The following is a 144,179-nucleotide window of genomic DNA, read 5'->3' as shown; positions in this document are numbered from 1 at the left end:
ATTTATGTTAATTTTTTTCGACGGATTGTTACCGACCAGTTGTCTTTCAGCAAACAGTCTGCATATCTATCGTTACAAAGTAATACCTTTTCCTTTGTTTCTTTTAATTATTCACCTCAAGGAAGACCAAATTATCTGAACAAATACTTTATCTTATATTACGTTTTATGGAAGAATAGATAACTATGACTCAGGAATCTCTTATTGATATTTGTAAGTTTGACATGACGAAGTTAATGCATTGGTTAGACGTTTTCTCGTTTTTCGCCTCAAAATTTCTAGAGCTATCTTAGTATAAAGTCTGGCAAAGAGTCGTACGATCCTCACGTTAAAATATATCATCTTCGTTTTCGTTGGCAAACAGCCAGTCTTCTTCTTCCAACAATATCCGTCGCACCGCTTCACCTTTACAGTACCTGGCGTGACCTGTGGAAAAAGAAATAATGTTCTTTAGATGGCAAAAGTTAATAGAAATGCATCAGTAGCAGCTAGACACAGTTGAAATTGGGACACCGTCCAGGTTGGGGACACAGGATTGAAAAATACATTGAATCCCTTTAGGGACCAAAATCACGAAGTCCTTCTTGGGGATATGTTTTATCTATATTTTTATCTGTCATATTTAATGTATATTTTATTCTATTTAGTTATTTTGTATCAATAATAATATTTTTCTTTCCAATGTTAATCGGCCTAGCTCTGTTAGACTCAAATTTGAACATTGAGTTGGTTAATCTCCTTTTAAAATAAATAGATAATTCATATAGAGATGCTTACCCCTAACGGACATCCTCAAATTGAGATGTTTGTCTTACATTTACGTCTCCAAATATAGATGTTTTCACCACATGAACATCTGCAAATATGGATGTTTGACCCACATTCGCACCACAAAGATTTCTCCAGTAAGAGATGTTGGACTTACATGGGCGTCAGAAAATGGAAATGTTTCTTTCTAATGGACATCTTCAAATAGAGAATTCTTCTATCTTTCAAAATGAATCCCTAACTATTAATTAAGAAAACATTCCAGATCTAATATAAACGTTGTATAGCAAACACATTATGAAATGACTATTCGGCTTCTGCTATAGCCAAACTAAAGTTTAAACTACCTTCAAGTTGTACTTTATATGAAATTCGGGAAACTGGATTTTCAACATGCTTACCTATTTATTTGACCTTCCTGTGACATTTTTTTTTTGTAACAAATGTTATTCATGGAACAATAATGAATAATTTTACAAGCCTATCCATTTAAATAAACTCAACTGCTCAAAACTTACGGAGTCAAACCCATCGGGCACTTCTAGCTGAACAAAACGGTCAGTTGGTGCCATACACGGGTTTTCCATTCGCATCTTGGCCATTTGTTTAAGTTCCTTCCTTGCAAAACAACTCTTGAACCCTGCGAAGAGGAAAAAATTAAAATGGCCATTAAGCAAGCATTTTTGGGAACCCTAAAATCATCATCCAGTAGATAATCATCCACTCTGATTGAACTGTCAGGCAAATATCTTTTGTATCTCCTCGGGTCAGAAGACGGTTCAAAAAACCAAGAGCTAATCAAGAATAAGGGACCAAAGGTAGTAAATGGTAATCAATAGTTTTTCGAAAAAAAAAAAAAGTTTGTGTAGGAGTTTTAAATCTCTTCGACTCCATTATATTTTCCGAATTTTATCTGGCCATTAACATATTTAAATCTATAAGAAATCCGATTTCAGGTCATGTGTTCAACAAAGTGTAAGTTGCCATTTTTCATCTATTCACATTTTAATCTATGAATAGCTAAAATGCCTATCAATGCCTATGGCTGTTGTTCTTAGTCTATCTATCATGAATTCGGAAAGTCACAAAGAACACTTCACTTTTCAGGATTACCTGTACAGTAAGAGACCAACAAGAGTGACGCTAGAAAACCCAAGGCCAGGGTCTTCATGTTGAATTCTTAAAGGACGCAAATTAAAAGACCAAGATTTTGAAGCAAATGGCGCACGTGTCTTCGATCGGAAGGCGAGGGAATAACTAAACGCTTCTACGGGTCAGGGTGTATTTTTATGTAAAGCTATCGCGTGTCCTTGCCAGTAAACACTAGACCTTATAAGGCGAGGATTTCCTTAGAATACTGATACAGGATATGAACCTTTAATTGATAATAAAACACTAGTTTAAATTGAGGCTTTTCAAGACCAGATTATAATGACTGACTCTGTATTGGTAACATCTGTCAAGTAAACAATGGATTATTCTGACATAAACATGTAGGACTATGAACAGAGGGTAACGGTCATCCATTTCAATTTCATATCCATTAACCTGTGCTTTACAACTCATTATTAATATAACCTTTTATTACTCCCACGCTTACATCATCCGACAGTAGTTGAACCATCTGTACGGGTTTGTGATTCACATGTCTAGGTTATAGTTAATTAGATGAGTCACAGCCTTTTCTGTATTGAAATTTAAATGGTTAAGCCTCGAATCCTGACCAGGGTAGATTCACTAGTCATTCATAAGTGTTTCCCTACGTGTAAGTTATTATTTAGTTAAAGTGAAATCAAGAATCAAGGAGTTGCTTGATATTTGAAAGCACAAATTTAAAGAATAAATTATGGGAAAACTACCATTTATATATATATATATATATATATATATATATACATATATATACATACATATATATATATATATATATATATATATATATATATATATATATATATATTATGTATATATAATCTTACAAAGCTGGTTTAATGAAGAGTAAATACAGTAGTTTATTAATGATTTTATTTATATTTTATTTATGTACTGTGACCCCTGCTATGCACGATCCTGTGTTTGATGGGGCAAAGGCACAGAGGTTGATCCCGAAATTCACAGAAGAAGCTCCAGACGAGTTCTTCAATAATTTTGAAACAGTAACGTCGACGATGGAATGGCCAGAAGATGAATGGTCTGGCTTATTGGTGAGTGTTTTAATTGGAGATGGTCGCAGTGCATATCTTTCCTTGTCTCAGGATCAGAGGAAGGAGTATCAAGACGTTGAGGGAAGTGTGCTGCAAGTGCATCAGATGACCCCTGAATTTTATAATGAAAGTTTCCGAAGTTTGTGGAACGACGAGAAAATGACTTTCCTGGATTACGCTTATCAGACACGACGATGTTTTAAGAGATGGATACAGGCTGCCAAAGTGAGAGAGATGGCTGATTTAGAAGATCTGATAGTGCTGGAACAATATTTATGAGGAATTCCTGAACATATTCGAGCGTACTTGTGAGAGAGAGAGGTGAAGAAACTTGGTAAAGCCGTCGTGCCGACCAAGTGTCAAGTATTCACTGAACCATGGAAACCAGTTCAGTAATAACTATGGGAACAAGTTCAATAGTTATAGCAAAAATACCACTGATACTATTCCAAAGCAGAATGTGCGGAATATGATGGTACCACAACAAGAGTTGTCGAATCGTCCTCCTTAAGGTGTTGTGAAAGACGTGCAGAAGATTAATACAGTATTGTCTGTTATGAGTGTGGCAAATAAGGCCATATCAGCAACGAAAGTTGGTCAAACCAACCGAAAGTAGTCTCCCAAGTGGTTAAGGATAATTCAACTCCACAGAATACAAAGACAAAGAATCAAACGGGAAAGGGCGATGAGGAAAATAAACCAGCTAACGTTTACATGAGAAAAAGGACAACCCCAAGCAGCGTGGATGCCTTTAAGCTGTATATTTATGAAAGTAGGTTTGCAGCTGTGGATGGAAGCGAGCAGATCCTGGTCAAGATATTGTGCGACAGGGGTTGTAACCATAACGTGCAAGGTCTATAGAATTGCTATTCTATAGACCTTGATAGCATGGTGACACGAGGTGTATACCCGCTGGTGGAACAGTCTCCCACAGGAGATTGTGTCATTTTGAAGGGAATAGGAGGAGAGGAAGTTACTTCTATTTGCTGTTTGAAATTCATGTGAGTTGGTGACAGGTCATTTTGATTTTGCAGTAAAGGATTCATTGGCTGTTGAAGGAGTAGAAGTCCTACCGGGATATGAGGTTGGTGGAGCATCATTTGTGCCTTGTCCCATTTTAACGGAGAAACCCCTGAAGTATAGTCTATGACAGAACTCGAGAAGAACTATTCATATCTGTTTCCTAGTTGTGAAGTGTTGTTTGTTGTATGAGGACAGAGGAGAATATGTAACGAATAGGCCAGACTATTCGGTGTGTGTGTGTAGGTAAAGAGAAAATAAACTGTAACCAGAGAGAAGGGTCCAATGTTGTACTGTCTGGCCAGTCAAAAGACCCCATAACTCTTTAACGGTAGTATCGCAACACAGTAGGAGATTTGGCATTGCTAGTGACAATAAAGATATAAGATGCAGTAATTGTAAACTACCATGCTTGCAAATACTGAGATATTAGGTGTTATAAAGATAAAGGAAGTATAAAAGTGCTATATGGTATAGGCCTACATCAAAAGATTATGAAATGGATGTTTGAATAAGTAGCAACCATAGGGGTTAATATAGCATAAACCGAGGTATGACCAGTTGAGAATAGAATAGAGTATAAAAAAGTTGATGCTGTTTCATAACAACATTACATCATATGATTAAAACTTTATGGAAATAGTGGAAAACCAAATAAGGGAACCTTATGGGAAATGCTGCGGAACAAACTCATAGGAATATGCCAATAATATGATATTGAAATTGAAGTAAAAAAGTTTAGAAAGCAAGAGCTCAAGAAAGAAATAAGACGTAAATTGGTAAATGAAATTACAGTAAAAGCAAATAGAATAAAAGAAAGCAGTAATGACCAAGTTGGGAACTTGGGTTGTTAATGGCAGATTACACATACTGTAGGTGAAATACCGTCTCCTAACACTAAGCTGAAACAGTAATAAAGACATTCAATGTGATAACCTTAAAAAAGAATTGGAAACTAGTGAAAATTATAGGCTTTACAACTTATGCAGTCTGCAGAAGGTGATGATACAACAAAGCATATGTATTGCTGTAAATAATTAAGAAAACTTAGAAGCATTAACATAGAATTAGGGAAATTTGAATATTGAATCTTCATTCGCCAACCAAAGAAGCTGCCCTATATATTGGACATGTTATGACATCATGAGATAGAAATAAAAGTATGCAACCTGTGCTGTCTGTGTGGAAGGTAACTAAGGGCAATGAATTTTCAGCAGACTGCAGTCCAGTAGTGCCCTCAATTATATTATTATTATTATTATTATTATTATTATTATTATTAATTCTTGCTAAGCTACAACCCAAGTTGGAAAAGCAAGATGCTGTAAGCCCAAGCTTTCCAACAGGGTAAATAGCCCAGTGAGGAAAGGAAACAAGGAAATAAATAAACGATATGAGAAAAATCATTTATGAGAGACTAAATTGACGTGCAGATGGGAATGCATCAAAGACACTAAATGTGAAATTATAGGAATCCGAGAAGCTTTTTATGAATTCTGAAAAGCTTGAATCTTACCTCTCTTTGCGACATGACGCCGAGACTTGTAAGACAAAAAAGAAAAAAGAAGATTACAGCTTTTTAATGATGATAAAAGTCTTTTATGATGTTTTAATAAACAGTTTTATTCTGGTATGAATTCTTGGACAGAATTCATAATTCTGATCAACTTTTACATTTAGATCTTCCCGGACAGTTTCATCATGATCCTGTTCGTAATACTAGGCATTGTGGAGTGAGGAATGTAGCATCGAGTCTAAAAGTTCGAATCATCGCTTTGTTTACCGTCCTTTCCCAAATCCAAGTCCAATCTGCCCACCATCCGCTATTACGTAAGGTTTTCAAGAATTCTCTTGTATTTTACGTTATTTTGACCAGGATAAAAGTATATTAATTATCTTGTGTTTTAATGTGTGGTATGAATACTCGTAGCATAGTATTATTTGAAGTGAGTTTAATCAAGGCAAAAATATGCATTAAACAACATCAAATCCGAACCCGGTTGTCATAATGTTGAGGTCGTAGGATTAGGGTATATCATTAACTTTATTTGTGAAGGAAATTAATGCAATTTTCGAAGAAAACCTTAGTCTTTCCATATTAGAAATACTCTTTAATAGAAAGTTTTTTTTCCCTAGGTTACATTACCCTGTTATACAGTACAATAATACAAATAGCTGATCATTGCAATATTAGTTAGGGCATTATAACTTGTAATTGAAGGGGTGTATTTATGATGATAGCCATGCCCCATAACTCCCTTATTTTCAGCCCTATTGCTAAGAATACGGTATTCTGTGGGGGTCACATCTGACGTTAGGTAAGGATTCTGGTTGTAGGTCAAGTTAGGCAATGAAATCTAAGATGTTCTATGCAGTAATGAGGTCCTGTCCACCGTTATACAAAGGCCCCTAAATACTCTAAATCCTATATACTTAAAGTTACCAATTTTGGTAAATATATGATACTTTAATTACTAGCAAAACTGGAATTTGCTATAAGAAATGTTAGAGGGCTGGTTAGTTTGGTATTTTTCTCTATATGTTTAATAGGGGCTGCGGCATAATAACTTGTATATCAACAACTCGCCATCAGTCTCCCAATACCGATACATAAGTTATTATGCCCCATCCCCCCACTTCAACATACAGTATATATACTGTAGAGTAAAATGCCAAACTAGCCAGCGCTCATCTCTTTCTTATAGTGAATTTCAGTTTTGCTAGTAATTTAAGTATATATTTAAAAATAATAAAAAAACCATATTTTGCTTCTTTAGGTCGATTAAAATGTGAAGTATGTTTTCCACTTTAAATCCATTGTTTACATCTAAGAGACTGAAGGGGAATTATTGCACATGCTTTTTTTCTGTGCATTTACAATGACTTAAACCAATTAATAGCTTACATGTACTTCTTCATAAGTTCCGGGATGTTGTTCTACCGTAGCAATTTTTTTTCCACCTTCCCCTTCAGTTTCAACTTAATCACCATCACGTAAAGACGTCTCCAAGAGGGAACCCAAGATAAGCACATTAATCTATTTCAAAATTTAGTGTAATTTCATTTATGTTGGCAATTGATTATGGTCGAAATCCTCTCTGTTCCGTGTAAAGCTATTGTTTCTTGTGAAATTAAAAAATAACAGTGAAATAATACTTCACAGGTCTGATTCTGACTTAATTTTCAGGGAAGGCCAGCTCATTTTCTACTGCAAAGTTTCCGTAAAGATTGCCAAGAAAAAAAAAAAGAAGGAAAAAGAGTGTGTCAATCAAAAGGTAAGGATTTATTTGATTTACTTTATCATAATGTAAGGATTTGTTTGTGATTTGTTTTATCATAATGTAGGGTTTTATTTGTGATTTACTTTATCATAATGTAGGGATTTATTTGTGATTTACTTTTAGAGTGTGACCTTGTAAGGGGTGGGGGGGGGGGAGGGGGGTTTCCAGCTAGTGGTTTTGACCTCGGAGGGGGAGTCTGAGGGAGGGGGCTTGTCCCCACCCCCCTGGTTAGGGGTTGTGACCTGGGAAGGAGGTCAAGCCCCCCAGGCTAGGGGTTGTGACCTGGAAACTACTAGGTTACGTTAGTTGGGTTTTTTTAGGTTCTGAACTCTTTTATAAATCTCAAAAGTGTTAAATAATCATGTCTTGGGCTTATTTTCAGCTACCTACATGAACCATATTTTTTTCCAACTGGTTTTCTTGGGCTTATTTTGCATTTCTGACCATTATTATTGCTGCAAATCACTCATTTATGTCATTTCCTCTCCCAAGAAATCCTGGTTTCCCACTGGGGTTCCCATGATTGTCTGTATATAAGGGGGTCCAGAAACTCATGAACGGGTGGCTTGCCCCCAATAATCATGGTCAGAAATGCATAAAACACAAGATAGCGAGTAGGAAAAATATATTGTTCATGCATTTGGCTAGGAATTATAGTATCATATATTTACCCTGATTTTAATAAAATAAGGTAGATATATCACACTTTTATGTCTAGCCCAATATACGAACCATATATTTTTCCTACTCTCTATCTTGTGTTTTTTGTATTTCTAACTATGATTATTGGGTGAAACCACCCAATTATGAGTTGTTCCGGCATAGATACAAACCCTCTGCTATTTATAGGGTATACTTTCGGCGTAGCTGAAAGACGAGCCATGATAATTTTAGTGAGGAATAACTACCCCATCCACTAGTTAGCGGATGGGGGTTGGGGTAGACTGGCTATCCCGCTCACTCACACCTCTCGGCTGAGTAACCACTTTACTTTATGGCTCGGTAGAGGACGGACATGCTGCCTTTCTCTCCCCCAAAGACTTGCCTTGATTGTTTTTGTCATTTTTTCTTTTTCTCTTGTGTGTGTTTTCATTTATCTTATACATATATATGTGTGCATATATGTATAAATGGAAATATAGGTTTTTTGTTAGATACTTGTATCTTTAATTACTGTTGACAACGTATCCGACGGCTTCCGCCGTTATGTAGTTGTCATTGTGTTTATACTACTCCCCTACCTTGCCGTCCTACACTGTGCCGATGGTCGGCAGGTTCTCAACACTCCGTGTGTTTGTTTCATTACTGAGTTAAAGTGTATAACAGTTCAGCTCCCTTTCGAGGAATTATCTTATAAGGAAGGTGATTCATTCCCCAATTAGTTCATGTTGTGTAGCGGAGCATGAATTGTAATTAATCACAACTTTTCTTTTCAACAGATAGCAGCAACATAGAACACAAGGCCAATCGATGGCCACCCTGTTCATTATCCTGCGCTTCTTGTGGTAGCTCGTGAGCTGCCCACATTAAGAGGTAGCAACCATTGTCAACCTTCAACGTGAACAAGGCTTGTTGATGGGAAGCAGACGAGTTTGCTTCGGCTACCTCGTCACCGAAGACTGTGCTTTTTTCCCTTGAACTGGGAAAAAGCAAGTCTAATGCTTGTTCCTCCTTCGAGGGGAACTTCTCTCTCTCGTTCGCGAGAGAGATTGTTACGCCTACGCTTTTTTCCCATAGAGCTGGGAGGAAGCTTGTCTTAGGCGATGTCCTCCTTCGGGAGGACCTCTCTCTCGTTCGGGAGAAAGATATTACGCCTACGCTTTTTTCCCATAGAGCTGGGAGAAAGCTTGCCTTAGGTGATGTCCTCCTTCAAGAGGAATTCTCTTTCGTTCGCGAGAGAGAGATGATTATGCCTACGCTTTTTTCCCATAGAGCTGGGAGAAAGCTTGTCTTAGGCGATGTCCTCCTTCGGGAGGACTAGAGAGAGATTATTACGCCTACGTTTTTTTCCCATAGAGCTGGGAGAAAGTTAGGTGATGTCCTCCTTCGGGAGGACTTGTCTTAGGTGATGTCCTCCCTCAGGAGGACTTCTCTCTCGTTCGCGAGAGAGATATTATTATGTCTATGCGTTTTTCCCATAGAGCTGGGAGAAAGCTTGTCTTAGGCGATGTCCTCCTTCGGGAGGATTTCTCCCTTGTTCGCGAGATATATTATTAAGCCTACACTTTTTCCCATAGAGCTGGGAGAAAGCTTGTCTAAGGCGATTTCCTTCGGGAGAACTATCTCGTTCGCGAGAGATAAATTGTAGGAGTTTGCTGATTCACCAGGGGCGGAGGCAGAGCTTTCTCCGAAGCAGGTCACTCCTTTGGGGGAACGAGTCTCTCGTTCTCGAGAGAAGACCGGCTCTGGTCATCGGCGGTCCTCTGTTACACTTATAGTTCTCCTTCAGGGGCGGAGCGAAAGCCTTATCTAAAGTGACATTGTTCCGTAACCGAAATACAAACCACGCTATTTACATAGGGTATTACTTTCGGCGTAGCTGAAATGGCGAGCCATTAGATTTTTAATGAGGGTTAACTACCCCCGCGCTAGTTAGGAGGGGGTAGGGGAGGGGTAGCTAGCTACCCCTCCCCCCTCACACACTGGTGAACTGACTCACTTCGCTTTTGGCTCGGACGACGAACGGATGTCTCTGTTCCCGTCCTCGCATGGCAGCCATTTATTGTTTTGTCTTTACTTAATTACTTTCTTTTCTTTTACTCATATATATATATGTAAACATATTTTTATGTTTATGTATATATTTGATTATAGAAATCAGTAAGTTTCCTTTTCAGTGTTCGTGCTGTGTGTGTGTATGTACGATATCACCGTGTAGCCGCCGGCAGTCAGGCCACTACGATGTAATTTCATGGACCGGGATCTCTCCCTTGGTCCTTCGGTCGGCTCCTTCCACGGGTGCCGTGGGGAGTCGTTATCGCTGGACTTATTATTTTGTTTCTCCGCTCTAATCTTTTCCTATGGGGAAGGTGGGGTTCAGCGTAGGAACGCGAGAGTGTAGTTTGACTACGGTCTCTCTCTCTCTCTGGAGGTCGTTAACCCTTTTACTACGTTTTCTACACACTACGATAGCTCCTCCTTTTGGGTGGAGTTGCTACGCAGTACTTTTTATCTCAATTATATTTTTATTGTGAAAATCTAATTGTATTTGTTAACTTTTCAGCTTTTTAGAACGTCTCCCTTCGGGGTTTTTCGTTCTTACTTTTAGTGAACATTCTTTAATGAATTGCATAATTTTAACTGTTATAATTCTGTTTTTGTTTCAGTTCTCGCCCTTCCCCCTTCCCGTGAGTGTAGGTGGGGTTGAGGGCTCTTGCCTGTTGTGTAATTCTTGTGTTCTTTTCCCTCGGGTTTCCTCTTCGGAGTCTTCCTGGGGGAATGAATGTTAACTAATTGTGTTTTATTTTCACAGTTAACGATCTGTTTTCCGTTTGCCTAATGTGACAACGAAGCAGCGCTGTCTTGTTGGGACTCGGGGAGTCGGCTGTTGCTGCCTCCTCTATAGGACTTCGTCAGGGGCGTGTCTCCTTCTCCTGGAAGTTCTCCCGAGACAACCGACAGCTCTTCAGTTCATCTTAGAACTCTCAGGAGGTTCGCCTCCTTGGGTGGGTAACTTCCCTTCCGAGGGGGAAACTTCTCTTACCATTAATAATTATGATATGTTCCTGGTCCTCCGGCGGTTTTGCTCTTGGTGCTGAGTGACCGCTTTTGTAACCTTGCTCAAGGGGCTGAGCGGTTACATTCTCGGACCATAGTTTTTGTGCGACTATGCTCTTGGTGCTGAGCGGTCTCACCTGCAGCTACGCTCAAGGGGCTGAGCAGCTGCAGGAGTGCTTCTTTGGAGGTTGGCTCCTAGGTCACTGGCTGACCCTTTGGCCCTATGGGCTCCATCTTCAGTCTCTTCTACGAAGTATTCCTCTCTCGTTCGCGAGAGAGGACACTCATAGAGACTCCTCTTCGGAGGACTCCTTCTGCTGTTGTTGCTGAAGGCTCAGTCCCCTTCGGGGGGCAGCTGAGCCCTACGGTCTCTCCTGCGAGTGTTTCTTCCCCGGGGGGGAAGTTCACCACAGAGACTCCTCTTCAGAAGTCTCCTGCTGTTGTTGCTGTTGCTGCTGAGGGCTCAGTCCCCTTCGGGGGCAGCTGATGCCACGGTCTCTCCTGCAAGTGCTTCTCCCCCTTGGGGGAGTTCACTCCAGAGACTCCTCTTCGGAAGTCTGATGATGGTGCCCTGCCTGTGGTCATCTTCATCTTCACCTTCCCCGCAGAGGATCCTCCTGCCAGACCTTCTCCTGGACACAGATGCGCAGTGGGCGCCAACGTACCACGTTTCCAACGAGCACCGGTTCCTTCGGGGCAAAAGGGCTTACTCCACAATGTGGGTAAGTCCCTTAAGTGCGCTCTCCTGCTGTGTTCAAGACTTCTCTCCTGCGATCTCCTATAGCTGAGTCTCGCCGTAGATCTCCTGATCGCCAGCGCTCACCTGCACGCCAGCGCTCACCTGCGCCTCTGAGACCTTCTGTGCGCCAGCTCTCTTCAGCTCGCCAGCGCACTTCTGGACGCCCTTTTCCTGCTACGCGCCTTGTGCGCCAACGGTCTCCTGTACGCCCACGATCGCCTGCGCGCCAGCACACATCTGCGCGCCCTTTTCTAATGTGCGCAATGCGCGCCAACGATCTTTGGATCTAGGCACAGGCAAGGAGATTGTTCCTTCTTTTTACTCCCACGATCGCCTGCTCGCCAGCGCACATCTGCGCGCCCTTTCCTGATGTGCGCAATGCGCACCAGCGTTCTCCACGAGCTTCCAGATGTGGGTGGAGGCGAAAGAGATGATTCCTTCACCTCCTTGCCGACAATCTCTTGTGCTCTAGATTTGAACGAGTCTCTGAGCGCCCGCGCGCCCACGAGAAGTCTTCTGTACTCGCCCACGAGCGTTCGCTATTATGCGCAACCTCACCATCTGGTTCTGCCCCTCGCTGATATCTTCTGGCCGCGCAACCGCGCTCCATCGATCTCGTAGCGATCGCGCGCGATTCTTCGCCTGCCCGCTAGCGTTTTCAATGCGCCCACGCTTCAGATCGCCGTACGCGGCCATGCATTGGTTCTCCTGTACGCGGTCGGTCGCTACGCGCCATCGCTCGCCAACGCGCCATCTCCCGCAAAGAACCGTCGCTCGCCGACGCGCCATCGCTCGGTTACACGTTTTCGGTCTTCCGACCGCGCCTCGTTCGCGAGAGAGATTGTTACGCCTACGCTTTTTTCCCATAGAGCTGGGGGGAAGCTTGTCTTAGGCGATGTCCTCCTTCGGGAGGACCTCTCTCTCGTTCGGGAGAAAGATATTACGCCTACGCTTTTTTCCCATAGAGCTGGGAGAAAGCTTGCCTTAGGTGATGTCCTCCTTCAAGAGGAATTCTCTTTCGTTCGCGAGAGAGAGATGATTATGCCTACGCTTTTTTCCCATAGAGCTGGGAGAAAGCTTGTCTTAGGCGATGTCCTCCTTCGGGAGGACTAGAGAGAGATTATTACGCCTACGTTTTTTTCCCATAGAGCTGGGAGAAAGTTAGGTGATGTCCTCCTTCGAGAGGACTTGTCTTAGGTGATGTCCTCCCTCAGGAGGACTTCTCTCTCGTTCGCGAGAGAGATATTATTACGTCTATGCGTTTTTCCCATAGAGCTGGGAGAAAGCTTGTCTTAGGCGATGTCCTCCTTCGGGAGGATTTCTCCCTTGTTCGCGAGATATATTATTAAGCCTACGCTTTTTCCCATAGAGCTGGGAGAAAGCTTGTCTAAGGCGATTTCCTTCAGGAGAACTATCTCGTTCGCGAGAGATAAATTGTAGGAGTTTGCTGATTCACCAGGGGCGGAGGCAGAGCTTTCTCCGAAGCAGGTCACTCCTTTGGGGGAACGAGTCTCTCGTTCTCGAGAGAAGACCGGCTCTGGTCATCGGCGGTCCTCCGTTACACTTATAGTTCTCCTTCAGGGGCGGAGCGAAAGCCTTATCTAAAGTGACATTGTTCCGTAACCGAAATACAAACCACGCTATTTACATAGGGTATTACTTTCGGCGTAGCTGAAATGGCGAGCCATTAGATTTTTAATGAGGGTTAACTACCCCCGCGCTAGTTAGGAGGGGGTAGGGGAGGGGTAGCTAGCTACCCCTCCCCCCTCACACACTGGTGAACTGACTCACTTCGCTTTTGGCTCGGACGACGAACGGATGTCTCTGTTCCCGTCCTCGCATGGCAGCCATTTATTGTTTTGTCTTTACTTAATTACTTTCTTTTCTTTTACTCATATATATATATGTAAACATATTTTTATGTTTATGTATATATTTGATTATAGAAATCAGTAAGTTTCCTTTTCAGTGTTCGTGCTGTGTGTGTGTATGTACGATATCACCGTGTAGCCGCCGGCAGTCAGGCCACTACGATGTAATTTCATGGACCGGGATCTCTCCCTTGGTCCTTCGGTCGGCTCCTTCCACGGGTGCCGTGGGGAGTCGTCATCGCTGGACTTATTATTTTGTTTCTCCGCTCTAATCTTTTCCTATGGGGAAGGTGGGGTTCAGCGTAGGAACGCGAGAGTGTAGTTTGACTACGGTCTCTCTCTCTCTCTGGAGGTCGTTAACCCTTATACTACGTTTTCTACACACTACGATAGCTCCTCCTTTCGGGTGGAGTTGCTACGCAGTACTTTTTATCTCAATTATATTTTTATTATGAAAATCTAATTGTATTTGTTAACTTTTCAGCTTTTTAGAACGTCTCCCTTCGGGGTTTTTCGTTCTTACTTTTAGTGAACATTCTTTAATGAATTGCATAATTTTAACTGTTATAATTCTGTTTTTGTTTCAGTTCTCGCCCTTCCCCCTTCCCGTGAGTGTAGGTGGGGTTGAGGGCTCTTGCCTGTTGTGTAATTCTTGTGTTCTTTTCCCTCGGGTTTCCTCTTCGGAGTCTTCCTGGGGGAATGAATGTTAACTAATTGTGTTTTATTTTCACAGTTAACGATCTGTTTTCCGTTTGCCTAATGTGACAACGAAGCAGCGCTGTCTTGTTGGGACTCGGGGAGTCGGCTGTTGCTGCCTCCTCTATAGGACTTCGTCAGGGGCGTGTCTCCTTCTCCTGGAAGTTCTCCCGAGACAACCGACAGCTCTTCAGTTCATCTTAGAACTCTCAGGAGGTTCGCCTCCTTGGGTGGGTAACTTCCCTTCCGAGGGGGAAACTTCTCTTACCATTAATAATTATGATATGTTCCTGGTCCTCCGGTGGTTTTGCTCTTGGTGCTGAGCGACCGCTTTTGTAACCTTGCTCAAGGGGCTGAGCGGTTACATTCTCGGACCATAGTTTTTGTGCGACTATGCTCTTGGTGCTGAGCGGTCTCACCTGCAGCTACGCTCAAGGGGCTGAGCAGCTGCAAGAGTGCTTCTTTGGAGGTTGGCTCCTAGGTCACTGGCTGACCCTTTGGCCCTATGGGCTCCATCTTCAGTCTCTTCTACGAAGTATTCCTCTCTCGTTCGCGAGAGAGGACACTCATAGAGACTCCTCTTCGGAGGACTCCTTCTGCTGTTGTTGCTGAAGGCTCAGTCCCCTTCGGGGGGCAGCTGAGCCCTACGGTCTCTCCTGCGAGTGTTTCTTCCCCGGGGGGGAAGTTCACCACAGAGACTCCTCTTCAGAAGTCTCCTGCTGTTGTTGCTGTTGCTGCTGAGGGCTCAGTCCCCTTCGGGGGCAGCTGATGCCACGGTCTCTCCTGCAAGTGCTTCTCCCCCTTGGGGGAGTTCACTCCAGAGACTCCTCTTCGGAAGTCTGATGATGGTGCCCTGCCTGTGGTCATCTTCATCTTCACCTTCCCCGCAGAGGATCCTCCTGCCAGACCTTCTCCTGGACACAGATGCGCAGTGGGCGCCAACGTACCACGTTTCCAACGAGCACCGGTTCCTTCGGGGCAAAAGGGCTTACTCCACAATGTGGGTAAGTCCCTTAAGTGTCAGGTTTTACCTGTGCGCCCACGTTTTCCTGCGCGCGAGCGCTCTTGCGCTCTCCTGCTGTGTTCCAGACTTCTCTCCTGCGATCTCCTATAGCTGAGTCTCGCCGTAGATCTCCTGATCGCCAGCGCTCACCTGCACGCCAGCGCTCACCTGCGCCTCTGAGACCTTCTGTGCGCCAGCTCTCTTCAGCTCGCCAGCGCACTTCTGGACGCCCTTTTCCTGCTACGCGCCTTGTGCGCCAACGGTCTCCTGTACGCCCACGATCGCCTGCGCGCCAGCACACATCTGCGCGCCAGCACACATCTGCGCGCCAGCACACATCTGCGCGCCCTTTTCTAATGTGCGCAATGCGCGCCAACGATCTTTGGATCTAGGCACAGGCAAGGAGATTGTTCCTTCTTTTTACTCCCACGATCGCCTGCTCGCCAGCGCACATCTTCTCGCCCTTTCCTGATGTGCGCAATGCGCACCAGCGTTCTCCACGAGCTTCCAGATGTGGGTGGAGGCGAAAGAGATGATTCCTTCACCTCCTCGCCGACAATCTCTTGTGCTCTAGATTTGAACGAGTCTCTGAGCGCCCGCGCGCCCACGAGAAGTCTTCTGTACTCGCCTACGAGCGTTCGCTATTATGCGCAACCTCACCATCTGGTTCTGCCCCTCGCTGATATCTTCTGGCCGCGCAACCGCGCTCCATCGATCTCGTAGCGATCGCGCGCGATTCTTCGCCTGCCCGTTAGCGTTTTCAACGCGCCCACGCTTCAGATCGCCGTACGCGGCCATGCATTGGTTCTCCTGTACGCGGTCGGTCGCTACGCGCCATCGCTCGCCAACGCGCCATCTCCCGCAAAGAACCATCGCTCGCCGACGCGCCATCGCTCGGTTACACGTTTTCGGTCTTCCGACCGCGCCTACGTGCCCGCGCGCATGCGCACACATGTTCGCCCGCGCGCGAACCAACGATTGTACCATCGCGCGAGCGCCAAGGGCGGTTTCGACCGCGATTCCCGTCGGGTTTCGCAACACGGGCAACCTGGCGAGTTTCTTTCTGGAGCGCATACTTTCAGATCGTCATATTCACGATCTTCACCTCGTAAGCGCAGAGCATGACACGTATAAGAGCAAGAAGAATCTTCAGAAGAGTCTGGGTAACATTCTTCTCCCTTTTCAGGAAGGCCCCATCATCCCTCTCCTCAGGATCGCCCGATCCCCTTCCCTCCAACGGTGGCTGCTGACACTGCCTCTGTCAGTCGTCAACAGAGGGAATACTTCGAGATCATGGGGTAGCCTGATTTAGCTCTTCCTCTCCACCATTCCGTGCAACGGGCCTTCCGGGGGTTTTTCCCGCGAGAAACTCTCCGTCCGGCAGGTGACATTCTCGACTTTGGGAATCTTGGGTACCAGGCAGGCCACCTCGTGGCTGATCGTCGAGCTTGAGTCTCTGGCCATCCGATTGCGACCCGAGGTTTTATACAAGGAAGCTCCGGGAAGGTTATGGAACTTTCCTCCTCTCGGACACGTGCACCTTCGTTTCCCGACACCAAGTGTCGAACTTGGGGACAAACTCGATGTTGAAGCATTGAGATGCAGTGACCGAGAGGTTTTCTCTAGAAGGTCCCTATCGTGGATATCGGCAAACCCAGACACACTTCCATCCTTGGAAGGGGCTTGTTTCAGCCCAAGGACAAGGAACGAGCGACAGAGAGGTGGAGAAAATCGTATCACGGTTCGTTCCTCCAAGGCTCTTACATCCAGTCCCTACAAGCCTCCAGCGCCTCAACTTCAACAGCCTTGTTCAGCCTAGGACATCAGAACCGGCACGGGCAGCTAGACAAGGTGTCTATGCAGCTTCCCCCTCCTGTCGGGGACGAAGGGCGAGGAGCCCTCCTGGGAAGGCAATAATCCTAGAGGGGGCTGCCTAGGCCGCAAACGCTAGGATTAGCAACCCCTACCTGCATCCCCCAGGGGGGGAGGGGGGATGCCTGGATTTGCACCTTCAAGGGGCAGCAACTCGGGGCCGATTCCTGAACGATCTCCATGATCAGCCAGGGATTTCGTGTCCTGTTTCGTAGCATCTCTACCTCCCCTGTCAGCGAATCCAGTGTCGCTGAGCCCCTATGCCATGGGATCAGCAAAGGGGCTAGCCCCTCGGGCAGAGGGCGAGACCATGCTCTAGAAGGATGCTCTCCAAGGTTGTCGGCGGCTCCTCCCAAGGTTCTTCAAACGACTCTTTCTTGTAAGAAGCGCCTGAAGGCTGGAGACCCGCCATCGTCTTCTTAGCCCTGAACAAGTTTGTCGTACAAACTTCGGTCAGTATGGTAGAACAGATTCGATCAGACTTGTAGGGAAACCACAAGACTTCACTCGCATACTGGATCCGAAAGACAGGTACTTCCAGATCCCAATTCATCCGTCTTTACAGGAAGTACTTGGAATTCAGCCTAGGCAACAGATATACCAGTTCAAGGTGCTGTGCTTTGATCTTTCCACAGCACCGCAGGCATTCAACAGGAAGTTCATCCCGAATCCGGCATCCGCCTCCTTCGCTTTCTGGATGACTGGTTACCCCGGAAGTTTCGGTATCGGCCCTTCTTCAACTCCGAGACAAGCCTCTGGGACTTTGCCAAGATCTAAGGATCATGGTAAATCTCGAAGTTTTCTCTGTTTCCATCGCAACAACTGGGATATCTAGGCTTGTTTTTAGACTCCAATCTCCATTAAGCCTTCCCACCAGATGACAGGATAGCAAGGCGGAGGAGAGTAGTAGAACCTTTCCTTAGGCGAGGAGAGTCTCTAGCCTTTTTCTGGTTACGCCTCCTAGGTCACCTTCCTCCTTGACCCCTCTAGTCCCAAACGCTCGCCTCAGGATGAGTCTCCTGCTTTGGCGACTCAAGTCACGGCGGAATCAAGACTACGATTCCCCAGACATTCTGATCCTATGGTACCTGCTGAACGAGGGATCCTGCAGTGGTGGTTGACCTACGAAGTTTTTTGCTAGAGAGTGGATCTTCTCGTCCCTCCTCCGCATTTAATGCTGTCCTCGGACGCGTCAAAGAAGGGGGGGGGGGGTGCCACGTTCTGAACCAAAGGATCTCAAGCCTATGGCCAGAACTAGAAGGGTACCCCCACATCAATTGGCTAGGGATGAAGGCCATATTCTGGCCCGTCAAGAGTTCCAACAGGCCCCGGCAAGTCACTCCGTGGTCGACAACACCATGATAGTTGCTTATTTCATCAAGCGGGGAGGTACCTTTTCATAACAGTCTTCCCATCTCACAGTAGAGATACTGAGATGAGCCGAAGTCCACTCAATACCACTATCAGCTCGCTTCCTTCCGGACAAAGGAATGTGCTCTCCGACAGTCGGAACAGAGCATCGCAGATAGAGAGTACCGAGTGGTCTTTGGAACCCCCATGTAGAACACTACACCACCAGTGCAGCTACGTTCTGAATACCGGCGTTTTACTAAGGGTGAAATCAAACACTCTTCCTCTGGTTCGTTCATATATTCCATCAAAGAGGCGAGGTTTGACGCTGCAAACAAAAGCAGCAATAAATATACAAAAAAATAATGTAAATATTCATGTAAAACAATATACTGTATATACTGTAAATATCATGTAAATACAAAATAATGTAAATGATGTAAAATACAATACAGTAATTCCACAGGTAAGATTCACTTAACATAAAAAATAAACTTACATTTTCCGGACGCCGATTCTAATACTAAATTCACAGATAACCACTGGTAAAAGTTGCTGTACAACCAGAAGCATTCAGCCTCCTAGCTAACAGCAACACCGGTCACTTAATACTATGATGAGTACACTGGGCAGCTCAGCACATCACAAAGACTGCAGAACCACAGCATGCACAAATTCCATGTGGTTTCCAGAGCCTGCCCACGCTTATCTAACAAAGGAACCAAGGCGGGCATAAATCGCGGCCTTTTGGGCAGATGCCAACAATAACAATACAATATTTTTCAGTACCAACTCAATACTTCTTTTTCATACAAAAAAGTAAAAAAAAAATGTATACAGTCTTCCATTCAATAGAAATATTTAATTCAAAATAGTGCACATATGTGTATAATTAAATTACAAAACAAACATCAGGCAATCCCGACGCTCACTTATCCCCTCATCCTTATCATCAACAAAGAAAACGTGTAGTGCCAACTTAACTAAAAGCGTAAAACGCTGTGGCATATCCTACACCCCAGTAGCCAACAAGCTCTGACCTTGTGGTCCTGTTCGCAACAACCTTGAATTTCAAGCTGTCGCTGTACTTCTCCCCAGCCCCGGACCCCAAGGCACCCTGCCGAGATGTCTTCCCACATCGGTGGGACAACATCGACGTCTACGCCTTGCCACCGTTGGGTCTGAGGGGAAGGGGGTCTCAACAAGACCAGACTATCGGTCAACCTGTCGATGACTCTGATAGCTCCGCTACGGCATCATGCAGAGTGGTTTCCGGATCATCTGCATCCCTTGATGGAACTCCCGAGAGGGCTTCCCCCACGACAAGAGCTAAAGCAACCACACCATTACATCTACCACAAGCCGTAGCTCTGCTTCGGCTCCACGCCTGGAGTCCATCCAGCATCTCCTCACGGAGAGAGGCGTTCCGCAACAGGTCGCGGAGCGGATGTCTTGACACCTGCGAAGTCATCCGCAGGGGTCCACCAGGCGAGGTGGAGAGTCTTCTGTGGTTGGTGTCGTGGGAGAGGTATCTCTCCCCTCGATGCCACTATTCCAGCGTTAGCGGAGTTATTGTCCATCTGCGGGAGGAAATACGCCTTTTGCTCTCGGCGGTAAAGCCTATCGCTCAGCCTCAAGCCTGGCCTTCAGGCTCTAAGGTTAGACAATTCCTCCTTGCGGGAGCTTTCTTCGCTCATACGAAGCTACAAACTTACCTGCACCCAGTTGGAAGTGAGACCTCCTCCATGGAATATGGCTCGGGTTCTTAGGGATCTTAAGACTTCTCCCTGTGAACCATTACGCTAGTCATCTGATAGACACATGACTTAGAAGACGGTGCTCCGGCTCGCTCTGGCTTCGGCCAAGCGTATCAGCGTACTTCATGGTCTCTCGTACGACTTCGCCCATTCAAGAAGATAGGGAGAGGTAGAGTTTGGGTTCGTCTCTGAGTCGGTTATTAGTCTCAAGATCTTGGAGTCCCAAACCTTGGGTTCGACTCCTTCAGGATTTCGAGTCTCCGTTCTGTAACAGATGACCCAGGCCTTTTCCTACTATGCCCAGTAAGGAGTTGGAGGTGTTATCTTAAAGAACAGCTGCAGTTCGTCCTCACGTGCAAGCCCTGTTTGGGAGCACAGGAAGGACGAAGAGGAGGGTCACCAAGAATACCTTTGCAGCCTGGATTCAAGGACCATCCATCTCGCCCTGAATCCAGACCCTCCTCCGTCATGTAGCCTTAGAGCACACGATGTCAGAAGCATCGCAACGTCACTGGTCTTCAAGAAAACTACTCTGTGACGCAGGTGCTACAAACTGAAGTCTGGAAGCGTCGGACGACCTTCACAGCCCACTACCTGCAGGATGTGACCCACAGGAGCCTCGATACGTTTTTCTATCGGCCTGTGGTGGCTACACAACAGCTGGTCTAACCTCAGGCTCCTTAATGGACAAGTAGCAGAAGGTTGAGGGCATTGTTACCCGGTGTCAGACTGCATGAATGAAAGAGGTATGTCTGGCCCTTACTTCTTCCTTCATCCTCCCCTCTCTTGGGGAAAGCAGCATCCTAGGTTCTCTGCATAGCTGACCTCAAACCTCTGCAGGTAAACCGTGCTTCCTTGTGTTCCTAGTATTAGGATAATACTGTCGCATCCCCCATATCCTGACGAGGTGGTATTGGGATAGTCCTAGTCCAGAATTCCTTCTAAAGGTCTTCAGGTCGACTGCCTAGGACAAGTCACGCTTCATCCCTCCACACACAAGCTTATGTAGGCCGCACGCTCTTTGCGGAGCAAGGAACTTGTGAGGTGCAGGGACTCTCTTTCTCGAAGTGCTGCTCACTCGGATTCTGAGTCCCCGGGTAAAGCCAAAGCCAGTATGGCTGGGGACTTTCCACCCTTCCTAAGGGGTAAGTCACCCTATGTAAATAGCGTGGTTTGTATTTCGGTTACGGAACAAATGACAAATTCGGAGATAATTTGTATTTTTCCTAACCATACGAACCTTAGCTATTTACACATATTTTCCCGCCAGCTTCTCCCCCAAGTCAAGTCCTACCTCTAAACGAAGTGAGTCAGTTCACCAGAGTGTGAAGGGGGAGGGGTAGCTAGCTACCCCTCCCCTACCCCCTGCTAACTAGCGCGGGGGTAGTTAACCCTCGTCAAAAATCTAATGGCTCGCCATTTCAGCTACGCCGAAAGTAATACCCTATGTAAAAAGCTAAGGTTTTTATGGTTAGGAAAAATACAAATTATCTCCGAATTTGTCATTTCTCCTTCGGGAGAACAAACCTCCCCTGCGGAGGTGTTATCTTTAGATCTTTAAACCTGCTGGTTCTCCTTGACACTTTGCGGTCTCGTTACGATTACCCTTTTGGGCTGGCGTGATCGTGAGCCTTTTGGCTCTCGTCATGTTGATCCTGCGGGTTCCCATGACAGTAGGAATCCTTCGGGACTCCGCTCGAAACCTTCGGGTTTCAGTTACGCTGAACCTTCGGGTTCTCGTAACGATGGTAACGTTGAGCCTTCGGGAACTTGTACCATCAAATACGCTGACCTTTCGGAGTCTCGTGGCAGAGGAGCCTCGGTTCCTTGTTACGCTGACCCTTCGGGGTTTCGTAACATTAGTTATGCAGATCCCTTGGGCTCACTTAACTTTAGTCACTCTGACACTTCGGTGTTTTGTGACAGGGAAACTTCGGTTTCTCATTACGCTGACCCTTCGGGGTCTCGTAACATTAGTTACGCTGAACCCTTGGGTTCTCGTAACTTTATTTACGCTGAACCCTTTGGCTCTCGTAACTTTATTTACGCTGAACCCTTGGGCTCTCGTAACTTTAGTGACTCTGACACTTCGGTGTTTTGTGACAGGGAAACTTTGGTTTCTCGTTGCGCTGACCCTTCGGTGTCTCGCGACACAGGCTACGTTAGGCCTTTCTTCTCTCGTGCCCTGAGTCACGCTGACCCATCGGAGTCTCGTGACAGAGAAACTTCCGTTTCTCGTTTGTGCTGACCCTTTGGGGTCTCGCAACACTGTTCACACTGAACCTTCTGGTTCTCGTAACCATAGTCATACTTACATGATAGAGAGTTTGCGGACTCTCGTTGTGTTGAATGTTCGCTCTCACACAACACAGGCTATCGTGAACCTACGGGTGAACATAGCAGCGAGTACACCGCCACACTGTGAGTTCTCGCACGCACGACCAAATTGGACCGAGTGGCCGATGTGGCGCGCACGTCCAATTTGGCGCGCACTACCAACCTTATGCCCGCACAACTGGATTGGCACGCACGGCCGATCTGGCGTTCACAACCGGATTAGGGCGCACAATCGGATTAGCGCGCATGACCAAATTGGTATGCATGTCCAACTTGGCGTGCACGACTAACCATATGCGCGCAACCAACACTGTGCACGCGAACAACTAGGCGCGCGCAATCAGCTGAAGTGCGCAAACAACTCTTATAACAGAGAGTTTTTCAAACTCGTTGCGCGAATTGTTTGTGCATGCGCAAGAGTTTTACTCTCATGACAGAGAGTTTTTGAACTCTCGTCCTGCGAAGTGTTCCCGCGCGCCCACCGTCATCAAGAGTTTTACTCCTATGACAGAGGGATGCCTACTGCCCAGGGGTTTCCGACTCTCTACTGGTAACTATGGCACAGTTCCTTTGGGTCCTGGTCTTGTGAACCCCGGAGGGTTCACGTAACACGATTCCTGGATAACTCCATCAGGAATTAGCGACAGAGTTCCTGCGGGTTTTCGTCACAACATCCTTTAAGGTCGTGAGAAAGGAATTCACAAATAGATTCTGAGCCCCTAGGTTCTCATCCGAATCTCTATGGTCGACCTTTCCCCCCCTACGGGATGGGTCTTCCAAATGCGCGACTTAATACGTCACTCTACACTCCCAGCTGATTACTATGTTAGCTAGGCTGGTTTTGCCAGCACCGATCCTTTCGTTTTCGAACAAACCACCATCATCTTCCCTCCACCCTCCCACTTCGAGTGGTTGGGTTAGCAGACGGAAATCAGCGGGAAATGAAAAAATTCTTTACATTCCAGTTCATTTCCCCTGGCAGGCCTTGCCTGAATTATACGGTAGTCTACTAACTGGTGAGAAAGCGTTAGATGGCAACTCGTTCGGGTAAGCGGTCGATGGCAGTTATGTCTTGTCTTCTTGAAGCAAACCCCCACATACGAGACTTCACCCTTTTCAGGTGACTCGTTCTTGAGAAGTTTTACAGAACTTCAACGGGTGTTGTTAAACTTCATGAAGGCTGTAAGCCTTCTCGTAGCATGAGCTCTAGCCAAGACAAAACCGGGAGGTTATTGTCTTAAACTCGGGTTCTACCGTTTGTTTGAGTCAGCCTCTCCCGTCATTGTACCCTGGGTACAACGACTTGCCATTTCACATGATAGGCTTCTGAGACTTTTTATTCTTATCCTTACAGGGTTATTGTCTTGAACAATTAGTCCCGAAGGAACAGTGTTAGCCGACTTTAAAGAACGATAGCAACAGCGTGGGCAACTTTTCATTACGTTTACGAACGTTTCAAACCCCGCCCACAGGTAACCAGACATCCATTTCTGTGTAATGAACACTGGCTAGCCCCTCATATAAAGAGGAGGGATAAACCAAAGGAGAAGGGATCGCTTCTATAACTGTATATTTTGTTTGAGAACATGTGCTCTCTCATTCAAAAAAATATTACAGTTAGTCAACGATCAAAAATTCCTTGGGCAATAATGTTGCGATTCTTCGCACACACATTATTCCCGCAACCGGATTCGTTGCAAATGTTTCCTGGAGGCAGAGAATACGCATGCGCTAGTGCAGATGGACAAGTACAAATGCGTGGAAGCGATCTGTCTGCCAATAATAGCTACAGTATACTGTATACATCTTGCAATTAGAACTCCATTCTATTAAGTTGTATAGTTATATCCCTTATTGAAACCAGGTTATTTAGTACATTTCTTGGCTACTTTCCTGTAACCTGACATACGGCATTTACGTTCTGCCTTGTAGGCATTTTTTCCCTTCCCCTGATCGGAAGTCTTAGTCTTCTACAAAGGCTTTGGCTGGAAACTTTTTATAAGCATATCTGTTCCCTAGTAGGGAACATATAATATAAATGCTAGTTTACCAATCGGAGATGGAGAAGTACGACCTTTTTTGTCCTAAGAAGGAGAAACCTCCGTTACGAACGTTTTCAACGTTCTCCAACTGAGTTCCGGACACGACTTTTAAGTCAAACTATGCATGTATGCTTGTCATGCTCACAGCTTGGTGTTACTACTCCGTAGTAGACTTATGCTTTTTACCCATCCAACAATAGAGTGAAGATACGTCTCAATCCCCTCTTGGGTTTGGTTAGATGCGTTCGGTGATTACCGTACAGTCTCCTGTCCGGAAAGCGATCTCTATGGAGATTTGCTCTTATAACATAAGCTGTACTGATTAACTGGTTTACCGTTTGGTATCGGTCTTATTCGGCCAACCACACTGGATTGATGCATACAGGCTGTTCCCCTTCATTGCAAGAATGTGCAAATAGTTTCACATCTCGAGATGTGTTTTTTTCTATGCACTCCCCTGGATGATCTTCGGATGATGGGTGACAGACGAGAGCTTCTGCAAAGAGGCCTTTCTTCTCATCTTCCCTCTGGTTCTGATGCTCTCTTTAATTCATCAAAAGAGAGGGGGGCGGCATATGCCACACCATTCCATCCTCGTCCGTTGGCCTGATTCAGAAAGGTACCAGCATTCACTTCTCTTAGAGAGCCATCTAGCAGTACAAAGCCTCGGATGAATAGAGGACAACTAGTTGCCCCCATCCACTCGTGTCATTCCTGGTACAGGAATGTGTTTGCAAAACTACCCATATAGTGGGCTCCTAGTGTCTTGGAATTATCTTGTATCCAACAAAGTCTTAACTTTGTGAGATCCCCGACTGTGGTTATGCTTGCAGCGGCCCTGAACTTCAGGCTCCCGCTAGACCGTTCCTCAGTCCCGGAACACCAGGCCCTCAAACAAGATGTATTCCAAGATTGGTGGGGCAGCCTAGAGGTGTGCTTTTTTTATTCCCCCATTCGGTCTGGTGAAAAAGTCCTCAGCCAAGTCAGGATAAGCAAGATCTTATCAATGACTCCAATAGCTTCGCTATGGCAACCCGCAGAATGGTTCCCGGATCTTCTGCAGCTCTTGACGGAGTTCCGAGGGATCTTCCTCCACGACACGATCTTCCAAGCAGCCACATGCTAACACTTTCCTAAGCCGTAGCTTTGCTTCGACTTTACGCCTGGGACGATCCTACACCACCTCTCTCAGAGAGGCCTTTCGCAACGAGTTGCAGAAAAGATGTCTAGGCACCTCAGACACTTTTCAGCGTCGGTCTTCCAGGAAAAGTGTTCGATCCTTTGTGATTGATGTCGTAGAAGGGGATTCTCTCCCATCGATGCCTTTACTTATACAAGTTTGAGATAATTTGTCCCCCGTCAGATCTCAACCTCCTCCTGGGAACACGGTTCGTGTCCTTCAGTCTCTGAAGGCCACTCTCTACGAACCTTTATGCCAGGCTGCAGATCGCTTCCTTACATGGAAGACGGCCTTTCTATTCACTTGGGCTTTGACCAAGAGAGTTAGTGTTTTGTATGATCCATCTTCTGATGTCTCCTACTCTAGGAGACGGGGAGAAGTAATCCTCAGCAGCATCCCTGAGTGGATTACCAAGACTCAAAATCCGAGTGTGCTGTTCCCCAGGTGCAGCCCATTTCGGATAATGAGTCTTCGTTCGGTAACTGAAAACCCATCAACTGGGGTTTTACCCTGTGAGTAATCTGTGGGGTTACCTTAAAAGAACGATACGGAAGGTCAAGAGGAGGATCTCAAGGATTTCCTTCCCCTTGGTGATTGGAAGGCAATTGAGGTTGCTCTCAATCTAGACCCTCCTCCATCCTAAGACCCAGAGCTCTTAACGTCAGTGGCGTTGCTACGTCCCTGGCGTTCAAGAAACTACTCTGGCGCAGATATTTTAAGTGGGCATGTGGAAGCATCAATCGACTTTCACGGCCTACTACCTGCAAAGACGTAACCCGCAAGAACATGGAGACCTTTTCCATCGGTCCTGTGGTGGTCGCACAACAAATGGTTTAAACACCTCAGGCTCCTTGATGAACAAGTAGCAGAGGGTTAAGGGCTGAGGTTACTCAGATTAATCTAGGGTGAATGAGTAAGAATGACTGGCTCCTTTCTTCCTTTCACCTTCTCCCCTCTTCCTTTCACCTTCTCCCCTCTTCCTTTCACCTTCTCCCCTCTTCCTTTCACCTTCTCCCCTCTGGGGAAAACAGCTCCGCAAGCCTCAGCATAGCTGACCTCACCTCGCTAGAGGTAAGACTCATTTCACTTGTGCCTCCTAAGTATAGAAGAATACTTTGTTACGTCCCCAATACCTTTTTGAGTGAGGGTATTGGGTAAGTCTTAAAAATAATAGGTTTTGTACTCGAGTTCCTATGTTAAAGACAAGCCACACTGCTAGTTCCACTCACACACAAGCTTCTGCAGGCCGCTATCAGTGCATTACCTCATATCGTCACTTGATTTTAGCGAGGGTAGGGTTCCTTCTACTATCGATCACAGATCGAAATAGAGAGGACCCTGGGTCATGACCAAAGCCAGTTGGTGAGGACTTCCTCCTTCCTAAAAGTAAGTCACCCTATAAATAGCGGAGGGTTTGTATCTACGGCGGAACAAATAACAAATTCGTAAGTAATTTGTATTTTCCCTAGTATACAAACCTGGAGCTATTTATACAAATTGGCCTGCCACCCTGTTCCCCGAGAAATCCTGCCATAAAGCAAAGTAGTTACTCAGCCTAGAGGTGTGAGTGAGCAGGTAGCCACTAAAATTATCATGGCTCGTTTTCAGCTACACCGAAAGTATACCCTATAAATAGCTCTAGGTTTGTATACTAGGAAAAATACAAATTACTTACAAATTTGTTATTTTTCAATATTAATCTTACCTGATGATCATGTAGCTGTCAACTCTGTTGCCCGACAGAAATCTACGGTCGGGATACGCCAGCGATCGCTATACAGGTGGGGGTGTACACAACAGCACCATCTGTGAGCAGGTACTCAAGTACTTCTTGTCAACAAGAACTCAATTTTTCCTCTGTCGTGCCACCGGCTAGACCTACTTGGATACGCTGTTGATTCTGGAGTTATTGTTCACGATTTGGTGATGTATTTGCTCTAGAGTTTAGCCTTCGCTATTCAGGAAGCTTTATCATTAGCTTAGCAAGCTTTTGGAATTAATTTGATTTAATTATGGTGACGAAGAGAGTATGGACTCTCTTTCACTTTTAAATGGCCGACCCTTCCCTTAGACGGAAGTGTTGGTGTCGAAGAGAGTATAGACTCTCTTTCACTTTTTGCTTAACAAAGTTATAGATTTATTTTATAACATTGAGCCAGTCATATCGTTTTTCCTGTTAAGAATTTATGCTATTTTAATTTTAATGTTTTTGAAAGAATTTCTTTGATAGTCTCGTACTGTTTTCAAAGTTGAACTAACGTTTTGTTTAGTCTCCGCAGTTGTTGACGTTCAGAACGTTCAACTTGCGCTCTATCGTTACGATAGAGAGAGAGTATTTCACGGTTTCACGTTGCAGTAAGAGTAAACCGATTCTAGCGTTTCGTTCATTCTTTCTTAGCTTAAATGGTTTTAATTCTAATAAAGGAACTTTTTATTTGGGAAACCTTTCAGTTTTTTTCCTTTAACAAATAATATGTTTTAACGATATATATAATTGGGCTCATCTCTCAGGTTCTAAGTCAGGAGAGAGAGAGATAGAGACGGAGGGAGAGAGAGGAGGATAAACGTTTCGTTCAAGCGGGTAACGTTGTTCTCGTTTTTTGCTCTTCTCCCTAGTCGCTATAGGGGAAGAAGGTAAAACGTTTCTAGAGTTTTATTCTTGTTCCCAGGCTTTATGCGGTGAGAGATTTTAAACGTAGTTTATTTGATCTAGTGTTTAGTCTCTTTTCCAACCACTGAATTCTTTATCTTTCATTATGTTTTTCTGTTACATTGTAATACTGTTTTCGCAATTACTACCTTTTAATGAAGGATAGGATTGCGTGTTTCAGGTACAAACCACTTAAAGTTTCGAGTTCAGTGAAATAAGTGCAAACAGAAAATCAAAAGTGATAAAGTGATATGCGCAAAGTGTTACAGTGTTGCGTTCGAGGGTTCGTCTGTTCGTGCCAGTTGTTCACCTAGTCCGATACCTCTTACAAGCTCCCAAGCCCAGGGGAGAAGTAATGTCGAAGGACTTATGGGTTCCACAGGCCTTGATCGACGAACAGACGTTTCCCTCCGTGGTTTCGGGTGTATCTACACACGTTGCCGACGTGATCACCCCACCCACACAAAGACGAGAGAGCCCATTTATTCCTCGTCTGCGGAAGAGGTTTCTCGCAGAAACCATGGACCAAATCTTGCAGCTTTTAAGTGCAAGTCGGTCCCTTCCGCGCAAGTCCAACGGCCTAGGTGTAGCCACTGGGTCAGTTCGGACTCGCTGCAGTACGACAACTGCACACCTCCCAAGAGAGGCAAGGTGGTACCGCAACAGGCAGTAACTCCGTCTGTTTCCGCACCAGCTGTTTTAGACCCTCAGTCACAACGGACAGTAGCTCCATTTGTTGTTGTCTTTCATAGACCCTAGTGGTCCATGCTGCAGACTATACAGTCTCAGCTTGCTCCTTCATGCAGGAGTATCATGCTGGAAGGTTGACAATGCACCTGTTAACCTACAACCCGCCGAGGTTGTGCGCTCAGCAGATACTGCGGCTGCCTGCTCCGATGCGCAGTCCACCCTGCCAGACGCATGTTCTTGCTGCACCATCTGCTAACATGCGTGAGCTACCGCATCAGCAGTGGGAAGGTTCTGTAGAGCTGCCGGGTTCCAGCACTATGCGGCATTCTCCGCAGCCCATGCAGCATGCTCTGCATACCTTACAGCATGCTCCGCATACCATGCAGCATGCTCTGCATCCCTTACAGCATGCTCTGCATACCTTACAGCATGCTCCGCATACCATGCAGCATGAGCCGCATACCTTACAGCATGCTCCGCTTACCATACCGCATGCTCCTCAACCCACCGCAGCCCCTCCCTCGCACCAGCACTCTGCTTTTGTTGTTGCCAGCTCCCACACTCCGACTGCGGAGAAGGTTGACGATGCACCCGTGGGCCTACACCTCCCACGGTTGTGCGCCCGGCATGGCTTCCTGCTCTCACACTCTTGTTGTGAGAGCTCCTCCACCCATGCACAGTCAACCCTGCCAGATGTATGATGACTCCCACACACAGAGCACTCCGTTGCCGTGCGTGAGCTACCACAAGCTGCCGTGTTTTGACACGGTGTGTCAGCCTCCGCAACACACTGTGGTTACCGCCACTCGCCAGCAGCAAACTAGTCAGTCAGGAGTTGAGGCTTCCCCACCCAACTTTGGTTGTTGCCAACTCACAAACTGTCATACAGTTACATGACGTTGCCTTCTGGTCTGCTACTTATACACCAGTGCTGTATGTCCTCACGCTCCTGTTGTGGTTGACAGTTCAGTTTTTGACAGTTCACAGACTGTCAAGCAGTTTCATAACGTTGCCTTCTGGTCTGCTGCTTTTGCACCAGTGAAACCCTCACTGAGAGAACCTAGCTTTTCTCGGATATGGTTCCTGTAGATGAGAAAGTGCTGTTCTCCCTCCTTCTGATATTCCCTTGAGGACTCTGTCATTTGGAGAGGAGCCTTAAGCTGCTTAGCCTCCTATGGACTTTTATTTAAGCATAACATGCTTCCAGGGAGGGTAAATGGTTCCGCTTCAGTCGCTAACCCCGTCTGTTGCCACACCTGCTCCCATAGACCTTGGGCTTTGTTGCAAGACATGCAGTCCAAGCTTAGTCCTTGATAGAGGATTTTTTACGGAGAAGACCCTTCTTGCCAACGACCTTCCTACCGGTTGGTTGTACGCCCTGTTGACGCTGAGGTATCCTACTCTCGTCCGCCAGTTGAGATGGTTCCTCCACCGGTGCGACCCAGTGTGGGTTGCCAGTCGCACGTTGATGTTATGCTACTCTCGGAGGTGGTTGTGGACGTTCAGTGTGTCACTGGGAAGACGTTCAACAACCAGCAGAGGTGACTTGTTGTGACGCAGTGCGGCAACCTCAGCAACCCGATAAGGGGTTGTCTGTACTACCCAGACAGTCTAGACAGTTTCGGGTTGTCGCTGTACTTCCTCGCTTCCCCATGGTTGACAGTTCACAGACTGTGCAGCAGTACCATGATCTTGTGTCCGGCTCCGTCACGCATCCACCAGTGCGACTGGATTCAGCGAGTCAGACGTTGCCCACTCCGTTGCCGTTTCCTCATCAGTTTCGGATGAGGAACCCTCTGATGAGGACATGGCTGAACAAGAAGATCAATCCCCAGCCCTGCTATCCATCCAGAAGATGCTGAAGAAGGAATACGGCCCTGTCAGGCTGTGGATGAGTCTGGTTATGACACTGTCATCCGTGGTGCATTTGGTGTCACTTGGAAGACTACACCTCCGTCCTCTTCGGTTTCATCTAGCTCTTCACTGGAAAAGGACAAGACGCTAGAAGCGGTCTCGATCCCGGTTTCCGGAAGATAAGTCTGGTCTAACCTGAGGAAAGGACTTTATCAACCTTTTATAGGGTCTTCCCCTGACTGTTCAGACTCCCAATCACGTTCTCTTCTCAGACGCATCGGACGTAGGCTGGGGTGCGACCTTAGGCGGTAGGGAATGCTCGGGATTATGGAACTCGCGTCAAAGGACAATGCATTTTAACTGCAAGAAGCTTCTGGCAGTAAGTCTGGCCTGGAAAAGCTTCAGGTCTCTCCTTCAAGACAAAGTAATGGAGGTCTACACGGACAACTCCCTGCTTTGATGTTCATCTCCTAGCAAGGAGGGACCTACTCTCTGACATGGTGCGAGTTCGCTAGTGACCTCCTCTCCTGTTCAACAGGTCTAGACTTTTCACTAGTAACAAATTTCTTCCAAGGCAACTTGAATGTCTTAGCAGTTTGTCTCAGTAGGAAGGGACAATAATTCCAACATATTGGACCCTCCACAGAGATGTATGCAAGAGACTTTGGGTCACCTAGGGCCATCCAACCATAGATCTCTTCGCAACCTCGATGTCCAAGAGGCTCTCAACAGACCCAGCAGTGGTTCTTTTAGATGCCTTTCTACTAGATTAGTCTCATCTAGATCTATATGCATTCCCTCCGTTCTAGTTTGTCAACAAGGTACTGCAGAAGTTCGCCTCTCACGTTGGGACAAAGTTGACACTAGTTGCTTCCCTCTGGCCCGCGAGAGAATAACTTACCGAGGTACTTCGATGGCTAGTAGACATTCCCAGAACTCTTCCCCTAAGGGTGGACCTGCTACGTCTCCCACGCGTAAGAAGGTACTCTAAGGCCTCCACGCTCTTCGTCTCACTGCCTTCAGAGTATCGAAAGACTCTAGAGAACTAGAGGTTTTTCGAAGGAGGCAACCAGAGCGATTGTTAGAGCAAGGAGAACATCCACCCTTAGAGTCTACCAATCGAAGTGGGGAATCTTCCTAAACTGGTGCAAGTCAGTATCCGTATCCTCGACCTGTACCTCTGTAACTCAAATAGCTGACTTCCTCTTATATCTGAGAAAAGAGCGATCTCTTTCAGCTCCCACTTTCAAGGGTTACAGAAGCATGTTGGCATCAGTCTTCTGTCACAGAGGCTTAGATCTTTTTAACAATAAAGATCTACAGGACCTCCTTATGTCTTTTGAGACCACGAAGGAGCGTCGTTTGGTTACACCTGGTTGGAATTTAGACGTGGTTCTAAGATTCCTTATGTTAGACAGGTTCGAACCACTTCAATCAGCCTCCCTGAAAGATCTCACCTTTAAGACTCTTTTCCTGATATGCTTTACCAGCTAAAAGAGTCAGTGAGATTCATGCCTTCAGCAAGAACATCGGATTTTCATCCGAAACGGCTACATGTTCTACATCTTGGTTTTCTAGCCAAACACGAGCTGCCTTCTCGGCCTTGACCAATATCGTTCGTTATTCCAAACTTATCGATATGGTTGGAAAGGAACTAGAAAGAGTATTATGTCCTGTAGAGCTCTTAAGTTCTATTTTATAAACCTTTATGAGGCCCGTCTGAAGCTTTATGGTGTTCAGTTAAGAATTCATCTTTGCCTATGTCAGAGAATTCTTTATCCCATTATTTTCAGACTGTTAATACGAGAAGCTCATTCCCTTCTGAATGAGGAAGACCAAGCTTGGCTGAAGGTAAGGACACACGAAGTTAGAGCTATCACAACTTCCGTGACCTTTTAATAAAATAGATCTCTGCAAAATATTTTCGACGCAACCTTTTGGAAAAGCTAATCAGTGTTCGCGTCTTTTATCTTAAGAATGTCCAGTCTCTTTACGAGAACTGCTACACTCTGGGACCATTCGTAGCAACAAGTGCAGTAGTGGTGGGGGCTCCACCACTACAATTCCCTAATTCCAGAACCTTTTTAATCTTTCTCTTGAAATATTTCTGGGTTGTCCGGAAGGCTAAGAAGCCTTCCGCATCCTGGTTGATTTGGCGGGTGGTCAAATTCTTTCTTGAGAAGCGCCTAGATTAGAGGTTGTGATGAGGTCCTTTAGTATGGGTTGCAGCCCTTAATACTTAAGCACCTAGGAGTCGCTCAGCATCCTAAGAGGATCGCTAGGCTCAGTAAGGAAGACGTACTTAAAAAGGCAGAGTAATGGTTCAAGTCGACTTCCTTACCAGGTACTTATTTATTTTATGTTTGTTATTTTGAATAACGGCTAAAATAAGATACGGGATACTTAGCTTCTTTGTTAACATGTATGCTGGTCTCCACCCACCACCCTGGGTGTGAATCAGCTACATGATCATCGGGTAAGATTAATATTGAAAAATGTTATTTTCATTAGTAAAATAAATTTTTGAATATACTTACCCGATGATCATGAATTTAAGGACCCGCCCTTCCTCCCCATAGAGAACCAGTGGACCGAGGAGAAAATTGAGTTCTTGTTGACAAGAAGTACTTGAGTACCTGCTCACAGATGGCGCTGTTGTGTACACCCCCACCTGTATAGCGATCGCTGGCGTATCCCGACCGTAGATTTCTGTCGGGCAACAGAGTTGACAGCTACATGATCATCGGGTAAGTATATTCAAAAATTTATTTTACTAATGAAAATAACATTTTTGAATATACTTACCCGATGATCATGAATTTAAGGACCCGCCCTTCCTCCCCATAGAGAACCAGTGGACCGAGGAGAAAATTGAGTTCTTGTTGACAAGAAGTACTTGAGTACCTGCTCACAGATGGCGCTGTTGTGTACACCCCCACCTGTATAGCGATCGCTGGCGTATCCCGACCGTAGATTTCTGTCGGGCAACAGAGTTGACAGCTACATGATCATCGGGTAAGTATATTCAAAAATTTATTTTACTAATGAAAATAACATTTTTTGGACCCTCTTATATTAAGACAATTTATTAAGACAATTATGGGGGACTCCAGTGGGAAGCTGGGATTTTAAGGCGGGGAAATAGCCAAAACGAATGATTTGCAGCAAAAATAACTGTCAGAAATGCAAAATAAATAAAAGATAATCAATTGGAAAATATGGTTCATGTAAGTGGTTGAAAATTAAAGTAAAATTATCTATGATTCATTTCATGTTTTTCTAATTGTTTTTGCTCTGGTGTGGCTTATTATGCCCCAGCTCCCCTCTTAAACATACAGTATATATACTGTAGGGTAAAATGCCAAACTAGCCAGCGCTCAGCCCTTTCTTATAGTGAATTTAATTTTCGCTAGTAATTAAAGTATCGTATATTAACAAAAAAAAAATGCCTTTTTCGCTTCATTTCTCATCTTAGCACAGGCCACAAGAGCCTCCTTCCAACCGGTAGTTCAATAAAACACTGATTGGTGCTGTTTCTGTAGTAAGTTACTTGTTTGAACAGAATAAGGGGCCCAAAATTTTACAGTACAGTATATTCTAAACCTCTTTTTGTTCCCATACTAACAAACCTTTCTTTATTTATTGTGGATTATCTTTTGGTGAAGCTGGAAGGTAGCCATTAGACCAGAAGTGCGAGGTGGCAACCCTGCCTAACCACCTGAGAGTTGGTAGGCTGAGTGTTTACCCAGCTTCTTATATATACTCTCACAGCTGTGGGCTATTTCACTTTTTTCTTTTGGCATGTAGAGAGCGAATGTCTCCTCTCTCTCCTCCAAAGGCTGTCATTGGACTTTGTAATTTAGCTTTTTCTTTTCAGCTGTGATTGTACTCCGTCTCGACACCCTCATGTGTATGTTTCCTGGCCGCGAGGGTGCCGCATGTGGTAACTTCATGTCTTCAGGGGATACCGACCCATATTCTTTGTGTCCAACCTGTAGAGGGCATCGCTGCGAGCAGGGAGTGGTCTGCCTCCCAGTGGGAGAAATTTGGACGGCGTAGGAAGAAGGCGAAGAGCGATCTTTCTCCCTCATAGGCGAAGAAAGCACGTTCTTCTTGCACTCCCAAACCTCTTTCTAGAGCTCCTTCTCGCTTGCTTTCCTCCAGAGGGCGATCGAGCAGGATCGCAGACTGAATAACACCTTGCCAACCACGGGGCACTGATGTTTTAGTTGCTTCCCCTAGAGGAGCAACTTCCCCTCCAACCGCTGGGGAGCCATTTTCTCTTGCAGACGTGTTGCAGGCGTGGCCGTCCATACAGGTTTCCACACTCCCTACGAAGGAAGCGTTACTTTAACTCCTTCAGCGTGGTGTCAGCAAGGATCCTTTTCCAGAGCCGCCATCATCCTATGCTCTGGAGGTCTGCGTTCGCCCCTCCAATAGCCTCCTGCTGACGATGGTCCTGTTCGCCATCCTGGGACCTCGTCGTCTCTTAACCTTCAGCTTTATGCTTTTCCCCATAGGAATCCTCCGGCTGTTGGTGATGATCTTTATGAGACCAGCACTCCTTCTATCAGCGGTGGGTGAGGTTGAGACTCTCCTCCTCCTTTGGGACACTTGTCTTCTGATTGTCGTTCGCAACAATCTGGAGAATATCATAGAAATCGCAGGTCATCATGATCTCTATGCTCTTCTTCTAGAAGGCATTCTTGCTCTAGATCTTCACACTCACAAGACAAATGGTCTCAACACTCTCTTAGGAGGCATTTTTCTTACGAGGAAGTCTTGCGACCGCAGTCATCACGATCACGAGCAAGACAGTCTAGATCTAGGTCTAGACGCCCGCGTTCTAGATTGTGCCTGCCAATCTTGATCGCGAGGACGATGCTCTCGTTTACGAGGGTGACGTTTATGCTCACAAGGTCGCGGTTCATGATCGATGGATAGCCGCTCATGATCACGAGTCTGACGCTTGGATTTGCGAGCTAGGCATTCGGGACGTTCACACCGTTCACGATCAAGGGCTAGACGCTCATGATCATGACCAGAACATTCAGGATTGCAAATCACGCGTTCACGATCACGATCTAGATGTTCCTCATCAAGAGGAAGAGGTAAGCGTATGCGCAGTCCATCTGCGCGTCGCTCCTCAGCTTGTCACTCTCCTAATTGACCTTTGACCGAACCTGATCTTTCTATGGAACACTCCATAGACAGGTGTCCTGCCAAGCTACCCACTGTGCCTTTTGCTGCCTGGGGCTCTTTAGCGAGGCGTTCGTTTAAGCAACACTCCAATGCATTCCTCTGTGACACACACTAATGCTTCGGGTTGTCGCTGTTCAGAAGTCCTTTCTGTCCACTACATCTGTTGTAGGTCTGGTCCTCTGGAGCAACAGGAATCCTCAGGGCTTCCACCTTCCAGTTCGGCTCCTGGTGGTCGTGATAAGAGCAATTTTACTCATGAATCGCGCCAATTTTCGTGCGAAACTTGTGATTTTGTGTTTGAATCTCGCGATTCCACACAGATCAGCGATTTCCATGAACGATTCACAAGTAGAGGTACCGGAATTGCGAACAAGTGTGGTCCCAACACCTCCGCCTCCTGCTACTTCTACCTCTAGCTGCAGGCCGATATTCTTCCCAGAAGGTTTCAAGGAGCCTCCTAATAGGTACGCTAACATAGCTATTAGCCCTGATCGCCCTCTTCGTCTGACGAAAGAGCATATCATGTTGCCCAAGAGGCTATCTCCTATGTCGTCTCAGGCCCTTCTAGGATTCATTTTAGATGATGTTCTCCTTCTGGATTCTCTAGGGAAACCCAGGACTTCTCAAAGAAGGGACAGACTCCCTTCTTGGGTTACAACATTTCTGTCAACCCTTCAGAAATCCTTGGGTGCGGCCCTTCCACCACTACAGCCCTCGACTATCCCAGTCAGGGCTACTCCGAGGATTCCCTTAGAATCCGATCTGGGTTCGTCTCATAAGAGTTCAAATCCTAGGAGGAGACCCAGTTAGACAAGGCATGATGATGCTCCCCTTCGCCATCTAGTGCCGAGGTGCCTCCATCTATAGATCGTTCTCTCGAACGTTTTCCCTTAACTTCAGTTAAGGTGGAAGACTTCTTGACGAAACAACAGGAGAGCAAGTTGAGAGGTGTCACTCCACCTCGCCCCGATCTCATCCACCCTCGTACAAGCAGGGATATCAGATCACCCAGGGAGATTACTGTCTGTCCCTTCAACCCTCTACAGATTGAGGTGGTTCCGCCGAACCAACGTCCAGTTTCCTTACCACCTGCAGAGGAAGAGCCTTCGGCGTCCGTAGCTAAGGCTTCTACCACTGGCGTTTCAAAACCTTTGTATGTTCCTCCAGACATCTTGGAGGAACACTTCCCCTCTTGAAGGGAGTCTAAGGACTCTAAGACGAGACCCAAGAACCCCCAGGCAAGGGAATCCCGTATGTCAGAGGCAGACAGGAGGTCCCCCACGGCAGGTCCCTCTTGTAACCCAGTTGACGACTTAGACGTACCCCAGACTCTGGATGTGAGCCTGGGGGCAGAGGATACCATCGACACTGATGTCGAATATCTCCCGAGGGCAGCTAGTCGGAACTGTCACTCGGAACGAGAGAAAGGAGTCAGAGCATACCTTTTGGCAGTTCCTCTCTTGCATGAGGGCCATCAACAAGGAGTCTAATCCTAGTACCACCACCTAGGAAGGGAAAGAGATGGTTCATGATAAGATCTTCAGAACTCAAAAACCCCCTAAGACCAGTGCAGCTTTGCCCTGATCTAAGGGTCTGACAGCTGCCAGAAGGAAAGCTATCTCCCAGATTGCTGGAACTTCTAGTTCCTTGAGGGCAGGTTCCTCCTCACGATCTTTACCGCTTCCATTTGTGTTACAAAGGAAGTATTATGAGATTGAGAAGGAACCACGTACCACCATGTCCCTTGACCCTTCGTTGGAATCTGTGATGAAGGGTCTTCCAACTCTAACACTTGGCGCTTTGATAGCCTGTCTTTCGGCAGTTGAGCTCCTCAACATAGAATGAAGTGCGTAGTACTGTATGCCTTGCTGTCTACTTCATGGGACGACCTATGGTTTGGGCCCCTGAGCTACATTGTGAGCTCCCACGATCTTTCTAAAGAGTCTGCAAGGAAGTTCTTGGAATCCTTGAGTTTTTACGCACCCCGTTGTCAACTTGTGGGCGAATGCTGTACTAAAGAGGAGGGATACCATCATAGGAAAATTTCACAGGCAAGTGCCGAAAGTAGAAGTGTTACGCGGAATTCCACTCTCGAGGGTTCCTCTCTCTTTGTTCCAGAGGAGATAGAGAGGGCTGCTGAAAGGTGGAGAAAATCATCCAGTGATTCCTCCATAGAGCCATGACATCCAGGTTCTACAGCAGACCGTATCAGCCTTCCTGGAATCAGCAGGCTACATCCAACCCCTTGACTTCTAGGTCCTCCGGACTGCTGAGATGTCTAAATGTCCCTTTCAGTCCAAAGACCAGAAAGGGAGCAAGTCCTTCAGGGGAAAAAAAGGAACTAGAGCGAGTGGCCGAGGTGGTCGCTCCCACTAGGAACGTCAATCCTCATCATCGACCACCTGTGGGGGGATGCCTATAGCACCTCTGGCAGAGGTGGCCACATCACTGGTCAGATCTGTGGACAATGGAAGTGATCAGCGTAGGTTATCGCGTCCTGTTCATTCTATCTCCCTCTCTGACTCTGGATCCAGCTCCGTTGAGCTTCTATGCGAGGATCTCTGCAAAGGAGCTGGCCCTCTGGCCCATTCCAAACCATGCTGTAGAAGGGCGCTCTCCAAGAGGTTGTGGATGGGTCTCTAGGCTTTTACAGTCGACTCTTGTGAAAAAGGCGTCTGGAGGCTGGAGACCAGTCATCGATCTCTCCCCCCAGAAAAAGTTTGTCCAACAGACTACGCTCAGGATGGAGACGGCAAACACAATCATCCATGCAGTTCGATCAAGGGACTTCATATGCACAATGGATTTCAAGGACCCATACTTTCAGATCCCAATCCATCTGTCAACTATCTCAGATTCATACACAAGGACAGAATATACCAGTTCAAGGTTCTCTGTTTCGGTCATGCGACAGCACCTCAGGTCTTTACCAGGAAGGTTCGCCCTAGTGTTATCTTGGGCTCACAAGAACGGCATTCATCTCCTCATATATCCTGATGATTGGCAGATTCTAGCAGACTTGGGGATAATCGTTCTTCGTCACCCAGACATGCCTCCAGAGTTTTGTCAGGATCTGGGTATCTTGATAAATCTCGAAGTCATCCCTGTTTCCTTCTCAGAGACTGGTATACCTCGGTATGATCATAGACACCGTCCAACAAAAAGTCTTCCCATCAGATGAAAGATTACACAGGCTGAAGAAATGGCAACACCCTGTCTCAGACGGGAAGATCTACCGGCTCAACAATGGATACGTCTACTAGGTCACCTAACCTCTCTACTCCGTCTAGTTCCAAACGGCCACCTCAGGATCAGATCCCGGCAATGGCAGCTGAAGTCCGTGCGGAACCAACACTCAGACCCACCTGACACTCTAGTTCCAATCACTCAGAAACAGATAACGGATCTCCTTTGGAGAGTGGCAACCGAAAACCTTTGCAGAGGTAAAGATCTTCTCATCCCTCCTCCGGACTTGATGCTCTATACAGACGCATCAAAAGGAGGAGGGGACCCAGGAGGAGGGGACCCCCTCCTCCTTTTGATGCTGCATCACACGATCTCTGGCCTTTGGTCAGAGTCTGAAAGGTACCAGCACATAAACCTCTAAGAGAGGGGAGCAGCATATCTAGCTCTCCATCAGTTGCTGGCAGGTCACTCTGTGGTGTTGATGAGTAACAACACTACGGTAGTGTCGAGGTGCACCATCCCCCTCGACAAATAAATAAGAAGGATGCTAAGAAAAACCTTAAACCAAGCTTAGCAAGACCTACTTTTCCAAAGAGAGTATGAGACTCCTATCAATTAAAAAAACTCTGATAGGAAGACTTCTAAGGAATCTTCCTTAAAGTAAACTTATTTTCTCCTCCACTTTACAGTGGAACTGTCAAGATCCTCATTCATGAGCACTACCCCCATAATTATATGTCTACAGGAGAGCAAACTTGATGATAATACTCCTTGTCTTCGTGAATATATCAGCTACAGGACACCATATGATCAACGAGTAGGGAGCCATGGCAAAAGTCTTATATACGATCGTCGAGATGCTCCTCAAATATCTTTGTCTATTCGTACACCTCTGCAGGCAAAGGTTATAGAAATTGATATAGGAAGAAAATACACAATTTGTTTTCTTTACTTGGCCCCAAATGACAACATCTCATATGATAATTTATTAGAGGTGATTCAACAACTCCCTCAACCTTTTCTCTTACTATGATATTTTCTCTTACTGGGAGATATGAACGGTAGACATCCTTCATGGGGCGATGTTCTAGCAAACACAAGGAGCAATATTATTTCATCAATTGTTGAAAATGATGTGGGACTCCTTAATACAGGAGAGCCCACACACTTTCATGTTCAGACAGGTACCCTATCATGCATTGATCTTTCAGTTGCAAGTGCTAACTGCCTTCTTTGATTTTGAATGGAGAACATTAGATGATTGGCATACTAGTAATCATGCTTCACTTATTATATAAATACAAACAATGGTCCACCCTTGCAGAGACCGCCACGATGGAACCTTGACAAGGCGGACTGGAATAAATTTTGGGAACTAAGTGAAATTGAAGGGAGTGCAGAACAATTTGAAAGTGAAGATGATGCCATAGACTTACTGAATGGAAGTTTACATACAGCAGGATTTAATTCAATTCCAAAAACCACAGGGTTATTCAAACGACGACCAGTCTCCTGGTGGTCCTCAGAACTAACTACCTTGCACAGAGCCACAAGAAAATCTTTGACTGGATTGCGTAGTCATCGTACAGAGGAGAACTTAATGATTTATAAGAAATGTCTATTATAAGAAATGTAGACCACAGTTCTGTTGTGCAATGAAAGAAGCTAGGCGCCAGTCTTGGGTGTCTTGTTTCCTCCATTAACAGTAGAACACCACCAACTGCTGTATGGAGTAAAATAAAAAAGATTGCGGGCAAATTTACCCCAAACCCACCACCAGTTTTGAAGGTGAACAGTCAGTATGTGACTGAAGCAAATGATATTAGTAATGCCCTGGCTGATCATTTTTAAATATTTAACTTAGCCGGTGAATATATAATAGCTGCTACTCAGCGGCTCGACAGAAAACACACTCAAAAAACTCGCGAGCGATCGCTATGAAGGTTGTGGGTTTGCCCACCAGCGCCAACTATCGGCCAAATACCACTCTTGCATGTAAACAAACCCTTCAATTCTTCTCTGTCGACCTTGACGACAAGACGTATCATTACTCGCTGTAGAACCTGGAGTTTTCTCAACATATTTGGTGAAGTACTTCATTTTGGTTTGAGCTTTCGCAGTGCAGGTGTTTTATCTTCAACTTAAATCTTGAACTCGTTTTTGGATAGATTTAATTTTTGATGACTTTGGATTGTTTTTTGGACTTTCTTTGACTTTTAAATGGCCGACCCTTCCCTTAGTACGGAAGTGTGTTTTAGGCTTTTAGCAATTATCTTATCACGTTATAAATTAATTATAGATTTTCCTCTATATATTTTATATCTCAACCGCCTTTATTAGGCCTCTTCGATTAGCTTTCCATTTATAATAAACATCAAGATAAATTTTAATGATTTGTTTATATGCGACCTTTCCTGAGAGTAGGCGGTCCTAACTTGGAAACCGAAGTTAAACAACGTTGAGCCCTTTCAATCGTAAATAACTTTTACAGAACTAATGATTTAAAACTTATTAAATGAATTTTTTTTTTAGTAGATATTTTATGAAAGATTTTCTTTGAATAGTCTTCGTACTGTTTCAAAGATGAACTAATGTTTAGTTTATTTATGCTACGCAGTTTGAGCTCTATCGTTACGATAGAGAGAGAGAGTATCACGGTTTCACTTTGCAGAAAGAGTAAATCGATTCTGACGTTTTGTTCATTCTTCTTTCAAAGCTTAAATTTTTTAAATTCTATTTTAAAGGAACTTTTTAATTGAAAAACCTTTCAGTTTTTTCCTTTGGTCAAATAACCTGTTTATTGACGAAACGTAAGTGGGCTCTTCTCTTCGGTGCGAAATCGAGAGAGAGAGAGAGAGAGAGATAGAGACGGAGAGAGAGAGAGGAGAGAGAACGTTCCGATCTTTATTCTCGTCCCAAGCGAGTAACGTTGTTCTCGAGTTACTCTCGTCCCTAGTCTCTGTACGGGGAGAAAGGATAAAACGTTTTTAGTTTTTATTCTCGTCCCAAGGCACTGTACGGTGAGAGATTGAAAACGTAGTTTTGAATGAACTAGTGTTTAGTCTCTTTCCCAGCCACTGATCTTTTTATCTTAAAATATGTTTACTGTTTTTTGCTTGTATTAATGTGCTTACATTATACGACTGAATTCGCAATTATAACCTTTTGATGAGGGTAGAATTGCGTGCTTCAGGTAGAAATCAGTTTTATTCATACCTAATGTGAATTGTTACAAAATTCGATTTCAGTGAAATAAGTGCAAAACAGAAAATCGTAGTGATAAAGTGATATTGCGCAAAGTGTTATCAGTGTTGCGACCGAGGGTTCGTCTGTTCGTGCCTGTCGTTCGCCTAGTCCGAGACCTCTTGCAAGCTCCCAAGCCCAGGGGAGAAGTAATGTCGTACGACTTATGGGTTCGAGAGGCCTTGATCAGCGAACAGACGTTCCCTCTATGGTATCAGGCGTATCTCACCAAGATCACCCCTACCATAAGGCGAGAGAGACGATTTTCTCCTCGTCATCCGAAGGCTTTTCGCATAAGAAACCGTGGAACAAGGTTTCGAGGCCCTTTAAGCGAAAGTCAGTCCTTTCAGGACAGGTCCAGCGTCCTGGTTTTAACTATTAGGACAGCTCTGACCCTATGCAGTCATCGGAAGACTGCTCGCCGCCTAAACAAAAGCGTAACACAGGCTCCGAGAGTCTTTTTGTAGGCAAGGTTTTGCAGTCACAGACGTTACCCTCGTCTCTTACCGCAACCATTCCCGTTGATCCTAAATGGGTTGTACGGCAAGACATGCAGAATAAGCTTGCCTCTCTTATGGAAGACTATTCTGCCGATAAGGTTCACGTTGATCCTAGCCGTTTATCTCATCGAGATCCTGGCCTTCAGCCGCCCAAACGAACCTTTGTGCGTCCTGTTGACGTTGGCGTAGCTAAGTCACGTCAGTCACGATATGTAGAGCCTCACTCGATTCGGTCACGTGTTGATTTTCAGCCGCATTTGGACGTTAGGCCGCTTCCTAATGCTCCTGTTGACGTTCAGGACGTTCGCCAACCAGCGGAGTTGACTTGTTTTGACGCTGAGCGTCAACTACCGCAGTCTAGAGTTGTTTTGACTGCTCAGACTAGGCAGTCAAAACAGTCGCGAGTGGACGCCGAGCGTTCTCCCGCACCTGCTGTTGTTGACAGTTCACAGACTGTTAAGCAGTTACATGACGTTGCGTCCTGGTCCGCTACTAATGCACCAGTGTGTTTGGACTCTGCTTGTAAAGCATTGCCACCACGGTAGGTCTCTCCCTTGCTTGAGACTCGGCTATTGTCGGACAAGGTTCCTTCAGATGAGGAAGTTGCTGTTCCCCCTCCTAATGATATTCCCTTGAGGACTCTGTCAGACGGAGAGGAGCCTAAAGCTGCTTAGCCCTCTATGGACTTTAAATAAATCATGCTGATTTTTAAGGATCTTTGTCCGGATCTTTTTGTAACTGCTGCTCCTCGTTCGCCTAAACGTCAGAGTTTACACTAGGCCTAGCTACTTCGAAGCCGTTGTTTTATAAGCTAGTGCTCTCTCGCTCTTCTAAGAGAGCTTTACGTTTGCTAGGCGACTGGTTTATCACCAGGAGGAGTTTGGGGGAGACAGCCTTTGCTTTCCCTACTTTTAAGCTGGCTTATAAAGCGAGAGTCTGATATGACACGAGAGAAGTTCTCGGCTTGGGAGTTCCTGCCTCTGCCCAGATAGACTTCTCAAACCTCATAGACTCTCCCTGGCGCCTGGCCATGAGACGCTCCAAGATTTTATGGTCGACTTCAGAGCTATTTTCGAGCGTTTGAAGTTTTGCTGTACAATTATGTCATGCATAAACAACGCTTTCAGGGATGGCTCCAATGATCTGACAGCCACGTTCTCTGCAGGAACAAGTCCCTCAGGGATGGCTCCAATGATCTGGCAGCCATGTTCACTGCAGGAGTACGTAAGAGGCAAGTGCGCTCATGTGTTCATTGTCAAGACAAACTTCACGATGAAGTCTACCAGGCTGTCTTGACAGCATTTATGGAAGGCGACTGGATGGTCTCTCTTGACCTTCAGGAGGCATACTTCCACATTCCTATACACCCGGATTCCCAACCGTTTCTGAGGTTTGTTTACAGGAATGTGGGGTACCAGTTTCGAGCCCTGTGCTTTGGCCTCAGTCCTGCTCCTCTCGTGTTTACGAGGCTCATGAGGAATGTGGCAAAATCCCTCCATCTATCGGGGATCCGAGCCTCCCTGTACTTGGACGACTGGCTTCTCAGAGCATCGTCCAGTCTTCGCTGTCTGCAGGATCTACATTGGACGTTGAGTCTGGCCAGGGAGTTGGGACTTTTGGTCATCCTAAAAGTCCCAACTGATCCCATCCCAGATTATTCTATATTTGGGGATGGAGATTCGCAGTCCAGTTTTTTTTTCGGGCTTTTCCGTCTGCCACCGAATAGAACAAGCCCTGCTCGAAGTCCAACTAATGCTGAAAAGAAAACGTTTGTTCAGTCAGGAGTTGGAACAGTCTCGTAGGGACTCTCTCATCCCTGGAGCAGTTTGTCTCACTAGGGAGACTACACCTTCTGCCTCTCCGGTTCCATCTAGCCTCTCACTGGAACTAGGACAAGACGTTAGAGACGGTATCATTCCCAGTCTCCGAACCAGTAAAGGCATGCCTGAAATGGTGGGACAGCAATTTCAGTCTGAGAGAGGGACTATCCCTAGCAGTCAAGAACCCAAACCACGTTGTTCTCAGACGCGTCGGATTTGGGTTGGGGTGCGACCCTGGACGGTCGGGAATGCTCGGGTCTGTGGACCTCAAGTCAGAAGAGCATGCACATCAACGGCAAGGAGCTATTAGCAGTCCACTTGGCCTTGATGATATTCGAAAGCTTCTTCGAAACTAAGTGGTAGAGGTCAACTCAGACAACACCACAACTTTGGCGTACATCTCCAAGCAAGGAGGCACACACTCCTTCACGCTGCTCGAGATCGCAAGGGACCTTCTCTTATGGTCAAGAAATCGAGGCATCTCCCTGTTGACGAGATTCATCCAGGGGGACTTGAACGTCTTGGCAGACTGTCTCAGTCGGAGGGGTCAGGTGATACCCACGGAATGGACCCTCCACAAGGACGTGGGCAAGAGTCTTTGGGCTACTTGGGGTCAACCCACCATAGACCTCTTTGCCTCCTCGTTGACCTAAAGGTTACCAATCTATTGCTCTCCAGTCCTAGATACAGAAGCAATCCACATAGACGCGTTTCTACTGGATTGGTCTCTTCTGGACTTGTATGCATTCCCACCATTCAAGATAGTCAACAAGGTACTGCAGAAGTTCGCCTCTCACGAAGGGACAAGGTTGACGTTGGTTGCTACCCTCTGGCCCGCGAGAGAGTGGTTCACCGAGGTACTTCAATGGCTGGTAGACTTTCCAAGAAGTCTTCCTCTAAGGGTAGATCTGTTACGTCAGCCCCACGTAAAGAATGTCCATCAAAGCCTCCCCGCTCTTCGTCTGACTTCCTTCAGACTATCGAAAGACTCAAGAGCTCGAGGCTTTTCGAAGGAGGCAACCAGTGCGATTGCAAGAGCGAGGAGAGCTTCTACCATTAGAGTATACCAGTCGAAGTGGGAAGTCTTTTGAGACTGGTGCAAGTCAGCATCTGTGTCCTCGTCCAGTACCTCTGTAGCCCAAATCGCAGATTTTCTTTTACATCTGAGAAAAGTTCGCTCCCTTTCAGCTCCCACGATTAAGGGCTACAGGAGCATGTTGGCTTCGGTCTTTCGACATAGAGGCTTAGATCTTTCCAACAATAAAGATCTCCAAGATCTCCTTAAGTCTTTCGAGACCTCTAAGGAACGTCGTTTGGCAACTCCTGGATGGAACTTAGACGTGGTCATAAGGTTCCTCATGTCAGACAGGTTTGAGCCATTACATTCAGCCTCCCTGAAGGATCTCACCCTCAAGACACTTTTCATAGTGTGCTTGGCTTCGGCTAAAAGGGTCAGTGAACTTCATGCCTTCAGTAAGAACATCGGTTTTTTTTACAGAAAAAGCCACTTGTTCACTTCAACTTGGTTTCCTGGCCAAAAAATGAACTGCCTTCTCGTCCTTGGCCTAAATCTTTTGATATTCCTTGCTTATCAGAGATCGTAGGCAACGAACTGGAAAGAGTATTATGTCCTGTTAGAGCTCTTAAGTTCTATTTAGCTCGTACTAAGTCATTACGAGGTAAATCTGAGGCATTATGGTGCTCAGTTAAGAAACCATCATTGCCTATGTCAAAGAATGCTTTGTCATAATTTATCATATTTTTTAATACGAGAAGCTCATTCTCACTTGAATGAGAAAGACCGATGTTTGCTTAAGGTTAAGACGCACGAAGTTAGAGCTATAGCAACCTCCGTGGCCTTCAAGCAAAATAAATCTCTGCAAAGTATTATGGACGCGACTTTTTGGAGAAGCAAGTCAGTGTTCGCGTCATTTTACTTAAAAGATGTCCAGACTCTTTACGAGGACTGCTACACACTGGGTCCATTCGTTGCAGCGAGTGCAGTAGTGGGTGAGGGTTCTACCACTACATTACCCTAATTCCAATATCCTTTTTAATCTGTCTCTTGAAATGTTTTTTAATATTGTTTTTTGGGCTGTACGGAAGGCTAAGAAGCCTTTCGCATCCTTGTTGATTTGGCGGGTGGTCAAAGTCATTTCTTGAGAGCGCCCAGATTAGGGGTTTGATGAGGTCCTGTTAGTATGGGTTGCAACCCTTTATACTTCAGCTCCTTGGAGTCTTTCAGCATCCTAAGAGGATCGCTGGGCTTCGTGAGGAAGACAGACTTACAAGGCAGAGTAATCGTTTAAGTCAACTTCCTTACCAGGTACCTATATATTTTGGTTTTGTTATATTGATAACTGTCAAAAACTCTTAGCTTATACGCTGTAAACTTAATTAACTCTGGTCTCTACCCACCGCCTTGGGTGTGAATCAGCTATTATATATTCACCGGCTAAGTTAAATATTTAAAAATGATATTTTAGTTATAAAATAAATTTTTGAATATACTTACCCGGTGAATATATAAATTAAAGGCCCTCCCTTCCTCCCCAATAGAGACGCAGCGGGACGAGAAGAATTGAAGGGTTTGTTTACATGCAAGAGTGGTATCTGGCCGATAGTTGGCGCTGGTGGGCACACCCGCAACCTTCATAGCGATCGCTCGCGAGTTTTTTGAGTGTGTTTTCTGTCGAGCCGCTGAGTAGCAGCTATTATATATTCACCGGGTAAGTATATTCAAAAATTTATTTTATAATTAAAATATCATTTTTCTTATGTATCATGCAAGTGTGTAGTACCTCCTGGTACCAGTATGGGAGCATTGAAAAAAAGAAAATTTTAAGTTTTGCAACAGGAAGGGAAGAGTCGTATAATTCTCCTTTTACTGAGAGAATTTGATTCCGCACTTGCTGCTTGTAACAATACAGCCCCTGGACTCGATGGAATTCCATATGCAATGATTAAACATGTACCTTTTAATACAAAGTTAGTTATTTTAAAAATTATTAATAGAATATGGCATGATCATAATTATCCAAGTGTTTGGGAACTAGCCATTATTTTAGCCTTTTTAAAACCAAGTAAGGACAAGTTTTTAGCAGCAAACTATCAACCTATTGCATTGACATCTTGTTTATGTAAAATCATGGAGAAGATGGTCAATGCAAGACATGTGGCACCTTGAAACGAAGGGTATTTTATCACCTATTCAGTGTGGATTCAGAAAAATGCTCTCAACGACTGATGTGTTGATACGACTTGAGTCCTCTATTTGTGAAGCCTTTGGTTCCAAACAACACCATGTAACAGTCTTTTTTTTACCTTGTAAAGGCATATGATACCACATGGAGATATGGTATACTTGAAACAATTCATGAATAGGGAGGAAGAGGAGTGCTACCACTATTTATTCAGTCATTTCTTTCACATAGAATTTTTCAAGTGAGAGTGGGGAAACTATCAGAGAGTAAATATCAGGAAGGAGTTCCTGAGTGTAACCCTTTTTGCACTAGCAATTAATGGGATATCCTTAGTTATTCCCCGGGATGTTCTCTCAACACTATTTGTGGATGATCTCTCCATATAATTTTCTGGAGCTAGAATGGCAATGGTTGAGAGAAAGCTACAACTCTCAATTGACAAAAGTATCCAGTGGGCCGATATAAATGGATTTAAGTTCTTGACAGGTAAAATTACTATTGTCCATTTCTGTCTTATCTGGGAAGTAAATCCAGACCCGGATATATACATTAAGGGCAACGGATCCCATGTGTAAGTGATGCTAAATTTTTAGTTGTTCCGCAACTGAAATTCAAACCACGCTACTTAATATGGGTAATTACTTTCGGCGTAGCTGAAATGACGAGCCATTAGAATTTGGTTTATTACCCCACCGCTAGTTAGCGGGGGCTAGGGAGGGTAGCTTGCTCCCCCCCCTCACACACACCTGTGCTTGAGCTCACTTTGCTCTTGGCTCGGGTGGTAGTCGGACGTGTCCGCTGTCACCCTCGCCGCCTTTGACAGCCATTGCTAATACTTTTTGCTTTTCCTTTGACAGGTGTGTGTGAAGTTGGCCTCTGCTATGCGAAAGTGTCCTGGATTACCTGACCGCCCTTGTGGCACGTATATGTCGGCGGTCGAGACGGACCCCCACACCCTATGTCCTACTGTAGGGGCCAGCGGTGTGATAGGAATAAAGTGTGAGGTGAGTGTAGGGAGTGGTCTACCTCCCAGTGGGAGAGGTTTTCTCGGCGCCGGAAGAAGTAGTCCAGAAGGGATATTTCTCCTTCGAAGGTTTCTTTGAAAGGAGAAAATCCCAAGGACTCTTCTTCCGTGGCCCAAACCTCTTCCGAAGCTCCCACTCGATCGGTTTCTTCCGAGAAACTGTCGAGTGGTAGCGTAGGTTGTAGTTCTGTTGACCGATCTCGGGATTTGGGAGAGGGAGTTGCCTCCCATAGCGAGGCAGCTCCTCCTCCTCCCCCAAGGGAGGATTTAAATATGCCCGTTGTAAAACGGGCAACGGTCCCTTCGGGGCATCAAGGCCTTTCGCACAAGTTAGTGCATAAGTCCCTTACGCGCCACGTCTCCCCTGCGTGCTAATGATCACCTGCGCGCAAGCGCTTGCCTTCAGAAGTGGTTCCTGTGAAAGTGCCAGCGTTCACCTGCGCGCCAGCGCTCTCCTGATCGCCAGCGCGCCCTCATCCTGCTACGCGCCATGCACGTCTTTGTTCTCCTGCCCGCCAGCGCTCGCCTATGCGCCAGTGCTCTCCTGCGCGCCAGCGCTCGCCTGCGCGCCAACGATCTCCTGCTCGCCTGCGCACCAACAATCTCCTGCTCGCCTGCGCGCCAACAATCTCCTGCGCGCCAACGATCTCCTGCTCGCCAGTGTTCACCAATGCGCCATCGCTCCCCGCCTGCGCGCCATCCTTCACCAGCGCGCCATCGCGCGCAGTCTCTGACGCCCGCCCACGAGGTTACGCATGCGCACCCACGCCCATCACCACAGCCAGATGTGCGCTCTCATGCGCGCCCGCCGCAAGGGATATGTCTCCTGCGCGCGTGCGCCCAACGTTATCGCCCACACGGGCTCTTCGGCCGGACCCTGCGCGCGCGCGAACAATCGACTTCGTGCGCGCGAGCGCTTATTTATCCTTCAGCACGCCCTCTGTCATCTCCAGGCCGCGCCATCGTTCGCCTGCGTGCCCACGCCAACATTCGCCCGCGCGCGCGAACAATCTCCTGCGCGCGACCCAGGGCAATTCCCATTGCGCGAGCGCCAGCGCGATCCCACGCGTGAGGCTACAGGTCAACACGCGGCCATGTCATCATCGTTGCGTTCTCCCCCCCCCGCAGGCGCAGAACAGCGCGCTCGCCGGTGGGAGGGAGGATTCCGGATAGGTCCAGGGACTTTTCTCCTTCATCTATTCAGGCGAAGCCCCCTTTGGTAACTCCTCCTAGGGATCGCATGATCCCCTTTCCTCCAGAAGGAGTTTCTGACAGCAGTCAGTAGCCTGTTCTCTCTGAGCTGGGCCACAAATCATTGGCAGCTTCTACTCCCCTGAAGAGGAAGAGAGGAGTGTCTGACGTGGTAACTTCTCCAAGTGCGAAGCTGACTACTCGGAAGTACTTGAGGAAGGCCGCCTCACCCCCCCAGACTTTCACTCCCTCCCCTTCGGACGAAGATTTCCCGAACTCAGGGGAGTCACGCGAGGTGAGGCGTTCCCCCATCGCACCGATGAGGGAAACCCCACCTCGCGCTGGAAAGTCTTCTTGGGTAGGGGTGGAAGAGCCTCCCACCATCGCTGTTGGAGTCCTGCATCCCTCCCAGGAGGGAGTCGAAGGACTCGAAGACTCTGCCAAAGTCATCCTCAAGGATTAGACCGGATACAGCCAAGCACTCAGAGAACGTCCACGAGTCCCCCCAAGAAGAGCCTTTGGGGACAGGAGACTTTGCTGCTAGCCCTTCAGGAGGGGAGCTGCAGGAGTCAAAGCATGCGTTCTATCAGGTTCTGACCCTCATGAGGAATCTCAATGGGTTTGTGGATCCATAGATTCCCCTCGTGAGGGCAAGGACGCGGTCTTGGACTGAGTCTTTGGTACTCAAAAACCCTCAAAAGCCAGTGGGGATTTGCCCTGGTCTCAAGGGGTTAAGAGTGCCAGAGACAAGGTCGAAGGCCAGCTCTCCGAGCTTGCCTCCTCCAGCCGATCCAGCGCCGGCAACAAACTCCTCCCGCCTCCTCGAGTCCATCAGAGGAGGTACTTTGACATCATGGAGGAGACTTTTTTAGCTCTTCCCCTACACCACTCTTTGGGAGAGCTTACCAGGGGAGTCCCTCTAGAGAGAGACTCCAACCGGCAGGTCTCGTTCTCGGCAACGGAGATCCTTAGCCAGGAGAAGGTAGCGAAGTGTGCCATGCAGGCAACTTCGTGGCTGGACATCTGGCTAGGGTCTCTGGGCATCCTGTTACAATCAGAGGACTTGTCCAAAGAAAGTACCAGGAAGGCCATGGAGACCTTTTTACTCTCAGGCACTCGTACAATCGAGTTTCTAGCCCACCAAGTCTCAAACTTGTGGGCTAATACCATCTTGAAACGTCGAGATGCGGTGTCTGAGAGATTCCATCAAAAGGTCCCCAGTACCGAGATCAGCAGGCTCAGACATTCTTCCATTATGGGGAAGAACTTGTTCGAGCCTAAGGACGTGGAGCAGGCGGCTGAGAGGTGGATTAAGTCCAACCAACACTCTCCCCTACATAGAGCTCTAACATCGAAGCCCTATAAACCTCCAGCAACCCAGCAACCACGTCCTACCAAGACCACGAAACCGGCAGCTACAGCGAAGACAACGGTGTGTAAGCCCTTTCCTGTCAAGGACAAGAAAGGCAAAAAGTCCTCCAGGGGAGGAAAGAATCCTAGAGGGAGCGGCCGAGGCCGCAAACGCTAGGATTGGCAGTCCCCCTGCATGTCCACAAGTGGGGGGATGCCTACAAAGTTGCGCAAACAGGTGGCAGCAACTCGGGGCCGATTCCTGGACGATTTCCGTAATTAGTCAAGGATATCGCGTCCTGTTCACAACATCTCTACCTCCCCTGACAGCGAATCCAGTGTCGTTGAGCTCCCTTGCCATGGGATCGGCAAGAGGGGCAAGCCTTTCGGGCAGAAGTCCAGACCATGTTGAAGAAGGGCTCTCTCCAAGAGGTCGTCGACGGGTCCCCAGGCTTCTTCAGTCGACTCTTTCTTGTAAAGAAGGCGTCTGGAGGCTGGAGACCAGTCATCGACCTCTCAGCTCTGAACAGGTTTGTCAATCAGACCCCGTTCAGCATGGAGACGGCAGAGACGGTCAGACTCGCAGTGAGACTGCGAGACTTCATGTGCACACTGGATCTGAAGGACGCGTACTTCCAGATCCCAATCCATCCGTCTTCAACCAGTTCAAGGTGCTGTGCTTCGGTCTCTCCACAGCACCTCAGGTTTTCACCAGAGTGTTCACCCTGATGTCTTCATGGGCACACAAGATCGGCATCCGTCTCCTCCGTTATCTGGACGACTGGCTGATCTTAGCAGACTCGGAGTCAACCCTTTTTCGACACTTGAGACAAACTTCTGGGGATTTGCCAAGATCTAGGGATCATGGTAAGTCTCGAGAAGTCTTCTCTGTTTCCTTCCCAAAGACTGGTATATCTAGGCATGATATTGGACACCAATCTCCACAAAGCCTTCCCATCAGACGACAGGATAGCAAGGCTGAGGAAGGTCGCAAGTCCTTTCCTCAGACGAGACGAACTCCCAGCCCAATCGTGGTTACGTCTCCTCGGCCATCTCTCATCTTTGGTCCGTCTAGTTCCCAACGGTCGCCTCAGAATAAGATCCCTGCAATGGCGACTCAAGTCCCGGTGGAGTCAAGGACACGTTTCCCCGGACGTCTTGATCCCTATGGGTCTCGCGGAACAGACGGACCTTCAGTGGTGGGTGGCAGACGAGAACCTACGAAAGGGAGTGGATTTTCTCGTCCTCCCCCCGGATTTGATGCTGTTTTCGGACGCCTCAAAGAAAGGGTGGGGGGCCCACGTTTTGAACCACAGGACCTCAGGCCTGTGGTCAGAATCAGAAAAGTGCCTACATATAAATCTGCTAGAAATGAAGGCCGTTTTTCTGGCCCTTCAACAGTTCCAACAGCACCTGGCGGGTCACTCTGTGGTGGTGATGAGCGACAACACCACAGCAGTGGCTTACATCAACAAGCAAGGAGGTACCTTTTCAGAACAGCTATCCCATCTTGCAGTAGAGATACTGAGATGTACCGAAGTCCACTCGATTCCACTTTTGGCTCGCTTCATTCCAGGCAAATGGAATGTGCTCGCCGACAGTCTGAGCAGAGCGTCTCAGATAGTGAGTACCGAGTGGTCTTTGGATCGTCAAGTAGCCAACAAAGTCCTGACTTTGTGGGGTTCCTCGATTGTGGATCTGTTCGCAACAGCGTTGAACTTCAAACTGCCGCTGTACTGTTCCCCAGTCTCGGATCCCAAGGCGCTCTGGCAAGATGCTTTCCAACAACGGTGGGACAACATCGACGTATACGCCTTTCCCCCATTCTGTCTGATGAGGAGGGTACTCAACAAGACCAGACTATCGGTCAACCTCTCGATGACTCTCATAGCTCCGCTGTGGCATCACGCGGAATGGTTCCCGGACCTTCTGCAACTCCTTACGGAGCCTCCGAGTGAACTCCCTCCACGACACGAGCTACTCAAACAACCACAAGCCAACATCTTTCTCAAAGCCGTAGCTTCGCTTCGGCTTCACGCCTGGAGACTATCCAGCATCTCCTCGCAGAGAGAGGATTTTCGCAACAAGTTGCGAGCAGGATGTCTGGACACCTGCGAAAGTCATCCGCAGGGGTCTACCAGGCGAAGTGGAGAGTTTTCTGTGGTTGGTGTCGTGGAAGGGGTATCTCTCCATTCGATGCCACTATTCCATCAATAGCGAAGTTCTTCGTGTATTTGCGAAAAGAAATGCGCCTTTCAGTCTCGGCAGTGAAAGGCTATCGCTCAGCCTTAAGTCTAGCCTTCAGGCTCAAAGGAGTGGACATTTCTTCTTCGCTAGAACTTTCCCTACTCATATGTAGTTATGAACTTACCTGCCCTCAGTCGGAAGTGAGACCTCCTCCATGGAACGTGGTTCGAGCTCTCAGGTCTCTTAAGAGACCTCCCTACGAACCATTACGCCAGGCTTCAGATCGCCACCTGACTTGGAAGACGGTGTTCCTTCTAGCTTTGGCATCAGCCAAGCGAGTTAGCGAACTTCATGGTCTCTCGTATGACATCGCCCATTCAAGGGGATGGGGGGAGGTAACGTCCAGCTTCGTCCCTGAGTTTATTGCTAAGATTCAGAATCCGGGAGTGCCGGACCCTCGCTTCGACTCCTTCCGGATTTCGAGTCTTCGTTCCGTAACAGATGACCCAGACCATCTCCTACTGTGCCCAGTAAGGAGTCTGAGGCTATACCTGAAGAGAACAGCTGCAGTTCGTCCCCAAGTGCAGGCTTTGTTCGTCAGCACTGGGAGATCGAAGAGGAGGGTTACCAAGAACACCATCTCAGCATGGATTCGAAAGGTAATCCATCTGTCCCTGAATCCTGACCCTCCTCCATCACGTCGTCCTAGAGCTCATGATGTCAGGGGAGTAGCTACCTCCCTGGCCTTCAAGAAAAACTCAGTGACGCAGGTTCTGTAAGCGGGGTGTGGAAGCGTCAAACGACCTTCACAGCCCACTACCTGCAAGACGTGACCCACAGGCGGCTCGATACGTTCTCTATCGGCCCTGTGGTGGCTGCACAACAGCTGGTTTAAACCTCAGGCTCCTTAATGGACAAGTAGCAGAGGGTTGAGGCCATTGTTATCCAGTTTTAGTCTGCATAAATAAAAAGGTATGCCTAGCCCTAATTCTTTTCTTCATCCTCCCCTCTCTTGGGGAAAGCAGCATCCTGGGTTCTCTGCACAGCTGACCTCAAACCACTGCAGGTAAACCATGTTCCCTTGTGTTCCTAGTATTAAGTTAATACTGTCGCGTCCCCATACCCTGACGAGATGGTATTGGGAGAGTTCTAGCCTCAAGTTTCCATCTAAAGAACTTCAGGTCAACTTCCTAGGATGAGTCACTCTTTTTTCCTTCACACACAGCTTACGTAGGCCGCAGCCCTTGCATAGCAAGGTGCGAGCGAGGTGCAGGGACTCTTTATTGTTGAGTGCGGACACACTCAGATAATGAGTCCCCGGGCAAAGCCAAAAGCCAGTATGGCTGGGACTTGTTCCACCCTTCCTAAGGGTTAAGTCACCCACTTTAAATAGCGTAGTTTGTATTCCAGTTACGGAACAAATGACAAATTCGTAGATAATTTGTATTTTTCCCAACTATACAAACCTTAGCTATTTAATCAAACTTGCCCGCCAGCCCTGTCCCCTATGAAATCCTACCTCTAAGCAAAGTGAAGCTTACAACACAGGTGTGTGAGGGGGGAGGGTAGCTAACTACCCTCCCTACCCCACGCTAACTAGCGGTGGGGTAATAATCCCTCGTTAAATTTTTATGGCTCGTCCTTTCAGCTACGCCGAAAGTAATTAACCACTTTAAATAGCTAAGGTTTGTATAGTTAGGAAAAATACAAATTATCTACAAATTTGTCATAGTTTTAATTGAATATTCATTTATTTTTTATATAAAACAAATTATATCGATGTCAATGACCTTAGATGTCAGGATGCCAGAAAACTTTGAATCAATCAATTAATCAATCTTCGGAGGTCTCTGCTGGCCTCCAACAACCGAAGCTAGCAGAGTCCTGGCAAAGGACCTCGGCTGCTTCACCCCTGAAGAGGAAGAGAGGAGTCTTTGATACCATTGCATCCTTTAGAGTAAAGCTGACTCTTGTGCAGCCTTCTTCATCTAGGCCAAACCTTCCTGGTACTCCTCCCAAACACACTCCCCGTTCACCAGTCGAGGGATTCTCTGGAGGATCGGGTGCCAGTCTCCTCCCTTCCACCTTTGGAGGAAGACTCCCCTTGTGTAGAGAGCTCTCCACCATTGGTAAGAACCAGTGGGGATAGTTCCAATAGGCCATCCATGTTGGAGTTGTACCTACTTCCCCACCTGGAGTTGAAGGACACTAAGACTCTTCCAAAGTCCTCTACCAGGACTTCCAGACCCACAAGATCCGTCAGCCACTCTAGGGATGTCCACGACCCACCCCGAGATGAACTCTCGGGGGTGGATGAAGGAGACTTTGCTGCCAGTCCTACCTCAGAGGGGGAGCAGAAAGAATCAGAGCATGCATTCTGGCAAGTTCTGACTCTAAGGGTTCTCAATGCGCTACCTGACCCAGATATACCCCCTGTTAGGGCAAAGACAGTCTTAGACTATCTTTGGCACTTAAAAGCCCTCAAAGTCCAGTGCAACCTTGCCCTGGTCTCAGAGGCTGAAGGGTGCTCGGGCTAAGATTGTCCATCAGCTCTCGGACTTCTCCTCTCATTGTTCGGGCTCCTCTGCCAAGCTCCTCCCAACTCCTCGTGTTCAACAGAGGAGGTACTATGAGGTCTTGGACGAGCCTTGACCTGCTCTTCCACTCCACCATCCTCTGGAAGAGCTGACCAAGGAAGTCTCTCCAGAGAGACCTTCCAGCCGTCAGGTTGCTTTCTCGGCTACGGAGATCCTCAATCTGGAGAAGATTGTGAATTATGCCATGCAGGCTACTTCAAGGCTTGATCTTTGGTTGGGAATCCTGGTATGAACTGGGGATTTTTCCAAAGAAAGTACCGGGAAGGCTATGGAACCTTCCTCCTCTCGGGTACTCGCACCATTGAGTTTCTAGCCCACCAAGTCTCGAACTTGTAGGGAAACACCATCCAGAAACGTCAAGATGCAGGATCTGAGAGATTCCATCGGCAAGTCCCTAACGCTGAGATCGCTAGGCTCAGGAACTCCTCTCTCAAGGGGTCTTCGTTATTTGAGGCGAAAGATGTGGAACAGGCTGCAGGGAGATGGACCAGTACTCTCTCCTCCATAAGGCCTTAACATCTCGGCCCTACAAACCACTAGCTCCTCAGCAGTCTAACACAGCCAAGACCTCGACGAGGAAGACAACAGCGAAGAAAACGGTGCCTAAGAAGTCCTTTCCGACCAAAGACAGGAAAGGCACAAAGTCCTCCAGGGGAGGAAAATATCCTAGGGGGAATGGTTGAGGTGCAAACGCTTGGATAGGCACTCCCCCCGCTAGTCCACCAAGGGGGTTATGCCTACAAAATTGCTGGAACAGGTGGAAGCAACTTGAGGCCGATCCCTGGACAGTCTCCGTGATTCGTTCAGGGTATCGCGTCCCGTTCACATCATCTCTCCCTGCCCTGACCAGGAATCCAGTTTGGATAGACTCCTTTGCGATGGGATCAGCAAAGGGACTAGCCCTTCAGGCAGAAGTCCAGATCATGTTGGAGAAGGGCACTCTCCAAGATATCCTTGACGACTCCCCAGGCTTCTTCAGTCGACTCTTTCTTGTGGAAAAGGCGTTTGGAGGCTGGAGACCAGTCATCGATTTATTAAGCTCTGAACAAGTTTGTCAAACAAACTCCGTTCAGCATGGAGACGGCAGACACTGTCAGACAAGCGGTAAGACACAGGACTTCTTGTGCACACTGGACCTAAAAGACAGGTACTTCCAGATCCCAATCTATCAGTCTTCAAGGAAGTACCTAAGATTCAGCCTAGACAATAGGAAATACCAGTTCAATGTACTGTACTGTGTTTCAGTCTCTCCACAGCACCCCAAGTCTTCACCTAAGTGTTCGCCCTAGTGTCATCTTGGGCACACAGGATTGGCATTCGTCTCTTCCGTTATCTAGATGACTGGCTGATCCTAGTAGACTCGGTGGCAACCCTTCTACAACACCGAGACAAAACTTCTGAGGCGTTGCCAAGATCTGGGTATCAGGTAAGCCTCGAGAAGACCTCCCTGCTCTCTACGCTAAGACTGGTATACCTAGGTATGATTATAGACACCAATCTCCACAAAGCCTTCCCATCAGACGACAGGATAATGAGGCTGAGAGAGGTCGCAAATCCCTTTCTCAGACGAGAAGAACTCCCAGCCCAGAAGTGGCTATGTCTCCTCGGACACCTATCATCTTAAGCCGATCTAGTTCCCAACGGCCGCCTCAGGATTCGATGCCTCCAGTGGCGGCTAAAGTCGAGATGGAATTGAGCCTTCCACTCCCCTGACACTCTGATCCCTATGGGACCAGCGGAACGTTCCGGACGGGCCTTGAGCGGTAGGTGTTAGACGAGAATCTGCGGAGGGGCGGATATCTTCTCGTCTTCCCCCAGGATTTAATGCTGTTCCCAAACGCTTCAAAAGAAGGGAGGGCCTATATGCCGTACCACACGACCTCAGGCCTTTGGTTAGAGTAAAAAAAATACCTCCACATAAATCTCATAGAGATGAAGGCCTTCTTTCGGGCCCTTCAACATTTCCATCAGTTCCTGGTGGGCCTCTCAGTGGTGGTGATGAGCGACAACACTACGGTAGTAGCTTATATCAACAAGTAAGGAGGTATTTTTTCCCAGCCCCTATCCCGTCTAGCAGTAGAGATACTGAGATGGCCCGAGATTCATTCAATACCATTATTGGCACGCTTCATTCCAGACAAGAGGAATGTGCTCGCCGACAACCTGAGCAGAGCATCTCGGGTAGCGAGTACCAAATGGTCTTTGGATCATCTAGTACCCAACAAAGTCCTGACTTTGTGGGGTTCTCTGACGGTGAATCTCTTCGCAACGACCCCGAACTTCAGGCTCCCGTTGTAGTGGTCCCCAGTCCTAGACCCCAAGGCTCTCTGGCAAGATGCATTTCAACAACGGCAGGACAACATCGACGTTTATGCCTTTCCCCCATTCTGTCTGATGGGGAGGGTACTCAACAAGTCCAGAAAATTGGTCAATCTCTCAATGACACTCATAGCTCCACTATGGCATATGTGGAATGGTTACCGGACCTTCTGCAGCTCCTGACGGAGCCTCCGAGAGAACTCGCTCCACGACACGATCTACTCAGGCAACCACACTTCAACATCTTCCACAAGGATTAATGACATAGAATCATTGAAATATTTAGGAACTATGATCTGTAATACAGGATCTTTAGAATTGGAGTTTAATGAAATATTGAAAAAAGCAAATCAGACAATGGCTAGGTTAAATAAAATTTGTAAATCAAATCGCCTGAAATTGCAGATAAAAATCAGGCTATATATCAGTTTAGCGAGATCGGTGTTATTATATGGATGAGTCGTGGTATGACAAGGAAACACTATCCAACAGGTTTTATAGATTTGAGAACAAAGTCCTGAGAAGAATATTGGGAGTTGAATGCGCAGAACAGGATTAGAAATGAAACTGAGAGATTACTTGACTGCTATGTCGATGAGATCATGGTGAGGGGCAGATGGCTATGGTTTGGGCACGCTCTTCGCACTCCTCAAGAGGGATTCGTTCACCAAACTTTCAACAAGGCACTAGAAGAATTGGAGAAAACCCAGGCCCATATGGCTGAGGACTGAACCACGAAGTAGATGTTGAATGGCAAAGTATTGATTTAAAAGTTTAAGATAGAGACAACTGGTGGAATCTAACCGAGACCCTTTGCGTCAATAGGCGTTGGAGGAGATGATGATGTTAATACAAACCAAAGTTTTTCACACAAATTTACCCGCAAACACCTACCCCCATAATTCCATTTGCAATCAAAGTGGTTTGAGAGTGTGGAGGGTGCGTTTCTCTTCTGCCAACCGGGAACTACCAGTTGATTGTTGACACCTCGTTAAAAGTTTTAACAGCCTTCCAGCTTTACTGACATCTATTCCTTAGTAAAGAACTTGGGTCCATATAGTTAGGGAAAATACAAATTACTATAAATTACCACCAAATGTCATTTAAAAACCCCTGATAATATTTTTATCAAATTGAATAGGGCAAATGCACACATCTAAATACTTGGCAATTCAAAAAATGTTTCCTAATCCACATGATGCAGTAGTTCAGCTAATCATTTATTTCTTTGGTGTTATCTTTAAATAAAATTAAATCATTATGGAAGTCTGTTAAGAGCTCTTTCATAACTGAGCCCCCTTTCATAGCCCATTATAAAATACCCAAATCTTGTAATTGTGTAACTTCTAGAATGGAAGATTTAAAATTCTCTCACTATTTTGTTTTATGGCTACTATTCCATAGCTAATATCAAAATCATATGAAAAGAACTACAATGAAACAAAGTCCAATAAATTCAGCTTTTATTTATTTCAAATAATAGAATTTTGTAGTTCTCTTTAAATTTCTGTTAACTATATATCACAATTAAAGATTCATTAAATTCACACAATACAGATAGACAAATGACATAAAACAATGCTTTAAAATTAAGAGACTAAACTACAAAACTGAAATTCGAATACAATGCACCAAACTCTTTACAAAGTAAAGAAAGCAATTAAGATTTGAGATTTCATAAAAATCCTAACATTCTATTTGAATACAAAATTCAAACATAATTTACATAAGATCTCCATGCTATTCAAAAATATTTATATATACATTTATAAATATTTATATACAAGTATCAAAATAAATACAGAGTCGTGACTCATTCACAGTGCAATGGATGTAATATAATTGTTTCACTTTTTCAAGTGTAAAAAAAAAAAATGATTCCTTTGCAAAGAGTAATTCATGTCCAGCATTAATTTATTAGTTGATTTACAATGAAAGTTTAAAAAGTAATTCATAACCTATAATTTATAAATACAATGTATTTACCTTTAAAAACAAAAATCAATAAAGGAACATTGACACCAGAAGACAAAATGAAGGACAAATTTAGTGAGCTTCATTCAAACAAAGGCAAGATGGGCAAAGTGAATAGATTTTAAACAATTAACAATGAGGCTTGGAATTAACTTTAAGATGAATTTCCTCCCCATTATACAAATAAGGTTGAACTTACAGTAGATAGGAAACACTACTCTACTTTAACATTTTAAGACCAGAACAAACACCTACAGTATAAAATATATTTTATTTGTATTGAAATTGTGTAAACTTATCATTGAGATTATAAAAGTTCTAAAAATAGATTCCCATAATGTATGTTCACCTGAATTGCTGGCAATAATTAAATTCATTACTGTTCAGTACTGAACTGCACTTGTCAAATATATTTTAGCAATGTTTCCTTGCTCACCAAGTTAGTTTTGATAAGGTTACACTCGCATAAGAAAAGTTATAAATGAGTTTCTAGCATACTACTTGAACTTGGATTAAAAAATATAACAAGCACTTAAGATCAGTCTTTGGTATAAACGATCAGAATGATGAGAAATATTTCATGTAATAAAGAACATCAACGTTAAGCTTCGCTAGTGTTTTCTGTGGTTTGAGTTTCTGGTACTTTATCAATGGATGTCCGACGATATTCTTCTTTTACTAGTATCATCAAGAGTACAACAACAAGGCCCTGGATAGCCAATATGTAATCCATCCATAACACACCTGAAATAGACATGTAATCAGTATCTGCCTAAAAAAAATAAACAATTAAAACTTTGTATAAAGTAATACTTTTATTTATAATAATATTTAAATTATTATTGATATATTATTACTACTACTAGTAGTATTAATAATATTGTTAATAATAATATTTGTTGAAAATAATGGCTGCCTCATTTGCACTGATCTTATACTACTTCTTCTCAATGGCTCTTATTATCTTCTTTTCAGGATTACTGCATACAGCCAGTAACTGAGCAAATGTCATCCTTCATGGCAGGTAGTCAAATTCAGGAATAATTTGGGTAAAAGAATACAGTGAACAAGCTACGCGGTTTGGGAGTGCTGTCTCCCTTCCTCAGGCTTGAGTGTTGGAAACTGAAAGCTACGTCCTTATATACGGCAAATCTGGCTTAGGAAGAGAGGCAGTGATTTTACATTGGCTGCCTCAGGCGTTGTGGGTGCAGTGAATAGAATGGCTGATCCTCATTGGCTAAGCCTTCCCACTCCACTCATAGGGGGATGAGTTGCTATCTTGTCCACTGATTGGTGGGAGTGCTTGCCGAGAGGGTATGTAGGCTAGGCAGACTATCCTGTCACTGATCAAAACTGTTGGGGTTGGTTATCTCTTGATCAGTTCACTTTTGTTGGTTGGAGATGTCATGGTTGGTTGGGTTACTTTTCCTTGTGTTGTTTCTTCGATAGGATGGGAGGAGGAACATTTCCTGTGTAGTGTTAAGAGTTGGTTTTTCTCTCTGTACAAGAAAAGCTTCAAGTATGCGAAGTCTCTTGCTATCTGGAGCAAGGCCGATGATCTTGGTGTTCTTAATTATTTCCTCATGTTTGATGATGATGTTGTGGACGTGAAGGGCATGAGCTTTTATTGCACCTTGTTGAACATGACAGGACAGTCTCTTTGACAGACGGATGGTGGTCATTCCTATGTATAACGTCCAGAGCATCTTGGAACGGGGCATAAGTAGGAATAGACCACGTTGGTCTCTCTAAGCATGTCCTGAGTCGGCAGGACTGAGTTGTTCCTCATGATGAGAGACCTCGTCTTGTTAGTTTGATAATAAATGGTCAGCTTGACCTCCGTGTTTTTATCCACAGGGGAGACATGACTCTTTATTATGTCTCATGGTCTTTTCATCCTTCTGGTAATCCCAATGCATAAACCCTTTATTGTAAAGGTTGATGGTAGTTGTGGTGTTCGCAGTCAGTTGTTCACCCTGGTACCAGGTGTCCATGGCTAGCTTGATTTCACGGCTAACTTGTCTGTTAGAGTAGCCATTGTTCACCAGGACCTGGGCGACTCTGTCTAGTTCTTGGTGTGTGGCAGCCCAAGAGGAACAGTGGGAGAGGGCTCTGCGGACATAGGCTTTGATAGTGGAGCCTTGTACGTGGCCGGTCATTTACTATCTCCATTTAAGCATAAGCCGAGGTTAGTTGGCTTAATGTACACACTAGTATCAAATCCAGTAGGGTTAGGAGAGATGAGAACATCCAGGAAGGGGCAGCCATCCATCTTTGCTATGTTTGACAGTAAACCTCAAGCAGCTGCATTCCTCAAACGTCCTGCGGAGAGTCTCGATATCCTGGGTAGAATGGGCCATGACAAAAATATCATCTATGTATTTCACGTACACGTCTAGACGAAGTATTCATGAGAAAACTCTCTTCAACAACTCCCATACAAAAGTTGGTAAAGAGCACACCCAGGGGAGAGCCCATCGCTACACCATCCTTCTGTTATATACATGTGACCCCTGTGTGTGATAAAAGGGGCCTTCCTAGTACATATTTCAAGCAGAGTGCAGAGGGTCTCCTCAGGGATGTTAAGGGTTGGAGTAGAAGGGTCGAATTCTTCCACAACAGTGGGTGTTTGGAGGAACCTGCATTGAAAACAAAGTTTTCATGTTAGCTGTTACAGATTGCTCAGCAAGTGCTCCAATTCCTCTCAATAAATACATATGTCCCTGGACAACAACATTTACTGATGAATGGCATACATATCGTACAATTCAGGATCAACATCTTCAAAGAGTGTCGAAATACCAGCATCAGACAGTAAATCACAGCCACAATGATGTGGGTCCTGACAGTGGAGTCCATACCCAACATTTTGAACGTCTGTGGCGTTCTGCAAAAGTCAGAAATAAGAGGCTATGTGGAACTAATCGAGAGTTGCTACCTGGATATTTAGCAGTGTTTCTTTGATGTCAGTCATTCTTTTTGTTTTCAATTATATTTACGCAGAATTTCAATACATTTCAAGTTGTTTAATACAATTGTTTTATTACATTTTGGAGTGGTAGAGCAATTACAAAAAAAAAGTTTGTTCCAACACGGAGTACTTACCTCGAACTACTTTCTTAGGAGTATCTGGGATCTCCTCCCAACCGACCAGAATTTTGTGTAGTTTACCCTACTCCCGTTTCCTATGCGGGGTAACCTCTGGCGGAGTGATACGAGCCATGAGGCGACCCAGGGTCAAAGAGCATGCTTGCTCAGGTCTCGAGTTCTGGTCGCGTCGTGTTAACACCTCGACGCGCTCTCCTTATCCAGTGCGACCCTTTGTGTCTCACGTGGTCCCATTGTGCTCTTTCCTTATCCTTTCCCTCTGTGTTCCTGTGTCTCGTGGTGCCTTACTAGTGCGTGATAGAGCATCCTCGTTGTTGTCCCAGGCCTATGGCTGGAAAATCGTGTGGCTCTTTTCTGTCAAAGCCTGAAGTCGACCCGCACTCCTTGTGTTCGTCGTGTAGGAGCAGCGTGTGTTCCCCGACGGCCACGTGTCCAGAGTGCGAGTCCTGGAATGAGGTGCAGTGGGTGCGATACGGCACCTAGAAGAAGAAGGCGTCCTAGAGGTCACCTAGGAAGCTGAGCGTCTCCTCGCCACTTCCCCCGGTGCTTCGTCGGATAGGGCTTCTCAGCCGCCTTCCCCTACCCAGAGTAGGGGAGGAGGTAAGTCAGTTGCGGGGAAGAGGCCTATTGCTCTTCCCCAGGAGTCTGAGATACCTAAAAGTGGGGATGTTTTGTCAGTCCAGGCAAGTGGGGGGCCTGAGGGAGGGAGGGGAGTGTGTTCGGAGGACGGAGTCCTGGTGCCAGCAGGGCCCGTCTCTTCCGACGATCCTATGTGGGGGAAGGCTGCTGCAGCCTCTTCGCCCCGCTTCATGGGCCTGTATTTCAGGTACGTCTACAGCCGGGGGAGACGCCGAGAGAGAGGACTCGCCGCCGTCGGATCCCCTCACGTGGGCGCCGCCAAGGACACCGTTCAGATCGCCCATGAGGATGGAGGAACAGTTCGACGCCTGGTTCCCCAGCAAGAAGTTGCCTCGCTCTCCCCCAGCGCCTTCAGCAACGCTCCCGCCCATCTTCATGGAGCCCTCGTCGCCTACGGATCGTCATTTGGAACCACCAGCGACGCGGGATGACTCGGAACCTTCAGTGCGGTCCTACAGGTCGTCGGGCTCCTCGGTTGAGGCTTACTCTTACTCCTCGGAGGAAGAAGCCCCGGGGGACCAAAGGAGAAGACGAGATAGGTCCCACAGGAGGGGGTCCCATTCCCGCACAAGATCTCGACACGTCAGGAGGCACGCTAGATCCCCCAGGAAGAAGTACAGAAGGAGTTGCTCCCCTAGAGAAGAATGGGTGCGTGTCGCCATTCCGCGCAGCCAACTCCTGGGATCTTCAGCAGTTCCGGGTACCTCTGGCTGGCTCCCAAGGGCTCGTTCTCCCACAACGAAGTACGTTCCCTGCAGTAGGCCTGAGCGGTGAAGAGAGTCCCCACTTCAGGCCCCAGGAGACAGGCATAAGTCCGCGAAGGTTCTGGCTCCATCCGCCCAGCGGAGAGAGTCGCCCCTTTGGCCTGGCAGCCGTGTCCCAGCCTCTAAGTCTTCGACGAGCCAGCAGGAACGCGAGAGACATTCATCAGACATGAGGAAGCCCATAGTAGCCTGGTCCTCCGTGGGGAGAGACAAGCCCAGGACGGAGGCCTCCGTCCCAGCGGCGATGCCCGTCCTCCATCCAGAACTGCCGAGGGTATGCCGCGACAAGAAGATGCCTCCTCCTCAAGCGGCACCCTCCGTCGGGGGTGACTCTTTTCAGGCATAAGAACATTCGACGGAGGTCCTAGGAGACGGCGCGGAGGGCTCAGCGGCCGAGGTCTCGGCATACAGGAAGGTGATGCTATCCTTAGACAGCACCACAGACTGGACGAGCCGAAGCCGGCCAAAGACGAAGACTGGCTCTTGGGCCTCAGCAGGTTGGTTGATACCCCCGTGCAGCAGAAGCCCTCACTGGCGCTTCCCCTGACGAGAGACGTTAGACTGGGCATGGCTCATATTGACAGGATAGTGGCCAGCTATGTAGACGCCCCCAAGAGTCAGAGCGCCTCCAGGGCCTCAAGACCCAGAAGAGGTTCTACCTCCCTGAAGGGCGCCGTGCCAGTCCCTGTACTGTAGAACCTGCAGTCGCCATCCTAGGTCAGGGGGCCGCGCCGCAGAAGAGAGAGCTACCGCCGCCCCAGTTTGCTTCCCCCCGTCGGAGACCTCCATGATGGAGGGTTTGGCAATGGATCTGGTCTACGTCTCGTCGTGGCTAGATTGGTGGGCCTGCACCCTGGTAGGTTTTCAGGCCTCTCACCACCTCTCGGTTCCGGAGAACCAAACATTACTGAAGGAGCTGATTAGCTCAGGAGGTAAGGCCCTCAAATTCCTGTCCTACCAGTCCCTCTCACAGGCGGCCAATTGGGTCCTTCGCAAGAGGGACACGGTCCTCAGCAAATTGGTCAGGAGGCTCCCGGACAGGGAAGCGAGGGGCCTTAGGAACTTACCCGTGTGGGGTGAGTCAGTGTTCCCTCTGCAGGCAGTGGAGGAGACAGTAGAGAGGGTCAGGAAGCTCAAGGATGCGGGAGAACCCAAACCCCTCCAACAAGAAGACCTGCCCATAGAAGACCATCCTCCGACGTCTCTCCCTCCCCGCGCTTCACCTAGCCAACCCACAAGGGACCCCTCAACTACGGCCTGGCCCCAGCCTTCGCAGCCCACCCGTCAAGGAGCTCCGACTTCACAGTCAGCCTTCAGGCCTTCCTATTTGGGCTACAGGAGAGGGCGTTCAGGCCGCGCCTCTCGAAGGAGGTAGGAAGAGAGGCCCCCTGCTCCTGCCGATGCCTCAGGTGGGGGTATGCCTCAAACGATCTTGGCAAGCATGGCGAGACCACGGAGCGGATCCGTGGACCGTAGTTGTACTAAAGGAGGGGTACAGGTTGCCCTTCCTAGCGGAACCCCCACCTCTGATCCCAGATCAACAGGCGGAGTGGTTGGCACCCAAGGACCCCTTGAGAGTAGCAACGTTGCAGGAAGCAGTCTCGGCAATGCTGGCGAAGGGTGCAGTGGAACTAGTCAAGAACCCAGATCCGGGGTTCTACAGCAGACTCTTCCTGGTGGAGAAAGCGACAGGGGGCTGGAGACCGGTCATAAACCTCTCAGCCCTCAACAAGTTTGTGTGCAAGACCGACTTCAAGATGGACACCCCAAAGTCGGTCCTAGCGGCCTTGAGGGAGGACTTCATGATGTCCATAGACCTCAAGGACACCTACTTCCAGGTCCCTGTCCATCCCTCCAGCAGGAAGTTCCTAAGTGTGAAATGGGGTACTCAAACATTGCAGTTCAAGTCCCTCTGCTTCGGACTGTCGACAGCTCCTCAGGTCTTCACGAGAATCTTCGCAACAGTTTCAGCCTGGGCACACGAACAAGGCATCCGCCTTGAGTTGGTACCTAGACGACTGGTTGTTGCTTTCAGCCTCAGAGGAAGTACTGAGGGAGTAAGGCGCGAAGCTCCTGCAGTTCTGCAATGTCTTGGGTATCATCATCAACCTGCAAAAGTCCCAGCTGATACCCTACACCAGGAAGACCTACCTCGGAATGGTCCTAGATTCCCGGTTGGCGAGAGCCTTCCCTTTCGTGGAGAGACTGGACAACCTGGAACAGATCCTCCGGCCCTTCCTGTCGGGCCAGCCCAGGAGAGCCAAGGACTGGCTGAGATTGATAGGCCACCTCGTGTCGTTTGAGAAGTTAGTCCCCCAGGGGAGGGTCAAACTCAGGGGAGTGCAGTGGAACCTGAAGGAGCTTTGGAGCCAGGGGGACTCCCCGCACAAGATAGTCCCGGTGTCCCCGGAGACGAAGGAAGTCCTGGAGTGGTGGTACGTCAGATTGAACACCATCAAAGGAATGCCCTTCCAAGCCGACCCTTCGGAGATGCTTCTGTTCACGGACGCATCCAAGGAGGGTTGGGGTGCCCATCTCCTCGACAAGACAGCAAAAGGAAAATGGGAAGGCGAGGAGAAGAGCCGGCACATAAACGTGCTAGAGATGATGGCAGTACAAAGAGCGTGCCTAGAGTTCGTCCAACTGCTCCGGGGAAACACCGTGGCGCTGATGTGCAACAACGCCACGGTGGTGGCGTACGTGAAAAAGCAAGGAGGACTGAAGTCGAAGGAACTGTGCAGTCTCACGATGGAGTTCCTAGAATGGGCCGAAGTAGAGCAAATCAAAATCTCAGCCAGGTTCATTCCGGGGAAGAGAAACGTCCTGGCCTAAGGCCTCAGCATGACGGGTCAAGTGGTCCCTGCACCCAGAAGTGGCCAAGTCCCTCATTCTGAAGTGGGGCTCGCCGGTGATAGACCTCTTTGCCATGAGACTGAACGCACAGCTCCCCGTGTTTTGAAATCTCAAGCAGAGTGAAATAGGATTATGCATGATCTTATGCGCTTGAATTGGTCACAATTATATAGTACTGTTGATCCTGTTGTCCCTTTGAATGAGAATCTAGTCAACATAATTGATAGGCGTATCCCTTCTCGAGTGAAGGACAAACCATGGTTCAATGATGATTGTAGACGTGCTTATTGGGAGAAGCAGGAGGCCTATCATCTTTGGAAGGGTAATAGATCAGATTTGACGTGGAATAACTATACTCGGCTTAGAGCTTTTGCTCAGAGAGCTTATGCTTCAACTGAGAGAGAATACAATTTAACCATAAAAGAAACCTTTTCTGGTGCAACCCAGGAGCATAAGTGGTGGACTACCCTTAAATCTGCACTCTTTGGTGTAGATGCAACAGTTCCTCCTTTACTTAAACCAGATGGCTCTGTCACTCACTATCCAAAGGAAAAGGCAACCCCTTTTGGCAGATGTGTTTGACAGCAAGCAAAGTAATGAGAATCTCGAACTTCCTCATTCCTGTTTTCCTGAGGCTAAACTAACTAGTTTAGCTTTTTGATCTCGTGAAATTAAAGCTCTGTTGATGGACCTTGATGTTCATGGAGATGTAGATTTAAACAGTATTTTTCCTTTGCTTTTTATAAAGACTGCAAATTTTTTAGCTCCAAAGTTATCTGTTATTTTGCGAAAGTTAGGAAGAGGAGCTTTTAGCACTTATTGGAGAATTAGTAATGTTACTCCACTATGTAAATGTGTTTGTGGTAGCTAAAGTCCAACTGATCAATGCCCGATTTCCATAACTCCCACATTATCTAAAGTTTTTGTATGTCTTTTGGCAAAACGTCTTCATAGGTTTGTTGAAGGTAATCATCTGTTCTCTAGTTTGCAATTTGGTTTTCGTAAAGGCCTGGAGCATGTGATACCCTTCTTACAATCTCCAATGCTGTACAGAAATCCCTTGATTGTGGTCAGGAAGTTCGTATGATTGGCCTTGATTTTAGTGCTGCCTTTATCGTGTTAATCATGAGGCCCTTGTTTTCAAACTCAAACAACTGAGTTTGTGGGTCGTTTCTTAGCATCATTATTGAAGTTTTAAATAATAGATTGCAAAGAGTTGTTGTTGATGGGGACCATAGTGAGTGTAGGAATGTGATATCTGGTGTTCCTCAGGGTAGTGTTCTTATCCAATTACTTTTCATACTATATACGCATGACGTGGTTTGGTCTAGAAAACAAGCTTGTTGCATAAGCAGATGATGCTACTCTCTTTGCATCAATTCCATCTCCTGAATGTAGATCTGGGGTTGGTGAATCCCTTAATAGAGATCTAGCTAAAATTAGTACATGGTGCAAATTAGGGGGTATGAAGTTGAATCCTATGATTGTAAATAGCTCAAGGACTGTGGCTCCTCAACATCCGGATCTCAGCATTGATAATGTTTCTTTAACTTTGTATGACTTGAAATTTTGTGTGTGATTCTAGACATCAAATTTACTTTTGAGAAACACATTAGGTCTGTGTCTTCTTCAATTGCACAAAACATTGGCTTATTGAGAAAGTCTTTTAAGATTTTTGTTTATCAATCTATTCTGAAGAAGTGTTTTAATTCTTTCATTCTACCTTGTTTCGAGTTTTTTTCTCCTGTCTGGTCTTCAGCTGCTGATTCTCATCTTAATTTGTTGGACAGAAACTTACGGTCTATTAAATTTCTTATTCCTGATCTAGATTTTAACCTTTGGCACTGTCGTTTTATAATTCTGACCATCCTTTACATTCAGATCTTCCCTTCTAATAGTCAGGCCTTCTTTATCATGAGGCTCAATACTACACAGTACTCTAGAAGTTTTATTCCAGCTGTGACCAAGTTGTTGAATGATCTTCCTAATTGGGTAGTTGAATCAGTTGAACTTCAAAAGTTCAAACTCGCAGCAAATGTTTTTCATCTTGAACAGGTTTGCACAAGTCCTTTTATAGTTTATAAATTAAATTTGTTTCAATGTTGTTAATGTTTTTAAAGTATTTTATTTTAATTTTCATTACTTCTTATATCGTTTATTTATTTCCTTATTTCCTTTACTCACTGGGCTATTTTTCCCTGTTGGCGCCCTTGGGCTTATAGCATCTTGCTTTTCCAACTAAGGTTGTAGCTTAGCTAGTAATAATAATAATAATAATCCACAGCATTTTTGTTGAGTGTGGTCAGCATTCTTATAATTGGTAGCCTGCGTGCTATGTCCAGTCGCAGTCTGCAAACCACTACAGTGCATAATCTCGCAGTCTCCTTCCTCGTCCTCGGTGAAGGATTGAGCAACACTCTCTCCCATGGGGAGAGAAACATTAGAAATCACTTAATGTAACTCCTATCAATCGGTCCAAAAAGATTAATCATTCAAAAAGGGGAAAATGAAGGGTGGTGTGCAATGATGTTTCATTCCTAGGTTACAATGCCATCGTCATCACTGCTACATATTTGATAAGGAATAAACAGCCAGGAATGCTGTTAACAGGAACAAAGTGAATATCAGCAGGTTATGCAGAAAATCAATCAGCTACAATTATTGGGTATTCTACAAACCCTTTAGCTTTCCTTAAGCTTCCTTGCACACAACAAACTGCTGGCTATAAACAAGAAAAAATTAAAACAGCCAGTTGACAATGCCAATACGACGTCTGTATTCTCTGGCGGCTAAAGAGATATTGAATACTGAGTGCTAGGGGGTGGGGGGGATGCCAGCCACCCTCAGTCCCTACCAATACATCACTATAAATTCTAACAGCCAAAATTCCAGCCAAGCTGAATGTATACTCCTATCAAAGGATGAGGGCTTGTATTCATGTAGAAACGAATGAAAGTTTATGTGTAATCATAGACTCGAACACCGAGTGAATTTATTTATTTTTTATAGGAAAAAATGTTTTAGAACACGAGCATTTTATGTTGCGAGCTTGCTCCCAGAACAAATTAAACTCATTAACTAAGGTGCTACTGATGTCTGATAAAATTGTATCAATCAATATTTAAGCTACAACTAACAGTAATTCTAAAGAGTTTTAAATGACATTGAAAAACTAGTACTGTACTGTAAACCTCAATACTTACTCTCCATAGGCATCTGCATTGTTAACAGGAATATGACACCAATTACATTCCAGCATAAGGTAAGAAATCCTCCAACAACACCCTCTGATACAGGATATGCCAACTCCACTGCTAACTCGAAGAAAAGAGGCGAGCAGGCATAATTGAAAGATGACCCTATTATCACACTAACGAACAAGTGCACTGGAATTGAGAAAAGAACTATTAATGGTAAATGTCAGAAAATATGCAATGATTTCATTCAACCTTACACTTTTCAATACTTTATTTGTTCACATCAAAAGATAATTAACAAATTATCTTTATCCACTTGAATATCAGTGCAACTGAAGTGCTAATACCCATTTAAAGATATTTTCAATTTAGTCTAGGCATGTTACAGTAACTAGACAAAACAATTCCTATAAATTGGACAACAATGATTTTCCCTTTCAAGGTTATCTTATTACTTAAACTTTCACTGCATCATATTGGATAGATTATTAACTCTATGGCCATCACTAACTTTAATCAAGTTATTCATGAAGCACTATACTACTTTAGTACAAAATAAAAAGCTTTCTCAATGCTTTGATAATTATCACTACAAGGGCACAGCCAAGAATATGACAAATTTGGAAGTTATTTTGTATTTTTCCTAATGATACAAACTTGGAGCTAATTATAGGGATATTAGTTTTGGCGTAGCTGAAAGACGAACCATAAGACTTTAAGCGAGGGATAACTACACCAACCGCTAGTTAGTGGTTAATGGGAGGGGTGGGGGTTAGCCGGCTACCCCGCTCATCCACACACCTGGGCTGAACACCTACTTTGCTTGCAGGCAAGACTCTCGGGGGACAAGTGCTGGAAGGTCAGGTTTAAAAAAAGAAAAAAAAAAAGAGAGAGAGAGAGAGAGAATTATTGCCAGCAGGGCACTGTGGAGGAATTTGAAAGTGCTAAGTTTGATCTCACTGATAGTGTTGACTTTTATTACCACATATAGTTATACAAATTCTGGTGGTATTTACTGAGTATTGAACAGAGTCTAGGCGAGGGCAAGCAATAATAGGGAAAGAAGAAAGGGAATTATCTGTGTTGGGTATAACTTTTGATTTGTGTCTACATCTACTAGACGATGAAACTTGAACTTCATGACACTGCTCCTGAAGGTAAACCCCGTGATAAGAAGCCATCCAAGTGTTAAAAAATCCCCTTGAAAATTGGCCTTAGTTGTATTATTTAACACAGGTGATGGTGCGTAGTTCGTGGGGACGTTGTGTAAAGATTTCAAGGTTGTGGTATACTATGGATGTGGCATGTACAGATTTCAAGCTTGTGATCAGATGTTTTAAGAGTTTTTTACTATGGGGGATTCTTAGGATATAAGTGCAGTGGACACTTTAGTGAAAAAATCCTTACAGTTCTGTATCTTTATCTACTTATTATGGTATTTATTTTTTCACTTTTTTCCCAAATAAAAGAGAGATATATATATATATATATATATATATATATATATATATTATATATGAAACATTTATTTTAATTTTGTTACTGTTCTTAAAATATTTTATTTTAATTGTTCATTACTTCTTTTGTAGTTTGTTTATTTCCTTTCCTCACTGGGCTACTTTTCCCTGTTGGAGCCCTTCGGCTTATATCATCCTTCTTTTCCACCTATGGTTGTATTTTAGCTAATGATAATAATAATGATAATATAGACACCAGTCAACGACTCCAAAAGGTAGGCAGTAATGTGTTGTATCATCGACTCGTTATTTACCATCAACTGCCAGATGGAGTGATTCCCAAAGGGAGGCATTTTTGCAAGTAGAGAGAATAGGAAGTTTTTACTATAGGGTAAATGTTGACACAGCTTCGAGGCAAAGAAACATAAATGGCAAGTGATTCATAAACATGATTAGGATATGACAAACAAACTAAGAGAGATACTAAAAGCTAATAGTTTTACTGTCATTTAGATTATCGCAAGTATAATAGCTAAAAATATAGAGTATTCTGTCTAATCACATTGAGACTAATTGCTTAAGCATGTCATATCACATAAGAAATTACAAGGATAATAGATACAAGTTTTTTTTTCTAGAAATTAATAGTGTTATATTCAGCAAACTTTCTAAGATTCCAAAAATTTTTAATCAGGTTGTTAATGCCAACTGTCAATGGTAAAATGGTGGTCATGATAACTGTTAGTATCAAGGCTGTGCCTTGCCAAGGAACTTTATAAATGTAATTCCATATCGGTCTTCATCTTTCTGACCAAAGCAATTGTTTAAGGATAACAAATTCTAAGGGATGAAAAACCAAATCAACTATTCAAATATTTTCAGTATTCACAGTCTGTCTCTATTTGGTAAATGAAGGCAAAATATGTAATACCTTTATTGTATCATATTTGAGGATGATGGCACTCACTCACAACTGGTTCCAGATAAATTTTGACAAATTCTGAAAACCTAGACTAGCCTTACAAGCACTTTAATTTTGGGATATAAAATATCAGTGCTTTATTTTGTAAGTACATAGAGCATTAGTGGCTCAGAACTGTGTACTTAGCATTATCTGGTCAAGCCTCCAACATAGGAAAGAATTTTGTTCCTAGAGTGGATTCTTAAGATAGAGTGAAAAATGCTCAAGTTCAGTACAATTAACTTATGAACCCGTTAAGCTAATTCATTTGTATTCTGTTTTGCACTTATCTAAAATATATATTTATTCCATATACAAGTTCTTATCTTTGAAAGTTCTTATAAGAGATTTACTGATACAAATAGTAATACCACTTTAGAAGCAATTATTCTTATGACTGCCCTCATATCATAATCTAACAGTATAAAGTATTCTCGACACAGATTAATCATAAATTAACAAACTAAAATAAACAACAAAATGATAGTTACAACTGCTGTATACCGTATGAATTGAAAACTTGGCAATATCTTACCTTTGTTATACGGTAGACACTCATTCATAATAAGCAAAAACCAAGTGAAGCCTCCAGTTGCTATAACCATCAAAAATATAATGGTTAGTTTCATATAACCAAAGAGGAGATCAGAGATTCTGGCAGCAATGAGTGCCATCACAACACCACCAAAGGTAACATACATACCCATCATACTGGCTTCATCCTGAAAAGAAACACTGGAATTTAAGTCTTCCTTTCAACTACACTGACCAAATATTTGGCGAAGCACACTAAATAAAATGAGCAATAAATACACAAACAATGATCATATAAGTCTTGTATTGCTGCAATGCATGGGAAAATATTAAAGGTAATAAACAATACCAGTATTCAAATTTACATGTAATATAATAAATTACAGTAAACAATTCTTAAAGAATGAATGTAGGAGTGTTTACAATTAAATCGTTCATGAGACTTGAGCTAAGATTTGTTCTACAGTTGGAAAGATTTTCATAAATAACAAGTTACTTCAAAATTTTTATTAATTTGTAATTTTCCTAACTATACCATCCTGAGACCCTTTTAAATAGGTGCAAGTCTAGCTTCGCTGACCCAGCTGGGAGAAAAACAATGCATCATACAGGGAAGAGTAGTGGGAGTGTGAGGGAGAAGGGGGATTAGACTGTTCTTCCCCACGTGGCCCAAATCTCCATTCTGAAAGTCCCAGTCTAGGGTTTAGAGGGAGGAACAGGTAGGCAGTAAACCTTAAAAAGGACTTAAACATGTATCTCTGCACACCTGGGTTATGATTATGTTTGATACGATGCCTGGAGGAGTAACTGGGGCTTTCTATGCCCTCAATTTGCTTTCTCACACTGGATCTGAACTCTTCCCCGTCTCGTCCTTTTCATGAATAGAATATCTACCCGACATTCGATCCTTTCTACTGGGAGAGGAAGAGGAGTGATGGAAGTTACACTCGGATTCCTCTTCTTAAGAAGAAAAAAATCCTCTCTGCTGCCCTAGTATCCCAATCAGTCTTCCTAGGTGAGCGTAGGTGGTTCGCTATTCTGTTCCCTGGAGGTGTGTGGGGGAAGGGAAGCATCCGATCACACGCTGATCCTGGACGATCACACGCTGATCCTGGACTTCTTCCTTCTAACCGCTATGCCCTTAGGAGAATGGAGGAGGATCTGGTGCCATTCAGCATCACCTGAGAAGCTGAGGTCGTAGTTGTATATCCTCCCCTTCCCTGGAAAAACACCCTCTTTCTTTTTGCCTTTCTTAGGAGTCCGGTTCCTCACTTCCACACTCCTGGTAGTGGGTGGTTCCCCTTCTAGCATTTCCCCTTGCATAATACCAGCTCCGATGGAGTCTGGGAAAGACTCAGGAGTTGGGGAAGCTACCTTTGAGAATGAAGGACAACCAGACCAGCTTGAAGGCCTCCTCTTGTGCTGAAGGGCATATCTGAGAAGAAAATGGAGGCCCTGTTACCAACAGGAACCCTCGGGTTACCTCACCTTGAACTCCATGCATTGGTGCATAGGGACTTGTACCCAACACTAAGCTTGAACCTGAGCTGGTAGGGAAGAAGCACACGTGGACCCTGAGGGGTCAATATCGTGGCAACTCACGAAATTTTTGCAACGTTGGTCATTATGGCCAAGGTACTTCATTATCTCTCAGGACAGCATCACAAAACTCAAAAATAAGAACTGCACAAATGCAAACAAACAAGGAGAAAGAACTGAATAAATCAACACAGGCTAGCTTAGGTCGCTGAAAGTGGCTTGACCAGTCGAGGCTATGGCTGGGACTAGAATGGTGATATGGGCCATGCGGGAAAATTACTTAATCCCTTGTTCTCTCTAACACTCCCGCTACTCTTCCACACATGATACGGAGTTTTTCTCCTAGCCATGTTAGCAGAGCTGGACTTCCTCCTATTTAAAAGGGCGAGGGATTGTATTCATATTGGAACAAATTCAATTTCTTAACAAGGAAAGAATTTTAATATTCAACCTAGTTACATTTAACCTGTTTACTATATTACTTTATCAAAACTACCACATGACACTAAGAAATTCTTTAAGGGTTGGTTGGTAGTTGGTTATTAAATGAGAAGAGAAAACTGAAGTGATGTACAGCAGGAAAGTTTGTAAGCTAGTTGAGATAAGAACCTAGGAAACTACGGAAAAATACTTGTAACAAGCTGAAAGCAATGCAGCTCAGGATTTAAATATGCTAATAAGAAGTTTTAGTACAATTTATGGGCACTAACCTGCGATATTCCAAAAGGTGCAACATTGATGTCCAGGACACTTGACCAAGCCACATTGACACCCAATGTTATGCTATATGGGATGACCAACAACCAAACATTTTTGTTGCTATAAAGAAATTACAAGATAATTTTTCACAAAAATATTTAACTAAATAACCAGACATGTAACAAAAAATCATATCCTTCATAATTTTCAAACTCATTTATAAAAAAAAAAATAAGTCAATTCTTTCAGCAATCTCTTTTCTATAAAAAACATAAAATTAAAACACCAACCTAACAAGTGCCTTTACATCCTCCATCAAAGGAGCAGGATTAGAAATGCAAGATGTAAGTGAAGGTGGTTTGGGTGGCTTGTTTGGAAAGTATGCAATGACACCAATGAGAAGAGCTGCACACAAACTGGCCGCTGGGAAGAAAAATTGATAAGTCATCTTGAAAATAACTTCACATATCCACATACAAATAACCTTTACCAACAAAAAATTAAACAACCACTTTCCACAAGGAGTACCTTGTATGAGATCTAACGATATAGCCCCCCAGAAAACCATATACAGTACTTAAGTGAATAGAGAAATGGGTAAATTTCAAGTTACACATGAAATTTATTTAACAGGTTTTCAGAATAAAAAAATTACAATAATTATTAAATTTCCTATATTGAAAACTAATATTTCATCAATGCTCCAGTGATCTATAAGTAGGGCTAGCAGAGGACTGATTAATTAATAGTTACAAATACAATATATACAATAAATGCCAAATTAACTCTATGTATAGTACAAACTAAATTTTAGCCCCTGCAGATACATGGTGCTGAAGATACTTGCGTTAACCTTTAAAATTGCACAATACAACTAGTGAACCTCAAATTTTACATAACCCCTCACTATGAGGCAGTGGATCTACCCTCAGTAGCTGTATACAAGATTTGTCACCACTGGATATACATGAACACTTACTCTTCAATAACCTACATTTCAATGTTGATTTGTTTTGCTGCTGGTTACACATTAAATTTTTGATAAATTTGCTTTATTTTCTATAGTGTTTCACTCTAAACATATGAAAAATTCTATTTAATCATTATGAAATTATTACAAAATAATTTTTTTTTCTGAATTTTTTTATATCTTACTTTAATAGTAACTTTAATAGTAAAGCACTGTGATTCTGAGTAAAAAAAACTTTCATATTCATTATGAAGTGATTATGTGATTGCCGTCAAAAGATAAGCTATACAGAAATGTAAAGAAAATATTGGTTTCTATCCTTTGACACAAGTCATCTACTATAATGTATAATTATAAGGCATACATATGATAGACAAAAAACTTCTCTAATGATGAATCGCAAAAGAACATTTTGCCCCCGAGAGAGAGATGATATATTTATTTCAGAAGACAAATGAGTTCTGGTAATTCTGGTTTTTGGTATGAAATACGCAGTTCACACTTTTCATGGCAAATACTGCGTACGTCAATAAATGGAAATATAACAGTAGGCTATTTTACTTGTGAAAACAATGGTCAATACTAATATGAAATATATTATATATCTAAGACATGGAATTGGTATTATTTTAAGGAAATGATACTTGAGAAAATGAAGAATAAAAGAAAAAATAAATTTAATTATGTGTCATTGTATTTATAGTTCTCAGGGTTACAAATGTGACCAATGATATGATATCAAGGAAATATCCTAAGATATCTGTGAAATGCAAGTAAATGATGTAGGAATATGGAATTTTATATAAAAAAAAAAATAAGATTTATTTATATGGACTGAGACATTTTCAGGTAATTATTTATAGTACGGAGATAATTTGGTGTGATTTTAGATATAAGAGTGTGATGGAATTTGACCCAAAAGAGCTTTCAAAAACTTATATGACTGGTGTTTAGGGTGGCATTGTTGGTGGGAGTCAGAGGGCCAGGGGAAGAATGACACAGCTATGTCTCACTTTAGACTCTTAAAGTCAAGAGAATGCCATGTGTGAGATTTGAACACATTTGCCAACATAGAAATACACTAAAATAACCCTTACATAATCATGAACACAGACTAGAACTGTAAGTGTTTCAGTTGGTGGGTAGGCGAGAGAGAGAGAGAGAGAGAGAGAGAGAGAGAGAGAGAGAGAGAGAGAGAGAGAGAGAGAGAGAGAGAGAGAGAGAGAGAGATATTAGGGAATCTACATAAACACCAAAAGTGTATTCCTATGTAAAATATTCAGAGGAAGATAATGCAAGTGGTCCGATTCATTAAGTGTACCCCTAAGGGAGCTATGGGGGCAAAATCCCCCACCCTCTTAAAACTTCAGATATGGGCCTATCCAATTCTACATACAAACTGAAGAGTATACTTATTTAAAATTTTCAGAGGAAGTCAATGGGAATGGTCCCGAAACTCTAAGTACCTCATTAAGGGCAGAGCCTCGCCCACTTTAAACCTCAAATATATACGATTCTATGTAAAATCTAAGAGCGTGTTATGTAAAAATTTCCAAGAAAGACAATGGAGGTGGTCTGAAATCTCTAAGTACCCCTTAAGAGAACTATTGGGGGATGGGCAGAACCCTCACCATCTTAAAAATTCACAAAGAAGGAGCATTAATGCCAGCAGAATGACAGCTATGCGTGAAGAAGACGAAGGCCAAAGAAATTCTCGCCTTGAAAATAATCAACAAAGAATTGGCACTAAGAAATCAGGTAAAAGAAATTAAAGAATAACCTGCCTAACAAACAGACAATAATTGCTCAGTAAAACCAACAAACACAGGAAGAAGAAAAGAAAAAGTTAGAGCATGCCTGTTTAATGCAGAAAAATGGCGTCATGGTACCTTCACCTATGACCCAAGACATCGGTATGAAACAGATGAGATAATAAAAATTGATTTGATGACACAAAACTTTAATCACTGTGGTGCTCTGAAATGGAAGAATGAACCTCCTAAATTGTGTTGTGGTGGAAAGAATGTCAGGCAACACAATTGTTACAAATATCATCTCCACCTTAACACGAGATATATCGTCTTCACAGTTGCAGTTTCCACAAATGAATATTAAGCGGTAAGAGTATCTAGGAGTTAAAAGACATATGGTTCAGAACGAGTCATCACAAAAATAACTTACTACAGTCGACCTGTAGCCTATACTGACATTACTTTTTAATCCTACACCCGGGCATCGCCGGGTATCACTGCTAGTATAATAATAAAACTTGTAGTAATAGGCATTTTTTGATAGAATTTATAAAAAATAGTATTATGTCTACCAATCTTATGTAACAGGCTCCCAGTTCCATAAAAATGGAATTTCAGATACGTAAAATCATCAAAATTTATACATATATATAAAAAATAGTAAAAACCGTTTGCCACAGGCAAGTCTTGCATCTTTTGCATTATTAATAAGTTATGAGCCTATAAGTATAACCCAGTTACACTGAATCTTCAAAACAAAAATGTCCAAAATCCTGTTAGGTAAAATTCACCTGATAAATATACTTACATATAAACATATAGTTCCTGATCCCTTGACGTAAAATTTGTATATCGTCATCATCAATATCAGATACAGTTTGATTTCCTGTTTCCATGAGATCATAAGACAGCGTGATATTTCCTGGATCAGTGTGATTTTTTGGTATGCGAATCAATAGCGGTCCCAAAAAGAAGCCACCAGCATTTCCTAGCTGATTAAATGTACATCCGATTCCTGTAATGAATTTATTTACTTAAATACAAAATTACATACTGTATATCTTTCACTGGTTGCACAGACTTACACATACTGTCAAAAAAATAGTTTTTTTAAGAGACTGCAAATGAAAAATAGGATTGAAGATACAGCATATTTATACAGAAAATTATATTCAGAATTGTACATTTTTAACAAAGGAAATGATTTTCAGTGCATGGCTCATATGATCTAGAGGTGAAGAAAAAGAGGCGTATTAAGTTCTGATGAAATTGATAGGCTTCAGAGGGGAGGGAACATTTTTTTTACTGTGGCAACATCCCGGATTAAGAGAATTATTAATAAGGTTGTTGAAGAGAGGGAAAATTATATTCAAAAAATGCAGAAGCTTAGATAAGATAATAGGACACTGCCCATATACTGGTATATTGTTGTATCCTATGAGTAAACATTATATAAATTTATGATCTGTGCTTCTCTTTGTAAGAGACAAAACCATTCATAGACAACAGACTCTGAAAAAATGTAACTAGAAAAGGTTGTACAGATATTCAAGGCTACATTACATAAGGACTGAACATCTCCAAACTGTGGAGTTCAAATGGAAAACAGATTGATATCTAAAAGACTGAAATGGTTTGGTCCGTAAAGAAAGATGAGACAAACAATCAGTTAAGGAGAACAGTAAATATGGTTGTGCCAAGTCAGAAAATCATGGAGACATTGAAAACTAAGACCCTATGGAAATCTGCCTGAAAAAAGATATGAGAAAACAAAAATTAATCATAAGCTTACCAATCAAAGGGACAACCTCGTGTTAAAATTCTAATAATGATAACACAGGTTAGACAGATTTTGTTGAAAACTGGAGAGAGAGAGAGAGAGAGAGAGAGAGAGAGAGAGAGAGAGAGAGAGAGAGAGAGAGAGAGAGAGAGAGAGAGAGAGAGAGAGAGAGAGAGAGAGAGAATCAGCTGATGAAATCAAATGCTGTGTTTTTGTTTAAGTTTCTTTCACTGACATGAAGCAAGGAATATCTCATCACAATTAACAATATAGTGATATTAATTTCATTCTTAAAGTCTGGATTATCAAATGTACAGTAATAATGCATAGTTAATACAGTTATTGAGAGAGAGAGAGAGAGAGAGAGAGAGAGAGAGAGAGAGAGAGAGAGAGAGAGAGAGAGAGAGAGAGAGAGAGAGAGAGAGAGAGAGAGAGAATATAAGCTGATGAAATCGAATACCGTGTTTTTATTCGTTTCTTTCACCGACATGAAGCAAGGACTTGCTAACTACACTTACCAATATAGTGATGTTAATCTAATTTTTAAACTTAGTGTTATTAAATGTAATAATGCTCAGTTAATAGTTATTTATTTCAAGTAAATACTGTTAATTTTATTGAAATAAGAAAATAGTTGGTAACTAGGAGTTAATGTTAGACAGGCTTACCATGTATTTTTATGGGAAAAATTCACTTAACGATGGGTTTGCTGGAAACGAAATGGATAGTTAAGGGGCGCGAATCTCGACCGCTGCTCGTTATTTTGGAAATACACATTTTTGCATTTTTGGCTAGGCGAAAGTCTATTTTCCATGTTTCAAATGTTCTTTTTAATTAAAATAACTTGTTTCATGGCTAGTACTTCCTCTTTTTATACTGTATTTACATAAGCGTATCTGGTCGCATATGCAACCCTTTCCTTATCAGCGTACGTGAATGATTTTTCTTCAATAATTTGAGGGAAAGATATTAATCGTTAGATTCCCCACTAGGCTGAAAAGGATGTAGTTTCTTTCGATCATGTCTTGAAAAAGAGTATGTTGTGTTTCTCTAAGTTGTATTTATCAAATTTCTTTGTCTGTTCACTTATATAATAACAATTCTCACGTTATAGTTATACTGAACAATGCAAAAAGTGTCAGAGATGGTAACTAAATATACCTAAAATGTAAAATTTGTCCAGGAAATTTGCAGACATGAATATATTATGCTAGTACTGTCTTACTCATGGGTGGGCATTGGGTACATAGTGTAAATATTTTGAGATTTGAGGTAAGGGGCTCATGACTGCTTAGTAAATAATATGATGAGTATGATCTTATAATCCCGTGTTGAGGGAAATTACCCCAAAAAGCTCATACTTATGCATACTAAAATATATTCAGCAGATCCCTACAAAATATAAAGAAAATGGAAGCCAATATTTCTTTGTCTGCTCATTTATATAATTACAATTTCTATGTTATATTTATGCTGAAAGATGTATAAAATAGCTGAGACTACAACTAAATATGCCTGAAGAGTAAAATTTGCTCAAAATTTTGGCAAATAAGAATATATTATGCTAGCAATGTATTACTCATGTGTAGGCAGTTGGTAAATGTAGCGTATATATTTCTGAATTTGAGGGGCGATGCTCACCACTGCTTAATAAATAACCCTGAAATATAATGATTATGTCCTTATGATTCCTAGTGGTGAGATATAATTACCCATAAAACCCCAAACTACCCCCTAATAAAGTTAATCAAATGATTTCTATATAAAAAGAACTTTGACAGCTGATATCTCAGAACATGAAAGTTTCAGAGAAAAATTCAAACTACTCTTATTTATGATCAAATATTTAGCATTTATTTATGAAAAGATAGGAAATTTCATATTCTAAAAAATTATAGAAGGGATTTACAATTTTTTTTTAAACCTAAAGGAAACATAGAAATCTTTACAAACATTGCCAATTTGTTTAAAAGTGAAATATAAATAAATATGAGGACTGATAAAAAATAATGTTCTATAAAAATTTAACTAATAAAATTTTCTTCAAAATGCTTTTTAAATACTGTAATAAAAATCCGCTGTGAAGCAAAAAAGGAAATTGTTTGAAATCACCCAAAAAATTGCCTCAATGGGGCAGAATTACTCCCCTTAAATGAGGAGTATCTCTACACACCAAGTACAACGACAAGAAAATGAGTAGCAACTTGATAGGCCTTCAACCTGTGAAAACAGCAAATATACATCTCTTCTACTGTTTATATATGTAAGATGATCAAAACCACTGATACACTTCCCAAATCAGTTGATTAAGGCAAAATAATGAAAAAATTTTCCCTAATGCTAAAAAAAGGCAACTATTAGTTGAACTCTTATCTTTAGTTTACCATATAAAATTATGCAGTTTATAGTAAAAATTCTTTTCTAATATATTATTTACTGTCGATTTTAATGGTACAGTATATAGAAGTTTAGGGATGTTTCATCCCTTTTGCTGATAGCACAATAATTTCATAATTTTTAGCATTGTGGTGCATGATAACAAAGCAGCAGTTTTTCGCTTTGTTGTTTATAGATGTATGGCTTACTAACAATACTTTTACTGCGCTATCATTATCTTTTCCTTTTTTTAACATTTGTATTAAACTAGAATTTGGGATAAAGAGGTAGAGAAAAAGGTGTTAGTTTATTATAAATTTCCTCAAAAAACAAATTCACATGATACACACGATACATGATAAAATCCTTTTATTGTGGGTGAAAATTTGGGGGTCCAACAATGTGAAATCGCAAGTTACACAAGTACAGTATATACGGTATTACTGTAAGTTACTTTTTTATTTTTACGAGATATGTGAACCATGATATGGCATCCGTCATAGCAGATGATTTTCACCTACTGAGGGGCTGTGCCAAGTTTAAATGAACCTGAACTTGTGGGTCTTCCTTACATACACTGAATCAGCGCTTTGCATATTGATACACTGGCTCTAGAGCAGAGGAAACAATATCTCTTTGGTAATTATGACATGTTGGATTCCCTGTTCTAGCCTTTCACTGGAGAGTCCTTGGAGACCACACAGCCCTTCAAGCCCAAAGGACCCATAAGAGCTCTAGATAATAAACTAGAAACATCGTAGTGGCAGTGACAACTTCATCTAAACTGTTCTTTACCTTCTTTCCCAAGTTAACCAACATGGCTATGACCTGGCTGTCACTCTCTTCTCAGCTGCAAGAGTGTCTTTAGGCAGCTGATTTACAGGAGTGAGGGTTTCATTTGCAAGTCATCAAGTGAGCACTTCTACTTAATATCTAGTTCTAAGATGCATGGAAATAATTATGTTTCACACTTGTATTAAGATTTGTGTAGATAAGTGACACAAAAAACACCAATTTCTACACAGAATGAAAACATATGACTAACACTCAATCTGTAACTTGCTGACATGGGTTACTCTAATTTCTAATCCACCCAATCTTTCCTAATAGTAACCTTACTTTTGATATTTATATACTTATTCAAACATTGTAGTGACAATAATATAAATTGTTACAACACAGTACTTGTCCAAAATCAAATTGTTTAATAATATTCACCCTATACTTTCAAGCAAATTTAGCAGTTTGGGTCCATGGTCTAGTGATTCCTTAATTGAAGGTTGTTATCATCAGCATTAAATCATTATCGTTAGGTAGTTTAGCCAAATTTCTTAGGGGCCTGTAACCATGAGGTACCAATGTACCTAATCATCTAAAAAAAACTGATTTGCAATATCCAAAACTTTGAATACAATAAAACATGTAGTCCTTAAGAACATTTGAAACAGTAAATATTAAAATACCAAGGCTAAATTAAGCAAAGCCAGAAAATAAATCAAAGAATTTCCCTACCTGTAGCAGTTGTCCTTTCATTAGGAGGAAACCACCTGGATGATAACATAGATGGAGCAGCACCAATGGCAATACCAGCAAATCCATTGAGGATTGCTCCAGCATGTGCAAGTCTGCAAGATAAAATTATAATATGATCAACCACAACCTTAGAAATAAATGATTACTGATAAAACACCAATATTGTGTTTAAAATTCATATAATTTTTTATACTATAACCCTTATTTCTCATACAACACAATCCATTATAAAGAAAGTTCACTTTCCAGTCTTTCTTATCTTTATACAAATCAATTATTTTATATATGGGCAGACATGCCTAAAATAACTGAAAAAACATAAACAATATCTAATTATAATTCACTCGAAACCATAACTTGATAAACATTCGGCTGCATTTTCGTTTGTTGATACAATTATTTACACCAGCTGGTACAGGCTCCAACCAGACTCGCGAGATTTGGCAAAGGCTGCTCCGCCACTGTGTGACGTCACGTAGAGACAACTTGACTCTGACACCCGGTTCGCTTACAATAAGCTAACCAGGTGAAAAATGATTGAGACAGCAGACACAACGTATATTTGATTGATTTTTCTATAGATTTGGATGATATAAACAAAGAAGATGTAGCAGATAATGAGGATCAGTCAATAGCAATTCTGGAACCATATTAGTTCAAACCATATGAAGAAAGTAGCCAGGAAAACAGCAGTGTTGAAATTTGTCAATTAAGAAATGAGATATGAAGAAAAAAAAATTCTTCATAAAAACAATTCTATGTCAGTTTTGAGGGGACGTAACTAAAAATAGAACACACTGGGTGTTTCTGGACAGAGCTCTCATATATGAAAAAGAATAATAAAGAGTAATTTAATCTATACAAATTCTGCAACTAATAGAATGTCACACACTAAATTCATCTATAAAATATCTGCATCAAATAATATAGGCACATGAAATATTGTGGGCAACAAAGTAATGTTTAATTCTAGGTATTTAAACTAAAATGTTTGTAATTTATTATGCAAGAAGGAATAACATATTTATCCTCATCATCATCATCTCCTCCCACACATATTGATGCAAAGGGCATCTGTTAGATTTCGCCAGTCATCTCTATCTTGAGCTTTTAAACGAATACTTCTCCATTGATCACCATCTACTTCACGCTTCATCGTCCTCAGCCATATAGGCCTGGGTCTTTTAACTCTTATAATGCCTTGTGGAGCCCAGTTGAAAGTTTGGTGAACTAATCTCTCTTGGGGAGTGCGAAGTGCATGCTCACTCAAACCATCTCCATCTACTCCCCATGATCTCAGCCACATATGGCACTGGAGTAATCTCTCTCACAGTTTCATTTCTAATCATGTCCTGCCATTTAACTCCTAATATTCTTCTGAGGGCTTTGATCTCAAATCTACAAATCTGCTGGATATTGTTTAAAAGAGGAAGGAAAATAAATTGAAGGGATAATACATTAAAATTTCATGAAGAGATACCATTAATTTACAAACATATAAGGATGAAAGAGAGAGGGGGGTTAGTCATTTTTTCTCATTTTTTAATTGAATATCTATCATTTCTCTTCTGGAGTGTCACCTTCTGCTCTCTATTTACAACACACGCATGAAGGACTCATTTAAAATAATCATTATATAAGCTGAGGATTCTAACCAGAAGCGATGATATTCAGTTTTAATATTAACCTTTGGATCTAGTGTCTAAAACATTATCTATCGATTATATATCCAAGATCCCCAAAATAATGTTTACATAAATTACATTCCCTGTGAAAATTCACATCTTACTTAGTAAATCATGTATAAAAAATCTGTAAAAATTTACATCTTACTTAGTAAATCATGTATAAAAGTTTTTTTCACTACACTACTTTAGTATCAAAAGTCCTTATGTATCTTGAGCATCAACTTGAAAGCATTTTATGACTGGTTCATGGAACACCACTGACCTTTGATTCTGACGGCTTTAGATATGCGTGTGAAAGATTAAAGAACTAGGAATGCATATTCTGAGAATATGTAATGGGAATGCTTATTCCAAACTTGGATTCGCAAATCCTGCTAGCACAAAGATAACAAGACCGAGTCCAAATGGAAAGGTTGATGGTAAATCTCTAGTTCCTTGTGCTAATACGGACAGGTATTTTAGCATGATGTTATTGTGAAGGTCAGATGAAAGGTTTGATAGTCTTTTTCTGTCACCATAGAGAGAGAGAGAGAGAGAGAGAGAGAGAGAGAGAGAGAGAGAGAGAGAGAGAGAGAGAGAGAGAGAGAGAGAGAGAGAGAGAGAGAGAGAGAGAGAGAGAGAGAGAGAGTATTGTATATTTTAAATTGAGCACAATTAATTTTAAAAGTTTCGAACAAGTAGCAGATATTCGATTGATTGATGGATTTCATAACATGGCGTTTAAAATGTAATGTAGGTAAGTGTATTAATAATAATTTTTATAATCAATTTTATGGATTATTTTGTTGTTACTATTATGATGATGATGACGATGTGCTGTGCACTGAGCGACCCACTGTTTTCTTAACAATTCACCTCCTGTATTCGAACACCCCTTGCAATACAGTACAACTGCAAAGCATTATAATGCATAAAATCTCAAACAATCAGCATAACCTCCAACAAGCAAAATCTTCCAATAACCTAGATTATTTATATACGCTTCTTGCCGAAGTCTTTCCGTGACATCACAGGTACTTCCCGCGCAAGTGGCCGAAATGAAACGGCACATTAATGGCGGGAAAATAAATTGCGAAAAGTCCAACAATAAAGCTCTAATACAAAATAACACAGCAGTTGATCAAAACCAAACCCAATTACTTTTTTTCTGTTGTGGTAGCTCTTCTTAACAGAAAGTTGTACATAACATATCGGCTCACCTTTAAGCATGAAATTATGAAGGGGGGTCACTAACTCTTATAGGTATAGGCATGGCATGAATAAACAGCCATTTCAAGGCCTTATGCTTTTTGTCATCAAGACATCCGATGTGTGTCTGGGGAATTTGACACTGGATATAAAGCTAATGATGATTTCTGGGTGGGTATGGAAAAATACATTTAGTTTAGAGTATTTGTATTTTTCCTAACTGTAAAAACCTGAATTCTTTAATAGAAGTATGACTTCTGCAAATCTGGAATTGCCATTTAAATCTAAATAGGTGGTTATAACTACCAACAGGTGGCATGGGAAGCCCTGCCTACCTGTCAGTTTGCACAACTAGCAATTTTGACCTTTAGGCCTGGGATTTGTGGGTTGGTTGAGATAGGAAGTGTAACATAAAGGATTCAGGTTTGTACGGTATAGTTGAAAAAAAAAAAAAAAAACACAGAATAATTTTGAAATCTGTGATTTGTTCCAACACAACTACAAGTATCATCCTTTAATTGGAGACTCGTCCTTTGAAGGGAGGAAGTCCCACGAATCCAAATTGTCAGATTACCTGGTCCTCTACGAAAACCAGGGTGATGATTCCACCCATGAGCCGACTTTTGAGCCCAAGATAAATGAGCACTAACAATTAAGCGCAAGACAATTGAGCGCTAAAAATTCAAAATAAGGTTACAGTATTACAATCACTTGATAAATCAATCACTCTCTCTCTCTCTGTGAATACTGTAATTGTTAGGTTATTGCAATCGTTTGGTTACCATTATTAAAATGATTCCATCTAGGAAAAGTAAACACTTCCATGAAACTGTGTATGCATCTGTCCGTGCGTGCGTGTTTATTGTTTGCCTATTACTATCATTCTATGATTCTGTTTAGAGATGATTTTTATTTACATCATGATAGATGAACATTAAAAAAGACCCATTTAGTTTTTCCCCTTCTTACTCATTAAAGCAGAAAACCCATCTCAAAATTGTTTAATAATATTTTGAGAGAGAGATCAAATGATTGCAATAACCGTATTATGAATTTATAGCACTTAAATGTAGGCACTTAATTGTCGGCGCTTATTTGTCTTGCGCTCAAAAGTCGGTAAGCCGATTCCACTAACATTTTAATGGTTTGGCCCACCCATGCATTAATGGTACTCAGTCACAGGGGAACCTATATTCCCAGATGGGATAATGTCTGAATATATCACTAGCTATCAAAAGATATGGGTCTGAATACATTCTGTCTGTCCTCCCCCTCGTCTTGGAGGATAAGGAAGATATTTCTTAACAAATCTTGTCTGAAAAGAAAGGTTGCATGGTTACGAAGCTTGCTTACATCTGATGTCTGGTCCAACCTATAATGTCCTTGACTGCTGTACCCCCAACAGAGGGATAAGAAATAATAATAAAAGACCAGTCTTTCTACCTCTCCTAGATTTATGTCAAAATAGCTGTCTAAGAGAAGATGCTTTTTATCCTGTGAGGGAGCTAGGCTGGAGCTGATATACTTGAATTTGTGAATCCTTGCCTGGTTGAAGAATAGGTGCATCTGATGACTTTACAGAGCCAGAATGACAGTATTCATGATCCAGTCAATGCTAATAGAGAGTCTTCGGTGTTCAAGCCTGAAGCAACAAGTCCTTAAGCTGTAAGATAGCGTTGCAGAGCCCTAAAATGACAGAGATGCAAGTCATCCTGGTTTCCTCTTGATGTCTCTTGGCAAGAAGAGAGGCAGAACATGAACCTAGTATCATGAACAGGTGGGTTTTGGGTCTTGGCCACAAAATTAGGAGCAAAAGTAAAGGAGACCCTTCCTTCATCCTTCCCAATGACTTTGGACAAAAGAGATAACATAAAACTTGCCAACTTGCTTTGCCAAAGCTAAGGCCAGCCAAAAGACAGTCTTGAGAAAAGGATCACTGTTTGATGCCTGTCTCAAAGGCTTGTATAGGGCACAGGTCACATCCCACTATGTAGGTCTGAGATTCCGGGATGGAAAAGACTGCTGCTTGAAGCTCCTGAGCATAGCAGTTCCTATGAGGAAAGATATAAGCCCTTTTCAGCCAAGAAAAACTCCCTTGGGAGGAACACCTAATCCTCGGATGGGAAAGGTGTCCCCAAGAGAACAGACACAAATATAAAGGACTGAGCACTCCCTTCGCCAACTGACACCGATGGTGGGAGGAGAGCGGCAGCATAAAAACTAACAAAACAAGCAGTTATTAATACAACTTAATTAATGAAGAAAACCATTCAGGAGCACAACCTAACCCGCAAACGGGAAAGGTGTTTTCCCGCAGAGGAATTGCCAACTGCCCACATAATGAGGGAGAGCGGCGAGAAAGAGCAAGACCGAAGTCAAGCTCTATGAAAGCCTCAAGCAGTTTCCTCCAAGGACACAAGAGGGGGGGGGGAGGATGCAATGTAAACATCCGAACAGAGGGGTAGTATCCAACGGAGACGAATCCTCTGCGGCGGTTTTGGCCTTGTCACTTGGGAGGACACCTGCCCAGGAAAGGTCGTAATGGAAGGTACTCTGTCCTTGAAAACCTGCCACACTACGTTGACACACGAACAGCAACAAGCACTGTACAGAAAGCTTAAAATATATATAAAAACATTAAAGAAAACATAAGTTAAAAAGTCAAAGATTATTAGTGTCACTCCAAAAGGTGAGGAGGAAGAGCAGTAACGACCGCTCTCCCTCCAAGCCGAAAGTAAAGCGAAGTACGGTCACAGGTGTGTGAGTGAGAGGGGTAGTAACTAACCCCACCCACTCACTAGCAGGATGGGTGGTTAACCCTTGCTAATTTCTAATGGCTCGTCCTTTCTTCTCCACTGAAAATAATATCCCTATGAATAGCGTAGCTTTGTATTCCAGTTACGGGACAATTATATTTTCATTTTAAACAAATGCAATATACATTAACAAATGAAATATACATACATTCTAAATGCTTGTTCTTCCTCTGTTAAACACCTGAGGGCTGTCCCAGCAGTCATAAAGGATGCAGTTAAAAGGAGTGCTATTCGAATACCTAGGAAAAAGAAAGCTTATATGTAGCTACAAGATGTTATTAAGAGAATTTTTCTGTTTATATATGAAAATAAACACTGATTTATTATCAAGTGCAATAAAAATTACCAGAAATTGGTAGGCATTTATTATGACATCTCATCGTGCCTCCTCCACATATCACAACCTGTACTTTTTAATTAAAGAAACCCCAAAACGTTGTACTGATCACTATGAATTCTGTATGGGTAGCAGAGTCCATTTGGCCCCAAGGTCATGGCTTTGTTTTTACTTATGAACCACTTCTTTTGGTCTCTTACAATACAGAATACCTATCCAACTTCCTTAAAGGGCATCACTCGGCCTCATCAAAACAATTATTTTGAGGTTACTTCAAAATCTTACTACTTTTTTGTCTTTCAACCAAATTTTTTTACTTTTAAAAACCATCTAAAAAAGATAGACTTTAGTATATATAAGTATGGCGTTTTAATAAGTCACTGGGGATCATAAGGACATAATTCATCTCATTTCATATTTATTCACTAATCAATGGTGAGCCCTTCCCTCAAAACTAAAAATATCGCCCCAACACACAAATATATACGTGGCTAATATAATACAATTTCATCCATGTATTTTTCTGGGCAAATATGACAAATTTGTAAATAATTCATATTTTTTCATAAAAATACAAACCTTTAGCTATTTAATGTATAAGGGGTATTCTTTTAGCGAAGCTGAAAGGATGAGCCATTAAAATTTAGCGAGGGTTAACTACCCATCATGCTAGTTTTTTTTTGGGGAAGGGGGTTAGCTAGCTACCTCTCCCACTCACACACCTGTGACAGTGCTTCACTTTGCTTGGAGGTAGGACTTCAAGGGGGACAGGGTTGGCAGGTAAGTTTGTATAAATAGCTCGAGGTTTTTATCGTTAGGAGAAATACAAATTATTTCCAAATTTGTCATTTCTTCCGTAACTGGAATACAAACCTACACTATTTAAAAGGGGTGACTCACACATTAGGAGGGTGGATGGCCCTTTTGGCTTTACCCAGGATCTCCTCTTTTGAGCAAGTTAGTACCAAAAATAAGGAGACCTTAACACCTAGCTAACAAGGTCTGCAGCCTACGCAAGCTGTGTTGAGTTATAAGCAGTCTGACTGTCAAGGTAAAAGTTATTCAGAGTCTTATAGGAAATAATTGAGTTGACCAAGACTTTCCCAATACCACCTCGCTAGGGTAGGGGGACGTAATAATACTACTGTAGATACACAAGGGAGCTATGGTTTACCTACAGTGGTTGAAGCCAGCTTGTACAGAGAGCCCAGGAGGGTGCTTTTCCCAAGACTAAAACTGGGTAACAGTGCCCTCAACCTTCTGCTACTTGTCCAATAAGGAGCTTGAGGTACTAAACCAGCTGTTGTGCACCGAACACAAGACCGATAGAGAACGTATCGAATCTCCTGTGGGTCACATCTTGCAGGTAATGTGCTATGAAAGTCGTCTGGCGCTTCGACACCCCTGCTTGCAAAACCTGCGTCACAGAGTAATTCCTTTTGATGGCCAGGGACGTGGCTAGGCCCCCGACATCAAGAGCTCTGAGTCGACATGTTGGAGGAGGATCTGGATTCAGAGCGTGATCGATGACTCTGCGAATCCATGAAGAGAGTGTGTTCTTGGTGATCCTCCTTTTGTTTCTCCAGGTACTGACAAAAAGCAAAGGTACCCAGGGGCGAGCTGCTGCTGTTCTCTTGAGGTAGAGCCTCAGACTCCTAACTGGGCACAATAACAGATGATCTGAATTGTCAGTTACAGAGCAGAGACTTGCTATCCTGAAAGAGTCAAATCTAGCGTAGAGATACCCTTCCACGATACCAACCACAAAAATTGTTCCACTTTGCCTGGTAGACTGCTGCTGATGATTTCCGAAGATGTCCAGACATCCTGATCGCAACTTGTTGCGAAAATCCTATCGGAGTGAGGAGATGCTGGATAGTCTCCAGGCCTGAAGTCGTAGCGAAGCTACTGCTTTGTGTTGGATGTTACCGTGTGGTTGTTTGAGTAGATCACATCGTGGAGGATGTGCTCTTGGAGGCTCCGTCAGGAGCTACAGAAGGTCCGGAAACCATTCTGCATGATGCCATAGCAGAGCTATGAGAGTCATGGATAGGTTTACCGATGTTCAGGCCTTGTTGAGAACCCTTTTCATCTGACAGAATGGGGGAAAGGGGTAAACGTTGATGTTGTTCCACCGTTGTTGGAATGCATCTTGGCAGAGCCTTGGGGTCTGGGACTGGGGAGCAGTACAGTACAGCGGGAGCCTGAAGTTCAGGGCCGTTGCGAAGAGATCCACTATCAGAGAATGCCACAAAGTCAGGACTTTGTTTGCAACTAGATGATTCAAAGACCATTCGGTAACAACTATCTGAGATGCTCTGCTCAGATTGTTGGCAAGCACATTCCTTTTGCCTGGAATGAAGCGAGCTGATAGTGGCACCGAGTGGTGGACTTCGGCCCATCTCAGTATCTCTATTGCTAGATGCGATATGGGCTACATAAAGGTACCTCCTTGTTTGTTGGTGCAAGCCACTATTGTGGTGTTGTCGTTCATCACTACCACTGAGTGGCCCGCCAGGAACTGATGGAATTGCTGAAAGGCCAGAAAGATGGCCCTCATCTCTAAGAGACTTATGTGTGAAGGTACTTTTTGGACTCTGACCAGAGGTCTGAGGTCTACAGCTATAGCTACAGAATAGTGGAGAGGGGGGAGGAATTAAGATTGTAAGGATTGGAGGGAATAGTGTTAAAGTGAAGTACAGTGGGAGGTGAAAAGACTGCAGCCGACCCAATAGCTTTTGGTTGTTGGTTTTTTTTGTTGTAATATCATGCCTTGTGGGCTTCCAGGGGGCGAGTTCTCTTCCCAGCCTCTGACGGACTTGTGTTTTCATGATTATTCCTTTTCTGGAGCTTGTTTATTTATGTTTGTTTACTTTGTTTTATTGGTTTATTTTAAAACTCGGGATTTGGTTCATCATGAGCAATGAAAGGAGAGCTATCCTTTTCCACCAGGAATGCTTGTTTTCTGTCTGTTACTTCCTTACTTCTTGTTGAAAGTCTGGGTAAATATTTTTTAATCTTTCCCAGGCTCGTGTGGCTCTTCTGTGGTACCCGATGTTCGCTGGTACGAGATTGTATATGTTATGAAGTGTTTCGTTGTTTTCATTTATGTTACCATTATTACTATTGTTATTATTATGGTTTACGCCATGTATGTTTCTTAGGTTTCCATTTTTTAGTTTTTGTAGGAATTTCATCTTTGATTGAGCCATTGTGCTTGCTGGTGCTATTGGATATTTGAATAGAGGTCTTATCAGGCTTCTGTAGAGATTTATTCTTATGTTTTTATCCAAAAATTTGAAATGCTTTAATGCTCCTCTTGTGTGTTTTGCCAGTTGGAGTTTTTGTTTGATATGGCAGTTCATACCCAGTTCTTTAGATAGAATGGCCAAGGATTTTAACTTCATTGTTAAAAAGAATATTTATGTTGTTTACTGTTATTGGTGCTGGTTTATTTTTTGATACTGGTAAGAGTTGGAATTTGTTGCTGTTTGTTTTTATTTTCCACTTGTTTTCGTAATCATTTATTTTTTCATTTCTCTTTCTGTTTTTATTTTCAAAAATGTTTTGGAATTTGTAAGATGCATCATTAATTGTGTTATGTTATCTGCATAGGCATAATTATGGCATATTCGGGGGTGGTTGGCATATCTGCTTTGTAGATTATAAAATGTGTTGGGGATAGTATGACCCCCTGTGGTACCCCACTTTTTACATCTATTATTTCACCCAGTTTCCCATCTCTGCTACGTATACTGACAGTTCAGTGTTTTATGAAGCTTGAGAGGAGTTTTTCCATTATTATTGGTAGTTCCAATTGAAGTATTTTATATTTGAGGCACTCATGCCATACTCTGTCAAATGCCTTTGAGATATCTCTGCAGATGACATTGCATTGGTGTTTTTTATTTAGTTGGTTCATGGGTACTGTTTTGTAAATTATCATGAGGGCAGTTTCAGTGCTTCTCCCTGTTCTGAAAAAGTGTTGGTGTTTCTAGAATATTTTCTAGGATCTCCTTAGTCTTGTGTTTATGATTTTTTCAAACACTTTTCTCCCAGCATTTCCAAAGTGATTGGCCTTCTGTTTGCTGGCAGTTTTGTGTATTTCCCTGGTTAGGAGGAAATATGAGAATTCCTTCTTTGTTTGGTTTCGGGTAATATCCCATTGAGAGTGTAAGGTTTAATATTTGTTGGAGTTTTCTCTATGCCATTATGTAGTTTCGATAGCATTAGCTTGTTTATGCCACTTTTACCTGGTGCTTTGTGTTTAAATGCTTTCACTGCTTTCATTATCTCATGTATTTTAATATCTCCTATTAAGTAGTTGTCCTCATCCAGTCTTTGCAGATCTGGATTTTGCATCAGAAAACAGCATCAAGTCCGGGGGGAGGACGAGAAGATTTACACGCTTCCGCATATTTTTGTCTGCCACCCACCACTCGAGGTCCATCTGTTCCTCTGGTCCCACGGGGATTAGAATGTCAGGGGCACCGAAGGCCTGATTCCAATTGGATTTCAGTTGCTACTGGAGAGATCGAATCCTGAGGCAGCCGTTGGGAACTAGATAGCCGAGGCCTGATAAGTGTACGAGGAGACATTCCCACTTCTGGGCTGAGTGCTCTTCTTGTCTGAGATAAGGTTTCTCAGCCTTGTTACACTGTCATTTGATTTGAAGACTTTGTGGAGATTGGTGTCTAAAATCATTCTTAGGTATACCAGTCTTTGAGCGGGAAGTGAGGATGACTTCTCGAGGTTCACTCTGATCCCCAGATCTTGCCAAACCCTCAGAAGCATGTCTCAGTGCTAAAGAAGGGTTGCTACCAAGTCTGCTAAGATCTGCCAGTCGTCCAGATAACGGAGGAGACGGATGCCGATTCTGTGTGCCCATGATGAAACCAGGATGAACACTGTGAAGAGCTGTGAAAAGCCCGAAGCATAGTACCCTGAACTAGTATTTATTGTTGTCTAGGTTGAATCTCAGATACTTACTTGAAGACGGATGGATTAGGATCTGGAAGTATGCATCCTTTAGGTCCAGTGTGCACATGAAGTCCTGTGGTCTTAACGTTTGTCTGACCTAGTCTGCGTCTCCATGCTGAACGAAGTCTGTTTGACAAATTTGTTCAGAGGCGATAGGTTGATGATGGTCTCCAGCCTCCAGACGCCTTTTTCACAAGAAAGAGTTGACTGAAGAAGGCTGTTGAGTCGTCAAGGACCTCCTGGAGAGCGCCATTCTCCAACATGTTCTGGACTTCGGACCAAAGGGCCAACCCCTATGCTGATCCCATCGCAAAGGAGTCTATTGTTACTGGATCCTTGATCAGGGGAGGAAGAGATGACATGAACGGGACGCAATACCATGAACGAATCATGGAGACTGTTCTGGGATCACCCTCAAGCTGCTTCCACCTGTCCCAGCAGCTTTGTAAGCATCCCCCTATTGGTGGGCAAGCAGGGGATCACCTGTCCTAGCTTTTGTGGCCACAGCCGCTTCCTCTAGGATGTTTCCCTCCTCGAGAGGACTTTGTGCCTTTCTTGTCCTTGGTCGGAAAGGGCTTCTTTGACACCTCTTTCTTCACGGCCGCTTTGCTTGTCGAGGCTTTAGGCTGGTTGGGCTGCGGAGATGGTGGTCTGTAGGCTGGGATGTAAGGGACCTATGGAGGAGAGAGTCCTGGTGGGACTTCCTCTACCTTTCCTTTCTGCAGCATATTCGACGTCCCTACACTCGAACAAAGAGGAATCCTCCAGAGAGGAGTTCCTGAGCTTTACGATCTCAACATTAGGGACTTGGTGATGGAACCTCTCAGATACAAAGTCCCTGCATTTGAGGATGGTGTTGGCCCAAAAGTTTAACAGGTGGTGGGACAGGAATTCAATAGTTCGGGTACCTGAGAGGAGGAACGTCTCCATTGCCTTGCTGGTACTTCCTTTGGGAAAAATCCTTCGTCTATACCAGAATTCCCAAGGATCCTAACCACAGATTCGGCCACGAAGTAGCCTGCATGGCATACTTTGAGACCTTTTCTTGGTTAAGGATCTCCGCCGCCAAGAACGTGACCAAACGGCCGGAAAGTCTCTCTAGAGAGAGCCCCTTAGTTATTTCCTCCAAGGAATGATAAAGAGGAAGAGCTGGTCGAGGCTTGTCCAAGACCTCATAATACCTCCTCTGCTGGACACGAGGTGGTGGGAGGAGCTTGGCTGAGCCTGATCGAAGGGAGGAGGAGAACTCAAGAGAGCCGAGAAGTAATTTCATGTCGGGCACTCTTCAGTCCCTGAGATCAAGGTGGGGCTTTTGAGTGCCAAAAGACCGTGTCTTTGCCCTCCTGAGGTGCCTATTCTGGGTCGCACAACCCGTTGAGAGCATTCATCAAAGTCAAAATGTGCCAGAAGGCGTGTTCAGACTCCTCCTGTTCTCCTTCTGAAGCGGGGCTGACAGAGAAGTCTCCATCATCCAACACTGGGAATTCGTCTCGGGGTGGATCGTGGTCGAGATTAGGATGGCTGACTTTCCTGACCCCTTAGAAGAGGACTTAGGCAATGTCTTGTAGTCCTTAGACTCCTTAAGAGGAGGAAGGTAGGTTTCCAGCATTGAAGGCCTGGATAGTCTGGCTTTCCTGGAAAACTCTGAAGAAGTGACACTATTGTCACAAGGAAGGTTTTCCTCAAAAGATGGTAGGGAGGGGGTCTGGAATGGACTCCTTCTCACACGATACTCTCGGCAGCGGTGACAAAGAGCCAAGAGAACGAGGGGACGAAGAACCAGAGATGTTTGACATTGTCCTTGACAGTCTAACTGGTGTCAGCATTATCCTTGACGAAGTTGTGACCTCAGGAACTCCTCTTTTCCTCTTCAGGCAAGAGACAGCAGAGGTCCCTTGCATCTACTGGAACCAAAGGTTGCGAAGGGTTCTCAGGAGCTTCCGAGGAACGAGCCGGAAGGACAGGTCCAAAAAATCTGCATCACTGCCCCGACGACAGCTCCGAACCATGGCTGTTTGCTGACGCTAGGGCTGTCTGATAAATCCCCTGTAGGGAAGGAAGCTGAAGGCTCAGTACCTTTAGGCAAGCCCTGGGCTTCCCTGAAAGTCTATGAGGAGAACATTCCCTAGGGGGATCTCCAGATGGAACCTGCACAGTTGTAGGGAAGAATCTTTGCAGCAGCAGGATATGTTCCTTTGACGAAAAAGAAGGACAATCTGGGCTAATAGAGACATCAGCAAACCTTCTAGAAAGGGTATAGACCTGCCACTGGAGGTGGTAGAAGCCGGAGGCGGAGGTCTTGGTACCGCACTTACTCACGGTTCTGAAACCTCTGCTCGTGAATTGCTAGTGGAAATCGCCAATTTGCAAGCAAATTTGCAAAATGATGAGTTTCGCACGACATTGGGTGAGATTCACGAGCACTAGGAGCCACACTGGAAGAAGGCGGAAAAGCACATTCCTGCTGCTGCCAAGAAGCACCTACACCCGACGAAGTTGGCAGAGAGGGCCTTTGAGTAGGGGCAACGCTAAGCGTTGGAGAATGTGTCACAATGGGATGCGCTGCTGACCGTTGCGTAGGCGAATGATTTGCTAAAGCACCCCAGGCAGCAAAGGGCACGGGAGGTTTAGCTTGACGCCTGTCTGAGGGACGGTCAGTGTCATGATCAGGGTTGGTCCAAAGTCATTTAAGAGAAGGAAGGAGTGAAGGGCTAAGCACTGATGGACTGCGCGAACACCTACCTCTACCTCTAGATGAGGAACGTCTAGACCTTGATCGTTTTAATAATGATAAGGGGTTTGTGTGAAGAAACCTTAATTCTTTTAATGTTAGGAAAATTATAAATTACTGTACTTTCATATATGTCAGTACAATGTATTTAATTAGCCTCAAGCCACTAATAATGTTTTATTCTGTTTTTGTTTCATGAAACAGGTGGCTGGCAGTGCACCCTACTCCCTGGACTTGGAGATGCTAACTAGAATTTCGATCAAGTAGAGAAGCATTCTGCAGACATTCAACTGTTCTTATGGACAGAAATTCCCAAGTGTGAGGGGATTTGACAAAAAACGGTTGTGAACTAGCCCAGACAGTGGACAGAGGGAACAAATCTGTATCAAACATACTCTGTGTATCCTATTAACCCAGAGAATTGTTGGAGTGTCATGAACATTCCTCTACCCTATGGACTTGGAATAGTAATCCAGCAATGAATAAATTATCAACAATGATGCAATGTAACGATTTAGACATTTCTTAATGATGTTTATTGAACTGGTACTCATAAGCTTGGCCTAGTTTGCACCATAAATTGAGAATAGCATCCTTGATGTTAAAGAAGTAGCTTTACTGCTATCTATAAAAAATCCTAAGATTCTTGACCCATACAACTGGTATAGCAACTATGTAATTGAAGTTTAGCTATCATGATAGCGAGAGTACTGACTGAGAATTATTCCAAGTCAGAGTAGCTTTACTTGTGTGTTTTATTATATAATTCTTATCACCAACAGATGTTTTCCTATCATAGTGTAATTGCGTTTTTTCATATATTGACAGAGTTTTCATGGATAGTGTTTCACATACTCGTCCCCAGAAACAAGGGAACATAAAGTGGCATAGAAAAGTTTCAGCGGCAGAAAATCTTTAAGGGTTGTCAATGTCCAAACACGGCTGACTGTTTATGCAGATAATAAACCACAGTGTTGCAGGCTTTTCCTTTAGGCTTGAAGTTTTCTTATGTCACAATCCTCGAACTTTCTCTGGAAAATATCTACCTTGACTGAAAAGGCTCTGTCTTGATGTTAACAATTAGAAAATTTGTATCACAAACCAGATAGGGCTTTATCCTGAAAAAGGACTTTTATATGTTATACCTTATTTTTGTGTGACTTCGCAATCAATAGGAGGGGCTCAAAAAATTATTATAATTGGTCTTGCCTCATCCATTTTCATGGGTGTAGAATAACCATAATATACTGTGTATCACTGAGGATTGTAAGTTTTTATAATATATATACAAATTTTTTTTGTCTTTCTGATGTAAAGGTGAGAATGTAAAGTCGGGTTCAATGTGAAACCTTGTTTTATAATTCCTTTGATCTTATCTTGATGCAAGTTCATTCAAATTACATTTGAATTTAGCACAAATAGATACACTGTTAGGTGGGCCTTTGTTTATACTTGTGTATGTAGATTAAACATTTAAAGGATTGATTCCTGTGAGGCTCATCCTGGATATATCTATGTCTCTGATTATGGTTTTTTGAAGACCTGACTTTTTGTACTACAGTTTTGTATTTTTTTCTCAGAAATGAAATAAACTTTTTTCCATTTTCTTATAAACTGTAAGTTTTTCCTTCCGCTGCAATGTCCCCTTCTCAGCCACCAATTTAGATTTTTTCATATATGGTTTTAATAACATTTTTCTCTCCTAAAGTTCTTATAGTTTACTGAAACCTATACATATAAATCTTACCTGGAAAGCACACTGCTCCTCTTATTTAGGACTCTGTACATAGCACTGCGGAGAGAGACGGGGAACCCAAGAACATAAATAGGGAAGTAATGTCCTAGCTGGGTCCCCTTGCCCAGTATAAAATCAAGGGGTGGTGCCCAGTGTCCAGTTCATCCTTGATGGTTTACCTTTTACACAGATTTCTGAGTATTCCACCGTTTCTTTTTGTGTAGTGAAATGTTGGAGTATGGTCGGCATTCAGACGCAAGGCAGTCTGCGTGCTACATCTGGCCACAGTCCGGAAACCACTACATTGTTAACGCGCGGTTCACGCTCGTGAACGTGAGTGTCTGGCTCTCATCCGAGAAGCGTCGTAAATGCCTAGCTCGCGAACATGAGCGTCGGCCTCGCAAACATAAACGTCATTCTTGTGAACAGCGGTCTCGCAAGCGTAAACTTCGCCCTCGTGAACGGGACCTTGATCCTCGCGACCGCGATCGTCGTCCTCGTGATCTAGAACGTGAGCGTCTGGACCTAGATCTAGACTGGGATGCTCGTGATTGTGCAGAACGCGATCACGAGACTTCTTTCTCCTCATGAAGAGGAACGCCTCCGAGGAGAGTGTTGAGACCTATGGTCTCGTGAGCATGAAGCTCTAGAGTGATGACCTACGATCCTGATGATCTTCAGATTGTCGCGAACGACGATCAAGAGAAGAGTGTCCTGAAGAGCGAGGAGATGGAGAAGCTCGTCCCCCATGCTGATGGTGGAAAGGTTTCCGTGGGAAGAAACAGAAGGCTGGAGGTTACAGGACAACGAAGTCCCAGGATGGCGAGTAGGATCGTTGTCAGTAAGAGGGCGTTGGAGGGGCGAACGCGAGCGATCGCCTCATCTGCGCGTGAAAGACCAAGGAAGTCCATCTGTCGCCCGGACAGATGGACTTCGGAAACCTCCCAAGCGAGAGATGTTGAAAGCTCTGGAGAAGGGTCCTTCCTGACACCGCGCTGAAAGAGATGAACAAATTCTTCCTTCGTAGGGATACAGAAACCCCTAAGGTTGGCCATACCTGCAAAACACCTGCAAGGGAAAATGGCTCCCAGGCAGCTGGGGGTGAAGTTGCTCCTCTAGGGGAAGCAACTACCACCCCAGTGCCCCGGGATTGCCAAGGAGTTAGAAGGTCTGCGCTGCTGCTTGATCATCCCTCGAAGGAGCACGAACGAGGGGCTTTACAAAGAGATTTGAGGGTGCAAGAAGTAGAAGAACGGACTTTCCTCAGCCCTGAGGGAGAGAGATCACGCTTAGCCTTCTTCTTTCTGCGCTGTCCAAATTTCTCCCATTGGGAGGCAGGCCACTTCCTACACTCTGTATAGGGCGAACCCTGCTTGCAATGACGTCCTCTACACGAAGGACACAGAGAGTGAGGGTCGGTATCCAGTGATGACATGAAGGTACCGCACGCAGCACCCTCGCACACAAGACAAGTCCGCATGAAGGCGATCCAAAGAAGCAATCACACCTGAAAAGAGAAAGATTAAAAATGTCCAATGACTGCCTTGGGAGGAGAGAGAGGAGACGTCCACTCTCAACCGAGCCAAAAGAAAAAGTGACGTAGCTCACAACTGTGAGAGTATGTCTAGAGGTGGCTGGGTACCCCCTAGCCACCCTCGGCCTACCCGCCCAAACGGTTAGACAGGGTTGCCACCTGGCACTTTAAGTCTAATGGCTACCTTCCAGCTTTGCTGAAAAAATATCCAAATAAATAGTGGAAGGTTTTTTAGTATGGGAACAAATGTAAAAATATAAACGAGCAAAGAAATATGAAGAACATAACTTAAAGACGTAGAGCAAACTTTTATTTACGAATACCACTGATAATATAAGAAATCTGATAATCCTCAGTAATACCAATGATAATATAAGAAATCTGATAATCCTCACGAATTCATAGAAAATGCTGTAGTTACTGTATATAGGATACTAAAATAAATAGCTTTCCCCAGAATATTTCAAGAAAAAGTAAATAAATAGGTACCCTAGTCTGAAAAGTGTTGCGTACGGGACCGATAGCACTTGCATAAACATATAAAAAGGATTTTTTATCATTAAACCAATTTATTTTCATTGAAAAACTATTTCAAAAATGAAATAAATGCATTCTCTTAACCAAAAATGTAATGATCTGAATTTCCAAAATTTTAAGCAGAAGTCACGAGTTGCACCCTCCTACTTTACCTTAAACCAGTTTTCAACACATTTTAGGAATATATCCTTCCAGGTGAGAACTACGTCTATAAATATGACATGTGGACTTCCTGAAGTCATTTATAATCTTATGACAATAATAATAATAATAATACAAGTAATCCTTGACAATTTTGAACAGTCTATTTTCTCTATCTCCTACATTTGTGCATAGATGTAAAACATCAGGGTATCTGAACAGGAATGTGTATTTATGAATGAATAAAGAAGTCTACCAATATACCAACCTTTAACCTGAAGCAGTGTTGTTAATGGTAAGAGGCCCAGGATCATAGTTATAGTTCCCCACATGGATAACAAAGCAATCTGGGCATCACTCCAAGAAGGATATGCTATTTTGACAGATTCTGTTATTGGGCCCCAAGTATTCCATACTGCACACTGAAAATACAGCATATAAAGTTATTAATAGAAAAATGTTATTTTATTAATAAAATAAATTTTTGAATATACTTACCCGGTGATCATATAAGCTGCAACTCTGTTGGTCGACAGAAAAACCTACGGTCAAAATACGCCAGCGATCGCTATGCAGGTGGGGGTGTACATCAACAGCGCCATCTGTCGAGCAGGTACTTAGTACTCCAAGTAAACAAAGAACCAATTTTCTCCTCGGTCCACTGGGTCTCTATTGGGGAGGAAGGGAGGGTCCTTTAATATATGATCACCGGGTAAGTATATTCAAAAACTTATTTTATTAATAAAAATAACATTTTCCAATATTAAACTTAGCCGGTGATCATATAAGCTGATTCACACCCAGGGGGGTGGGTAGAGACCAGCATTACATGTTTACATTATTATGAGCTAAGTATTTTGTATTTCATTTTAGCAGTTATTCAAAATAACAAACATAAAATAAATAAGTACCTGGTAAGGAAGTCGACTTGAACAATTACTCTGCCTTTTTAAGTACGTCTTCCTTACGGAGCCTCGCGATCCTCTTAGGATGCTGAGCGACCCCTAGGATCTGAAGTATCAAGGGTTGCAACCCATACAACAGGACCTCATCAAAACCTCTAATCTAGGCGCTTCTCAAGAAATGACTTTGACCACCCGCCAAATCAAGTAGGATGCGAAAGGCTTCTTAGCCTTCCGGACAACCCAAAAACAATAATAAAACATTTCAAGAGAAAGATTAAAAAGGTTATGGAATTAGGGAATTGTAGTGGTTGAGCCCTCACCCACTACTGCACTCGTTGCTACGAATGGTCCCAGAGTGTAGCAGTTCTCGTAAAGAGACTGGACATTCTTAAGATAAAAAAACGCGAACACTGATTTGCTTTTCCAATAGGTTGCGTCGATTATACTTTGCAGAGATCTATTTTGTTTAAAGGCCACGGCAGTTGCGACAGCTCTAACTTCGTGTGTCCTTACCTTCAGCAAAGCTTGGTCTTCCTCATTCAGATGGGAATGAGCTTCTCGTATTAACAGTCTGATAAAATAGGATAAAGCATTCTTTGACATAGGCAAAGATGGATTCTTAACTGAAAATCATAAAGCTTCAGACGGGCCTCGTAAAGGTTTTTAAATAGAACTTAAGAGCTCTTACAGGACATAAGACTCTTTCTAGTTCATTTCCAACCATACGATAAGTTTGGAATATCGAACGATATTGGTCAAGGCCGAGAAGGCAGCTCGTGTTTGGCTAGAAAACCAAGTTGTAGAACATGTAGCCGTTTCGGATGAGAATCCGATGTTCTTGCTGAAGGCATGAATCTCACTGACTCTTTTAGCTGTGGCTAAGCATATCAGGAAAAGAGTCTTTAAGGTGAGATCTTTCAGGGAGGCTGATTGTAGCGGTTCGAACCTGTCTGACATAAGGAATCTTAGTACCACGTCTAAATTCCAAACAGGTGTAACCAAACGACGCTCCTTCGTGGTCTCAAAAGACTTAAGGAGGTCCTGTAGATCTTTATTGTTGGAAAGATCTAAGCCTCTGTGACAGAATACTGATGCCAACATGCTTCTGTAACCCTTGATAGTGGGAGCTGAAAGAGATCGTTCTTTCCTCAGATATAAGAGAAAGTCAGCTATTTGAGTTACAGAGGTACTGGTCGAGGATACGGATACTGACTTGCACCAGTTTCGGAAGATTTCCCACTTCGATTGGTAGACTCTAAGGGTGGATGTTTTCCTTGCTCTAGCAATCGCTCTGGCTGCCTCCTTCGAAAAGCCTCTAGCTCTCGAGAGTCTTTCGATAGTCTGAAGGCAGTCAGACGAAGAGCGTGGAGGCCTTGGTGTACCTTCTTTACGCGTGGCTGACGTAGAAGGTCCACCCTTAGGGGAAGTGTTCTGGGAACGTCTACTAGCCATCGAAGTACCTCGGTGAGCCATTCTCTCGCGGGCCAGAGGGAAGCAACTAGCGTCAACCTTGTCCCTTCGTGAGAGGCGAACTTCTGCAGTACCTTGTTGACAATCTTGAACGGAGGGAATGCATATAGATCTAGATGTGACCAATCTAGTAGAAAGGCATCTATATGAACTGCTGCTGGGTCCGGGATTGGTGAGCAAAATATTGGGAGCCTCTTGGTCATCGAGGTTGCGAAGAGATCTATGGTTGGCTGGCCCCAGGTGGCCCAAAGTCTCTTGCATACATCCTTGTGGAGGGTCCATTCTGTTGGAATTATTTGTCCCTTCCGACTGAGACAATCTGCCATGACATTCAAGTTGCCTTGGATGAACCTCGTTACTAGTGATATGTCTAGACCTTTTGACCAGGTGAGGAGGTCCCTTGCGATCTCGTACAATGTCAGAGAGTAGGTCCCTCCTTGCTTGGAGATGTACGCCAAAGCCGTGGTGTTGTCCGAGTTCACCTCCACCACTTTGACCTGAAGCTTTTCCAGGTCAGACGTACTGCCAGTAGCTCCTTGCAGTTGAAATGCATTGTCCTTTGACTCGAGTTCCATAATCCCGAGCATTCCCTACCGTCTAATGTCGCACCCCAGCCTGCGTCCGAGAAGAGAACGTGGTTGGGAGTCTGAACAGTCAGGGGAAGACCCTCTCTAAGGTTGATATAGTCCTTTCATCAAGTCAGACAAGACTTTATCTTCCCGGAAACCGGGATCGAGACCGCTTCTAGCGTCTTGTCCTTTTTCCAGTGAAAAGCTAGATGGTATAGAAGAGGACGGAGGTGTAGTCTTCCTAGTGACACAAATTGATCCACGGATGACAGTGTCCCTACCAGACTCATCCACAGCCTGACTGGGCAGCGTTCCTTCTTCAGCATCTTCTGGATGGATAGCAGGGCTGGGGGCTGATCGTCTTGTTCAGCAACGTCCTCATCAGAGGGTTCCTCATCCGAAACTGATGAGGAAACGGCAACGGAGTGGGCAACGTCTGACTCGCTGAATCCGGTCGCACTGGTGGATGCGTGACGGAGCCGGACGCAATATCATGGCACTGCTGCACAGTCTGTGAACTGTCAACAACCATGGGTGCGCGAGGAAGTACAGCGTCAACCCGAAACTGTCTAGACTGTCTGGGTTGTGCAGTCAACACCCTACCGGGTTGCTGAGGTTGACGCACTGCGTCACAACAAGTCACCTCTGCTGGTTGTTGAACGTCCTGAACGTCAACAACCACCTCCGAGCGTCGCTTAACGTCAACGTGCGACTGGCAACCCACACTGGGTCGCATCGGTGGAGGAACCACCTCAACTGGCAGACGCAAGTAGGTTACCTCAGCGTCAACAGGGCGCACAACCGACCGGTTGGAAGGTTGTTGGCCAGAAGGAGGAACCACCTCAACTGGCAGACGCGAGTAGGTTACCTCAGCGTCAACAGGGCGCACAACCAACCGGTTGGAAGGTTGTTGGCCAGAAGGTTCTTCTCCGCATTTAAGTCCTCTATCAAGGACGCAAGCTTGGACTGCATGTCTTGCAGCAAAGCCCATTAGGGTCTACGGGAGCAGGTGTGGCAACAGACGGGGTTAGCGACTGAGGCGGAACCATTTACCATCCCTGAAAGCCTTGTTATGTGTGACATAATAGTACAGAAAAACTTCAAAGGCTCGACAAAAGTTGAGAAGTTGACCTGTGAACAACTTGGAGCGTCTCCTGGCTAGGCGCCAGGGCGAGTCTACCAGAATTGAGAAGTCTATCTGGGCAGAGGCATGAACTCCCAAGCCGAGAACTTCTCTCGTGTCCTATCAGACTCTCGCTCTATAAGCCAGTTTAAAAGAAGGGAAATCAAAGGCTGTATCCCTAAAACTCCTCCTGGTGCAAAAACCAGTCGCCTAGCCAACGTAACGCTCTCTAGGAGAGCGAGAGAGCACTAGCTTAAAAACAACGGCTTCGAAGTAGCTAGGCCTAGTGTAAGTTCTGACGTTTAGGCGAACGAGGAGCAGCAGTTACAAGATCCGGACGAAGATCCTTAAAAAATCATCATGATTTAATTAAACTCCATAGGAGGCTAAGCAGCTTAAGGCTCCTCTCCAAATGACAGAGTCCTCAACGGAATATCAGTAGGAGGGAGAACAGCACTTTCTCATCTACAGGAACCTTGTCCGATAAAAGCTAGGTTATCTCAGTGAGTCTCTCACTGGTGCATTAGTAGCAGACCAGAAGGCAACATCATGTAACTGCTTGACAGTCTGTGAACTGTCAACAACTGAACTGTCAACCACAACAGGTGCGTGAGGACATACAGCACTGGTGCATTAGTAGCAGACCAGAAGGCAACGTCATGTAACTGCTTGACAGTCTGTGAACTGTCAACAACTGAACTGTCAACCACAACAGGAGCGTGAGGACATACAGTGTTCACTCGAGACTGCTTTGACTGTCTATACTGAGCAGTCAAAACAACTCTAGAATGCGGAGGTTGACGCACCGCGTCAAAACAAAACAACTTAGACTGTTGTTGTACCTCGCGAACGTCAACGGAAGGTTCCGTGCGTTACTGAACGTCAACATGCGGCTGGCAGGGTACACTGGAACGCATGGGTGGCGGGACTCTCTCTGGAGTGCGGCAGAAGGTCGCCTCAGCGTCCACAGGACGCACAACCGTGTTGGTTGTAGGCTAGAGGTTGGTGCAGTGTCAACCTTCTCCGCACGAAAGTCCCGCATCAATGACGTTAACTGAGACTGCATGGTCTGCAGCAAAGACCACTTAGGGTCTACAGGAGCAGGTGCGGCAACAGACGGTGTGACTGCCTGATGCGGTACCGCTTTGCCTCTCTTAGGAGGTGAGCAGTCGTCGGAAGACTGCAGCGAGTCCGAACTGACCCAGTGGCTACAACTGGGCCGTTGGACTTGCGCGGAAGGGACCGACTTGCGCTTAATAAGCTGCGAGACCTTGGTCCATGGTTTCTTACGAGAAACCTCTTCCGCAGAGGAGAAATAAATGGGCTCTCTCGTCTTTGTGTGGGTGGGGCGATCTTGGGTAGATACGCCCGAAACCACGGAGGGAAACGTCTGTTCGTTGATCAAGGCCTGACGAACCCATAAGTCGTTCGACATTACTTCTCCCCTGGGCTTGGGAGCTTGCAAGAGGTCCTGGGCTTGGGAGCTTGCAAGAGGTCCCGGACTAGGTGAACGACAGGCACGAACAGACGAACCCTCGGACGCAACACTGTAACACTGCGCATATCACTTTATACACTTCGATTTTCTGTTTTGCACTTATTTCACTGAAATCGAAACTTTTACTGATTTCTACCTGAAACACGCAATTCTACCCTTCATTAAAAGGTAGTAATTGCGAAATCAGTCGTATAATGCAGCTCATTAATACTAGCAAAAAACAGAAAACATATAAAGATAAAAAATTCAGTGGCTGGGAAAGAGACTAAACACTAGTTCAAATAAACTACGTTTACAATCTCTCACCGCACATAGCCTGGGGACAAGAATAAAACCCTAGAAACGTTTTACCTTCTTCCCCGTACAGCGACTAGGGAGGAGAGTAACACGAGAAAAACGTTACCCGCTTGAACGGAACGTTTTCTCTCCTCTCTCTCCCTCCGTCTCTATCTCTCTCTCTCTTTCTCTCTTGATTTCGCACCTGAGAGAAGAGCCCAATTATATATCGTCAAAAAAAACATGTTATTTGACTAAAGGAAAAAACTGAAAGGTTTTCCAAATAAAAAGTTCCTTTAATTTAGAATTTAAAACATTTAAGCTAAGAAAGAATGAACGAAACGTCAGAATCGATTTACTCTTACTGCAACGTGAAACCGTGATACACTCTCTCTCTATCGTAACAATAGAGCGCATGTTGAACGTCCTGAACGTCAACAACTGCGTAGTCTAAAAAACTAAACGTTAGTTCATCTTTGAAAACTGTACGAAGACTATCAAAGAAATTCTTTCATAAAACATTAAATTTAAAAAGTTTTAAATTCTTTAAAGGCTAAATACGATATAACGGGCTCAACGTTGATTAACTTCGGTTCCAAGTTAGGACCGCCTACTATCAGGAAAGGTCGCATATAAACAAAACATAAAAATTTATTTTTTATAAGTTTATAATAAATGGAAAGTTAATCGAAGAGGCCTAATAAAGGCGGAGAGATATAAAATATATAGATCTATAACGTGTTAAGCAAAATTACTAAAAACCTAAACACACTTCCGTCTAAGGGAAGGGTCGGCCATTTAAAAGTGAAAGAGAGTCCATACTCTCTTTGTCACCATAATTAAATCTATCCAAAACGAGTTCAAGTTTTGAGATGAAGATAAAACACCTGCATAGCGAAAGCTCAAAACTAGAATAGTGTACTTCACCAAATAGTTGTGAAAACAAATCCAGTTAGTAACAGCGTATTAGTAGGTCTTGCCGGTAGCCCGACAGAGAGAAAATTGGTTCTTTGTTTACTTGGAGTACTAAGTACCTGCTCGACAGATGGCGCTGTTGATGTACACCCCCACCTGCATAGCGATCGCTGGCGTATTTTGACCGTAGGTTTTTCTGTCGAGCAACAGAGTTGCAGCTTATATGATCACCGGCTAAGTTTAATATTGGAAATTTTTAAGTATTTCATACAATAAGAATACCTGAACTGTAATAATCTACTGTACTTGATTGACATTAAATTAAGAAAAACTAAAGTGTTTGTAATAAAATCACTTTTCATTACGTACTTTCCCAACAGGAAAAACAAAAATATGACAAAATTGGAATTACACTACTGTAATTTTTATTTTTCCAAACTATACACACCTGCGTACTTTACTTAGGATATATGTTTCAACGCGAGCTGGATTTAACCATAAAAACTTTCACTCGTCCTCCGCTAGTCAGAGGGTGTTATATGTAAAATGACAAATTTGGAAGTAATTTGTAATTATCCTAACAATACAAACCTGGAGCTATTTATAGTGATAAACTTTCGGCGTAGCTGGAAGACGAGCCATAATATATTAGGCGATGGATAACAACACAACCGCTAGTTACCGGAAGAGGTGGGGGTAGACGGACGGCTAGCCCTCTCATTCACAAACCTGGGTTGTGCACCCACTTTGCTTGCAGGCAGAACTTTCTTGGAAGACAGGTGCTGGCAGGCCAATCTGTATAAATAGCTCCATGTTTGTATCGTTAGGAAAAATACAAATTACTTCTAAATGTCATTTGTTCCGTCATTGACATGGATTTTTCTCCGCACAATATTAGATCGTAACTGGTAGGAACCCACGCACCTCACTAAAATTTCGTGCTCCGCACGACTATCAGCCTCTACAAGCTATGCATTCATGATACTAGCAATGTGACTGGTCAGGGTATGAGTTCCCCGAGTCATAGGAATCTTTGAGAGTACCATAGACATTACACAATACCCCCTTGCTAGAGGTATTGGGGATGCAACAAGTATTATCTCTATATTAGGTTACACAAGAGAAATGGTTTTTACCTGCAGATAAGTGAGCCAGAAGTGCTGAGGACCCTGGTGCTGATTCCCCAAAAGAGGGGAAGGTGAAGAAAAGAAAGGAAGCCTGTTATTTTTATTCATTCACCCAGACTAATCCCAGTTAACCTTAGCCCTCAACCCTCTGCTACTTGCCCATCAAGGAGCTTGAGGTGTTTAAACCACTTGTTGTGCAGCCACCAGAGGAACAATGGAAAACGTTTCCACGCTCCTCTGGGTCACGTCTTGCCGGTAGTGGGCGGTGAAGGTCGTCTGACGCTTCCACATGCCTGCTTGCAGTACCTGTGCCACAGAGTAGTTCTTTTTAAATGCCAGGGACATTGCAATGACCTTGACGTCATGAGCTCTGGGTTGCCGTGGTATAGGAGGGTCAGGATTTATTGTCAGGTCGATGGCCTTGCGAATTCAAGCCGTGATGGTGTTTTTCATAACCCTCCTCTTGACCTTCCCTGTGCTGACTGAGGGTGCCAACACAGAGGGGTGAGCTGCTGCTGTTCTCTTAAGGTAACACCTCAAACTTCTCACTGGACGGTCTGTATCATCAGTTACGGAACAAAGACTTACAATCTAGAAGGGTCCAAATCTAGGATCTGGTACTCCCGGATTATGAGTCTTAGCGATAAACTCAGGGAATAAGTTGAGAATTACCTCTCCCCATCCCCTTGAATGGGCAATGTCATAGGAAAGACCATGCAGTTCACTAACTTATTTGGCCGAACAAGTAGGAACGGGAAAACGAGTAGGAACACCATCTTCAGAGTGAGCTGGCCATCTGTTGAGTGCCGTAATGGTTCATAGGGGGGGCACCCTTCACTGATTCAAGGACAAAAACCAGGTTCCACAGAGAAGGTCTAACTTATGACTGGGGGTAGGTAATCTCTTAACTTCATATGATTAGAGAAAGTTTCAACGAGGAGGAAATATCTACTCCTTTCAACTTAAAGGTCAGACTCAAGGATGAGCGGTAACCTTTTTCTGCCAAACCGAGAGGAGTATTTTTTCTGAAGGTATTAAAGAAACTCTCCTATTGTTGGAATAGTGGCATTGAGGGGAGAGATACCTCTTCCACTACACCAACCACAGAAGACAGTCCACTTAGCCTGGTAGACTGAAGCTGATGATTGTCCAGCCATCCTTCTCGCAACTTGTTGCGAAAATCCTTTCTAAGTGAGGAAATGCTTGCTGGATAGTCTATAGGCGTGAAGCCAAAGCAAAGCTACGGTCTTGAGGAAGATGTTCGCATGAGGCTGTTTGAGTACAGTCAGACCTCGTTCTTCGCGAGTCAAGTTACAGATACAGGCGCAAAGAGCGAATTTTCGCAAATAAATACTACACTAGGGTTGGCTAACTCCTAACCTAAAAAGTCAAAGCCCTCTTGCCACAAGCGGGGGCCAAAGCTGATGATTAACACAGTAAATACTGCCTAATATTGTTTTAATTTGGTTTCTAGAACAGTTTATGAATATATGTACAGTGTACAGTACATTTGCACACATGTACACTATGTACTGGACACAGTAAGGTTTCAGTACAGCATTGTGCTAAGGTAAAGTTTACCGAGTCATCATCATCCCCTTACTGTTTTGTATAACAAAAGTTGCTCCAACCTAGTGATACTGTCCTGTAACTTAATAACCCCTCGCCCGGGCTACTATGGGTGTTAGCTCAGGATCAGGAGAGGAAGAACCCTTTGAATTGAATTGAATATGGGATTTAGGCATTAAGCCAAGCACTGGGGCATCAAAGGCCATTCAGCACTATATAACGAAAATCATTCAATCATATCTGTACACTCACACCATTTAGTATCATTTTAACCTTTAATACAAATCGTAACACTTTCATACAATAAAATCTAGATGTGAAATAAATAGGGATTAAAAGGGTAAAATAAATAAATAAATTAATAAAATCAATTATAGCTCGTAATATAACCCAATACTTTGTATAAATTTTCTCAAGTTCAGGGTATTACAGTTTTCCCCCAGTATATCTCTTAACGGTTTGTCCTGGAGTAAATGTGTCCTCCTCTGGAGATTAAAAACAGGACAATCGACTAAAATATGTTTAACATCCATTGTCACTTGACAGGTATTACAAAGAGGGGCCTGTCTCCCTTCCCCACTCTTCATTAAATAATTGTGCGTTGCATGTGTATGGCCAATACGCAGCCTAGTTAAAATAATGGTATCCCTTCTACTTGTAGAATTACAAGATGACCATTTATCCACCAATGGGTGGATTTGTTTCAATTTTGTATTGGTGGTCAGTTCAGACCATCGAGCTTGCCACTTATTTTTACAGTAAAGATGAATCTCACTTTTAAGATCTTTGTAAGGAATACTCAAGGGGGATGGATTACTTAGCCCTGAAGCTTCCTTTGCTGCCTTATCTACTTGTTCATTCCCATCCACCCCAACATGGGCAGGGACCCAACAGAAGTGAACACTGATACTCTTCCTAGATTGCAGAAGTACTAACCAGTCCTGCACCTCTTGTACTAGATGATGGCCTGGCATAATTTGTTTTAATGAGAGTAAAACACTATTGGAATCCGTAAAAATTGTATAAAAACTATTTTGGTTGCCATTTTTAAAAATATGTTGGACTGCGAGAATTATTGCGTACAGCTCAGCAGTAAAAATTGAACAAGAGTATGGGAGTTTCCTTCTAATAACAATATCCCCCACCACAGCTGCGCTTCCAACTCCTGCAGCCGATTTGGAGCCATCTGTAAAAACATGTTTCCCATGATGTTGAGCAGCATGATTTAAAAACTCACTTTTCATTACCCTACTAGGTAAGGTATTTTTCCCTCCTGCCGTAAAACATACTTTAACAGGTGGATTACACCCATAGTAGCCCGGAGTGGGGGGGGGGGGGGTCTTCAACGGAAAATCTTTCGAAAGCCGAATGGGCTTTCGGGGGAAGGCCTCTATGCCAAGCCATATCGTCCTGATGGAAGGTTCTTATTGGTAGCTTTCTAAGGGATATTTGGCTACAGTGATATTCCCAGAGAATTAACCTTTAGGTCTCCAGAATTCTAACTCCTGGCACGAATATCCTTAAAATTTTACTTAAGGATATCGAATATCAGGGGACATATATCCTGATACGACACATGGCAATCTTCACCCCAAATAGCGTTTTCGTTTCGAGGGGGAAGAGTGGCGAAAATAGAAGGGGACCCGTTATCAAGGTTACCCTTCCTCCCGTACTATTACGAGTATCCAAGATGGCGCTCATTCCTATTTTAGTAGCAATTGCACACGGTTGGTTTTCTCTGTTATCTAACGTTTTTTATCGTTATTGAGAGGATTTAATATGCAATCTCCAGCTGCTTCTGCTTCTGGAAAGTTGAGTATTTTATCTTTAGTGTATAATTTTTGGTTCCTGCATCACAGTGAAATTAGCTTAATTTAATGTGTTTTGGAGCTTGGCCAGTCACAGGAGGCGCCAAGGGCGCTGTCGTTCGTTATGCATGTGTTATTTAGTTAGCAGAACAACATTCCCAGTGGTAATAGCATTAATAAATTGTGAAAGCTATTTAGGCACAATTATACTAGTAAAGATATATTATGCATACAAATTTCCTCTTCCTTATGTCGATCGTATACGTTAGAGTTTCGGTGATTTAGGTAACCGAGATCTCGCCCTGCGCTAGGCTACCTAACCTATGCGCATTAATATACTTTCATTATCCCCGGTTACTCTCGTGTATCATTTTATCGATTCAACAGGAGATAGTATATCTCCTAGAATTACTTATATACCTCGATACTCGTCTCCTGTGGAGAATTAAGGGTAATCCCTCTTTCCCTCTGAGTGCCGCCATAGGCGACAACCCTATCTTGGTCTTGCCATAGAGTAGTTCACTCAGACTTGACTAGGCTAGTGTTTTCTGTCTCCTACCTTTGCCGGTGAGTATGCCGGCTTGGGTTTACAACAGAACCTCAGAGTATTCAGTCTTTCTGCCGGCGGCCAAGCGGCAGGGTGAGTAGTTACTCCCCTGCTGGCTTAGTGCTGCTGGCATGGGAGGCTAAGCCTCCCTAGGCCGCACTTGAAGTGGTAGTATGATGCCGCCACCTTCTCCCCTGCGGTCTAAAAGACTAGTCCTATTTCGGCAGACCCTAGGCTGAAGAATAGATATTCTTCTGCTGCCTAGGATGGCGCCGATACTGAAACAATGTTTCACTCCTGTGTGGAAATGGCAGCAATCCTGCCGCCTTCTTCTACACTTGATACAGGACCCTTTTCCCTCCCCTCTCTGTCCCTTAGCAATGGCTTAGCTATCGCAATCCTGTGGCCGTTGTCCTGCAATCTCACCGCTTGCCAGGTAGATTGTGGTGCCGGCCGGGCTTCTACATAAGCAGCTGTAAGAGTCACTCAGTCTTTCCCTTATGGACATAGGCTCCAGGAAAGGTTGTGCCGGCTGTGACGGCTGCCGGTGGGAGACCCCTCCGCTGCTGAGTGTTCTTCAGTCCTCTCTTGGACTGCCATCCACATTCCTGAAACCGGCAATGCCAGCAATGGATCTTGTGGCTGGATGGAAGCTTGAATGATGCATTCTCCACTTCCATTTGAACCCTCATTCTAGAGGAAGGCAGTAGGGTTATATAACTACACCCTTATTTATTGTAAAGATACATTTTAATAAGGCAGCCCTTCACTCCATGCTTTCTCTCTCTCTGTCAGCTAGTACCACCAGGTACTAACCCAGCCGGCAGTATGTCGGCTGGACTGGTGCCGTCAGGTACTAACCCAGCCGACATGTGGTGCCGCCAGGTACTAACCCAGCCGGCAATAGGCCAGCTGGGCCAGTGCCGCCAGATACTAACCCACTGGGCCGGTGCCGCCAGGTACTAACCCACGTCGCTGGCTGGGCCGGTGCCGCCGGCTGGACCGGTGCTGCCAGATACTACCCAGCCGGCACCATGCCGGCTGGACCGTGCGCCAGGTGCTTGCATTACAGTATATGATTATACAGTAGCCAGTATATTTGCAGAATAGTACAGTATATAATGCAGACAGAAAACTATAGTATATATTACACAGTAGTTATTTTCCAACATACCTTGTGTATCCTTGCACAGTCTATTGCTGAGACCAATTCTATATTGAAAGAATAGGATTCCTTTAATGCTCTGATTAGAAATCAGTTAATAACTTACCCCACAATATTAAATAATTTAAGAAGGGTCAGTGGTAGTATACACTTTTTCCATCCCTGGAGGCTAGAACTCTTCTCTTTTAAGTTTGCTCTGATCAAGGAAACTCTATAACCTTAATATTGAGGGGAGGTCATAGCAACCTTCCTATGTTTGTCAGGTTGAGGGGTGGGGGAACGCCCCCACACTCCCAGGTGAGCTCTCGCAGGGTGAACGACCTCTATAAGAGGTTGGTTGGGGAGACAAGCTGGTACGCTCGCTAACCTCAACCCTCTCCTCAACTTTAGGATAGCGATCAAAAGAGCGCTTAGGAACTTTAACCCCTGGCGAGAATCATGTTTCCTCACTTCCAGCGGATAAGCTCTCCTATTCTTCTTGCTGGAAGGGAAGGGACGTGACGATGCGTAGAGCCTCTCCGCATTCAGCGTTGGAACCAGATCATTTCATAGTGTGTAAAGGAGAAGGCTGTCTTGCTCACCTGTTATCCTAAAGGAGAAAGGCATGGCGCTTTCTTTACCCTAAGGAGTGAGGGATGACAGGGAGTTGAGCGCTTACACTGCTGCAGCGAAACAGGTGCAAACTCCGGAGAGTTACCTGTCTGATCGATCTTAAGGGAGACTGGTCTTGTGAAGCGCTGAGTACTTTGTTGTGCCCTGTGGGCAAGATGACAAGGTGGTGGGGCAGATGGAAACCTTCCACTTCTTTGTCATCTAGCTCCAAAAAGCCCTGCTCCGATGGGCTGGAGCATGGTATGGATAAATCCAAAACCTTTCGGGGGAAACCTCATGGAGGATACAACTCAGGGATAGATCGTTCCTCTCACAAGCGTAAGGAACAATCCTGACCTCCCCCTACTGATGGTGCATCGCCTCGCAAACTAGGGAGCTGCCGCTCAAAAGGGAGGGTCGGAGAAGACCTTTCCTCTCGCAAGCAAAAGGATCGGTCAACTCCTCCTTCCAATGACGCATCGCCTCGCAGACAAGGGAGCTGCCGCTCAGAAGGGTGTGTTACATCCTCCTTCCTCGGAAGATCAGACTGAGCAACACTGGAAGGCGAACCTTTCGGTTGTTCAGATTGCTTCTCCTCCCTTCGGACCCACCTGGCAAGAGGATCAGCTCCCTGAACAATCTAAAGAACTAATCCGATGCCTGTACCCGAGACCTGAGGACCACGTAACAAGTCACTCCGAGGAGTGCTTGTCATCAACTGCTCATGTTCTCCCGCCGAAGCAGGGGGAACATAGGGGAGAGTTTGAGGAAGAGGACTCGGCACTCGAGTGTGCATGCACACCCAATTGCAGGACCTCCTGTAGCTTCTCCTTTCACGGAGGACCCATCAACCCCAAGGAGGGCCACAAAAGACAAACAGTGTCAGCCAAGAGACTCTCCCGTAGAGGACTCTCTCACTGCCCCTCTAGGGGAGGCAGTGGAAGGAGACCCCACACGAGGTTGTCCCAGCGTTACAAGGACGCCACTCGTTCTCGACCGTTCCCCGGGCCCGGACAAACCTGCATGGTTGATCCTCATGGGTAAGCACACCTGAAAAGGTAAAGAAAGAGAAATCAGTTCCAGCCAGTTTAGATTAATGGGAGAGTGAGACACGTCTACACTCTACCGACCCAAATTAAAAAGTGAAGGCTAGTCATCATTGCTGGTAGGAGCAGGGTAAACATACCACTGCTACCCTCTGCTAACTAGCGGTGGGTAGTTAAACCCTGTAAAACTTTTAGTTTCGACTAGTTTTCAGCTTCGCCGAAATAATAATAATGCACTCTCAAACAGCGGAAGGTTTGTATTTTGCGTCGGGACAATGAATCTCTTATTGCTAACTTGAAAAAAATAATATACAACTTACGAGCTAGTAAGTCAGTGGTCTTTATAAAAACACAAAGGAAAAATATCATTTGGGTCTACAGCTCCATAAGCATCAGGTTCCATCAATAGTGTTTTAATTTCACAGGACCAAAAAGCTAAACTAGTTAGTTTAGCCTTAGAAATGAGAAAGACTGAGTTTTTCATACTATGCTTACTGTCAAATGCATCAGCCAAAAGGGTTACCTGCATAAATCCAAGACCAGCAAAAAGAAAAAGGATCCACCATCTCCGTTTATAAACTTTCACTTCTAAGCTAGCCAACATCAACGATGACTCTAGATCGTGGTCTGAAAAACAAAAATGGTTGAAAGAGAAGACTGTTCAGATATCTAGATATCATGCATCCACAAATAAATAATCATACTCAAATAGATACACTATGCATACAATACTGAATTGAATACTAGTAAACTGATATTTTAAATAAAATATTTGTTTGCCTTAAACAATTTAAAACCTATAGTTTCTATATAGATAATAAGATAGCTGTAATAAGCAATCTATCTTAAATAATTTCACTTTTAGTTCATTATCATATGATTACCAGAACCTCAGATATGTAATCTAACAAAGGTTATCAATGACATAAGCTACAGTTCTCTTTGGTAAATGAAAATGACCAATTTTAAATGTAATTTGTAGTTTTCCTAGCTATGCAAACCTGAGTACTTCAAAATAGGGAATGTCTTAAACAGAGTTTGAACGGCCACTCAAATTGTTAACGAGGTAGTTAACGAAAGCTGGTGAACACAGGCAAGTAGCCTGGTCCACTCTCCTGTCAAAGACTAGGAGGGGTGGTTGGGGTGAGAAGTTTAACTTTAAAGGACTTAGGTTTGTATAGCTAGGACAAATAAAAATTGCTTTTTAAATTTATTTATTCCTACACTTAAACAATCATTTCATCCTTTGAAATAGGGAGAGAGATACTCATTGGCCAGTCTCCATGGTCCCATCAAGAGCGAGGGAGATGAATTCAGCAAACTCGTATCAGACCATAAGGATGAGAAAGTTGATAAGGCCTGGTCAGTGCCTGGTTATGTAGCCAACCTGATACAATACTCAGTCAATAAAGGAAACTTCTTCCACAAAAGGAAGATGCTATCTGGAATGAAATACCTGGTGCATGATAGCCAATATGTTGATATTCATTTATATCTGCTCCTCCTTAGGAAGGAGGGAGAACTACTGTACTTCTTACAGATTCCGTGTAACAAGAATAGTGCTCAGAAAGTAGCTTAACGCCATCAACGTGAGATCCAATATATAATGGTACAAATGCCTTGTCCACAAGTGAAGGGAAAAGAGGGAAAGAAGAAGCAGAAGAGCCAGTCATTCTACCTTTCCTCCAGACTTACATCAAACACATTAACATTGACAAGATGCTTTCTGTCCCATATGGGAGCAGCCACCATTAGGGCAATAACAAGAAAAAAGACTTGTGGGTAAACTTCCTTGAATAGACGACTGTGAAGGTTGTTTGGGGTTTCCAAACTATTTCATCACCAATCTGACTCCAAGATTCTTCGGAGTCTAAAGCAGGACCAACTCACCTGACTTTGTGAGCTCTGGTTCAAGTTGATATCTGGATCCTCTCAATGGTCAAAGAGCATGCTCTTGATTGTCTCAATACAGGACCTGAAAAAACAAAAATTCCTCCTGGACACATGGAACAGTGTAATCTAGGATTTCAAAGGTATGGAAGTAGACTTGAAATTATCCCTCTTCCTGGATGGCAGTTAAATCCACTCAACCCTTATGAAGTCTGAAGAAAAAGTCTCGTGTAAAACCTCCATCTAAACTTGGGTACAAATATTAAAGTAATCTGAATAAAAGGAGGAATGTAACAACCTCTCACTATAAAATTCAAACCCAGTATACTTTGTGGCAGTAAAAAGCACAGGAGAACAATCATAAGCACATGCAAGCTACAGAGGATATCAGTTCAGGTAGAGCTGGATGAAAACCAAAAAGAGGTGGAGTGACACAGAAGTTACCACAACAATGATCTCAATAAACAAGCCAGAAAACTGTCTGTCTGGTGTATGATGGGACCACAACTGAACTCCACTATTGATAGTGGAGTTCAGTTGTGGGCCCATCATACACCAGACAGACAGTGATGGTCTAGTTTAAGAGTGATAGCAAGCACATATACTAGTCCTGCCACTGACTACATGAGACTGTAAGCAAACAAGCTGATCACCAAATATGGGCATATTAAGCACCATGGGCCTGGAAGATGACAAGGATGACATTAATGAGCTTCTCGAGGAGCACCAAGAGGAAATTATGACTGACGACCTGAAGGAGTTGGAGGCCATGCAAGTGAACGTCGCTGAGAAAAAGTTCTCAAGCGGCGAGGAGGATGACCCTCTGACAACGGGAGAAATCAGGGAGGCACAACCATAAAATGGCGACTTTTGTAGCAAAGACACTCCCAGAAAAGGTTCACACGGTTTGTGCTCTCAAGTTTTTATAATTGATGTTTGCACGAGTCATTTCAGGAACATTTTAAGAAAGGCAGAAACAAGCTTCCTTTGATACTAGTAGGCCAAGAGAAAGCTGAAAGTCATAAAAAAAGTGAAAGTGATGAAGAAAATGATTATACAGTATTTAGAAAATACAAAACGTAAAGTAAAAATAAAGAATACAAAATTAGAAAAAGGCAAAAAAATTAACTTTAAGTTTACTGTAGTGTTAATATTTTCTGCCATTTGTTTATGGGTTTCATAAAGTTAAGTGTCATTGTTTTCTGCAATTTTTATTACAATATTTTCTATTTATTATTGCATTTTTGTACTGTCTGTTCTAATTATACAGTGAACCCTCGCTACTTCGCGGTTCGACCATCGCGGATTCACCACTTCGCGGATTTTTTCCATAACCCATATATATACAGTAACATATATATATATATATATATATATATATATATATATATATATATATATATATATATATGTATGCATGTATTTATGTATATATGTATGTATGTATATATGTAGGTATGTATATGTGTATACATATAAATATATATATATATATATATATATATATATATATATATATATATATATATCTAAAGTAGGAAGATGTGATGTAGTTCTAAGGGAATGGTATGGGAAATATGTCTTGGTAATAAGCAAAGCTCTATCTCCAGTTTGTTTCTTCATTATGATCAGAGATAAATGTAAACAAAACATTGGTTGCCATTTTTTAACGTGCTTTTTAGCGTGTTTAGGAAACGCATGATATAAAATTGCCTTTAATATTTGTGCCTGTTTTAGTTTAGGGTACTGTAGTACATGCATTAAGCGTTCTGTACATTAAAGGGTAGTTTGTTAACAGTACTACGTACAAGGGAAGGTTTTAAAAGTCTGAATATACATGTTGAATAAATAGGTAAATATGGTGTCACTACTTCGCGGATTTTCACCTATCGCGGCCGCGTCTGGAACCTATCTACCGCGATAAACGAGGGTTCACTGTACACTTAATTTACAGGTTATTAATGGTTAGATGATTATTGAATGATCCAAATGGTTGTATTTCATTGTGTTTAGTAGAGTTTAGCCTTACTATGAAAATTTAATGTGGTGTTTTTGTAGGGGTTGGAACGAATTAGGATATATACATGTAAAAGGCAACTCAATGCGAAAAAATCACAATATGAAAGTCCCTGTATTATGAGGCATTACTGTACAGTACAATGAGCATGCATACACAGATGAATGCACATGAGTGCGAAGTGGTAAGTGCTTGGGAGAGCGAACAGGTGAGAGCGCTTGAGGGCAAAAAGGTGAGCGAGCTCCCACATATGGATGAGCGCATGAAGACCCGACAATTGCACACTAAGAGGTGAACGTGAGCACCTTGAAGCATGAGCACCAATAGATGAGAACATGAACAGGTGAGTGCCCGTGCCTAGATGAATGCCTGGGCTCAGGAGAATGCTTGCTAACAGGTTGGCACGCATAATGGGGAGGTGTGTGTAAGTAAAGGGCAGGTCATGGTAGATCTGTTGAATGCTCGCTAACGGGCGAGCGGTGCGGGCATAGGCTCTTACACAAGTAAGCTTTGAAGAATTCTCTTCAAAGAAGGAGGGCGTATGAATCCTCAAAGAAGAGGACAATATACTCACCCTCATCATAAAGGACAAGGTTGATGGAATAGGACTAGGTGGAGAGGAAGGCTGAATGTGCTTCATTCTCTTACTCGAGGGCATCATAGGTGAAACTTGAGACGTGGACGAAGGAGCTGTAGAAGGTGAGGATCTGCAATCAACTCCACCTTCCTAGGTCTTGGGATGATCTGAGGGGATTATGTTGACATTCTCCTCTTCAGGGATCACAGGAGAAGTTAAGGCCATGAAGAAAGACCTAGTCTTATAAATCGCTAAGGTTAGCATGAGCTTTTCTGCTGATGGAATGCCCTTTAGCCCTAGGGAAGGAAACAGAGGTTTCAGGGCATCGTCCTTCACTGAGTCACCATCGAAAAAGAATCTTGGGCTCACTCCGTATTAACAGGGGTTTAACTACCTCTCTAGGTAAAGTAGACAGAATTGCCTCCTTCAGAGCTTGTCCTAATGTTACATCTGAGTCGCCGTCTTTCTCCATCATCCCCCCGGGATGGGTAAAGGAAAAGGTTCAGAAGAACAAGCTCCAGAGGTAAGATAAAAATGTTTTGCAGAACTCTCCGACTTAGAGGACGACCCAAAAAAAGAAAAGAATCTCGCTTACCCTTCTTCTGCCTCCTCTTGCCATACCCAAGCTACTGCAATGATAACCACTCTATATATTCCTTGCAGGGTTATGACTCTGCAGCCATGGCTCCTGCAAGAGGGGCATAATGAATGGAGGTCCAATTAGCTCCTACTCATAAATGTTCCATAGCTAGGACCCGGAACACCAGGCCAGGATCGTATGCCCACACAAGGTTTCTCCATTATTCCACTCAATCAGCACACAGAAAAGAAAATATAAAAAGCCAAGTTTTGTCGTACAGAGAGTACGTCTGTATAACTTTGCCACTGAAGTCAAAGTGTCTACTTAGTGAGCTGGCAAGAGGGTTGGGTTTCCCCCTTCGTACCACTAACTACCAACACCTCATTATAAATTCTAACAACCGAGTTTCCCGCTTCACTGAAATCATACTCCTATTAAAGGAAGAAAGTTTGTACTTGTGTTGAAACAATCCATCTTTTCATGTGAGGTACTTTACCCAACAACTGAAACCATGCAGTACTGCATAGTAGATCCAGTCTGTCTTTATCATTACCATAAAATGTTTACAAAAGTAATTTGCTAATAAAATAAGATAGAGCGAGAATTACATTACTTCTGTATTCCAAAGTTGAAGCTTTTAAATTAGATATTTAATAGTATTCACAAGCAATCTCATAGGCTAACGACACTAACCTGCTGGCAAAATTGCAGTCATATCATCTGGTACTGAAGGCATCTTGAACTCCTTTTTATTTATTAATTCAATACTGGAAAAAAGAATAAAGTTATTAGAAATCCCATTACACAGTATTCTCAATGTGTACATAGTTTTATAAAGAATCAAATCACTTTGAAATGACAAATTCGGAGATGATTTTGCATTTTTCCTAACCATACAAACCTTAGCTATTTACGTTGGGTTTACTTTCGGCGTAGCTGAAAATGACGAGCCAATAGATTTTTAACGAGGGTTAACTAACCCCGCGCTAGTTAGCAAGGGGGTAGGGGAAGGGGTAGCTTGCTACCCCTCCCCCCCCACACACCGGTGAATTGTCTCAATTCACTTAGAGGTAAGACTTGTCTTGGGGAACAGGGCTGGCGGGCAAATATGTGTAAATAGCTAAGGTTTGTATGGTTAGGAAAAATACAAATTATCTCCAAATTTGTCATTTGTTCCGTAACTGAAATACAAACCATGCTATTTACATTGGGAGGGTGGAAAGTCCCCAGCCTTACTGGCTTTGGCTTTACCCGGGGACTCAGAATCCGAGTGAGTAGCACTCGAGAAAAGGAGTCCCTTGCATCTCACAAGTTCCTTGCTCTGCAAGGAACGTGGGGCTTACATAAGTTGTGTGTGGAGGAAGTGTGACTCGTCCTAGGAAGTTGACCTGGAGTCCTTTAGATGGAATCCTAGGCTAGGACGTTCCCAATACCACCTCGTCAGGGTATGGGGGACGCGACAGTATTAATTTAATACTAGGAACACAAGGGAGCATGGTTTACCTGCAGAGGTTGAGGTCAGCTATGCAGAGACCAGGGTGCTGCATTCCCCAAGAGAGGGGAGGATGAAGAAAGAAGTAAGGGCCAGACATACTCTTTCATTCACGCAGACTAAGACCGGGTAACAGTGCCCTCAACCTTCTGCTACTTGTCCACTAAGGAGCCTGAGGTTAGACCAGATGTTATGCAGCCACCATGGGGCCGATAGAAAAGGTATCGAGGCTCCTGTGGGTCACGTCCTGCAGGTAGTGGGCTGTGAAGGTCGTTTGACGCTTCCAGACCCCAGCTTGTAGCACCTGCGTCACAGAGAAGTTTCTCTTAAAGGCCAGGGACGTAGCGATGCCCCTGACGTCATGTGCCCTAGGGCGACGTGACGGAGGAGGGTCAGGATTCAAGGCGTGATGGATAACCCTTCGAATCCAAGCCGAGATGGTGTTCTTGGTGACCCTCCTCTTTGTCCTTCCTGTGCTTACAAACAACGCTTGCACGCGGGGACGAACTGCAGCTGTCCTCTTCAAGTAACGCCTCAGTCTCCTCACTGGGCATAATAGCAGATGGTCTGGGTCACTTGTTACAGAACGGAGACTCGTGACCCTGAAGGAGTCGAACCGTGGGTCCGGCACTCCAGGGCTCTGAGTCTTGGCAAAAAACTCAGGGACGAACCTGAACGTTACCTCCCCCCATCCCCTTGAATGGGCGAAGTCGTATGAGAGACCATGAAGTTCACTAACTCGTTTGGCAGAGGCCAACGCGAGTAGGAAAGCCGTCTTCCAAGTCAGATGGCGATCAGAGGCCTGGCGTAATGGTTCGAAGGGAGGTCTCTTCAGAGCCCTGAGAACCCGAACCACGTTCCATGGAGGAGGTCTCACTTCCGACTGAGGGCAGGTAAGCTCATAGCTACGTATGAGTAAAGAGAGTTCTAGCAAGGAAGAAATGTCCACTCCTTTCAGCCTAAAGGCCAGACTTAAGGAGCGATAGCCTTTCACCGCCGAGACCGAAAGGAGCATTTCTTCCCGCAAATACACGAGGAACTCCGCTATTGCTGGAATAGTGGCATCGAGTGGAGAGATACCCCTCCCACGACACCAACCACAGAAGACTCTCCACTTCGCCTGGTAGACTCCCGTGGAGGATTTTCACAGGTGACGAGACATTCTTTCCGCAACCTGTTGCGAAAAGCCTCTCTCCGTGAGGAGACGCTGGATAGTCTCCAGGCGTGAAGCCGAAGCGAGGCTACGGCTTTGTGGAAGATGTTGCAATGTGGTTGTCTGAGTAGCTCATGTCGTAGGGGAAGTTCTCTCGGAAGTTCCGTCAGGAGTTGCAGAAGGTCCGGGAACCATTCCGCGTGATGCCATAGCAGAGCTATTAGGGTCATAAACAGGTTGACCGATAGTCTGGTCCTGTTGAGTACCCTTCTCATCAGACAGAACGGTGGGAAGGCGTACACGTCGATGTTGTCCCACCGCTGTTGGAAAGCATCTTACCAGAGAGCCTTGGGGTCCGCGAACAGGTCCACCGTCGGGGAACCCCACAAAGTCAGGACTTTGTTGGCTACTGAGGATCCAAAGACCACTCGGTACTCACTATCTGCGAAGCCCTGCTCAGACTGTCGGCGAGCACATTCCTCTTGCCAGGAATGAAGCGAGCTGATAGTGTTATCGAGTGGACTTCAGACCACATCAGAATCTCTACTGCAAGATGGGATAGCTGTTGTGAAAAGGTACCTCCCTGCTTGTTGATATAAGCCACTACCGTGGTGGTGTCGCTCATCACCACCACGGAGTGGCCCGCCAGGGTCCGTTGGAACTGTTGAAAAGCCAGATACACGGCCTTCATTTCTAGCAGGTTGATGTGTAGGTACTTTTCTGATTCTGACCAAAGGCCTGAGACCCTCTGGTTCAGAATGTGGGTCCCTCACCCTTCTTTTGACACGTCCGAAAACAGTGTCAAATCCGGGGGAAGGACGAGAAGATCCACTCCCTTTCGTAGGTTTCCGTCGCTCAGCCACCACCGCAGGTCCGCCTGTTCCGTGGGCCCTATAAGGACCAGAGAGTCCGGGGAATCGGAGCCCTGACTCCACCGGGACTTGAGCCGCCATTGCAGGGATCTCATCCTGAGACGGCCGTTCGGGACCAGACGGGCCAGGGAGGCTAGGTGACCTAAAAGACGTAACCATGATTGGGCTGGAAGCTCTTCCCGCCTGAGGAAGGGCTCTGCCACCCTCCTCAGACTTGCTATCCTGTCGTCTGATGGAAAGGCTATGTGGAGATTGGTGTCTAATAACATGCCTAGATAAATCAGTCGCTGGGACGGCTGCAGAGAGGACTTCTCGAGATTTACCATGATCCCCAGATCTTGGCAAAGACCCAGAAGCCTGTCTCGGTGTCGAAGAAGGGTCGACTCCGAGTCTGCCAGGATCAGCCAGTCGTCCAGATATCGGAGGAGACGGATGCTGTTCCTGTGCGCCCATGATGAAATCAGGGTGAACACTCTGGTGAACACCTGAGGTGCTGTGGAGAGACCGAAGCACAGTACCTTGAACTGGTAGGTCTTGCTGTCTAGGCTGAATCTCAAGTACTTCCTGGAATACGGATGGATTGGGATCTGGAAGTACTGTACGCGTCCTTCAGGTCCAGTGTGTACATGTAGTCTTGTGGTCTCACTGCAAGTCTGACCATGTCCGCTGTCTCCATGCTGAACTAAGTTTGCTTGACAAACTTGTTCAGGGCTGAGAGATTGATGACGGGTCTCCACCCTCCAGACGCCTTCTTCACAAGAAAGAGTCAACTGAAGAAGCCTGGGGAGCCGTCGACGACCTCTTGGAGAGCATCCTTCTTGGGCATGGTCTCGACTTCCGCCCGAAGGGCCAGCCCCTTTGCCGATCCCATGGCATAGGAGCTCAACGACACTGGATTCGCTGTCAGGGGAGGTTGAGATGTTGTGAATGGGATGCGATAACCTTGGCCAATCACAGAGATCGTCAAAGAATCGGCCCCATGTTGCTGCCACCTGTGCACGCAACTTTGTAGGCATCCCCCCACAGGTGGACACGCGGGGGGACTGCCACTCCTAACGTTTACGGCCACGGCCGCTCCCTCTAGGAGTCTTGCCTCCCCTGGAGGACTTACCACCCCTCTTGTCCTTGACAGGATAGGGCTGAGGCTTAGACACCTTCGTCTTAGCTGCCGGAGCCTGCTTCGGTGTCCTGCGAGGCTGCTGTTGATGTTGTTGCGGAGCTGGAGGCTTGTAGGGCCAAGATGCGAGGGCCCTTTGGAGGAGCGAATCCTGGTTCGACTTCCTCCACCTCTCAGTTGTGCGTTCCACGTCCTTGGGTTCAAACAAGCTTCCTCCAAGGATGGAGGAGTGTCTGAGCCTGCAGACATCCACGGCGGGGACCTTCGGATGGAACTTCTCGGTCACCGCATCACGATGCTTCAAGATCGAGTTGGCCCACAGGTTGGTAACCTGGTGGGCCAGGAACTAAATGCAGCGAGTGCCCGAGAGGAGGAAGGTCTCCTCGGAGCACAGTAGGATACCCAGAGAACCCAGCCAGATGTCCAGCCACGAAGTGGCCTGCATGGCACACTTCGCGACCTTCTCCTGGCTCAGGATCTCCGAAGCCGAGAATGTCACCTGCCGGGAGGAGACCTTCTCAAGCGGAGTTCCCCTAGTGAGCTCTTCCACCGAGTGGTGGAGGGGAAGAGCTAGGCTGGACTCCCCCATGATCTCGAAATACCTCCTCTGCTGTAAACGAGGAGGTGGGAGGAGTCTGTTCCCGGCAGAGGAACGGCTGGAGGAGGCAAGGTCCGAGAGCTGAGCTTCGACCTTGTCTCTGGCACTCTTCACCCCCTGTGACCAAGGCAAAGCTGCGCTGGCCCTCGGGGGTTTCTGGGTACCATAGACTTGGTCTAGGACCGTATACTTGCCTTCGCGAGGGGCGATCTCCGGGTCCTTGAACCTGTTGAGTTGCCTCATCAGATTCAAGACCTGCCAGAAGGTATGCTCAGACTCATGCTGCTCTCCTCCCTGTGGACTGGCAGCTAAGTCTCCCGTCCCCAGAGGCTCTTCTTGGGGAGACACGTGGACGTTCTCCCGGGGTCTGGTTGGCTCTGAACGAATCCGCGAAAACGACTTAGGAATCGTCTTTGAGTCCTTGGGTTCCCTCCTGGGCGGGATACAGGACTCCAGTAAAGAGGTCTGGAAGGTACCTTCCACGCGAGACGCTTCTTTTCCTCGAGGCGGGGTTTCTCCCATTGGTGTCGTGGGAGAGTCCCTCACCTCGCTGGACTCTCCTGAGGAAGGGGATGGAGCCTTCCTGACGGACCTCTTAGGAGCCAACTTCTCCCTGGGAAAAGTCACCACGAAGTCCACTCCTCTCCTTCTCTTCAGCGGGGGCGAGTATGTCCTTGGCTTGAGTCCCAGATCAGCGAGGGCTGGCTTCACAGCCTGCACAATCGCTTTCATCAGGTGACCAAACCAAGTCTGACAGTTGACGGACGCAGTGTCCGTAATTCCCGCTGGAGGGAAGGGGATCGCCTGATCCTTTGGAGTGGACGCAACGGGGCCTACCTGTAAAGAAGAAAGGGAAGAATGTTGCCTAGACCTCTCCGACGACTCATCCTGGTCCTGGATGAGAGACCTGCGCTTGCGCGGTGGCTATCCTGATGGCGATCTGGAAGTACGCGTCCCTGTCGCAGGCACGAGCTGCGGAACTCAGCGAGAACAGGGGTCGCGCTGGCCCTCGCGCGATGGAGCATTCAAGGAATCGCGCGCGGGTGGCTGCTGGAGCGCGGGCGCGCAGTAGCGGGGATAAACGCGCGCAGGCGAGTAGGCACGCTGGTGAGGGGGCGCGCAGGTGAATAAGCACGCGAGGGTAGAGGAGATCACTGCTGGTCAGGAGAATGGTGAAGCGCAGGAGATCGACGGCGCCCTGGAGATCTATGGCGCGTGGGAGAGCGATGGCTAGCGATGGCGCGTTGGCGAACGTTGGAGCGTTGGAGAACGATGGCGCGTAATACGCGCGGGCGATCGACCGCGCACAGGCGATTTGGCGAGTGTGCGCGTCGGGGACCTATGGCAATCCAAGTCATGGACGCGCTGGCGCGTTGGCGAGCGCTTGCGCGCAGGAGATCGTTGGCGCGTAGGAGGGTGTCGACGCGTAGACAGCTGGGGCGCAGGATCAGGTGGCGAGGAAACGCGCAAGGGCGAACGCTCGCGGACGGGCTCAGGAGATGAAGGCTCGTGGGCGCGCAGGAACTCTTGAAGTGCGCACCGGAGAGCGTGTGCGCTGTTGCGCAGGCGAAGATGGACGCACAGGAGCGCGTGGGCGAGGCAGAGGAGTAAGGTCCTTGCCTGCGTCCAGATCCGAAGATCTAGGGTGCGTGGGCGAGCGTTGGCACGCAGGGCGCGCATCAGGAACAGGGTGCGCAGGTGCGCGCTGACGAGCAGGAGATCGTGTGCGCTCAGGAGACCGATGGCGCGCTTGGCGCGCAGCAGGAACAGAAGGGCACTGGCTGCTAACAGGGGAGCGCTGGCGAACAGGAGAGAGCTGACGATCAGGAGAGCGCTGGCGAGCAGGCGAGCGTTGACGAGCAGGAGCGCGCTGGCGCAGCGAGTCTGGTGGCTGCAACTCAGGAGAGCGCTTGTGCGCTACTGCGCGCAAAGGAACCCTGACGCGCAGGGGAAGTACCCACACCGTGGGAGACATCCCTTTGTCCCGAAGGGACCGGTGCCCGTCGGTTGACGAGGTTAGAAGGCGCCAGCTGCGCATCTGCGCCGGAAGTGGAAGATCGCGAGCGATCTGCGGAGAGGTCCAAGGACGTGGCTGCTACGGTCTGCTCCCGACAAGGAGAATCCTCTGCAGAGGAAGGCGGCGGAGACGACTCGAAGAGGCGCCTCTTGACTCCCTTATAGGGAGACGGGAGGCCACTGCGGCGAAAAGGACGACGAGCCTTACGGCGAAGGCGGCCTCGAGGAAGGTCATCCACATCGTCGGTCCTCCGAAGAGGAGTCTCTGTCAGTGCGCTCTCCCGAGGAGGAGGCGCACCCGCAGGAGAGACCGTGGGACTCAACTTCCTCTTCGAAGGATGTTCGGAAGGGGGAGCAGAGCCTTCAGCAACGTCCGCAACAGCAGCAGAGGTTTGACCAGACCCGTCGGAAGCCTCTGCCACAACCACGTCAACAATAGACAGAGGGTCTACCTCTGCTATCACCGGCGATTGTTTGACAGCAGCCCCCAACTGGATAAGGTCAAACAGGGCTTCCTTGGAGGGCAAGCCCTTTAGCCCCAAAGGAAGCCCAGAGCTGAAAGAGATCATCATTAGACACAGCATGGTCATCATAATTAGAATCAAAATCCTCCCACGGAGGAGGAGGGGGAGCCGCCCCGCTATGGGAGGCAACGCCCTCTCCCGCACCCCGAGATCGGGAAACAGAACAAAGGCCTACGCTACCACTCGGCGGTCTCTCACGAGAGGCCGGCCGAGTGGGAGCTTCGGAGGAGGTTTGGGCGGCGGAAGAAGAGTCCTTGGAGGCTTCCTCTTTCAAGGCAACCCTTGAAGGAGAAAGGTCTCTCTTGGACTTCTTCTTATGCCACCGGGCAAACCTCTCCCACTGGGAGGTAGACCACTCCCTGCACTCACTACCAATGACGCAAGATCATGGGGTCAATCGCTACCGCTAAACAAGACGACGGGCTGTGGGTCGATAATTCACGATGGGGCGATTCACAACTCGCTGGATGAGAAAGCAGACGATTCAAGCTGAAGCAATTCATGCACCGTTGGACGTTTATGCTCTGACGGTGCTCGACACGTTTATTGATAAGGCGAACAGGGCTTGCATTCGATGGAAGAAACACTCCAGTCAACAGCCGAAAATTGGCTTGTTGTACAGTGAGTCGGCGATTGAGGAGAGGGCAATGGTTTACAGGACACATGCGAACACTGAGCAGGCGCTTCACACATGGGAAAACGCTGTCGGGTAGGAGAACAATGTAGAATAGGTCCCGACGCTGATGAACAGGCGATTTCCGAGAAGATGACTAAGCAAGCGATTCACGAGCTACAAGCGGTTCACGAGTAGTTGGCAATTTACTAGTTGTCGAATAAGTGGGCAGTTCACAAGCCATTGGTTGGCCAGATGGTTCACGATGGACAGGCGATTTACTTTTACAAGCTGTCGGATAAGTGGGTGATTCACGAGCTGTAGGTAGATGGCCGACCTGATGAGCAGGTGAACGTCGAGCAGGTGAACGTCGACCAGGTGCCTGACGAGATGGAGAATGATGCCGTTGAACTGCTGCTGGAAGCTCCAGCAGAGAAATGTGACCCTTATGAGGAGAGACATTCTCTGGAGGAGATCGTGAACGATCGCTTGAAGGAGACTAACGAACCAAAGTTCGTTGAGGAGAAACCAAGGTCGACAAAGAAAGCGAGGGTCGGGAACCAGAATAGGCAGGCGGGGCAAGTTCCTCTGAAGAGGAAAGCTGCGGATGTGAAGAGGCGTCTCTTTGCCAATGGAGCTTGAGCACCCTGAAGGCAAAGAGGACAAACATGGCAAGGTCTTCTGCTACCAACACAACGCAGTTGAGACATGCCTTGGACTTTGCTCCCTCCACGCTGCCCCCAAAGGAGCGCAGACCTCGGCAGCGCCGGCAGATGAAGTGGAAGACGCAGCCACTGGATCAGCTACAGGGAAGACTGCTCAGCAGGAAGATCTCTGGAAGGACTCCAAAGAGGTGTCTCTATGGGTGGTCTCTCTCGCAAACGAGCGAGATGATCACCTGTAAGAGAGACAGCAGAGATGATGAAGGGAAGTCCTCCCTCGGAAGGAAGTAACAGCCCAACACCTGGGGGAGAAAACTCTCCCTCGGAAGGGAAAGTAGTCCAACCCTTAGAGGCGGGCCTCCGGGCAGCGCTCTTTGCTTCCCATCAACAGGCATCGAGAGCTACTTGAGGGAACATAGCCAGAGCTAATTTCTCGAGAATAGCTTGTTGATCAGGAGCTGCCACAGGCACAGAAGAACAGAAAAGTGATGGTGCCGTGACAGCAGATTCCCATGGAATGAAAGGCACTGCTCTTCTATGATGGCTATAATAGCCGAACGAAGAAGAACGGCATTGCTAACAGAGTAAAAATAAAACAAACTATGTAACAAAAACTCCCTCGAGAGAAGCAACTAGTACGCCGACGGGAAAGGTGTCCACCAAGAAAACAGACATAAATTAAGGACTGCGCACTCCCTTCCCCAGCTGACATCAACGGGGGAAGGAGAGCGGCAGTGCAAAAACTGTAACAAAACAAGAATTAAAATTAATTCATTCAATTGAGAAAATTAACTACTAAGGAGAACCACTCAACCCTCTGGAGGGAAGGGTGTTCCCCGCGGAGATGAAGCTGAAAAGTTAAATAACAAGAGCTATAATTTTACTCAATTAATGAAGAAAACCATTCGGAAGCTAAACCTAACCCGCGAATGGGAAAGGTGTTACTCTGCAGAGTATACTGCCGGCCGCCCACGAGTGAGCGGCGAAGATGTTCAGAAAGAACAGGACCAAAGTCAAGCACCAAAAGGTCCGCACTCCCTTTCTCCAGCAGATTCCTCTAAGAACACGTAGAGGGGAAGGCAACGATAACAGCCGAATGGAGGAGTATCCAAACGATGACGATTCCCTTGAGGTGGCGGTCGAGTTACACGGAATGCCATTCGCCAACGGGATGATCGATGTCCAAAGGAGAAAGGTTAGAAGGGAAGGTTCTCTTTCATTGAGAACCTGCCGTCATATCCTGTCACACAGCCAAACACTGTAAAGAAAGCTTACAACATACATATAAAAACATTAAGAATGTTTTCATATACAGTCCATAGAAGAAAAAACAAATTACAAAGACAAAAATTAATAGCAGTGCAAAATAGGCGAGGAGGTAACAACCACTCTCCCTCCGAGCCAAAGCAAAGTGAAGCACAGCCACAGGCGTGTGAGGGAGAGGGGTAGCTGGCTACCCAACCTACGCTCCCCGCTATCTAGCGGAATGGGTAGTTAACCCTTGCTAAAATTCTAATGGCTTGGCCTTTCAGCTTTGCCGAAAGTAATACCCTAATAAATAGTGTTGGTTTGCATTCCAGTTACGGAACGAAGTGAGGGTTTGAATAGACTAGAATGACAGAACAAGTAAGTTACTAGGCTCAATTCCCCATTAGTCATAACAAAAACTGTCAAAATAGCCAGCACTCATCCATTTCTTCTATCGAATTCCAGTTTCGCAAGAAATTGGTCTTTTATCCAATCAGAGTTTCAGGTGAATATTTTGGCCTTACTAATTAATATCTGTCAACATGATTGTTGTTTTTGCCATCTCATTTTTTTTTTTTGCAATACAACATAATTCCTGACTTTCAGATGAACAACAAATAATGAAAACAGGAATAAAAACAAATATATTGTTGTATTTACAATATTAAAAAACAGTGGTCTGAAACAAATGAACCTATAAGGTTTTAGTATTTTTATCATACCTAAGAGTCAGAAAGAGAAAAAATTATGTATTTTTCCTCACAATGCATTGCCACAGCCAAATCCCAATGGGAAAATAACTTGCTTAGCACCATTAAGGCGTCCTCAGGACTTTGAAAATACTGGTGTAAATATCACCGTAATTATTAATTTCTGATTGAATTGCGTAACTTTTTCCTATCAATAATCTCAAAAAGATATCATAAAGAGTTTAAAAAATTAAACATCCAATGGTGGTTTAAAAATCTTCAACAATGCACTGTACAGTACTGGAATTGATTCTGAAACAAGTAGGCCAGTACTATATACAGTACATTCATTAGTCTGTAACATCCAAAACTCTTATTAGATATTTAGCTTAATTTCTTTAATGATAGACAAAGCTATTGTAGGCTCTTCACCTAACAAAAATTGGTAAAATTATAGAACAGTGCAATAAACGTTTAGCAGAAAAAACTTGATTAATGTAATTTGTGGTGTTTTGAAATTTTCTTAAAAAGATTTCTGGCAGAAATCCATAGTTTTTGAGTTATGGTGGGTCGAATACCATAATTGAAAAGCTATGGCTTTGCGCTCTGTACCATTACCACTTACGTTTGAAACTCCTTAAAATATACCGTGTACCAGTCTAATTGTACGATATTTAAATTAACCCCTCTAAACTTTATTTCCATGTCATCAACTCCTTTAAACTTTAATTCCACGTCATCACCATGATAAAAAAAAAAAGGTTACTATAACCAAAACCGAATACAGTCATAGTAATGAAGCACGGTCAAAACACTAGAAATTTTGCTTGCCAGGACTTCCGGACGCAATAAATATCCTGATTTTCCATCCCATGTTCATCATATTACAAATGCCTCCTTACTTAATTGAGTTGATAATTTACTGGTTTTTGCTACGCCATGGCACGCTTCACTCATAATTAAACATGATCTCATTGCTCCTATGTTCTGGCACACAATACAGTACATGTTTTGCTATGTGTGTTAGCCCCATAGGTTGGTATTTCGGTGGTAATTATCAATCATATAATCTTAACAAAGAGCTGAATACACACTGAGCAAGGATCTGGCACAAGATCTGGCAGTTATTTTAGACTACTGGAAGCATTTTAAACATCATAGATGCTATCTGATCAAAGAAGTGAGTTGTAGCTTCACGCTCTAGCCTCTGTTCGAACATAGACTTGGCTTCCATTTCCCATTACCAGACTAAACATATCAACACCCGTTTCCACCCTAATCTTTCATTATGCATATATTGAATAAAATGAGCTATAATTATACTGTAAATTCAATTATTGAAAACAAAGGAGCCATTGTATATCAGTAGCCAGTTCTTTCCGTGTGGATTAAAACTGGACATCAACTAACCTAAACTTCCCCCCCTAACATAACCTACAAGCCATGTCCTTACCTACTTACTTAATGGGAAGGTGGGAGGGCTAACAACACCCTGCGAGCGCCCTTACACTGCCGTATTCTAAGTTAGCCGTAATCATACATACAGGTGGCCGCTATCATATATACACCCCAAAACAAATAACAAAGAGGTTTAGAATATAAAACAATGGGCCCTTTACTCTGTTCGGACAAGTAACTTACAACAGAAGCACTACCTGTGTCTTTTTCTGAACTACTGGGTGAAAGGAGACGTCTGTGGTATGTGCTATGATGATAAAATGGATCAAAACAGGAATTGTTTATTAAAATTTGTAAATTCGTTGTTTTTTTTCTAGTAGTAAATGGGAGTCAAATTGGTGTATTTGCAAATATATATTCAGCTATGAAAGTTCCATTGTCGTCACTAATAATGCATTGTCTATGTGACCAAAAAATACAAGGAAAGAGGTCATATAATTATTCTGTTGCTTTTCAGATATACCTTGATATCATGTATTGGATTGGCGTGGAATTAAGAATTTCCAAGCCGTGATACCAAACTTCCTCCTGTAAGTAACCTGGGGGTAAGCGCTGCTTAGGGCTCGGTAAAGGAATAGCCTCAAGGATTTGGTTAGGGAGGAATGAAAGGTCAACATTGAAGCTTACCATAAGACCTACTTTAGGTTAAAGCTAGTCCAGCTGTATAATAATCTTATCATACTATATTTCACATTCAAACTGGGATATAGTCTTTGATAATGCAAAAATGGACAATAAGTAACGCACAAAAGAGAATTTCCCTACCTAAGAGAGAGAGCGCGACGTCATAATCAGCTGATATCCAAGCGTGTAGTAAGGGTTTCTTTGTTTACAACAACAACCAGGTTTGAAATGGGTACGTTCTGTATCATATTTCTAGTGTTTTATTGGTAATTTATTTTCCATAGAAGTTGGTATTAAAGTTGTTTTTACAAAACCAATTATTCGGTATTTTTCAAGAATATTCCAACACAGACCAACGTCATATATTCATTCCACTATTCTTAAATAAACTTATAGTAAGAAACAGACCCAAAAGTACTGTATTTGGCATAATCCAAACGTCCCCAATTACGCAATTTCAGCCCGTGTTCCACATTGGGTGTGGAGTCTGAATCATCACCATCTCTACTTTACTTTATACCTATAACTCCAGTGGACATTATAAAAGAATGGCTATTATGTAGTTCATTCTGGGCTAAATCATTTGACTTATAAGGTAATCAACAACTGATCAAATTTGTCGTCATTTACAAAGTTTAACTTGAAGCTTAAAAAATAAAAGTTAAATTTTCTAGTTGGACTTGACAAAAGGGAAAAAAAATATAGAGAATCGGTTGGTTAACATAATTGATGTAAACCTTAGGTAGCATCAGTAATAAGGTTTTCGTAACAAGCAATCTAAATAAGCTAATGGTATTTGATGCAAAACTGGGCAACTTCGTTTACTCTCTCTCTCTCTCTCTCTCTCTCTCTCTCTCTCTCTCTCTCTCTCTCTCTCTCTCCTCTCTCTCTCTCTCTCTCTCTCTCTCTCTCTCTGACATATGCATACACGCACGAAAATGACAACGAACTCATCATTTATCTGCAGCAATTAAATGAAAGGCAGCATCAACACATAAAGCATGAAGCAAACGATAAGCTATTATGGTTATGGAACAAATCTGCTAAGTCACTGTCTTGTAAGGAAAGGCTTAACGTTAGTACGTCAGTAAGTGTGGGGCAATCAAAGAAAATTCAACATTAGATTTATTTGAATTCATGCATTACTCATACTGTGGCCTTTTGAAAAATACGGGGAAATTGCTCATTTTCAAAGTAAGTAGTAAAAGTTGGGAGGTTATACGGCAAGATGGAATCAAAGAAACGGGAACGGAAGTAGGTTATAATAAAAGACTGAAAAGTGAATGCCACCTTGACCCAATGGGATGCTGTAATGAACCCCCCCCCCCCCCAAAAAAAAAAAAAAAAAAAATAATGCCTATAGAACGCTGCTTGGCGTGCAATGACGGGACTACTATCTGTTTTGACGCTCTCACTATTTTTAGAATGATATGTTGTTAATCTATTCCCATCATTTATTCATTTCCTTATTTCCTTTCCTCACTGGGCTATTTTTCCCTGTTGGAGCCCTTGGGCTTAAAACATCTTGCTTTTCCAACTAGGGTTGTAGCTTGGCTAGTAATAATAATAATACCCCACTATGAGAGAGAACATGGAGCATGGCAGTCTAAAAATAAAGAAAAGTTTACAAATAAATATTAAGACAAAGGGAGCATTCGTAACCTACGCAATTTCTCTTCATTATTATTATTATTATTATTAATATTATTATTATTATTATTATTATTATTATTCCTTGCTAAGCTACTACCCTAGTTGGAAAAGCAGGATGCTATAAGCCCGGGGACCCCAACAGGGAAAATAGTCCAGTGAGGACAGGAACAGGAAATATTTTAAGAAAAGTAACATTAAAATAAATATTTTCAACATAAACTATATAAACTTTAACAAAACAAGTGGAAGAGAAATAAGACAGAATAGTATGCCCGAGTGTACCCTCAGGCAAGAAAAAATAAGATTTATTTGTTATACACGTAATATATTTTGTAATGTTTAGTATGATCTCGATTAAACTTCGATTAATTACTCTCCATTTAAAGTAGCCGTCGTACAGGTATTTTTACCAAAGGCCCAACTAAGCTTGGTTGTGGTAAGTAAGGTATCTTAGTCTGAGGCTCTGAACTGATGGACAGTAATAGACACCCCATTTTCGAACTCGATCCCTAAATTCCATCTCTACCTGCTAACTGGATTTCGGGGCAACGACAAGGCCCCTCAAATTAATAACTATTAACTTAGAGATTCTCTCGAATGCTTCTAATTTAGCAATTTTGTCACAAATTATAAAGTCAAGTAGCCAACCCATTCGACAATTTTGCTAGACGGAGGAAGTAGCCTTTACACCTGTCTTTGATTTTTGAGGAGAAAGAATGACAAGGTAAGTTGTGTTGTCAATTTCGAAAGTGTACCGTCAAAGTTGACAAAGTTTTTCTAGATAAAATTCTGAAGTACAATAACATTCATAATATTCGATTAAGCTTTGCAAGGAGTGATCTATGAACGATTTGCCATCTTAGTAAAGAAATGAAAGTAAATTAGTTTCCGGGGAAAAAAGTTTCCATCGCTAAAAATCTAATCTCGCACCAATTACATAATTGCATATCCTTATTCATTAACCACGATGATAGGACAACCATTATGTGGAATTATATGGTATTCAAATAGTACTTATTATCTGCCAATTAAACCAAATGACAACTGTTTACCCACAATTTCTGCTTTGTTTAAAATTCCTCTTATCTTTTGTTTGGGTCTAGAAAGAGATCTCACTATGGAGTGGATGTTATCGCTTGCTCCCGATAAGGCTGTTCGACATCATTAACACTACTTCGTTATCACTTGTCGTATAAGATATTCATTATCAGAGACGCGGAAAGAAAATAACATGTGCTCAATTGCACGCACATGAATGAAATATTTACGCGTATTTACAAATAGGCTATTCCACTGTAGGTAGGCCTACATGCTTTTCAGTAGCTGTCCTTTTACAAAACATGGCCCACGAAAGACAACCTGATTTTACCTATAGCATATATATATATATATATATATATATATATATATATATATATATATATATATATATATATATATGTATATATATATATATATATATATATATATATATATATATATATATATATATATATATATATATATATATATATATATATATATATATATATGTGTGTGTGTGTGTGTGTGTGTGTGTGTTATTAATAACTCGAGGAATGGTTACAGTGCGTCATCTGAATCATACACCATGGCAGAGCTCATGTTTCACAGTTCTTCTTGGGTAAGAGTGCAACACACGAATGTTCTGGTTACCATACACTAAAATACTTTTAAAAATTAAACGTGACGCAAAAACTTTCACCACTTTCAACATAAAAGCCTAATAAAAATAATTAAGGAAAATCTTTGGGGGTAAGAAAAAAAGTAAATTCTGTGTAACTTACACACGTAAATTTCCAACTTTAATCTAGCCTATACGGTAAGCACCCACGTTCACTCATACACAAAATACACTAGTCTGCGAGTTAATAACACATCAATAAATTTAATGACCAGCCACTATTGAAATACGAACTTCGGTTACAAATGCCTTGCGTACAATCACCTTCCACCCAGGGCACCGGGCAGCTGAGTGAGTCCAAGCTACGACAGATTGTTGTTTCATACTGACGCCATGTCATAATATATCGGCTGATAACGCTATGCCTCTTAACAGTGTTAACTTTGGTGTCATCTCGCCCAAAGGGCGTTGTACTAGCCGCCCTTGAATATGGTTCGATGGCCAATGTTTAAATACCTTGGTGTGTATATATATATATATATATATATATATATATATATATATATATATATATATATATATATATATATATATATATATATATATATACTGTATGTGTGTGTGTGTGTTACTAAAACTATTTTTTTGCGAGATGAAACCAGTCACCCTCATGATATTTTTGGGGACTATAGTAAAAACGAAGTAGGTTTTGGCAAAACCACGGTTTTGTTATTATCGTCTGGTTCCCAATAGACTCTAATGTGCTTGTGTTGCCAAGTTTTCATATAAACAAGGATAAGGGTAGGCCTATCTAGTATTCAAAATATGATGGGATAAAACGTGAAAACAAAAATATATTTGTCATGGAAGATCGCCAAAGATATGTTGCATATTGTTTAACATAAACATTTGCTTCCAGACAAAAAATGAAATAAATAAAAAAGGCGAGACCTTGAGTACAAAGCAATGGCATAACATTTTCATGGATTAATCCTCATTCTTTCAGTGCCTTACACTCGGGGGCTGGTGCACTCTTGGTATCAAAGAGCTATCTACGCAAGATAACCTTGAGGCACATGACTGGCCATGCGTGCAATATCATCTATTGTATGATACTTCTTGTATTAAAAAACACTGCATTTCAAAATTATTACAGGTAGATAGGTGCGTTAGAAAAATAAATGAGTTAACGTGTCAATTAATACGAAAACAACTGTAACCAAGTAGGTCAGGTGGGGATCGAAGGCGTTCAAACGAATGTTGTTGGGAATTCTCGCACATCAGCAAAGTCTGGTACAACTTAATGCCTTGGATGGATAACACGTATTACTCTCTATTTTTAGACAAACCTCTCTCTTGCTTTAGTGAATGGAGTAGAAGAAACCCAAAGTTGTCAAATTGGTCCATGCCATATGACAATTAGGCTTATTCTAATAAGATATATAAGCCTTCAAAGAACTCTCTCTCTCTCTCTCTCTCTCTCTCTCTCTCTCTCTCTCTCTCTCTCTCTCTCTCTCTCTCTCTCTCTCTCTCTCTCTCTCATGTATATATATATATATATATATATATATATATATATATATATATATATATATATATATATATATATATATATATATATATATATGTATATATATACACACACACACGAACCGCTTATAGCCTATGTCTTAAGTAGAGAAGCCTTAAATGGAATGTACGATACTATTAATTTGCAGCCAGATTCACAATATAAGTGGGAATTGGCAATCGAGAAACGACAATGCTGTTCCCAAACTGATACTACTGGACCAGTCGCTTACTAAGAATGGAAGTATCCAGTGAAGCAATACGAGCACAATATGTGTATGTATAGTATGTAAATGTGTGCGAACTGACGCGAGTTGCGAAATGTAGAGCAATGGCTATTTTTTGTGTGAAACCTGTATTTCTATTTCATTTCTTGGAGAGAGAGAGAGAGAGAGAGAGAGAGAGAGAGAGAGAGAGAGAGAGAGAGAGAGAGAGAGAGATGCGGTTTTATTGGGTATTCTCCCACCTCAATGTCTATATATGTGTCCCACCTGAATTTAAAACAATGGTAGGCGTTAATGTAGACAATTAGCTATCCAAATAGCCCCATAGCCGCGATTCTCCCCTTAGGATCCATACGTTTGTTTGTCCAAAAGTCATGAATGGGCTATGGTGAGTTCCACAAATATGTCAGCTTCAGTTCTTTTAATTCTGTTAGACTCTGGATTGAGTCAATCGCGTCCGGTGACATCCAGTGGCGATGATTAAGAGCCTCTGAGTTGAGTAAATGGATGCAAGTTGTGAGCATGACACGGAACTCAAATGATACCTAAGACTTATAAGGTATGAACGAGAGCTGATTTGACAATTTTGGGATGAAATAGCAAGTGACGGCCATGACGATTATTATGGTTTCAAGCAATGGTAGAGAACATGATGACGGAGAGTTAATGATAGGTAGAGTCCAGATAAGTTGGTCTCGAATCGTTTCGGCACTTAGAAACACCCCTTTCAAAACAAGCATATGTGAAACTATCCAATTTAATCTAACATAACCTAACTGTTACTTTGTGTGCGAAACGACTTATTAGAAATAAGGCAGTGCAGCACTAACTGTTGTAGTGTAGCCTACTAGTGAATGAACGAAGAAATTAGTGAAAGGTCAAGCAGACATCTGAGACATGGAAAAGCGGGATATATTTCTTTTTAAAATGTATGGGCTTGGGATAACTCTTTCCTCTACTTCTTAAGATTTGAAATGATGTCTTGAATTATGACATTGCAGGAGCTGTAGATTTCCTCTTTGATAACATGACTTGGTTTGGGCATATCACAATATTATCTGAAACTTATAATGGTCAGTACAATAGGAATCGTTTATTTTAGATCAAATTCATCGGCATCTGAGGCTTGAATGTTTCCCACCCGTTTACCGAGTGCAACTTGGACGTGTGATGCAATTACCGTTTTATCACTTTTCTGGATAACAGCTATTGTGACACTGAGGTCAACGACTGCTAATAAGTTTTGGCATTACATTTTTGGGAGGCTATGCTCTTTTCGCCTATAGATTATGAAAAAAAAAAAACGAAATAATTTGAGTGGAAAAGAGGGCCTTAGACGAGGTGTATCGTGTATTGGCAGATGTCCGATATCTATGTGATGAATTGGTAAGAGAAGTCAAAGAAACTGTTTCCCAGATTTTCTTATTAAAAAAATCCCGTTTTTGAAATCATAAATCTACAGTATATTGTAATGACAATACCAAATTCATGGACGCAGGAGGATGGGAACTATGTGATACATTTTATCTGTAGACTTCTTTATTATTATTATTATTATTATTATTATTATTATTATTATCATTATTATTATTATTATTATTATTATTATTATTGTTATTATTATTATTATTATTACTTGCTAGGCTAGAAACCTAGTTGGAAAAGCAGGATGCTATAAGCCTAAGGGCTCCAGCAGAAAATATCTGGGTAAAATAGTTATTATATGTATTTACAGTACAAGTTTCCCTAGTATTGATAGTTATATCAACATCTAGTTGATCAGTAAAAACAGGACTTTTCATTTAGCATGACAGACCACTTTGATTACAGAGAATACTTACAGACATTAGATTAATTTACGTCTAGTCTGAATCACTCTTCAAGTGACACTAAGAGCGGAAACATTATCTCCATTAGTCATATATTTCCGGTACCTTTACTAAGAGTTCTTAAGGTTATTGTGTTACAAGAGACTAATTTCTAACGTACTTATGTGACTACTGTTTGTGATTGAAAAGTTAATTTATTTATTCAAACACACAACCAGATAGACATAGAAACATATGCAAACACACACAAGCACATTCACACACACTTAAATATATATATATATATATATATATATATATATATATATATATATATATATACATATATATATATAATATACATATATATATATATATATATATATATGTGTGTGTACACACACACACACACACACACACACACACACACACATATATATATATATATATATATATATATATATATATATATATATATATATATATATTTATACCTGCGTGTGTTTGTATTCCATTTAAAATTTCTTATACGTTTTTGACGTCATTCACAGGTCTTTTTACACAGGACTAAGGTAAACTCCATATTAAGTAAAATATATGGGTAGCCTATACAAATACTGATAAAGAAAGTTTACGAAAATCTAAAGTTTATGAGGATATTTAAACCTACGTGAAATACAAAGTTTATTTTTTTTCGAGTTGCTGATATTTTAGGAAGTCTTTTTCACAATAACGAAGTCCCAAATCTTAGATTATCAACACTTTATAGTGGGTAATCTTTAAACTTTAGACTGACGTTTATTGTAGCAAACAAAGTTTTATCAACCCTTAATATTGACAATCTAAAACGGAAGAAAGTATTATAAAAAAAATCCAAGATATTTCTTCGCGGACCCAAATGTTTTCGAGGTAGATCTTGGAGTGATTTTGACTTAACATGGCTTTGGAATAATGTGAATGTGTAGTAGAACAAAATCGAAGGTTACTGAGACTAGATTATGGATTCCTTGGACAAGCAATCCTTTTCTCTAGCTCTATAAATGTATTCCAATAACTGTACATAACACTATAGAATAATTAATCCTATTTGGAAATTTGCCCCAAATCACTGCTTTATTTCTTATGATACTAATAAGAACTTCTGCCCAGTAGTGTGAGACACTAAATAGAGTAACTGAACTGGAATAACATCTCAGAAAAGAGAGTAACATCAATAGGAAGTTTAATGAGGAAGCGGTACAAGGCACTGAAGAAATTGGGTTTCATATGACTACCATATAATTATCTTGCCTTTCACCCGGCCTTCGAAAAAAATAATTACTCAACAATGGTTATATGGGGAGGAGTCTCCACCTCATATTGACATAGATAAAAAGCTCGTTATCTATGAACACTATAGACATATAAATGACTCACACCGCAATTCATACACTAATTAACGCATTAAGACACAACGGGGAAAGTAAATCCTTATGACGTTTCATCACTAACGTAGATATTTAACTAGTTAGAATTTTCAATTAGTATCTTAAGTGAAGCTACTCGCAGGTCTGGTAACTGCTTGGATCTACAGTAGTACTGTATACATTGATTCCCTTGTCGTTATAAGTACGGTTGGTTCTCCAGTTGGGACATCTGATCACGTTTTAATTTCGTTAGTAATTAAGACTGAGCAGCCGGTCCCGTATGTGTTTTCCTCATGTAAGATATATATAAACTCTCAAACAGACTGGAATTGCATTTTGAACGGTCTTGAATTTCAATTGATCACAAACGTATAAATGTGCTGAACCTATTGTTCTTTTGGATGAGAATCTAGTTACTCAACATAATTGATAGGCGTATCCCTTCTCGTGTGGTAAAATACCA

At 43.8% G+C, this 144,179-nt stretch overlaps 2 protein-coding genes across 4 annotated transcripts in view; both read right to left on the bottom strand.

Annotated features, from left to right (window-relative positions):
* LOC137634104 (uncharacterized) overlaps positions 1 to 2,039 on the bottom strand; it is a 5,264-nt gene extending 3,225 nt beyond the window's left edge. Inside the window, exons 1-3 of the mRNA XM_068366327.1 lie at positions 1,882 to 2,039; positions 1,287 to 1,408; positions 328 to 426 (exon numbers count right to left, since the gene is read on the bottom strand). Coding sequence (XP_068222428.1) covers positions 328 to 426; positions 1,287 to 1,408; positions 1,882 to 1,939 — 279 coding nt within the window. The 5' untranslated portion in view covers positions 1,940 to 2,039. The remainder of the gene's footprint in view (positions 1 to 327; positions 427 to 1,286; positions 1,409 to 1,881) is intronic.
* A 58,264-nt stretch (positions 2,040 to 60,303) lies between these two features.
* On the bottom strand, positions 60,304 to 139,077 carry LOC137634088 (solute carrier family 49 member 4 homolog). Of its 3 annotated transcripts, none has more exons than XM_068366307.1 (12): positions 139,034 to 139,077; positions 123,042 to 123,115; positions 117,808 to 117,911; positions 102,944 to 103,097; positions 90,829 to 90,919; positions 84,968 to 85,080; positions 80,108 to 80,314; positions 76,869 to 77,001; positions 76,590 to 76,698; positions 74,342 to 74,528; positions 71,395 to 71,577; positions 60,304 to 61,571 (listed from the first exon to the last, which is right to left on the bottom strand). In XM_068366307.1, the coding sequence occupies exons 2-12, from the start codon at positions 123,082 to 123,084 to the stop codon at positions 61,429 to 61,431; spliced, it is 1,467 nt and encodes a 488-aa protein (XP_068222408.1). In that variant the 5' UTR covers positions 123,085 to 123,115; positions 139,034 to 139,077; the 3' UTR covers positions 60,304 to 61,428. The 3 variants fall into 3 exon arrangements, with proteins under 3 accessions (XP_068222408.1, XP_068222407.1, XP_068222406.1); XM_068366306.1 differs by lacking the exon at positions 139,034 to 139,077 and adding an exon at positions 138,873 to 138,990; XM_068366305.1 differs by lacking the exon at positions 139,034 to 139,077 and adding an exon at positions 135,556 to 135,698.
* Positions 139,078 to 144,179: the final 5,102 nt, after the last annotated feature.

Source organism: Palaemon carinicauda, chromosome 44, assembly GCF_036898095.1.
Source record: "Palaemon carinicauda isolate YSFRI2023 chromosome 44, ASM3689809v2, whole genome shotgun sequence".
Lineage (NCBI taxonomy): Eukaryota > Metazoa > Arthropoda > Malacostraca > Decapoda > Palaemonidae > Palaemon > Palaemon carinicauda.
Note: the sequence above shows the minus strand (reverse complement) of the source record. Positions and strands in the feature narration are given on the sequence as shown.

Bases quoted from the DNA above. Each gene is read 5' to 3' on its own strand.
- LOC137634088 (XM_068366307.1), bottom strand. From the start codon at position 123,084: ATGCCTTCAGTACCAGATGATATGACTGCAATTTTGCCAGCAG. The intron at 117,912-123,041 runs GTTAGTGTCGTT...TTTGTTTTTCAG, and splicing joins GACTGCAATTTTGCCAGCAG to ACCACGATCTAGAGTCATCG. The intron at 80,315-84,967 runs GTAGGGAAATTC...AATTCATTACAG, and splicing joins TGAAAGGACAACTGCTACAG to GAATCGGATGTACATTTAAT.